General features: G+C 47.8%; 5 protein-coding genes across 5 annotated transcripts; 2 read left to right on the top strand and 3 right to left on the bottom strand.

Annotated features, from left to right (window-relative positions):
- Positions 1-2,210: 2,210 nt before the first annotated feature.
- Positions 2,211-27,101, bottom strand: tent4a (terminal nucleotidyltransferase 4A). The gene is made up of 13 exons (XM_056298266.1): positions 26,080-27,101; positions 21,552-21,675; positions 21,048-21,094; positions 20,814-20,934; positions 20,481-20,588; positions 16,984-17,112; positions 16,553-16,766; positions 13,878-14,004; positions 13,671-13,774; positions 10,153-10,343; positions 9,840-9,998; positions 8,014-8,187; positions 2,211-5,954 (listed from the first exon to the last, which is right to left on the bottom strand). The coding sequence occupies exons 1-13, from the start codon at positions 27,006-27,008 to the stop codon at positions 5,802-5,804; spliced, it is 2,580 nt and encodes an 859-aa protein (XP_056154241.1). The 5' UTR covers positions 27,009-27,101; the 3' UTR covers positions 2,211-5,801.
- Positions 27,102-29,306: 2,205 nt separating this feature from the next.
- On the bottom strand, positions 29,307-37,078 carry srd5a1 (steroid-5-alpha-reductase, alpha polypeptide 1 (3-oxo-5 alpha-steroid delta 4-dehydrogenase alpha 1)). Its single transcript, XM_056298799.1, has 5 exons — positions 36,591-37,078; positions 36,200-36,366; positions 32,612-32,713; positions 30,746-30,896; positions 29,307-30,130 (listed from the first exon to the last, which is right to left on the bottom strand). The coding sequence occupies exons 1-5, from the start codon at positions 36,890-36,892 to the stop codon at positions 30,064-30,066; spliced, it is 789 nt and encodes a 262-aa protein (XP_056154774.1). The 5' UTR covers positions 36,893-37,078; the 3' UTR covers positions 29,307-30,063.
- A 1,046-nt stretch (positions 37,079-38,124) lies between these two features.
- Positions 38,125-54,107, top strand: nsun2 (NOP2/Sun RNA methyltransferase 2). The gene is made up of 19 exons (XM_056298321.1): positions 38,125-38,370; positions 38,751-38,908; positions 39,069-39,173; positions 39,563-39,668; positions 40,001-40,072; positions 41,198-41,282; positions 43,108-43,300; positions 45,595-45,669; positions 45,889-46,019; positions 48,108-48,181; positions 48,277-48,407; positions 48,833-48,929; positions 49,176-49,378; positions 49,518-49,610; positions 49,725-49,860; positions 50,615-50,695; positions 50,848-50,986; positions 51,744-51,783; positions 53,345-54,107. Exons 1-19 carry the CDS (start codon positions 38,308-38,310, stop codon positions 53,655-53,657), a joined length of 2,295 nt encoding a protein of 764 aa, XP_056154296.1. The 5' UTR covers positions 38,125-38,307; the 3' UTR covers positions 53,658-54,107.
- Positions 54,108-77,832: 23,725 nt separating this feature from the next.
- On the bottom strand, positions 77,833-89,316 carry ube2ql1 (ubiquitin-conjugating enzyme E2Q family-like 1). The gene is made up of 3 exons (XM_056298829.1): positions 89,208-89,316; positions 88,044-88,972; positions 77,833-79,288 (listed from the first exon to the last, which is right to left on the bottom strand). The coding sequence occupies exons 2-3, from the start codon at positions 88,752-88,754 to the stop codon at positions 79,157-79,159; spliced, it is 843 nt and encodes a 280-aa protein (XP_056154804.1). The 5' UTR covers positions 88,755-88,972; positions 89,208-89,316; the 3' UTR covers positions 77,833-79,156.
- Positions 89,317-91,387: 2,071 nt separating this feature from the next.
- med10 (mediator complex subunit 10) lies at positions 91,388-96,157 on the top strand. The gene is made up of 4 exons (XM_056298652.1): positions 91,388-91,617; positions 91,721-91,804; positions 91,988-92,090; positions 95,238-96,157. Exons 1-4 carry the CDS (start codon positions 91,496-91,498, stop codon positions 95,331-95,333), a joined length of 405 nt encoding a protein of 134 aa, XP_056154627.1. The 5' UTR covers positions 91,388-91,495; the 3' UTR covers positions 95,334-96,157.
- The last annotated feature ends 25,739 nt before the right edge of the window (positions 96,158-121,896 follow it).

Here is a 121,896-nt window from a genome sequence, read left to right as displayed (position 1 = left end):
ACCGCTGCCTGAAAGGGGACTGCTTGCCTGGATTACCAAGTGGTTGGCACAGTGTACACAGAGCTCAGCAGACAGATTTGTCTCCAGCTCTGTTAGTGTGCGACAGCTCTGTTTGTGTTTGTTGTACAAATAAATAATTTTCCTCTTTTTAATTGGAGAGAGACCAAGAGAAGAGTTTTCATGCAGAGCCAAGAGCGTTGTGGAGAAAATGAGTTTTTTTCCCTCCCTTTTAGCTCTCTCTTTCTCTTTGGAGTTCACTGCCTTAAGAGCTACTCAGACCCCTCTCCTCTTCATCTTTTTCCTTTTACCCTTGGCACCGTTGGCCCACCTCATAGTTTCTCAGAACTCTAATCCAGATGTCACACCTTTGAATAGCTGCCTGGTTTACAAATCAAAACTACTGCTTTCATTCTCCCTCTTTCTTTTTCGCCCCCTTTCACCTTCTGCAGCCGCAGCTTCGCATCCCATCCACTCCAGCCCTCCCTCTGCTCTTCAGATGGGCTTCTATTCAGAGGCCACTCGGGAAGATAATTTCAATGAGAACAAAAGAGGAGGATGATAATCCGGAAACTGCCGGGTGGGGAGGCGCTACAATGTCAAGTTGATACATGAGGAGTCTCCACGATGCCTCTGGCAGAAGGCCTGAGCACATTCCACAAAGGCTCGACCGAAGCCTTTTGATCATTAAACGGCCCAGTCTGCAGCTTGCCACCAGCAAAGTTGGGGACGTGCAGGACACCTAATCCATGGTCAGACCCAAAGACATGAAATCCTGACCTCCAGCAAAGCTCAGGCAGGTCAGTTGATTGCTCACGGATAACAACTAGCTAGACACCTCCATACTCAGTGTTGGGAGGCTTTAAGGTACTGAGAGTGGCAGGGGGGGTAGTCTGTATAGCCCCATTTTCAGGGTTCTTTTGCCCCAGCTTTCGAGTGGCAGTGTGAAGAAGAGAGTGCATGCAGGGTGAAGTGGGTGGAGAAGAGTGTTAGGAGTGATTTGCGACAGAAGGGTACCAGCAAGAGTTAAAGGGAGGGTTTACAAGATGGTTGTGAGACCAGCTATGTTATATGGTGTGGAGACAGTGGCACTGACAAAAAGACAGGAGGTGGAGCTGGAGGTGGCAGAGTTGAAGATGCTGAGATTTTCACTGGGAGTGACGAAGAAGGACAGGATTAGGAACGATTGTATTAGAGGGACAGCTCAGGTTGGACAGTTTGGAGACAAAGCAAGAGAGGCAAGATTGAGATGGCTTGGACATGTGTGGAGGAGAGATGCTGGGTATTTGGGCTGAAGGATGCTGAATATGGAGCTGCCATATTACCACATTTATGGATGTGGTAAGGGAGGACATGCAGGTGGCTGGTGTGACAGAGGAAGGTGCAGAGGACAGGAAGAGATGGAAACGGATGATCTGCTGTGTCGACCCCTAACGGGAGCAGCCGAAAGTAGTAGTTTCGAGTGGTGGTGTGTGTCCTCCACCTGGTGTCAATGAGGAGAATTGCAGACTGGCCAAGACCAGGGTTGTGGATTCATGTATGCCAAAGAAATCAAAGAAGGTTGAATCAGTTCATCGACGTTGTATCCAGATGAACTGATTCAACCTTCTTGATTTTCTTACCTGGATCATTGAGCATGCATCAAGACATATGTCAAAGAAAGTTGAAACAGTTCATCTGGACGCAACGTTGTGGCCATATGACCATATTCACACACTATGGCCATTGTAACTCTAGTTAATGGTCACGCCTATTTGCGTATGAAACCGGTCGTTGGTTTCGGGCGTTATGCAACTGTATTGTTTATAAAGCTGGTCAGTTTAGACTGCGGACGTCACATAGATGAGTGAAGAAAACGTTTCTCTTCAATAAACATTGCGTCCAGATGAACTGATTCAACTTTTAATTTTCTTACCTGGATTATTGAGCATGCGTAAAGACATTCACATGCATGACTTTTCACAGATTCCTTTCTACAAAGTACATTAAAGTGTGACCCCAGAAGGAAGTGAGTCTCTCAACACTGGCCACATTAATGCCATGAACTACCTACTGAGCAATGTTCATAAAGTCTTAAGCAAAGGTTTCGAGTTAAGAGGTTAATAATAAAGTTAGCCAGAAGGTTATATCAAAATGTGTAGTTTTCCCACTAGGAAAACAAAGATTAAAATTAATTTTGCCGCTCATAGAAAAAAAAGGCATCCATACACTGATTGGCAGTTTTAAAATGTTTATTAAAAAATAAAATAGAAAAAAATATACCGGTACATAAAAATGTTTAAAACAAAAGCTGGGCAGCGGGTTCCTCTGGCCACCTAGGCGCCCATTTTGAGGGCTACAGCTCACATGAATCGGCCAGGACACAGAGGAGCCGCCCCCTTTCTCTAAATGGCAGCCGCCAGTTTAAAATCCCTCATTGTATTGCAATGGGGGTGTATCACATTGCATCTACATGTACATGTTTATGCCAAAATCTCAGTGGCCCCAGTCACCCTCTGTCATTTCCTTTTCCTTCATTTGAGCCATGATGAATAGGTGAATGCAACATGGTGGAAGGCCACTAAGGGGTTTGCCTCCACATACACCACCTACTTCCTTTTGGGGGGAAAACGAAGAGGAAAAAAAAATTAATTTGCAGGTTGAGCGACACGGGACCACTGAGATGTACAGAGATATAAATCCATACAGACTTCTTAGGATACGGCATGTCAGCCTTAGCTCTGTCAAATGGCAGGCAACTCTAACCCGGTCACCAAAATTCCATCAAAGAGCTTATCTTCAGCTCCTCGTCAATGCTGGTTCGGTTCTCTTGAAAGCAGACCTAGCAGTTGGGGATGCTACTTTGGGAAGTTGGAAAAGCTTGCCTACCATATCCATCTCAGATAAAGCTAGCTCATACACATCAGGGATCAGGACTGAATGTAACACGGAGCATTTAATGGGCAATCCAAACCATTACTTCTCTGGTGGGCTGGAAAAATCAGACTGACAATAAATACATTATGTAAAAACAGAGTTAATGCAATTAAGGATACCTCTCTGTACAGCTACGGAGGATTCGGAGGCTGTACGGCATCCACTATTTGAGTTCTAAAAACCATTTAATTATTTATGAGGCATCAGTCTAGCTAGATGTGACAAGTAGCTCTCCATAGGGCCTTAAGCGAGGGAGCATTAACCCTGCTTGTGGGAACACAGGAGTCAACTGAGGTGGAGTTTTGAATGGCGGATCAGAGTTGCCGTGGTAAAAACAAACAAAACACCGAGTGTTACATCAGCACTCAACACGGTCTCAGTAAAAAAGCCAGAGGACTCGCTAGCAGATAACTTCACCCCTCCAAGAGTGCCCCGCAGAGTGCAAGTCGCTCTCTAGGTGCACCTGCCCATGAGCCATTGAGCAGTTGATTAAAAACCAGCTGTGAATCTCACTAGTCTCTCCCATGCTCACTGAGACACACACCGACACAGACCTAACCACTGACATTAACATCCCGCTTCCCTATGTTTGACAGAGATGTAGAAAACTAGACTTTTGAGACATATCATGACTTGCATACAGATACAAAGGGTAGGATGAATTGGGATAGGTCGGGGTTTTGTAGTTCACTAATAAGTTTGGCTATCAAGTCAGCCCGTCCAATGGCGAGAGTTGTTGAAACTAGTTTGACGGCAACATTACTCCAGTCCATCAAGCAGTGGTTGTCTATTGGAGAAAAAAAAAATCAACAGAAATATAAAGGTGACACAATAATTAGAATAATCCACTTGCATAGTAATAACAACAGCGTGTGTGGTGTTCTGGGCGAGTCACAGCCTTTTGACAGTCCCCGTCTGTAAGTGTTTGCGCTTTTGTGACACGGTGTGCCCGCAGAAACGATGTACACACACTCCCAAGTAAACACAAAGAAAGGCATTGCAAACAATTAGCGGAAGTACCTGGCAATCAAATATACACAAGATTCCTGAACGGAATCAAAATAGAATTCCCTTTCTCTAGGGTCCTTGGTTCAGGAAGACCCTCCCTCCTCATCCTCCTCCTTCGTCCACGCTGACAAAGGAGAGTCCTTTATTGTTTGAGCACCTTAATGTTGGTCTGCACTGATTTACAGCTACAGGCAAGAGTTGACCAGAACCACTGATCTTGGATCAGAGCTCCACACCGATGTGCCCAAACACAGCTAGGGGGCAGATCAGGAATTCCTTGTCCCTGGAGTCAGTGGTTTATTGCAACTCTGGCCGCTACTCTTGATCTTCAAGTTCAGGTCAGGTCAGCTGTGCCCTCACCTAAACCCCACCTTCCTACATCACTCAGTAAGAGAACACAAGCACACATATCAGAACACACCAGCATACAACGTGTGTAAGTAACCAGACTCTCATGCTAAAATCCTGCACTATGGTTTTCAAACTCTTCTCCAGTTTGGGACAATGAAGAGGAAGAAAGCCAGGACGCTACTAGCCTTCCCCTGACTGAAAATATTATGGCAACAGTAGAGTCCATTAAAAAGGACACACAGACCGATGAGCGCGCACTCATGCCCGTAGGTTGTGGTAGCTGGTTGTGGAGTAAATGCGCCATCTGCTGTGGAGTGTTTATAGTTAGGCGAGAGCTCCCTCTGGTGGTGAAAGCAGAATTGCGTCGCCTTCCCTCTGAACCTGCGTGACACGGGGCGCGCTTCCTCCCTTCACTCCTTCCCACTAACTTAGACGGGGGACAGAATTTTTCTGGGGACTATTCTTTTCATCTTGTCCATTTTAGAGGACAGAGTGTGATGAGGGAAGGAAGACTCTTCGGGAGAAAATAGCTTCTTGCCCCTCGCTGTTCTGGCTTCCCTTTGACACAGTACAATGTCTGTCTGTGAGCAGTAGAGGAATAGGGGACGTTAGACCTCGATCCATCTCAACCGGACCTGTCACACACACGCACACGCACACACACACGCACACGCGCACACACGAATACCTCTCCATAAGATGCTGCCTGGGGAAAGTTTTTGTAAACTCTCTGCAAAATTAAAACTCTACAAAAATAAAATAACCATATTAAAAAAAAAACAAAATGCCTTTACATAAACACACAAAATTAAATAAACATTTATTTTTCAAAAGAAAAAAATTATTATTGCACAAATGAAAAACCGTTTTGTTCTTAAGTGTGTACACTGGGTTGGGGACCGGGGGCGGGGGGGCCTGTCGTAGAAAAATGGGCAGCTTGGCTGCAAGGGGTCAATACAGAGCCACGACAAGGTCAGCAAAAATAAAGCGGTTCATGCAACAGACTAAACATGGCCGCTCCTACCTGGCAATGACATTATGCAATACTTATCAGGGCCCTCGATGAAGGTAAAAAAAAAAAAAACACAACGGAATAAAAACAGGAATAATGAACTAAACAAAAGAGGAGGGAAAAAAACGTACAAGGGAAGAAGAGAAAGTCAAAACATATCTCCGGCCCAAGCAGGTCATCCCAGTCCAGAGCGTCCGCTGACGAACCGTGTGGGGGCTGAACGGGTGGCAGCAGGGCGCTGCGTCAGCCCCGTTCTGAGGAGGAAGCCACTTGGTAAAAAAAAAACAAAAAAAACCATGCGGCAATGAAGAGACAAAGAGCGAGAGATAGGAGAGGTGGAGAGAGATGCAGAGCTGAAGGCTGTTGTTCCGTGTCAAGGCAGCCTGCAACCGTTCGCTGCTGGTCTCTGGTACTCTGTCTGTCTGTCTGTCTGTCTGTCTGCCTTCAAGACGAAGAGCCAGGGTGTGCAGACAGACGGGAGAAGGTGGTGGCGGCGGCGGCGGCAGTGGGGTGTTTTCTATCTGCTAAGGCTGACAGGAAGACTGTCCCGCTTTCTGCGCCGCCAGGTGTTGCGGTGGTACTGTGTGTGTGTGTGTCCACGGTTGGCCAGGACGGGACTGCTGACCAGTGTGGGGTTATGGAAGCTCTTCATGTTGAACTTGACCCCATTCTGAGGAGGAGGGGGGAGAAGAGGGGAAGGGGGGAGAGAGAGGAGACATATTCACTACTGTAATCTTGTTAATTCCTGACAAAAAGGACCATAAGCTGTATATGGGGGGAAAAAAAGGCTTACACACATATACCGTCCCCTCTTTTTTTGGGGGGGTTCCCTCTTTCCCCCCCCAATTGTATCCACCCAATTATCCCACTCTTCCGAGCCGTCCCGGTCGTTGCTCCAACCCCCTCTAATGATCCGGGGAGGGCTGCAGACTACCACATGCCTCCTCCGATACACGTGGAGTCGCCAGCCGCTTCTTTTCACCTGACAGTGAGGAGTTTCGCCAGGGGTACGTAGCACGATCACGCTATTTCCCCCTTCCCCCCTGAACAGGCGCCCCGACCGACCTGAGGAGGCGCTAGTGCAGCAACCAAGAAACATGCCCACATCCGGCTTCCCACCTGCAGACACAGCCAATTGTGTCTGTGGGGACGGCTGACCAAGCCGGAGGTTACATGGGGATTTGAACCGGCGATCCCCGTGTTGGTGGGCAACAGAACAGACCGCTGTGCCACCCGGACGCCCCGTCCTCTCTCTTTTTAAAGGAGACATCAGAGAGTCAATCTGCGTACTCAAATTGTAATACTGTCTCACCTCAGCAGCTTATGGAACAGGATTAAATGAAGAGGGGGGGCGTTCAAACATCCCCATCACTCGTTTAAACACGCTCCATACAAAATGTCAACTTTGAAAAATTGATTTGCACTGCTCACTAGCGCTCCACCGTGGCACAGTTGTGCACGCTAAACAAAACCAGACCGATCCGGTTCAAATCTTTACATCTTAGGAAACAGTGATTCGGCGACTGAAACGTGTGACTGGTAAACCTGTCGTTTAGAAACGGTCCTAACTCACGTTCTACCACGTGGGAATGTGTTTTTGCCAGTAAGCAGGGCAACACCATCTTGCCGGCTTTCAGCATGTGGTTTGAGACAACACATTCTGCCCACACACCACAACAAAGGACAGTACACTTCAGGGGTGGACTGCTTATTATTTCACCACAACGACAATATAAAACTGATCTATGAAAAGCAGCTGATCACATTCTGCACTGACCTAATGCAGCTGAGAACCCACGGCCAACCACCCCAGACCACTACGAAGCAACCCCACATCACCTCATAAGACTTTTGTTCCTACACAACAGTCTTTTTCAGCCTCTCCTAATCACGTAACTGTCAAAATAGCAAATATGGCTGAGTGGTGTGATTTTTTTAATTTTTATTTTGATATACTGTATTATTCCCTGTGGGGAAATTCTTCTCTGCGTTTAACCCATCCTAGCTGTGCAGCTAGGAGCAGTGGGTAGCCGCCGTGCAGCGCCCGGGGACCAACTCCAGCTCGTCTCGCCATGCCTCGCTCAGCACAGACAGGAGGAGTATTAACCCTAACATGCATGCCCTTTCTGATGGTGGGGGAAACCGGAGCACCCGGCGGAAAACCACCGCAGACACGGGGAGAACATGCAAACTCCACACAGAGCATGACCCCTCCCCCCCAAGGTTGGACAACCCCCTGGGCTCGAACCCAGGACCTTCTTGCTGTGAGGTGACAGCGCTAACCGCTGGGTCGCACAAAATGTGAACGAGGGGCAGCTGGCTGAAATGGAACCCGTGCCTCCATGTGGTAGAGACACTCTCCAGTATAACCATCTAACTTGTTGGAAATTCATCATTTTCTCTGCTGTGTCGCCCCAAATATTCCACTAACGATAAAAATCAAATGTATGTGTGTGCTGCGGCAGTTGCTGAGAATGTGCAGCAAATCTGGGGGAAAAAAAAGCTAAAAACAATTAAAACCACTCAAACATTATGAGAAAAATAAACACTTAAAGAAAGAGGAAATAAGAGATGGGTGAACAGAAAAACAAGTGTGGCTTATCCTGTGTGAGAGATGGGGTTCTCCCAGCAGTAATATATATATATATATATATATATATAGTGTGTGTGTGTGTGTGTGTGTGTGTGTGTGTGTGTGTGTGTGTGTGTGTGTGGCATCCAGCGCCTACCTTGTGTGTGTGGCTGGAGTGGGGGCTGGGCAGAGGCTGAGGGCTAGAAAGGGCAGGGATATGAGCGTGGGGTGGGGGGGGCATGTGGACAAAAGAGGGGAGCCCGGTGTCTATACACACCTGTCTGCCAGGTATGGAGTGCATCGTTAGACCACCGGGCAGGGAGACACGGGCCTGGCGCCAGGAAGGGGGAAGAGAGAGCAAGAGAGGGGTGGGGTAGGGGTAGGGTGGGGGGGGGGTGAGAGCTGGTTAGCCACTCAAAAATTACACATGGATATCATTACCTCATCTGGATTAAACCGGAACAAGATAATTAGCATAGGAAGAACAAAACACAAGCCAAAGTGCATTCAATAAGTCACAAATGTGTTTTTTTTGTTGTTTTTTTGTTAAGTAGGCACTCGAGACATAAATTCAGTTCAGTCAGTCAGGGATGACAGCCCTTCATTCCTCTGTCCTACTATCAAACTTTTGTCACTTCCCAGCATTTAAGAAAATAACTTTCTACAAATTGTGTCTTCGAGTAAAAACTCATCAATGCAAAGTAAAAGTTATCCACTACCACTACTTGGTCTACTTTGCTCCCGTTAGGGGGCGCCACAGCGGATCATCCGTTTCCATCTTTTCCTGTCCTCTGCATCTTCCTCTGTCACACCAGCCACCTGCATGTCCTCTCTCACCACATCCATAAACCTCCCCTTTGGCCTTCCTCTCTTCCTCTTCCCTGGCAGCTCCATATTCAGCATCCTTCTCCCAATATACCCAGCATCTCTCCTCCACACATGTCCAAACCATCTCAATCTTGCCTCTCTTGCTTTGTCTCCAAACCGTCCAACCTGAGCGGTCCCTCTAATATAATCGTTCCTAATCTTGTCCTTCTTCGTCACTCCCAATGAGAATCTTAGCATCTGCAACTCTGCCACCTCCAGCTCCACCTCCTGTCTTTTCGTCAGTGCCACTGTCTCCAAACCATACAACATAGCTGGTCTCACAGCCATCTTGTAAACCTTCCCTTTAACTCTTGCTGGTACCCTTCTGTCGCAAATCACTCCTGACACTCTTCTCCACCCACACCACCCTGCCTGCACTCTCTTCTTCACCTCTCTTCTGCATTCCCCGTTACTTTGGACAGTTGAGCCCAAGTATTTAGACTCATCCACCTTCGTCACCTCTACTCCTTGCATCCTCACCATTCCACTGTCCTCCCTCTCATTCACGCATAGGTACTCCGTCTTGCTCCAATTGACTTTCATTCCTCTTCTCTCCAGTGCATACCTCCACCTCTCCAGGCTCTCCTCAACCTGCACCCTACTCTCACTACAGATCACAATGTCATCCGCGAACATCATAGTCCACGGAGACTCCTGCCTGATCTCGTCCGTCAACCTGTCCATCACCACTGCAAACAAGAAAGGTAATGTGAATGCAAAGTAAATGTTATGGTGGGAAAACTTAACTATGAACTGCAACAAAGGCGGTTATCTCGTTCTCTGAATGAAATCTCTTTGCATTTGTACAATTTAACACACAGGCCGTTCCATGTTACAGGGTACTTGGCTGTCAATGGCCTCAACTTTCCGTCCCAACTACCTACAGCATGTTATCACCACTATCATTGTTAGCACAGAGCTAAGTGGAGCTGAGAAGGAGCAGAAAAGGCACCACACTATAATTACAATAGGTCCATCTGAAATAAAACCTGACAGCTTGTTAGTCAACATTCCAGTTCAGACAGCTGATGTACAAGCTGTTGACCAGCAGATTCTTTAACACCCTTGGCGTTTACTTATTCAGGCACATTGGAAAGGTCGGGTCTGTAGGCCTACCTGTGAACCTGGCGGCATAATGAGATGTTGCCCGCCCATGCCAGGCTTGCCAGCGCTCAAGGTGAGGCCCGGGGGCAAAGCCAGGCCCAGCGGCTGGAAAGATGCATACGGGGGGAGGGCTGGCAGAGGGAGGGGGCACGGCGGTGTCGAATCAGAGTCCTGATAACATGAACGAGAAAATGAGTTGGAAATGACACTTTGACATAGTCAAGATGGCTGACAGTGATTGTGATTTTTAAATGTTTTTTTTTAAATGAATTGCGTCTAAAGAAAGAGGGTTGATCAATTATTCTCCGTGTGCGTTTTTCCTTACGTTGTCTGATCCGGAGAGCGATGAGATGGAGGAGGCTGAGGAGTGCTGCTGGGGGCTGGAGATGGACATGGGAGAGTCGGCACTGTGAGGTGACACCGAGTCTCTCTGCTGCTCATCCACACCAACACCAACGCCTACACTCAGCACGCAGCCCGAGTCCTGCTCTGACTCGGGTTCCTTGCGGAGTGAAGCTATGGGAGACAAATATGGACATGGTTGGATGAGACCCACAGCCCCACACACACACAAACACACACCCAAGTAGCCAAACAGCTCTGTTTTCGTTTCCATCAGTAGTTTATTACCAAGAAGCATCAAACTAATTAAACCTTGCAAGTCAGACCAATCTTGTGAGTTGAGTGCAGAGAGCCATCTCAGATTAGTGTCTTGGTGCATGCTCAATACTCCAGGTAAGAAAATCAAACAAGGTTGAATCAGTTCATCTGGACACAATGTTTACTGACAGATACATTTCATCACTCGTCTAAGTGACCTCTTCAGTCTCAACTGACTGCAGCTCAAGTTACCTGCAGTCAGTTGACCTCATCCTTGACTAGGGATGGCCAAGGATGAGGAGGTGCATGTCCTTGACAGGGAGGAACGCTGGTTTGAATGGGGAGTCAAAGAGGCCATCTATGTGAAGAGGGAACGACCATCCCAAGGGGGCTATGTGTGATAAAGTTTGTGAAACCTTTTAGTATTACCCAGAGTCCTATATTAACTGCTCATAAAACGTGGTCTGATGAAAGATAGGCATAAATGCTAAACAAATGCAAATTCGTAACTTCATCACGCCCGAAATTAAAAGTAAACAACTGAATATTCAATAACCACGTTGGAGACTATACAACCACATGGAACCAAACCATGTTGAAAGAAAATACAACCTTTCTGTTCTGTGTGAGGCATTAGTAGGATACAAAACCCCCTGATCCTGTCTTGTTTTATACCTGGGACAAGAAGGCTACATATGACTAAGAACTGGTTCAAGACTGATGCACCAGACTACAAACAATGGCTGACCATCACAGAAGATAGCCTAGTGATGGAGAATCTCACATATAGGTTCAGAATGAAGGAAGAGGGCGTCCGGGTGGTGTGGCGGTCTATTTCACTGCCTACCAACACGGGGATCGCTGGTTTGAATCCCCGTGTTACCTCCGGCTTGGTCGGCCGTCCCTACAGACACATTAGCTGTGTCTGCGGGTGGGAAGCCAAATGTGGGTATGTGTCCTGGCCGCTGCACTGGCACCTCCTCTGGTCAGTCGGGGCGCCTGCTCGGGGGAGGGGGAACGGAGGGGGGGGGGGATAGCGTGATCCTCTCACACGCTGTGTTCCCCTGGCGAAACTCCTCACTGTCAGGTGAAAAGAAGCGGCTGGCGACTCCACGTGTATCGGAGGAGGCATGTGGTAGTCTGCAGCCCTCCCCGGATCGGCAGAGCAGCGACCCGGACGGCTCGGAAGAGTGGGGTAATTGGACGAGTACAGTTGGGGAGAAAAATTGTGAAAAATCCAAAAAAACAAAAAAAGAAGGAAGGATATTTTGCAAAAGGCTGGGGTTTTGGTTAACATATAAATCAAAATAGTAATGTTTTCTAAACAGAATGTAATCCTGCTCCTTTTCTTTTCTCTTCTATTACCACTGTAAGCATACTTTAAAAAGAAAACAAAGATAGAGTAAAAAAATTCTACATAAATAATGTTTTTATTGAACTCGGGGTTTAAACTGTTGCAGCTGAGGCTGGAATAAGTTTGATTGAGTAACTTGGAAACTTCCATTAGCAGCAATAACCCTAACCAAACATTTGCTGTAGCCGCTAATCCGACCTGCACAACAGTGTGTGTGTGGGGGGGGGGGGGGTCTAGACCATTCCTCCTTACAAATACGTTTCAGTTTATTGATATTTTTGGGATATCTCGCACAAACAGCTCGATTCGGGTATTACCACAGCAATTCAGTAGGGTCAGGGCCAGGACTCTGGCTCCCCCCCCCCTTTCCAAAATGCAAATTTTCCCGTTTCCTGTTTCTATTGTACATCTACTTGTGGGTTTAGAATAATTGTCATGCTGCGTGACCCAACATCTGTAATGCTTCAGATCACAGACCCCTGTTATTCTCCTGCAGAATTGTCTAATTCAGATTCAAACTCCTCGTTCCCTCAATGACTACAAGCTGTCCAAACGCCTGGGCAGAAAAGCAGTCCCAAACTACGACGCGCTCTCTACCATGATGCCTCGGGGCCAGGCTGGGCTTCTGGGGGTTTGCTCTGGATGGAGCCCACTGCAGCGAGTCCCAGCACTTTTTGGTTTTTGTGGCTGTGATGCAGAGCTGAGCCCCGATAACGTTAGATGAAAATGTAATTCTTCAACCAACGAAGACATGAAAAAGTACAGCTGTTTGTGTTATCTGTTCCGACTGCGATTATTTATAATGAAGGTCAGACTGCACCCTATCAGTAAATAATAGTCATTTAATAAATTCGAAAGCATTCACAAACTTCTTCCTCACATCTGAAGTTATAAAGCTGTACAGCAAAGTTGTAATTTTAGAAAGAGAGAAAGAAAGCCACTTTATTTTTGTCATTGTACAGGTTACAACAATATTTGTATATATATTATATATATTATATATATATATATTATATATTTTCTGCATTGAAAACATCATATTGTATAGGAGCGGTGGGCAATTGCAGCACCCGGGGACCAACTCCAGTTCTTCTTTCCATTGCCTTGCTCAGGGGCACAGACAGGAGTATTAACCCTAACATGAATGTCTTATTGATGGTGGGAGGAAACTGGAGCACCCAGAGGAAACCCACGCAGACACGGGAAGAGCATGCAAACTCCACATAGAAAGGACCTGGGACGGCTTGGGGTTCGAACCCAGGACCTTCTTGCTGTGAGGCAACAGTGCTAACCACTGGGCCACCGTAACTGCAGGAGGGATAAGCCTGACAATCTGTTACATGCATGATACTGGTCAGTGCACGCTTACATACTGCTTTTTGTGTCAGTGCTGTGCGACTTGTTCTATGGTATAGAGTCCTCAACACAACAAACTCTACTAGTCCCCAGTGCCATTATTGTTGTTTGCAGTTGTGCTGCATTGCATCTCAAATCCATAGCCCCCTTAGTTTGGTCTCCAAAGCAGTGATTGGACCATCCACGTTATGGATGGGCCCACCTCTCTGAAATCACTTTCAGCGAGACAGACTTCGGACAACATGTGTGGGAAAGATCATTGTTAGTGACTCACAAGATTGCTTTGGTTTGCAAGGTATAACTTTTTTTTTTTTTTTTTGCTTCATTCTCAAAACAACTGTTAGATGTTAGAAGGGAAAATCTACTTCATTTAACAAAATATGTATATATGATTAAGAATGTTGCAGTTTAAAATCTATAATCTATCGAGAACCTTTTCATAATATTTTCAAAACACTCACTTCAAGTAGAAGTTTTACTCTTTAAGAGTTGTTGCATTATACAGAGTTGTGTGTCAGATCTGAGGAACGTACCTCTGTTTTCAGTTTGTGCCAGGTGCTTGCCCCCCCACTTCTTGATGATCCACTCCCTGTACTCGATCACTTCCTGGGTTAACCGGATTATCCTCCCCAGTGTGCTGTGAGGAGAGGGGGAAAAGGGTTTTAGCCTTGTGGCATGGACATCTTGGGTACTGACAAGACTCTCTGCTACTGGACTGGGGTGTAAACCATGTGTCCTACCTTTCAGAGTCCTTATTGGGGTACGACCTTGCTAGCGGTGACACAGCGTGGCCCAGGATTGTGTAAGCGTAATCAAACACGTTCTTCACGTGCATGGCACCGTAGGAACTCCTACCCACATCGTTACCTAGAAAAACAAAGGAAAACACGTTACGGTCTTGAACATAAATGGTTACAGCTGATAGCATCATACTGTAAGCAAATTGGAGATAGTTTGCGATTAAACCTCTCTTTTCCTAGTTTTTATCCCTTTTAACTTACTCTAAACTAAGTTTTATAATTGTGCATGAGATATTGATAAGAAACTGTCATTTGAGAATTTGTTGGCAACAAAACCTTTAAGAGCAAAATTACCCAAACATGTTCAAACAGTTTTAGGAGTTAATAGACTCCAGTGCGGATTGTTTTAATCTTATACCACATGAACTCTGGAGGTTAAAAAAAATTTTTTTTGGGAGCCCCTCCCCCCCCTTTTCACCCCAATTGTACTTGGCAAATTACCCCTACTCTTCATATCTGGCTTCCCACCCACATACACTGCCAATTGTGTCTGTAGCGACGCCCAACCAAGCCAGAGGTAACATGGGGATTTGAACTGCCGACTCCTGTGTTGGTAGGCAACAGAATGGACCGCTACACTACCCGGGCGCCTCTGGAGGTTAAGTTTGATAAAAGCAAATATAGCATTTGCGTCCTGGAACATCTAAGTCAACGATGATGGATTTTCAATTAGGGATGGACAGGGTTAACTGACTAGTTATTTAAATATTTAGAAACGTGCTTAACGGGCATCCAGAACTCCGGAAAAGTAAAGAGTCCGGCCCCTCTCCAGGAATTTGGTACCACAGCCTATGTACTATGTGTGGAGGTGAGCCCAACTATATATCTAGTTGGTACCGCTCCATCTCTCGCACCAGCTCAGGCTCCTTCCCTGCCAGAGAGGTGACATTCCACGTCCTGAGGACCAATCCGTGATGCTGGAAGTTGGCACAACCCTGTCCCCGCCTTTGCCTGCCACCTGGCCTACATTGCACCCTACCCCAATGCTCATCCCTGTGTGTAGTGGGTCCACGGGGTGGTGGCTCCATGTTGTTTTTTCGGGCTGGGCCGACCAGGCCCCATGGGCCGAGGCCCGGCCACCAGACACTCACTGGCAAGCTCCCTTCCCAGGTCTGGCTCCAAGGGGGGGCCCCGGTTTCCCTTTTCCAGGTGAGGCGCTGTAGCTCTGCTGATGTACTTTCATTGGGTTTCTTGGGAAACATGGCCATTGTAACTCTAGTTAATGGTCACACCCATATTTGCAAATGAAACTGATCGTTGGTTTTGGTCGTTATGCAGATGTATTGTTTATAAGGGTGGGGACACCTGCAGTCAGTTGAGACTGAAGAGGTCACTTAGACAAGTGCTGAAACATTTCTCTCACCTGGATTATTGAGCATGCATATGGGCAACATGATCCAGAAAGGGCCAGTGTGTGTGCAGGTCTTTGTTCCAACCAAGCAGTTACACACCTGAGTCTACAAGTCAAGGTCCTTAGCAAAGAGTATTGGTTGACTAATGGAATCAGGTGTGTAACTGCTTGACTGGAACAAAGACCTGCACCCCTTCTGGATCATGTTGCCCATCCCTGCATTACTTAGTGTCAAATTTGGTTTGCAAATAGTGTATAAAGTGGGCCAATCACATGACTGCTTTTAACTTAAAGTCAGCCATTTTGACACTTGGCATCAATACCATATAGGGCTGCACCTGATGATTGAGTTTGGTAATCTATTAATCTGATGACAATTCCTTTGATTTAGCGATTCAGTTAGATTAAAAAAAAGTTAATTTCCAGCATCAAATAAAAGTGTTTTATTCTAAAACACTTGCACCTGGTAGAGGCTCTACTGCACACGTCAATGTATTGACACCAAGATGGCAAGAGAGAGAGAGCCGAAGATGTTCATCCCGTTCTCTGTGTATGTATCCTTGTGTGTATATGTGCACTGCTGAGTGGTGGCTCCCATTTATTTATTTTTTCCTTTTGTCAGTTTGACAGGTAGCCCCTCCATCTGACAGTGTACTCATGCCATTTACACAAATTCATTTGATCTGCATTAAAAGCAGCTCGCTTTGGTGTTGGCTCATTACTGTTGCGCTCCCATGCAAGGTGAGTTTGGCTTTGCACATTTTACAGAGCGCCGTCTTTGTTGACACAATTCAAAGACACTTTATTGGATGCAGCACCCACCCACCATACCTTTAAAATATGTTTTCACTTATGCAGTGACGTAGCTTGCTATGCAGAATGTGCCAGCTCATCGATCATGGAATGCCAACAATTTTTTTTTCATTGATTTTTTTTTATTGATTAGTTTTCCCAGCCCTAATGTCCTGACCTCTATTTGTAATGCTGAATTTAATTAAAATTAACCAGTTGTTGGCTCTATTTTCAGTTTGATCCATTCCCTGAGTATAAATCCTATCCATATTTAATGTGCCAATTTTTCAGAACCAGAATCATGTTTATTGGCCACGTAGGTTTGCACATACATGTAAGTTGACTCCGGTTTCATGGCTCTCTGTGTACTTAACATAGAATAACAACACGACAACACAAAAATGTTTCTTTAAGAAAGAGTGAAAACCGTATCTTCTATGAATTACACTACCACAAAGACAGGCAGACAGACCTGGAAGCAGTGGGTCCTCTATACAGAGCATGGATGGTCTGTAACCGTTGTTCATAGCCTTCATGATCTCCTCCTTGGCCATGTAGGCGCCACCATTCTTAATGCGGATGCCTGTTTTCATGTAGTTGAAGTGGCGGCCGTAGAGCTCAAAGAACTCAATGAGCAGGACACCCAGGTTCTCATTGGGGTTCCTGGCGTCAATGCGAGGATGGAGCTGAAAGGCAGAGATTGAGTGGGGGTAGCGACTGAGTTACTGTTATTTAGACCAGCAACGGAAAACAACCAAATGAATTAGCAATGTATTTGTATGTATACTCAGCAGATTTGGAAACCGTATAATAGAAGGTTTCTTCTCTAGTTACAATGCAGTTGTTATACTGACGACATATTGATATGTATGTGTATTAGTATGCGTGTGTGCGTGTTTGTACCTGCAGGAAGCTGATGACCATAAGGATGAGACTGTAAGAGCTGATGCCTCCGGTAAAGACTTCATTCAGGTCCCTCTGCAGCAGAAACTGCTTCAGCACAAAGATCAGGTAAGGAAGCACTGGATACTTCTGAGGTTGGACGAAAAGGAGAAGATCATGTTGAGCGTAAAGTCAGACTTAAGGGTTTTGCAATAGAGAGGAGGATAAACAACAGAATCTATTAAGGATCTAGATTTAATCCACTGTGGCGACCCCTAACAGGAGCAGCCGAAAGTATATCCATCCCGGTCGCTGCTCCACTCCCTCTGCCAGATCCGGGGAGGGCTGCAGACTCCCTACCACATGCCTCCTCCGATACATGTGGAGTCGCTAGCCGCTTCTTTTCACCTGACAGTAAGGAGTTTTGCCAGGGAGACGTAGCGCGTGGGAGGATCATGCTATTCCCCCCCAGTTCCCCCTCCCCCCCAAACAAGCGCCCCGACCGACCAGATGAGGTGCTAGTGCAGTGACCAGGACACATACCCACCCGCAGACACGGCCAATTGTGTCTGTACGGACAGCCGACCAAGCCGGAGGTAACACAGGGATTCGAACCGGCCATCCCCGTGATGGTAGGCAAAGGAATAGACCGCTACGCTACCCGGACACTCAATATTTTTTTAAAATTTACATTCAATTCATGGGACTCACTGAGGAGCGTGGGCTGGCTTTGTGGATTTCTTATGAATTGTCTAGAATTCCGTACAGGAGCTTGGAAAAGCCAAGCATTTAAAAGGGGACTTATCAAATCACGATCACGGGGATGTGAATAGCTTTTGTCCACTGTGCTATACATTGGAAAGGATATTCAGTGGCGGAGAACATATAACTCAATGTACTGAAGCCCCACAAAGTTTGGTAATTGTAATTAAAAAAGAAAAAACATTTGTTCATTCGTTCTTGTATTAAAAAGGGAACATCACCTCAACACAGATATGCGGTTTGTGTGTACGCATACGTTTGTGTGTACGTATGTGTAAACCAAAGCAGTTTGGCACGTCACGGCTGACCTGACTTTTCAAGTATGTGTTTAATAGGTGGGAGACAGAGTTTCTGCAGCCTTGCTTGTGAGCACATGAGTGGAGATGACCTTTTAATAGCAAGACTGAGCAGGCGCCCCTTCAGATGAAATATAAACAATATCAACCATCGCTGTCCTGATCCCACATGGTTGTAGAAAAAAAAGCATGAAACTACAAGCTTATAAAGTGCATTCTGGGGTTAAGCCCAACACAAATATTCAAGAAAACGAAACAAACTGCACAATTAAAAAAAAACCCACACAATAAGACAGCAAGTAGAATCCCGTATTCATGACAGTTTGCTGGAATGATGCCTGGAATTCCACTATCGCATTAGTGCCTACAACTGTATCCAGAGCAAGCAGAGATTCATTGACAGAGATGTGTCTAGACCTATAGGGGTAAAAGAAAAATCACCTCTATAGGGGATATTGTCAGTTGTTTGGCATTAGGACTGAAGCGGCACACACACTAAACTCAAGTTGAATTGAGATTATGCTTCGCATAGTGTTGCTGAGGTTTGTTCTAGGGTCACTTAGGAAATGAGACAAACCAATAACAAATTACAAAAGGGCAGTGGCTTTTCCTATTCAAGTAGGAATTTCCTGAGTCCAGTTATTTATGCCACATATGAAAAGGGGATGGTTTGGAGAGTATAAGAGCTCCTGTCAAAGAAAGTTAAATCAGTTTATCTGGACACAACGTTTATTGAGAGAAACGTTCCATCACTCATCTAAGTGACCTCTTCAGTCCAAGCTGACTGCAGGTATCCCCACCCTTATAATAACACAGTGGCACAACACCAAAACCAACGATAAAGTTTCATATGCAAATTGCCGTGACCATTAACTGGAGTTACAATGGCCATGCGTACTATTCACAGAGGCCTTTATGCATGCTCAAAAACCCCCCTGGTTCAGGGATGGTCGTTCCCTCTTCACATTGATGGCCTCTTTGACTCCCCGTTCAAACCAGTGTTCCTCCCTATCAAGAATGCGCACATCCTCATCCTTGAAAGAGTGGCCACTGGCCTGTGGAAAAAGCTCCTATCAATCATTAAAACTGGGGCAATTTTGGAGAAATTAGCAATTTCAACATCCCCCCCCCTCAAAAAAATCCCCCCCCCCTTCTTTGCTTCCCCCTGCCTTCCCATAACTCCTTCCTCCGAAACAGGTTCATGGACATGCATGAGTTTGGCTGTTGTAATTTACAGAACTAGTGTTTTCCTTGATAATCTATGCATGTAAAAAAAAAGAAAGAATTTCAGCGAATCCCTTAGTTACGCCAACACTGATGTTGTGAAGCACTCTTGTAAAGGTGAATTATTTAGACAAACGCCATTTAGTCTATCCACCTCGACAAGATCCATAGATTTTGAGATCCTCAATACAGACGCTGGGTTAGTCGCAGAGGCTTGATTTTCTCTCAGCTCATTTGAATTATTCAGAACTGTAAGAGTGAAATTTAATTTTTTCACAAATAACACCCAGAGAAATTTGCCCACCCCAGCTTTAATAACCCCAACTCTAGCAACATTAAATAATTCCAAAAGTTCTGAGTTTTTGTTGCTTAGAATTCGTTAACAGCCTACAACTACTAGCGTTAGCCGTCTAAACATTTGCTCTAGTATTAGTCAGAGTAAACAACAAAATTTTCTCAAATGGTGGTGTCAGGGTGGCGTAGCAGTCTATTCCGTTGCCTACCAACACGGGGATCCCGGTTCGAATCCCTGTGTTGCTTCCGGCTTGGTCGGGCGTCCCTACAGACACAATTGGCCGTGTCTGCGGGTGGAAAGCCGGATGTGGGTATGTGTCCTGGTCGCTGCAATAGCGCCTCCTCTGGTCTGTCGGGGCGCCTGTTCAGGGGGGAACTGGGGGGAATAGTGTGATCCTCCCATGCGCTACGTCCCCCTGGTGAAACTCCTCACTGTCAGGTGAAACAAAGCGGCTGGCGACCCCACATGTATCGGAGGAGGAATGTGGTAGTCTGCAGCCCTCCCCAGATTGGCAGAGGAGGTGGAGCAGCAGCAACCGGGACGGCTTGGAAAATAGGGTAATTGACCAAGTACAATTGGGGAGAAAAAGGGTCCCCCCCTCCCCAAAAAAATTAAATCTCAAATGGCTTATAAACATTATTGTTAGAGAGATGGAGCCATACAGCCTTAACTTGCATGGGAAGGGCAGACAAACAAATGCAACTACAAAAAATTACCAAGAAAAAATGTGTGCATAGGGATGAGGTGATGTAGGATTCTGATCACAAAGTTTGAGTTGCATCATTTCCATCAATATTGAGCAAAATCTTATTTTGTCCCCCTATATGTGATTACTACATCCTGACACGGTCCAGCACTAAAGGTCACATTTAAAACAACCGAGCTGTTACGTCCTATTGGGACTGGTTAGCAATATCTCCCCAGCAGTAGGCGTGTCTCACCTTTACATAGTCTTTGATGAAGTGTGCTGCCTTGACTCCAGTCTCCACATTGAAGCTGATGTCTACCTTCACCTCTGTCTCCTGGTCTGTCAGCTTGATAATTGGTACCTAAAGAGACAGAGATTTGAGTATACCAGCAAATTAAAAAAAAAAATCACTTTATACGATCCTTTCTCTTTTGTGCCAATATCACAGAAAAAAATTAAAAACACAACGACTATAGACCACACGGCTTCAGCTTTTAACTCCCGACATATAGCTGACAGAACTGTGTAAGCTGGCAGTCTGGAACTGCTGAAAAGCAGAACATGTGTTCTGATGGCCAACACTCACAGTAGCCTTGTCGAGCACTTTGATGGAGAAGGGCTCTGCCACATTGTGTTTCCGCAGGGCTTGTTCTAGCTCTTGCAACGGAGGGCGGTCCCACTTCCCAAACACCACCAGGTCAATGTCACTAAGGGGCAATGCAAAGCGGCAAAATTCAAATAGTGTCAACGCAAAAGACAAAGATGGTATGAACTGCACCTTTATTTTTGAGCTCATCCAATTGCTAATAATAGGTCTTGCCTTGTTGGAAGGTATAGCCCGGTGCTGAAGCTGCCAAATATCTGGACCTGAGAAAGCAAGATCAAAGACGTGTTACAACAACGAAGCCACAAATGTGTTGGTTCTGTGTCCTCACTACAAAGTGAAACCATCGACCAAGATGAAAGGAGGCGTGCTAAAAAGTGCTAGTTCGAGTTAAATTCAACATGTTGTTTTGAGCTCTTCCACCACAGCAAAACTTTCAAGGATAGGTCAGTGTCATTTTATGTAGCTTATTCAACTTCTAGAATAGTTTAGTCAGAATGCTGTATCAGTACAGACATTACTGAAGAAGAAGAAGAAGAAGAAGAAGAAAAAAAATAAAATAAGCCAGTGTGTTTTTTAAAAAACGGAAACAATCCTGTCTCCCACAGTAAAGCAGTTTAAATGTGCTCTGTGGGATCAAGAAATGGAAGTGGACCCCGTTCACCTGGAACAAGGAAATAAACAGAAACTCCAAAACAGGTGTACGTGTATGTGTCTTACATCTGCAGTTGGCCAAAGCTCCTTGATGACCATCTCTATCCTGTTGACCACCTCCTTCCTCATGGCGGCTTCCTCTGGCCGAGGACACATGAAGTTGTAGAAGTCCATCACCTCCTCATGGAGTCTGAGCCGAGAGGATGGAAACAAGTGGTTATTCTCTCTCTCTCTCTAACACACACACACACACACACACACACACACACACACACACACAATACTATCACTGGCGAAGTAACAGGATTCGGTTCGAAAAAAACAGCTCAAGAACCCAGAACGAGCACTCCATCATGTACTAGCGCTTCACGTCATATTTACTCTTGACAGATGGGAGTAAGATTAAGAAAACTTTACAATCATGTACACGCATGTAAAAACCCACTTACTTACAGATTTGATAGCTTTCCCTATAATTTTATCAGAAAATTAGGCTCCAGATATCTTCAGATAATCATATGCGATGTTAGCACAGCTATGTTGCCTTAGGCTGCTCACACTATACTGCACTTTCCAAATGGAAAGTAATGGGAGCAGGAAAGCGGTTAGCCTACATCAAAAAATGCTTGTGCCTATGGCAGATATTAACATACTACTCCAATAACCAGGCTCTAGCATACCTTTTAGATATCTAGTAATCCAAGTCGAGGATTTTTAAAACTAAATTATTGTTCTTATCTTTTTTTTTCTGTTGCCGATATCATCTTTTCCTATTTCACGAGCCACTGTTGTTTAATTCAACAATCACCAATACAATTCTTCTAATTATTCATTTGCTCCATTACCCTTATATGAAAAATTAGTTACCATTCTCATCTTCACTAGTGTTAAAAATTGTGGGTGAAACTTGTAATTGTACAATTGATGTGTGGTTTGGAGTCCTCATTCTCATCAGTTGATAATGTCTAAGAAATATGCCTATTAAAAGCAAAAACGTTTTTTTTAATGTAAATTAAGAATATAAACCAGACTTAATTAGAATGCTACTGCTACTAGTAATAATGAGATGGTCCTTTGTTGAAATGGGAAGAAGACAAATACTTAGTAATTACTACTGAACAGTAGTAATAATAATAATCATTACATTATAGTGCTTTTCAAGACACCCAAAGCGCTTATGCATAATAATATTTTATGCGTAGTGAGAGACCACAACTCACTCGTTCAAATAGACACTAGTGAATAATGAAAAAGGTTGACATGCAATGCAAACAAGTGGTCTTGTAACATACAAGTCAAAAGGCTGCTTAGTTTTTTTTCATGAGTAGGATCAGAAAAGTAACTGCATTTTAAATGAAATGTTTCACTAGTTACAACAAAACATGGACTTGTACTTATTAAACCTGTAATAGTATAAATGGAAAAGAGAATAGTTAAAAATGTGTGACTAATGTATAATATATTCCAGTTAGTACTTAGTCTTTACACCTAAAACTGTAATAGTCATTAATAACTAGAGAACAGAGTCCGATCCCCCAAGTCTAATAAACACATAATACACTGCTGGGAAATCTCTCTGTGCATTTGATGGGATCCATGCTGAAACCTGCAGCATGGATATGTATGTGCATGATGTCTTCTGCAAGAGTGAAGCACTTTCTGACATTGGGTTTACACCGTTTGGCTTTTCTTTTTTTTTTATAGCCAATTGTCAATGTCATTTTTACATCAAAGTTAAAAAGGGAGTGCCCTAAAAGTCAGCGGCGTTGAGAAAAATCAACATTTTTAGGCGTGCACGTGGCATCGACCCCTTTATTGCTGGTCGATCTATCACAATAAAAGAAAAGTGAGGTTTTATGCTTCGTGGGCAGCTGACAGTTTATGACAACAACAGCCAGAGTGAATATGGGGAAAGTACTGGTACAAAGCTGGCACTAGTTGTTAGCTACTGCAGCTAGTCTTTACGAACACTGTGCTTTGGAAGACCAGCTTTTTCCAAAGATGAAAAAAAAACCGTTTAGAGCACTGCTTCTTTGTAACACTAATAAAATAATAATAATAAAAAAACCCAACATACCTACATCAAACTACATGTATAGTAACATGGCTTTATTTCAAGCATACAACACATGGACTTTCCCTTCGTGCAACAGCAGAACTTTTCCTATGAGAAATAATTCTAGTAGTTTTTATTGCCTCTCTTCAAAAGCTCCAAGGTCTATTTGTGACAGGAAGGAATGGTAGGATGAAGTTATCTTGTATAGAAGTTTTGCAGTTCAAACGGCTTCATCACTCTTATGTTTTTTTTTTCCCCTTTCGGAATATAAAAAGTGACACCCTGCGTGGGATTGGTACCCGAGTCAAAACTTATCATTAAACACACACATACACACCTGTGTTTTGTATTAGGGTTTAGGATGAATGGGGAAAAAAAGGTCCTTTTGCAACACCATGGTCATATCACCAAAAGTAAGCCTCACATATTTTTTGCTATAGCCAATAAGCCTTCATGTGAAGCAGAAGAGTGGCATTGATAATGTAAACATTATCTGACCAGTTAAATGCTCTGGAACAGTGGATCTCTGTTCAACCCCATGGCCATTCATTTTTCTAGGAATGCACGTCATGATGTCAGTATGAAATACTGAACAGGGAGACTGTCACAATCAATTACCAGGACCCTAGAGAAAGTGCAGCCAGCCCATGTGCCCAGTTCTTGGTGAAAACACTGCCAGCAACCCAGCCTGGCTGGGGCATATTCATGTCCATTACTGGCCAAAGCTATAGTTTTTTTTTAGGCCACCCCCACAGTAAAACAGGCCACTGCCACCCTGACAAGCCCATTTGCACTCACTCAGTTTCTGGACCAAATTTTGAAATAATGAAATAGCACATGGGATTAATACTTCTCTTGTTACATCCCAGAACCTATGCATTTGTAATGGTGTGTTTGCTTTAGTCTACTGAAAAAGCACCACGCAAGCCATGCAGCTCCGGCTGGATGTTATACACACTCAGTGACTATCAATTAACCTTATGTTGACCACTGATGGGCAACATTTTATTGGCACGCAACTATGGAATTATTTTTTTTCCCCAGTGCAACATGCAAATTCCCCCGAGCACTGAATGGAGGTTAAAAACAGCCAGGTTGAAAAGGGTGTCCCCTAAGGCTAATTTACAAGCTAAAACAAGCACTGGAAAACTGGCTCAACAGTAGACGGAGAGGCCGGATGAAACACGTAGTTGATTAGAGCTTTTATGAAAAAGCATTATCAAACAATATGAAATGAAGTGGACGTAGGGAGGCTGAAATGAAATTCTTTAAGTCTTCGACACAGGGACCACTTTCCTGTGAAGCACCAAATTCTTGCACAGCAAGTTCCCAGATGGGTGCAACCATCCATTACAAATATCACAAGTTCATGCAACACATTTGGCGCTTCCTCCATCGTTCTAAGCGAGAAGGCTTCTAGAGAGTTGTGGCTAAAACTTAAGTACAGCAAAAACATAACCTCTACTGTTATAATGCTTATTAGCAATGTATTATGCCTCATATGAATGACTTATTAGAGGTGATCGAAATATAAGAGGGTAAAACCACAGCTGAAGTACTCAAAGTTCTTCTTGGTGCCTCTAGGCAAGTCTTTCCAATGGCAGAGATGTGTATGTCCTATCCCCCCAAACCATGACGTCGTAACGATGGAGGTTTACATACAGACTGAACTGTGGGGGGGGGGGGGAGAGAAAAGGAAACTGGATCTGGATTGTACCCGGAATGACTTTCTGGGTTTAAGGTCACATTTTCTATTGCTCCGTACGACTCAGTTAAACATGCAAGGCAAAAACCTCCGACAGACATGGCATGAAGCAGCCTTTGTTAGAACACGTCGTAACCTTGTCAATTATGCTGTAAAGTGTCATCCCCTGTTCTAATGTAGTGGATGCAGCCCAGGAGAAGGCCACGGGCAAGCAGGGCACAAGCCAGTGCTCATCCCGGACTTCCGAAGTTAAAGACACAGCGCGTCTGAGACAACGACAGTGTGATGTTGCGTTGCTTTGCTTTTTTTTAATTTACTGTCGGATTAAAATAAATGAATAAATAAAAAAAACAGGCTGGCTTACGCTACACGGGAACACGCCAGGCTGAATGAGCAGCTCCGCTCATCAGTCGCTTAACCTTAACGTTGCTCAACTTGCCCACTGGACGGGTGTCATACATGCTAACACGAATTAGCCTCTTTGCCACAGTGACGGGCTGCGCGCAGCAAAACCGTTAGCCCCGGTTAGCTTCCTAGCTAGCCGGGGAGCTTGTGGCGGCGTTTAGCTAGCGCTTCCCTAACGCCTCCGACACTCAACTAACCCGGCTCCGAGCTAAACGCGCGGACGCGTTTAGCTCGGAGCCGGCGAAGCGTCCTCTTATACGGGGATAAATGAACGTTAGCCAGGAGCTAGCACGCTGTTTAACGGCATTCGGGCGCTATATTTATTCCACAAATCGTAATTACAAGGAAAAAAAGAAAAAAAAAGAAAAAAAGGGGTGGGGGTGGTGGGTGGTGGGGGGAGAGTAGGAATAATAAGGTCAGCATCTCACCCAAGAACTCCCGGGTTGTATTTTCTCGTTTTCCAGGGCGTCCAGATGCTCACATAGTTGCCGTTGGTGCAGTTGGAGAGCAAATAATTCATGCCGTATGTGCTCGCCTTGTTGTCACTTTTCCTCCGGCCCGGGTGGTGATTGTGATGGTTTAGAGGCGCGGAGGGGTGAACCTGGTGACGCTTCGCACACATTTGCTGTAAATCGAAAGAGGGATTCTCCTGGAGTTGCTGCTGTTGGTGCTGTTGGTGGTGGTGTTGGTGGTGGTGGTGGTGATAATGGTTGACATTGTTGTGCACGCTGTCACTGAAGTTAAAGACCAGGTTGGCACCTCCGGCATTTTTATTCATGTTATTCCCCGTTACATTTCCACCATTAGTCCTCTCCAACGAGCAACCGGGCGACGGGCTGTCCGCTCCGCAGCCGTGCGAAGAGGACAGCGACGAGGAAGAAGAAGAAGAACACGAAGAAGAACAGGACGAAGAAGAGGAAGAGAAAGATCCGGATCCAGATCCAGATCCCGTCTTTGGGGACGCCGTTTTCCCCGCGCCGGGATCCGCCGTGACACCGGCGTCGCCGGACGGGGTCACGGAGTTCGGTGCGCTCCCGTTCCCGTTGCACAGCGTTATTCCCAGGGGAGGCACCGCAGCGCCGTTCGCGCGGGTGCCGCTCATGATGCTGCGATGGCCGCTGCTCGGGCCGCCGGCCGTAACGCCGCCGCCGCCGCCGCACACACTCTTGGCGGATGCCGCGGCCGGGGCATTTTTAAAAATGTCCAGTGCGGGGTAATTCACGCACTGGTTGTAGTTTTGATTGTGGTGCTGGGCGGAGTGCGCCCGTACTCCCTGAGAAGTCTCCCAGACGTACATCCATAAGGCGTTCGCAGGTCCTTTCTGTTCGGGCTGAATCCAAGCCACCCTCGGATCCATTCAACTTCTATTTTCGGTGAACCTCTCCGAGTGTCTTAAACGAGCCCGCCCGTGATAACCGGCCCGGGGGAGGGAGGGAGGGAGGGGGAGGGGGGGAAGGTTAACTACGCGATCCGAATTACGAAATAGAGGAATACGAAACGTTAACGTTAGGACCATTGATAAAGTGGACCCCCCCCTAACACCGCTAGCTGGAGGAAAAAAAAACGCTAGCAGATTCCTACGGGTATTCAATATGGCGTATTCTCTTCAAATCGATGCGCATGTGTACTGAGTGGGATTTTTAAATTATCGCTGTGAACACACCCCCCGTCCGCCGCCCACTCCCCTCTCTCTCGCTCTCCCTCTCTCGCTCCCTCACCTCGCTAGCTCCCTCAGCTGGCCGAGTGATTAATTGCACAGTATAAATATTTGAATTTTCAATGACAAAATATCTATTTGGAAAACAAAATGACCTACATACAAGGCGTTTATTAATTAAATATAATCAACGAATAGGGGGGGGGTTGTGACATACGGTTAACATTGGTTTTTTTTTTTTTGTAAAACAAAAATGAAGCGACACTTTCAACAAAATCCCTTTTCTTTTTTTTACCACCTACGACATAAGAGGGAAGTGGCTAGCTGGGGGGGGGGATTTGCCGCTTGGTTGAGAACCACAAGCCCCCCCCCTTTACACACCTATTCTCTCTCCTCAACAGCGGGGGGAAAAACTCACATTTCCATTTCACTCCTTTGCAACTTGGTTTCAACGATTTAGCCAAATGTGTGGTAATGTCAGAGTACAACAATGCCCCCCCCTCCTGCGAATCATATCAGATTGACCCATGCACATCCACCACAACCCGGGCTCTCGTTGTGTTGAGCGCACACAGTCTGCGATACGGAGGAAGAGGAGGCGTTGATTATTCCAGACACCACGATGCCATCAGCCCTTGTAACAGCCATCTTCCAGCCCATTACTCTCTGTGATGCAGCAAAAGGGGAGCCGAAGCGAGAGCTGCAGCCGCAAAGGCAGCACCTTCTGTGATGAATATTACGTGTGTGCTTGTGTGTGTGTGCACGCGTATGTGTGTGTGTGTGTGACCGTGTGTGTGTGTGTGTGTGTGAGAGAGAGAGAGAGAGAGCTCCTTGCATAATGTGTACTCTACCACCCCACCCCCAACTCACGTGCAGCATGTGACAGTCAAGGAAACCCCCCCAGAGGAAGCGTGTCAGCTACGATAGCTCTCTCTCTCTCATGTACTCGGGCGTGCACATGGCTGTTCACTGTATGCCCGTGGCCTGTGTGAAAGGAAGAGCTGTCATTCTTTCAGACTGCGTGCAACAAAGGCACCCAGGCGGCCTCGCTCGGTTTCTACGGAATAATTTCTTTCTTTCAGTGATGTCAGGGCCGGAATCAAAGCCTCTTATCTCAGCATCTCCTCCAACTCCACACCGAGACTGTGTGTTCATACGTGTGTGTGCATGTGTGCGTGTGTGTGTGTCTTTTCCGGGGTTGGTGCACCTCATTTTGTTGGTCTCTGTGGGATTACCAAATTGGTGATGAAAGCCGATAATGCAAACATAAACAAGGCTGGGAAGGGGGAATGTGGGGGGAGATAAAGAGGAAAAAGAGGGAGAGTAACCGAGTCGCTGAAAGAGCTTTTTTTTTGTTGTTGCGTGCTGTAATGAAACAGGTCAACGGCACAGCCGGGCGCAGCACAGCAGAATATGTATGTAGGAGTAAGGGGAGTTGTCTGAGGCTGGATGTGGCTTGAATGGTAATGTGGCCGACACTGCAGCACGTTTGAGGTATTCAACCCACATTACCGGACCACTGTATTTACAGCACCATATGCAATTGGTATTTCACTTTCTGGTGCATAAACCTATATACGTACACTACCTTGACCGGCGAGGCAATATCACTTTAAGAAGAAGGAATTTACTTCATTGTTCGCCTGAGGTGAAAGGCATTACAGGCTCAGATGCCAAGCACTGTAAATACAGGCCAATGTAGCGTACTGGTGCTAGAACCAGGAGTGTGAATAGACTATTTAAAGAGCAAAGATCCTCATGGAGAGAGAGAGAGAGAGAGAGAGAGAGAGAGAGAGAGAGAGAGAGAGAGAGAGAGAGAGAGAGAGAGAGAGGGGAACAGACAGCGGAGACCTTGAGACAAGAAGGATGTCGCCGTGCATCCCCGTTTGGCGACCAGCGGCCGTCGTCTCTCATCTCGCTCTCTTTTCATCACGCACACGCACAATACACCCATTATTTATTGATGACACCATGTGTGAAACTGACGGTGGAAATTAATCATTTATTCCCCCTCCAGATGAAATTCTCAAAGAGGTTTAAAAAAAAAAAACCCCCCATCAGCCGTCCCCCATTTATAAGTGTCCAATAGACGTGACGTGTCAGGATCCGTGCCTTGTTGGAGACTGTCCCACACACGGGGAGTGGATATAATATATGCACCCATGAGACAGCTGGACCAAACAGATGTGGGAATAAAACGGCAAGGGACCCCAGCCAGAGTGCGCTTTGGAGTGCATTGGGGAGAATGTGCAGCGGATCTATAAAACGTGCGGAGTTGTTAACAGCCGATCCAGTGCCACAGAAATCCAGTGTGATGCCGGTGAGGTACGAGGCACTCGCTGTCGTATCCTCAATGAAAACGGATGTATGTATAATCTGTTCCGCGGAAGATTAAGGGCAGCATTCCTGAAAATGGATGCATCCTGCGTGTGGACTGAAACGTCACGTGGCCTCTGCTGGGGCAGGAAGTAGTGTAGCCGTAGCCACAGTAGGGGAACAAAAAAAAAAATCATGATAGCATCCAACTGTTGCTTGCCTACGGCTCTGATAAACGAAGGAGGCTGCACCTGGAGGCCTCTAGACTGGATGAAGAAACAGGGTTCGTTCAAGTTCTGTTTGCACATCACAGCTTTGATGGATGAGAGGGGGAAAAAAATCAACCTGTGTTCTTTTGTTGTTTTGAAGTCCTTGTAAAAATGAGTTGAATTTCACCTCCTTGACCTCTCTGAGGTTCCGGTGTGTCGTAATCACGTCTTTACAACACAAAAGGTATCACGGCCTTCCTGCGTCGAGGATAGTCTTCGAACTTAGCGAGGTACCACCTAGAAAAGAAAGGAAAAGTCTGTGTTTTTCTGTGATAATTATTATTATTACTAAAATTATTACCCCTCCCCCCTTTTTCTCCCCAGTTGTACTTGGGCAATTACCCCACTCTTCCGAGCCGTCCCGGTCGCTGCTCCGCCCCCTCTGCCGATCCGGGGGAGGGCTGCAGACTACCACATGCCTCCTCCCATACATGTGCAGTCGCCGGCCGCTCCTTTTCCCCTGACGGTGGAGGAGTTTCACCAGGGGGTTGTAGCGCGTGGGAGGATCATGCTATTACCCCCCCCCCCCAGTTCGCCCTTCCCCCCCCTGAACAGGCGCCCCGACCGACCAGAGGAGGTGCTAGTGCAGCGACCAGGACACGAACCCACATCCGGTTTCCCACCAGCAGACACGGCCAAATGTGTCTGTAGGGACGCCCGACCAAGCCGGAGGTAACACAGGGATTCGAACCAGCGATCCCCGTGTTGGTAGGCAACAGAATAGACCGCCACGCTACCCGGACGCCTCTGATTTTGTACAAAGCATGCAATACACGAGGTATTTAAACTTGCTAAGCATGCAGCTGCGTGTCCATTCATGTATGCATCCCTGTCCGTGTAGGTTGTTCTTACTTGTGGTGGGACAGAGCCCTGAGGGACAGAGCCGCCAGGCTGAAGACGGAAAAAGACGCACTGTGAACAGACCAGCCAGCCAGAGCAAAGCCTGCCCACTCCGTTATCTCCCCCAAGAAGTTGGCTCCAGACACATATTCAAACACACCTCCTATGGACAGAAAGCACACAAGATAAGACCGGTATGTTAATCCTTTCATACACACACACACACACACACACACACACACACACACACACACACACACACACACACATTTCATTCTCGAGCCGTAAAAAAACAGAAGACATTTTCACACTGACGAGAAATCACAATGTCAGCAACGCCAATTAATGAGTCAATTTCCCCACTGTTTGTTTCCTCAGGTCTTCACGCTGGTCAACGTTAAGCGGCGAAGTCACAAATAAATCTTTTGGCAGCAACAAAAGCCGTAAACATGGCCGACTTCACCCTGACCATAGATGGCTGCGTAGTCTGCGCCTGACTGCAGGCCGTGTGTACGGTAGCCTGCTATCCTCGAAGGGAAAATGTCAGATTCTTGGCCGGGGAGATTCCAGACGTGCCTGGAGGTTCGTTTGCAAGGCGGCTTCCTGCAGCCACACTCCTGCCCGCCTTTGTTTTATTCCTGCGGCTGCAGGGTGAAGTGTTGCAACAGGTTCACGGCAGTGTCACCGCAGGCCCCGAGATGCTAGCGTTGTAAATAAAAGTGACGCAAGAAGGGTGAGAAATGCAAAAAAATGGTTTTTTTTTTACTTTTCAGAGATTAACCCCATTAACTGTTTAGCCAAAGGAAATGGGCTCATATCCTGTTTACCCAACCCCTTGTCACTAGGACGTGCATGTCCAGTCTCACATGGTGAAGAGGGCATGCAAGGATCTGACCCGCTTACAGACATGCATATGTTCTGATGCATGCTGGGTCTGCTGTCTGGCATGAATAACGTTATTGATATGATTGGCATGGTCTCATAACACACACACATACACACACACACACACACTCTGTTATAGCAGTATATACGTATATCAGATACATGCACATATCAGACTCAATATTGAAAAACCAACTGACACAATATCCCCCCCCCCTTTTTCCTCCCCAATTGTACCCGGCCAATTACCCCACTCTTCCAAGCCGTCCCGGTCGCTGCTCCACCCCCTCCACCGATCCGAGGGGAGGGCTGCAGACTACCACATGCCTCCTCCAATACATGTGGAGTCGCCAGCCGCTTCTTTTCACCTGACAGTGAGGAGTTTCGCCACGGGGACACAGTGCGTGGGAGGATCACGCTATTCCCCCCAGTTCTCCCCCCCCCGAACAGGCGCCCCGACCGACCAAAGGAGGCGCTAGTGCAGCGACCAGGACACATAACCACATCCGGCTTCCCATCCGCAGACACGGCCAATTGTGTCTGTAGGGAGGCCCGACCAAGACGGAGGTAGTATGGGGATTCGAACCGGCGATCCACGTGTTGGTAGGCAACAGGATAGACCGCCACGCCACCCAGACGCCGACACAATATTTCAAGTACACACTATCAAACTATCATACACGAGCAGGAGGCCTCAAAAAGTGCAGAGGGGGCAGAGGGGGGAGACAAGCTGTGATGCCGGTATCGCCATGCAGTGTAATTCAATGTAATTATGATACAACTCTGGAACATAAGCACAGAGAGCTCTCATTGGGCCGCGACACACACACACACACACACACGCACACACACACACACACACACACACACACACATATACACGCACACACACACAAGCCACTTCATCACTTTTTTGTCACTCCTAAAATACAATATTAATACGGGGGAACAATAGAAACCCATCCATTCAGAGGTTTCAGTTTACAGACTTACCTACGGGTATTTTATAGTCAGTCTCGCCAGGCTTTCTCAGGTTTCGCAGGATATGGTCGGAGTGGATATTCACCAACCAGCCCACCAACCACAGCCCAAATCCTGCACATCAACCAACCAAAAACTGCATTTCAGGCTACTTGATGGTGATTGGGGAAATCATCTTTTTTGGTTTTTCAAATAGGTTAAGGCCCATTTTATTCAGCATCAATCAGTATTTCTGTTACTGTAGTTTAAAAGCTGAAATCCGGGTTCTCCTCCATTGATACATACACTACCGTTCAAAAGTTTGGGATCACCCAAACAATTTCGTGTTTTCCATGAAAAGTCACACTTATTCACCACCATATGTTGTGAAATGAATAGAAAATAGAGTCAAGACATTGACAAGGTTAGAAATAATGATTTGTATTTGAAATAAGATTTTTTTTACATCAAACTTTGCTTTCGTCAAAGAATCCTCCATTTGCAGCAATTACAGCATTGCAGACCTTTGGCATTCTAGCTGTTAATTTGTTGAGGTAATCTGGAGAAATTGCACCCCACGCTTCCAGAAGCAGCTCCCACAAGTTGGATTGGTTGGATGGGCACTTCTTTGAGCAGATTGAGTTTCTGGAGCATCACATTTGTGGGGTCAATTAAACGCTCAAAATGGCCAGAAAAAGAGAACTTTCATCTGAAACTCGACAGTCTATTCTTGTTCTTAGAAATGAAGGCTATTCCATGCGAGAAATTGCTAAGAAATTGAAGATTTCCTACACCGGTGTGTACTACTCCCTTCAGAGGACAGCACAAACAGGCTCTAACAGGTACTATTTAATGAAGATGCCAGTTGGGGACCTGTGAGGCGTCTGTTTCTCAAACTAGAGACTCTAATGTACTTATCTTCTTGCTCAGTTGTGCAACGCGGCCTCCCACTTCTTTTTCTACTCTGGTTAGAGCCTGTTTGTGCTGTCCTCTGAAGGGAGTAGTACACACCGGTGTAGGAAATCTTCAATTTCTTAGCAATTTCTCGCATGGAATAGCCTTCATTTCTAAGAACAAGAATAGACTGTCGAGTTTCAGATGAAAGTTCTCTTTTTCTGGCCATTTTGAGCGTTTAATTGACCCCACAAATGTGATGCTCCAGAAACTCAATCTGCTCAAAGAAGTGCCCATCCAACCAATCCAACTTGTGGGAACTGCTTCTGGAAGCGTGGGGTGCAATTTCTCCAGATTACCTCAACAAATTAACAGCTAGAATGCCAAAGGTCTGCAATGCTGTAATTGCTGCAAATGGAGGATTCTTTGACGAAAGCAAAGTTTGATGTAAAAAAAATCTTATTTCAAATACAAATCATTATTTCTAACCTTGTCAATGTCTTGACTCTATTTTCTATTCATTTCACAACATATGGTGGTGAATAAGTGTGACTTTTCATGGAAAACACAAAATTGTTTGGGTGATCCCAAACTTTTGAACGGTAGTGTATATTATTGTATAATACTAACGGGCATCTCTAATATGGTTGGAGACACTCCACATCGCGCTGTTGAAAATTTTTTTTTTTATTCCCTCCCATTTTCTCCCCAATTGTATCCAGCCAATTACCCCACTCTTCCGAGCCGTCCCGGTCGCTGCTCCACCTCCTCCGCCGATCCGGGGAGGGCTGCAGACTACCACACGCCCCCTCCCATACATGTGGTGTCGCCAGCCGCTTCTTGTCACCTGACAGTGAGGAGTTTCGCCAGGGGGACGTAGCGCGTGGCAGGATCACGCTATTCCCCCCGGTTCCCCCTCTCCCGCTGAACAGGCGTCCCGACTGACCAGAGGCGGCGCTAGTGCAGTGACCAGCACACATACCCACATCCGGCTTCCCACCCGCAGACTGCCAATTGTATCTGTAGGGATGCCCGATCAAGCCGAAGGTAACACAGGGATTCGAACTGGTGATCCCCAAATTGATAGGCAACGGAATAGACCACCACGCCACCCCGACGCCCCAAAACGCTGTTGAAATTTGTGACCGAGTGGGTTGAACCCCGGTGTAGTAGCAAACATGTCCCTACTCAAACAGGAAAATGCAGTGAAACATGATGATGTTGATATGGCGATACTTCTGTTGGACAGCTAATCTACCACTTCTACAATCAATATGACAGTAAAACAGTGTTCCCATATAGTTTGATGTGGTTTGCAATACATTAGATTGCCTGTGGTAGCTGTGATGCAAGGATGACATTTTTACAAGGGTGGGAACTGTTTTGCTGCCGAGCTGACGGCACACCAGCCGAAACGGCTGCTGCACCTTGTTTGTAGTTCTCACTGCCAGAGGGAGGGACGGATCAGGGAAATCACGGATTTCAGCTTTAAATCCTTAAAATATGACTTGCACATCTACATGCACATACCAGTAAATGTGATAGTGGAAATATGTATTATCCTGCTGGATATGTGTGTCTTTGTGTGACTCCCTGCAGGAAGATAAAGGGTCAGCAGGGCATGTAGGACCACCTACAGAACAGCGCCGGTGGGGATTTACTCTCCAACTCAAACGTGAGTGCCTGCTGGCAGGGGGGGACTTGTTCCCCTGGCTGGAGGTATCACTACCCACTATAGGCCGTGCTGCTGTCACTTCCACATTCACTTTGATAGAATGTTTTTCTGTTTGTAGATTTATAGTATTCGAGTATGGACTCAGTCTCGCGTCCCCATTTGGAAAGTCTCGGTCTTGCCTCAGACTTCAAAACATTAAGACTCGGACTTGATGCAGCCTCGAACAGTGCAGACTCCTGGTCATCATTTTTCCAACCTCCGGCAAGTACAAGACTTTATTTTATATTTTTGAAATGAATGGCCTATTTCCCCTGAGGAGATCAATAACGTGCAGTGTAATCTAATTTGTTTCAGTATCATTATTATCATTATTATTATTATTATTCATTTATGGCTCCGATAGGTTGGATAGCGGGAATTGGAAATGTTTCTTCCTTAGCGGAGGAAAAAAAAAGTAGTAAAATTTTGACTTTTTCTGTGATGGTAGACTACCAGTTATAGTCATGGTGTTTGATTGGACCTGCACTGTTCTGGTGCCCGTCTTTACAGAAGTTTTGGCCCCCATGGTTTTGAGTTATATTCTCTGCACCATTGCAATTTATCACCTATTTCACCTGTATATAGTCAATCCTTGTGTATATATCTGAAGATTGTTGTGCTGTAGTGTTGTAATTCTATGTTACGTACATCGAAGAAGCCATGAAACTGGAGTCAAAGTCCATGTATGTGCAAACCTACATGGCCAACAAACATGATTCTGATTCTGAGTTGGACTCAACTGAAATAGCTTCAGTCACATGCTCAACCTATAAAGACGTGGTCATGACTATAAAACTAGTATATATGTGGAGTGATTTGTATGATTCACTGTTTTGTATGTTTTGCAATGTCCCTTTGCACGTAATGTGAGGTCCTACTGCCCCCTGTACTATGCAAACTCAAGTTTATTAACCGTCTAATATAATTTAATGTGTCTGAGGAAAATTTGATTGAAAACTGATTGGGTGTAAATGCTTTGTTTAGAAAGCGGACAACCAACACCAGTCACTTACCTATGATAAAACAGGGACGTGTAATCCAATCTGCAGGATACTCTGCATAATGGCTCAGGTACCTGATCTGCATGTAACCATTATAGGTGCAGAAAAGAAAAGCAGAGAAGAAGGAGGCAAACGGTGTTGGCTTACTTCCTCGAATTAAAAATGGATAGACGAGTGACCTGAAATAAAACATTAATATATCAGATCATTACATTTACTAAAACCTTTTTGAAAAAACCCCAAAAAAACTATTTTCATTGCAATGACTCAGCTGTAGACCAGCAACACTGGTGAGCTGCAGCGTTCACCTACAGTACACACAATGTAAAGTGATTACAGGGTAGACCATCAACACCTTCAGCAACACCAGGTCACTTAGCTCGTAGGTTAGATTCAGACCCACCTCTGAGAATAGTGGCAGAAATACATTGCCATCAGCAGCTGATTGGGCAGCTGTGAGGTTTTGGCACAGGACGTCCACACCACCAAACACAGAGGTACCAAGAATGCAGGGAGCTCCTGAATAAACCAGGCAAGTTTAACGTTGACTGAAAAGCCGTATCTACTCGAGGCATATCGACCATAAGGCATGTTTTCGATCAGGAATACGCAGGCTGCCATGAGAAACATCAAGTAAGCCATGCAGTCCAAAACATGTGACTCATGTTCCTCCGTGGTGAACAGCATTTTGATGACAGCATCCATTGTAACAGGTACTTAAATGCGGGTTATTTAACCAACCCAAAATGCATGCAAAACTCTGCCCTGGTCGCTTATGGCGTGACCCTCAACGAAAATGTTACTTTGTGGGGGTGCGGGAGTGAGGAGACGGAGAGATCGAGTCGAGTCAATCCCGTTTGCTCGCCACACAAAACGACACCGATACGGCTCAGTCTCTCGTGGCAACCCGCTAGCCGGTAGGCTGCTGCAAGCATGGCTCCCCCCCGGAAACCCTGAGCGGTGCCTACGTCAGCACTCCGAACGTCCGCCTTAAAGGAGCAGCAGCCCCTGGTGAATCTACCCTCATTTGTGTGTCACCACTACTTCTTCTTCTTTTTCCTTCTTTTTCTTCTTCTTCTTCCTCCACGCGTCCTAGCCGCTTTATTGGGTTATAGTGATGTGTAATCGACAAACGAGTCAAACTCTCTGTACACTGACATGCGAAGTGATTTACAGCTATATGCAATGTTTATTAAATGAACCAATCGTCGTTAACTCAAGGGCTCTGTTCGTTTCATGCTTAAAATGGTTGTGTTCCCATCCAACACTGGCCGCCCACTAAAACAGTTTCTGAAGCAACCATAAAACATTAGACCATTTGAGAATTAAATTTGCTCTGGGCCAGGGCCAAACATACGTCAATCATCGTCGGTGACGGTAAATATCAAAATAACTTGTGATTTGAGGGTGGCCATGCTGTATCATATATTGGCAAGGCTTGATATTGTGTGTATAGCTTTGCCGTTAATCTTTTTTTTTTTTTAAATGATAACTGCTTTCAATCACTAAACGATTAAACGTGTTGCGGCACCAGTGGCACGAAATTGTTAACGTTACATTTGAAATTGTTCAAAAGGTTTGAGCCGTTCACAATCACACATTACTGCCCGGTAAACAGCGAATAGGAAACCAGGATTCCCAGCCTCGCCAGTTGCGGTCTTCACATCCACCAACCACCGACGGCCAAAACCAAACGTAAAGATTCGTATAAACCAATCAGGAAGCGTGATTTTTGCACGTCAATTTGGCTTTACGGTCAGCGGATACTGTCCGCGCCCTTATCTATCGATCTATCGATCGATCTATCTATCTACGTAGTTACTTATAAAACATAATGAAAAAACCCCGAATTAATCCTTAATCAACTTTTCGCCCACGTTAAAACAAAATTATACGATAAAGGCAAACTATGTATTTCCGGCAGATCTGGCGGCGACTAAATAGGGGTCCTGACTCACATGGGTGCGCGACGGGAATACGCGTCGGCCACAACACGTTTTACGGAACACACAGCGCGTCAGAGCCAAACACGGTCGCGGCGTTTCAACCATCAGTAGCCTTCAACATAAAAATCCACGACGTTCCGCAGGTTTTCCTCCCGGCTGGTTTGGTGTTGCGATATGGGGAAAAGAAGCAGACAGAGGCAGAAAAACCAGCCTGCTCGGCGGGATAGAGACAGCGCTGTAAGTTTCACACAGTACAGCTACAGCTGCACAACTCTTGCTAACGATACTTCTGCGAAGACTGTCTCGCCGTATCTTTTACGTGGTTACAATGGGCAGCTAGATGATGTACATGGTATCTGTTTACAGTTACCTTTTCTGACCCTTAGAGAGCTGGACAGCTCTGGTAATACGAACTGTGCTTGCTAGATCTCCCGGCACCCCGCACACATGGCGGATTCAAAGCTTTCTGCAAAATCCCTGCATGCATGTATGCACCCCTGCTTGCGCCCAGTTTCTCTCGTCTGATCTAAAGACACTCGTCAGAGACGTCCCTAATGAGGTCTGTGTACTGAATCGTGTACATCTGACCCACACTCCCATTCATTCATGTGTTCAAGGGCTGGGGAGCAGGCTATGTTGACATCGTGAAAGAGAACAAGCTATTTGAAAAATATTACAAGGAGCAGGGTCTGGTGCCCGAGGGGGAGTTTGAGCAGTTTATGGACGCAATGAGGGAACCGCTGCCAGCAACCATTCGCATCACTGGATACAAGAGGTGAGGTTACAAGATCTAGTAGAACTGTTAAATTACTTAAAAGGGTTTTGAAACATCGTAGCAATGCTTATGGATCGTAAACTGATATACAGTGGAAAAGGTTTGGCTTGCGTTAATCGAATCGACGCACAATGCTCCTATTATGTGTTTGCTATTCAAGCCATGCCAGAGAGATCCTCAATTGTCTGAAGGAGAAGTACTTCAAAGAGATTCAGGAGTTGGAGATTGATGGCCAGAAGATCGAGGCTCCCCAGCCGCTTAGCTGGTAAGATCTCACTTTGTTTCACCAACACAAACATACACACTTCCATCTTTTTTAGATTAGGTCATAGCAATGGGCAATAATTCAATATGATATTGTATCAGGGTTAAATTCTGGTGTTTTCATGTCATGATACAGTTTGTTGTCTGAATTACTGATAATGCATACCTGTTTCCTAAAATTTCTCACAAGATGAGATCCAAAATATCTGAGCGAGTTTTACTTGACAGCTAGTTTTGGTTAGACATTACACGTTACAGTAACAATTCAATGTGACGAACCTCAGCTGCATTCTTAAAAGTGGCATGTGGCTATTGTGTAAATGTCCTTGTTATTATTGTAACAATGATGTTTTCCACATGACCCAGAACCCGTGTTGTTTGTGTGAACAGGTATCCTGATGAGCTGGCCTGGCACACCAACATGAGCAGAAAGATTATCAGGAAATCGCCCCTGCTAGAGAAGTTCCACCAGTTCCTGATCAGCGAGACAGAGTCGGTAAGTCATTTTTTCCACAACAAATACTGGCCTGGATCCTTTAGACAGCTGGTATTTCCTTTAATAATTTCTCGGTGTAGATGGAGAAGTAAATGAAATAGTCTGTCCCCTCCCATAACCGCTGCTGTCATGGCTGGTGAGTGGATGATAGTAGAAATAGTGGTCGTTGGCTGCACGCAGATATGAATGTCTGTAGCTGCAAGTGATGCTGAAAAGAAGCACATTCTTTCGTGAAAAAATTCCCTGCCTAAAAGAAAGAGCAAAAAATAATAAGGCCAGCATCTGTCTAGATAGATACAAAATGATTTTTATGTCTGTCTTTGTTGCTGAAGGGTAACATCAGTCGTCAGGAGGCCGTCAGCATGATTCCTCCGCTCCTACTGAAGATCGAACCTCACCACAAGGTAGATTAAAAGAAAAGTATTTAACTCACTGAAGGGTAAAAATGATGGGGGGGGGGGGTTTCTCCTTCTTCTTTTTTTTTTTACTTTTTTTTTGTTTTGTTTTTGCTTTGTGCCCCCACGGCTTGAGCAGTGTTGTGAAAATATAAGTTATATCCTGTCCTGGCCAGGCCAAGTGCAGAATGGACAGGGTAGAGTCTGAACAGAAGACATGTTGAGACATTTTAAATACAAAAAACTAACAATACCTTGTTTAGTTACCAGGAAAAAGAAATGATATATTTTAGGTATATTGTGGGTGGCACAGTGGCGCAGTGGTTAGCATGGTCACCTCATAGCCAGAAAATCCTGGGTTCGAACCCCGGGGTTGTTCACCTTTGGGGGTCATCCCATGTCTTCCTCTGTGTGGAGTTTGCATGTTCTCCCCGTGTTTCCTCCGGGTGCTCCGGTTTCCTCCCACAGTCCAAAGACATGTAGGTCAAGTGAATTGGCTGTACTAAATTGACCCTAGGTGTGAATGTGTGTGTGTGTGTGTGTGTGTGTGTGTGTCGGCCTTGTGATGCACTGGCGGCCTGTCCAGGGCGTCTCCCCGCCTGCCGCCCAATGACTGCTGGGATAGGCTCCAGCGTCCTGCAACCCGAATTCAGATAAGCAGCTTGGATAATGGATGGAGGTGTATTGTGATCACAGCGATATCGGTGACTCCTTACCCTACCACCTGAATTATTCATCCTCAGCCTGGCTATTAGGCCTGCACAGTAATGGCAGAAATCATAATCACCAGTATTTTGCTCAATATTGAGATCACAATTATTTAACACGATTATTCACCGGCTTTGGAAACATCATGCATTTATTGAACTTTTTAAAAAACTGGTTTGTTACACCACTGTGTAACAAACCTTGCTTGGTGTTTGTTGTTGTTCCTCTTCGGACTCCTTGAAAACGTGTTCATCTGTAATTTGAACCTGGTAAATCTGGCAAGCAGTGTGTAGTCATAGTTTTATCATGTTTGCGTGTCTTACAACATTATGACATGGAAATAATGACCACAAGTGTCTTGACAACCAGTAGCTTAACATGTCCAGCTCCGAGTACTGACAGGCTCGTATGTGTGTGTCTGTATAGATCCTGGACATGTGTGCGGCTCCAGGGTCGAAGACGGCCCAGCTGATTGAGATGCTTCATGCTGACATGGACATGACATTCCCAGGTAAGAAACATGCTCACACACACACACACGCAGTCGTTTACAAAAAACTAAAATCTGCTCATCTACTGTGGAAGATGGTGTTTTTTTCTAAATTGTGTTAAGATGTAATTAGCTTCGTTTTCATCTGATGGAGTTTGATCAAGTGTTTACACAATAGATTGTGATGGGAATGTGTTTGTCACATCAGTAATGTTTGTCTTGAAGATCCTGAAGTCACACAACCTGTCGGTCCATCACGATGTCTCATGACTGTGAGGATCCTCCCTTTGGTTGTATGGCATTTGTTATAACGTCAAGATATTACCAAGTGTTTTTCATTTTTGTCCTCATGTTATATGAAATTTCTCCTTTTTATTTGCCAAGAAAGAAAAATGGTAGCTTGCCAGTCCTTTTTTTTTTTTGACCCCCCTTTTCTCCCGAATTGTATCCGGCCAATTCCTCCACTCTTCCGAGCCGTCCCGGTTGCTGCTCCACCCCCTCTGCTGATCCGGGGAGGGCTGCAGACTACCACATGCCTCCTCTGATACATGTGGAGTCGCCAGCTGCGTCTTTTCACCTGACAGTGAGGAGTTTCACCAGGGGGATGTAGCGCATAGGAGGATCACGCTATTCCCCCAAGTTCCCCCTCCCCTCTGAACAGGCGCCCCGACCGACCAGAGGAGGCACTAGTGCCGCGACCAGGACACACATACCCATATCCGGCTTCCCAGCTGCAGATGGGCCATTTGTGTCTGTAGGGACGCCCGACCAAGCTGGAAGTAACATAACATGGGGATTCGAACTGATGATCCCCGTGTTGGTAGGCAATAGACTGCTACGCTACCTGGATGCCTAGAAGAGGCGGTCTGGCGGTGGCCTTGCCTAGTGCCGGCTGTGCAGTGGTTTTGTCTGCGTCTGCATCATTGTGAGGAGTGCCGGGGAGGTGTGTCGAAGGTGTCTGGCTGGGAGAGCTGGTGTTGGATCGGCTGTGGAAGCCTGATCTGCTGCGTCCTGTGGGCCCAAGAACCACGGCCTTGCCTGGAGCAGCGCCCGAAGAGGAGGCACCGAGGACGGTCTGACAGGATGCGGAAGTGAGGCAGGCTAAGCTAACTGCTAGCCCATGCAGACCAGCAGTTCTGACGGTCATCCTGGCTGCCGTTCATTATCCGGACAGTGGAATTTTTGGACTGTGTTGTTAACTGTTTTTTTTTTTTTTTTTAATTTGTTGTGTTTTCTGTTTTTGGTGGTGTTTTTGGAAATGTGGACATATTTTTATCTTTTGTGTTACACTGCTGTGGGCTGGGTGAAACAAAATGTCGTTTCTTTTGTGTACTCAAGTACATGATAGAAATGACAGTAAATTGTTCTTGATTCTATCCTCACTGTGTGCTGAACCAGCGTGATGACCGCCACACCACCTGGAGGCGCCCTAATAGTAGCTTGCCAATCCTAATCAGTTATTGAAGGATTTCCCCCCCCCCCTCTAGGTTATGTTTTCTGACATAGTTTTACAATTCTTGATGCTTTTCCCTTTTCCCTTTCTTCACCTAGCAGATGGAAATGCAGCTAATCTGCTTGTTGCTTTTGCATTGTGTCAAATGTTGGCCCAGAATTCACTTGACACTGGGAAAGAACCATGGCTATTTTCCCATATCAGCTAATATAACTCAGCTTGTCTCAAACCAATAATTTTATCAATGACTAAAAAACAGGCAAGCACCCACAGCATCTGTGAGCGTGACCCAACTCCAACGCTAGACTGATGCAATATCAGGCAATCGTCATCGTTCCTCAGACACCGTTGGAACTTCCTTTCTGTTAACGCTGTTCCCTTGTCACCCTCCAGAGGGATTTGTGATCGCTAATGACGTGGATAACAAGCGCTGCTACCTGCTGGTGCACCAGGCCAAACGTCTCAGCAGCCCCTGTATCATGGTGGTCAACCACGACGCCTCCTGCATTCCCACGCTCCAGATAGACGCAAACAACAAGAAGGACGCCCTGTTCTACGACCGCATCCTCTGTGATGTGCCATGCAGGTCAGCGTTGAGCTGGGATCGGGGGGGGGGGGTTGTGTGGTCGAATGTGCATATATGAAAGGAGGGATGGATGGATATAAGAAGTAATTAGCCAAAGAGGGTGTAAACAATAGATGTTGCTCGTAGAGACGCACTGATCCACTTTTTTTTTTTCAGTGCCGATCCGATTCTGATACCTGAATTTGGAAATCTGCCGATACCGATCCCAACCGATACCAGGGCCCCCCCCCCTTTTTTTTTTTTCTCCCCTATTGTATCCAGCCATGTACCCCACTCTTCTGAGCCATCCCAGTCTCTGCTCCACCCCCTCTGCCGATCCGAGGAGGGCTGCAGACTACCACATGCCTCCCCCGGTACATGTGGAGTTGCCAGCCACTTCTTTTCACCTGACAGTGAGGAGTTTCACCAGGGGGATGTAGCGTGTGGGAGGACCACACTATTCCCCCCAGTTCCCCCTTCCCCTCCCGAACAGGCGCCCTGGCCAAACCAAAGGCCAGGGCGGATACCCCATGAATGTTGTTTTTGTGTGTAAGTTTACATGAGGCTGTAGTAAACCACACAGCACTTATTAAAAGAGGACAAAATGTACAAAATGGATTAAATTTGAATTTATTCCAAAGCAGTTTATTTGAACTGTAGGTTAAGCAGGCTTCACTGAGGCAGGTGTAAGAGTGCAAACTGCTATGGCAGCTCCTTTACTATGTTAATTGACTTAGAGTCAAACTGTTTTTCCCTGTCCAAATTACCCAAAATAATTCAATTTTTTTTACATAAAGACATATCCTGTTGTCATTTCACGTTAAAATGTCAGAAAAATTTATACTTTCTTGTTGGTGAAAGACATGAAGCAACATAGACTAAGGTGATCTGTTGCTCCTGACTAACCTGGTGTTATGGTGTCTGGTGATATCCATCCTGGCTGGCCCGGCAGCGCTGACCCCGTTCCCTGATACCTCTACCATGTGTGCTGTCTGCTGTTTGAATTATTTATTCTCCAAGCATCGGTTAAATCAAACGGTGACAATAACCTGGATAAAGCGGTGGAAGACTGTAAACGCGGTTCTTCGCTTGTCCTCTCCCGTCACTTGTATTCACCCAGAGCCAGGAGGAGGAGGTTGATAACATCGTCATCCTCCTTCTCCTGGCTCTCGGTGACAGACGGGTCCGCCGCCTCCTCCCCATCGCTCTGTGTCTGCTGCCCGGGCTGGGGAGGTTAAACATGCAGCAGCACCGCTAACTCCACACACGCCGGGTCCCTCTGATACCATTACTACATCATCTATGGCCATTTTATCTTTCTCTTAATTACTACGGAGTTTAGGAGACTCCAGGTTTACATTCTGGGGGGGGTTTCACTTGTTTCTCCAGGGTCGTCAGCCTCGTTACTCCCCCCTCACCTCCTTATTAACCCCCCCCCCCCCGCTTCAGCCGCCTAGTTGGTGCTTCTGCACACTTCATACTACCTGAGCTTGAATATACCATTTTGGCTATGGGATTAAAATTGCATTATTGGGGTATCTGGTCGGTCAGAGCACCTGTTCAGGGGGGAGGGGGAACTGAGGGGAATAGCGTGATCGTCCTACATGCTACGTCCCCTTGGTGAAACTCCTCACTGTCAGGTGAAAAGAAGCGGCTGGTGACTCCACATGTATCAGAGGAGGCATGTGGTAGTGTGCAGCCCTCCCCGGATCGGCAGAGGGGGTGGAGCAGCAACCGGGACGGCTCGGAAGAGGGGGGGTTATTAGCCAAGTACAGTTTGGGAGAAAAGGGGGGGGGGTTGCATTATTGCATATTTATAATTCATAAAACCATCAGATGATGGAATTTGGATCAGTCTTGGATCGGTAACATCAGTCTGATATCTGATGAGTGAATTATGTCAGTATCGGCACCCGATACTGACATTGGATCAGATCGGTCCCAGCTCTATTTGCTCGTGTTTGGCGCATGTTTGGTTCAGGCTGTTGTCAGGCAAGTTTGTTTTCCCTTTTGAAAGGGGGAAAACTTCCCACAGTTGCCCAAGTATATGTGCAGTCACTTAAATTAGAGTCCTTCTGATGCCACAACAAAGTTGCGCCAGATTGTTTGGAGCCCCGGCCAAAGACAACAGGAGGGCTGGAGGAAGGAGACGGGGGTGTGTGTGTGTGTGTGTGTGAGCACTCGGCCCAAACCCAACGTTTTGACGCTCCGTAGACACTCTGGCAGTGTGGGAACAGGCTGAGTCCGCTGTTCAGGCAGCTCAGGCCAAACCAAACCTGTGTTTGATCGGCGCTGCCTGCTCTGTGTTCCCGCAGCGGAGACGGCACCATGCGGAAGAACATAGACGTGTGGAAGAAATGGACCACCAGCAACAGCCTGCACCTTCACGGGTGAGTATTTGTGTGTGTGTGTGTGTTTGTGTGTGTGCACTTGTTTGTTTGTTACCTGCTAAAATAGTAATTTGTGTCTTTTGTGTGATAAATTGAACTGGTTTGCATGACAAGTTTGTGGAATATATACATTTGTTACTAAATGGAGTAATATATATGCTTACCATAGTACAAGGACTCTGTGTGTGTGTGTGTGTGTGTGTGTGAGACGCTCTCCAGGCTCCAGCTGCGTATTGCGGTGCGTGGTGTTGAACAGTTGGCAGTGGGAGGGCGAATGGTGTACTCCACCTGTTCTCTCAACCCTATAGAGGACGAAGCCGTCATTGCAGCGCTGCTGGAGAAGAGCGAAGGTAACACACACACACACACACACACACACAGAGTCTCCTTGGATTCTAGACAGCATCGTCTTCCCCTTTTGAGGCGGTCTTTATGAAATATTAAATAAGAAATTCGCTCTGTGTCACCATTAAATCTGTCATCTCCATGTCTTGATGCATGCTCAATAATCCAGGTAAGGAAATCACAGGAAGTTGAATCAGTTCATCTGGATACAACATTTATTTAGAGATCTGTTCATCACTCATCTAAGGGCCCAGACACACCAAACCGACATCAGAGAACTAGCGGCGACGAGGGCCGACTGTGGCGTCGCCTCGCGTCACCTGCGTCTGGGCCAAAAAGTAGCACTTGAACACACTGCAAAGACTACAGCCTATAGCCAACCAGCATGTACGTTCTGTGCCTCTGTGAGAGGAAATAACTCTCCATACCAGCAGGTGGCGGTAGTCTGTATTCGTCGTTCAAAATTTGAAACCGGAAGACCCAGGACTGCGGATATACAAACCGTAAACAAAGCAGCGTTTGCTTACCATTTTCACTCTGTCAGCCCTCTGTCAGCCCTTGGTCTTTTGGTTGTGGATGAAGAAAGAACGAAAGCTGAGATGAAGACAAAAAATGAGAAGAGCCCTCTGCGTGTGGCCTCTTGACTTTGTCGTTTGCTTGCTTTCGTAACGTCCCTTTCTCTTCTCATGCACTGATTCGCTAAGCTGAACAGCCAATGAGAGTGATCTCTCTCACCGACGGGCTCCGCTGCCGATTCAACATGCTGAATCGGCCAAAAAGCTGCCGACAGGGGTCCGACTAGTGCCAACGGTGCGGGACACGCCGCAAAAACTAGGGCCACAGGTGCTCACTGATGGCCCGACGTTGTTGTGGCACGGCCTTAAGTGACCTCTTCAGTCTCAGCTGACTGCAGGTATCCACACCCTTATAAACAATACAGTGGCATAACGACCAAACCGACCATCAGTTTCATATGCAAATTACCATGACCATTAACTAGAGTTACAGTGGCCATGTGTACTATTCACAGAGGATTGGAGAGTTGTTGCAATCACAGCATTGTAAGATGGCGACAGATGTGGGGCAGCGCAGTGGCCCAGTGGTTAGTAATGTTGCCTCACAACAAGGTCCTGGGTTCGAACTCCATACTGTCCCAGGTCCTTTCTGTGTGGAGTTTGCATGTTCTCCCCATGTCTGCATGGGTTTCCTCCAGGTGCTCTGGTTTCCTCCTCCAGATGCTCTGGTTTCCTGCCACCATCAGAAAGACATGCACGTTAGGGTTAATACTCCTGTCTGTGCCCCTGAGCAAGGCAATGGAAAGAAGAACTGGAGTTGGTCCCTGGGCGCTGCAGCTGCTCACAGCTGCTATACAATAGGATGGGTTAAATGCAGAGAAGAAATTCCTTGTAAGAATACAATGACAAAATAAAGTGGCTTTCTTCTTGGCCCCCCTGCCTACCCGGTGTTCCTTCCCTGTTTACATAGATGGCCTCTTTGACTCCCCATTCAAACTAGTGTTCTTCCCAAAAGGCAATCCTCCCGGCACTTAACAGCATACACGGGAGGATTGCTGTGACTTGTACGTTGGGGAAACCAAACAGACGCAGGCCAAGAGGATGGCACAACACAGGAGAGCTAACACGTCAGGCCAGGACTCCACAGTCTACACCCATTTACAGGCCAGTGGCCACTCTTGCAAGGATGAGGATGTGCACATCCTTGATAAGGAGGAATCCTGGTTTGAACGGGGAGTCAAGCAGGCCATCTATGTGAAGAGGGAACGACCATCCCTGAACCGAGGGGGGGAGCCTAAGAGTACATCTGTCACCCATCTTACAATGCTGTGATTGAAAACATTCTGCTAATAGCACACATGGCCATTGTAACTCTAGTTAATGCTCACAGCAATTTGCATATGAGACTGATCATTGATTTTGGTCGTTATGCAGCTGTATGGTTTATAAGGGTGGGGATACCTGCAGTCGGCTGACTGAAGAGGTCACTTAGATGGGTGATGAAACGTTTCTCCCAACTAAACGTTGTGTCCAGATGAACTGATTCAACTTTCTGGGATGTCCTATCCATGCTCTCAGGGGCTCTAGAGCTGGCGGATGGCTCAGCTGAACTGCCAGGGCTGAAGTGGATGCCTGGGGTCAACTCCTGGAAGGTACTCAAACTACCGTCTGCACCGGTCATCGCATAGAACCTCTCCTTTCTCGATGGTTCGGCGCTAACCTCTTTCCTCTCGTGTCGTCTCTGTAGCTGATGACGAAGGAGGGCCAGTGGTACGCAGACTGGTCTGAGGTGCCGTCCAATCGCCACACACAGATCCGGCCCACCATGTTCCCTCCAAAAGATCCCCAAAAACTAGCCAGCTTACACCTGGAGAGATGGTAAATACACACAGAACTCGCAGCCTGCTGTGTTTGTATATGATGCAGTAAGTCGGTCAGTTAATTGTCGTTCCTTCTGCAATCAATCTTCCTGTTAAGCCTGCGCATACATGCGTAATCTGCATGGATGTTCCTGCACCCAAATATGCAAATGTGTCCTAAATTGAGTGCCAGTTGTTACGGAAGGATGATTTCCCACGTATTGTTAAGTCTGGCCAGCAGAGGGAGCAGTTGTGTAAGGATTTGCAAAGCCATATTATTTGGACTAAGAGAAAAGTAATATTTGTTTTCACTATAGGTGGCACTATGTTATCTCCGTATGTTTGATTTACAAACCGGTTTGTGTGTGTTCGTGTTTGCAGAGATTATATTATGCGTGTGTATGTTTTCGTTTTGTTTTTTCTTCTTCTTTTTTTAAATGTCAGTATGAGGATTCTGCCACATCACCAGAACACCGGAGGCTTCTTTGTAGCTGTCCTGGTGAAGAAAGCACCCATGCCTTGGAACAAAAGATACCCCAAGGTACACACATACACACACAAACACACACACAAGCACATATTTGCTTTGTGAGTGACGTGTTGGTTAGTTTCATGGTGGCCCTTGCCCAGCTGGCTAAAGAAGGGGGAGACGGAGAAGAGTTCCTACTCACAGCACCCCCACATTGCTGACCCGTTCAGCTTTGCTAACCGCAGCAGGGACCAAACTCTCGACCCCCCCCCCCCCGCCTCTCCCTCTCCCGTTTCCCCTCCCTGTCCCTTTCTCCAGCTGAGGAAGGAGAACCCCTCCAGTTCCGCAGCCCGCGAAGGGGAGTCTCCAGCAGGCGCGACTCCCTCTGATAACCCCCTCCCCGAGATGGCTCCGGAGGAGGCGGAGACGAAGAAAGGAGAGGTGGAGGGGGAGAGGGAAGAAGAGGCAGCTAAAGCGGAGAAGGCCCAAGAGACGGCCGCTAAGCCGGATGGAGTGTGTGGGTGAGTCAAGTTCGACTGGTGGGTAAATGGAGTGGGTAAGTGTGTGTGTGTGTGTGTGTGTGTGTGTGTGTGTGTGTGTGTGTGTGTGTGTGTGTGTGTGTGTGTGTGTTTTTGCTAACCCTCCTTTTTTATGTTCCAGACCCCCACCCTCTAAGAAGATGAGGTTATTTGGCTTTAAGGAAGACCCCTTTGTGTTTCTCAATGAAAATGACGCCGTCTTCCAACCCATACAGTAAGTGTGTCTTTATGTGTAAATGGAAAAAGTAAAATGATTGTTCTGTGGATTTCAGGGTCATTAATCATTGTGTTCTTTATTGTGCTTTGTGTTTTTTTTTTTCCACCCTAGAACCTTCTATGACCTTTCTCCAGACTTCCCCAAGCTTAACGTTCTGACCAGGACCCACGAGGGCAAGAAGAGGCACTTGTATATGGTTTCCAAAGAGCTCCGCAACGTCCTCCTCAATAACAGCGAACGCATGAAGGTCAGTCAGTCAGTCAGTGTGTGTGTGTGTGTGTGTGTGTGTGTGTGTGTGTGTGTGTGTGTGTGTCGCACCATCTCATCATGGGGAGCAGCCAAACAGACATCCCTTTAGTAGGCTTCAGTCCTTGCACAGGTGGTTGGTTTGTGTGCAGACTGGTGTGCGCCCAGGCAAACTGTTGTGTTCCCCTCGGGTGTCTGATTGTTGTCTTTTCTTGATCACTCCCTAAAACCACAACATCCCGTCTCCTTTTCACGAAACCCAGGACAGTGTGGCGACTTGTGTTTCACCCAGCCACACTGACTTCTAGCTGCTGCTGGACATCTCTCCAAAACATCGCCTCTGTCCATGTCTGACGTCCTCGTGATTGAGCCGAGTTTATTTCCACACTGCATTTGGCAGTAGAGTTATAGAACTAATGTGTGCTGCAATTAGGTTTTTATTTCAGTTGGGATTTTTCAGAAAGTTGATACTGCAATATAAAAAATGATTTGATATCTCTTTTTTGTGTTTGTCGGACTAATTACGATATTTAAGTCGGTTTTTAGCATTTCCTGCACTCTTCCTACCACTAGTCTGGTAAAAGATGTGCACTTTCAAACATGACTGTCCAAGTCGCAAATGATTTGATTTACATGAAAATTACTGTATATATACACACACACACACACACACACATACACACCACTGACTCTTTAACTCTGTACCGCCTTCTTATTCTGCACTGTTTTATACTTCGACATGTGGGGTTTCTCAGGTCATCAACACAGGAGTGAAGGTGTGGTCTCGCAACAGTGATGGAGAGGAATTTGGCTGTGCCTTCCGACTGGCTCAGGAGGTGACTGACACACACACACACACACACATACACACAAATGATTGCATGTTGACCACTAGACAAAGTGGTGCATGCACATACATATGCAGACATGGATCTCTTTTGACCTTGGTCATCATCATCCTCCTCCCCCGTCCTCTCTGTCCTGCCAGGGTATCTACAGTCTGCACCCATACATCCGTTCCAGGGTGATCACGGTGGGTATGGAGGACGTCAAAGTGCTCCTGACCCAGGAGAACCCCTTCCTCAGCAAGCTACAGGATGATGCTCACGCTCAGGCCAAGAAAATGGGTAGGTAGCTGGGAGTCCTCAGTACCATTTGTAGTATTTCATTACTTAAGATCTTTACTACTCGTCCGGGTGGCGTGGCGGTTTATTCCGTTGCCTACCAACATGGGGATCGCCGGTTCGATTCTTTGTGTTACCTCCGGCTTGGACGGGCATTCCTACAGACACAATTGGCCGTGTCTGCAGGTGGGGAGCCAGATGTGAGTATGTGTCCTGGTTGCTGCACCAGCGCCTCCTCTGGTCGGTCAGGGCGCCTGTTCGGGGGGGGGGTAACTGGGGGGGAATAGTGTGATCCTCCCATGCACTATGTCCCCCTGGCGACTCCACATGTATCAGAGGAGACATGTGGTAGTTGCAGCCCTGCCCGGATCGGCAGAGGGGGTGGAACAGTGACCGGGACGGCTCAGAAGAGTGGGGTAATTGGCTGGGTACAACTGGGGGGGGGGGGGTCTTTACTACTCCAAAGTATGATGTCGTTGTTGTCCGAATGATTGCTTACATGAATGACTAACACCCCTTGAAATATTATAGTTGTGGATGTAGCTTTTCTACCTTTTACTTTTACAAAATGATGACATCTAAAATGGTCTCTCGATGAACCATCAGGTATCTACTTTTAAAGGAAAATGGAATATGATGTCACATTTTGTTGAATTATCTCGTCCTTTAACCCGGCAAAGTTCACGTCGGTACTGATGGTAGGTTTTGGGGTGATGTCAGAGATCATTTCTAACGCTGATCCATTGTTGTGTTCACACAGGGATGGGCAGCATTGTCCTGAGGTACCAGCCAAACCCAAAGTAAGTATTTGATGAGCTGGACTAGATCAGGCTCCTGTGATGGCCTGGCGGCCTGTCCAGGGTGTCTCCCCGCCTGCCGCCCAGTGACTGCTGAGATAGGCTCCAGCATCCCCGCGACCCTGAGAGCGGGATAAGCGGTTGGATAGTGGATGGATGGACTAGACCAGGCTGAGTAAAAGGGGTGGGAGACAGATATCGATACACGTATGACTCTGCTAGCTCAGTGTGTGCACTGAAGATGTTGCGTCTGCCTTCACTTGCACACAGATCGATTCAAAAGCTGTGGACATTTCACTTCATTAGTCTGTGATGAGACGTTGATTTCAAATTCGTCTGGCCTTTTCATTGAGTCTTATTTACAATAACTGTGCAGCATTTCAACTGGACGTCGTGTTTCATTTCAATGGTATCTTGGCACCGTCTGTGTGATTTGGTCACACCGTCCCCTGGGAAGGCCCCTTAAAAAGCTGAGCCCATAAATAGCTTAGTTCAGAAAATATTTGAAAATGCTGGGAAATAAAAATTCCACTTATTTGGAGATTATTCGACTTGCATAATCTATTTTGGCATTTGTAGCATGGCAGTTTATTTACTTTGTGTATTTGGCCTCGGCCAGTATGCAAACAGTGTGTCTAACAAATGGAGCCCTGGACCTGATGTGGGGTTTCTTGGAGAAAGTGACGGTTGGAGAAATTGTTTTGGTAATGTGAAGTTGGAGCTCCATCTTTTTGAGGTATTTTGTGTTTTTGAAAAAAATTGGCTTTAGCATCGGCACATGGCGGCACGGTGGCAGTCGCCTCATAACAAGAAGGTCCTGGGTTCGAACCCCGGGGTTGTCCAGCCTTGGGGGTCGTCCCAGGTTGTTCTCTGTGTGGCGTTTGCATATTCTCCCCGTGTCTGCGTGGGTTTCCTCCGAGTGCTCCAGTTTCTTCCCGCAGTCCAAAGATTTGTAGGTCAGGTGAATCGGCCATACTAAATTGTCCCTAGGTGTCAGCCCTATGATGGCCTTGACGGCCTGTCCAGGGTGTCTCCCCGCCTGCTACCCAATGACTTCCGGGGATAGGCTCCAGCATCCTGCGACCCCAATTGGGATAAGCGGCTTGGATAATGGATGGATGGACTTCAGCATCACTGTCAACTGCAAATCCCTTCAGTCAAAGTCTGAATCAGACCCTTGTTGTTTGTATCTTGATGTCAGACAGTGCACCTATTAGTTCATCTGTAGTTTATCTGTCATGTCCATGTACCTCAGGCATGTATGTAAGTAACCTGCTAACATCTATTTCAGCATCTTTGATATATTCTCTGCACCGTTGTACTATACCGCCTCTTATTTCGCCTGTATAAGGCAATCCTTCTGTGTATATCTGAAGATTGTTGTGTTGTAGTGTTGTTATTCTATGTTAAATATACTGAGGGAGCCACGAAACTGGAGTCAAATTCTATGTTTGTGCAAACCCAGATGGCCAATAAACATGATTCTGATTCTTGCGATGACCCGGTGTGTGGCGGTGTCTAACCCTCCACCGTCCTCTTGTGTGTGTGTGTGTGTGTCTGTCAGCAACCCAGCAGAGCCCCAGTGCCCCATCGAGCTGTGCGGCTGGAGGGGGAAGACGTCCATCCGCGCCTTCGTCCCACGCAACGAGAGGTTCCACTACCTCCGCATGCTGGGCGTGGAGGTCTTCAGAGAAAAACCGGGGCTGAGCCAGGGGCGGAGGGAGGGAGAGAAGGAGGGAAAGGAGGAGGACACGGAGGAGAAGGAAGAAGAAACTGAAGCGGCACCGGAACGGAACGAGCCAGACATGGAGAACAGTGATCCGGACGGCTCTGTCGAACCAAAGGCCAACAGTGGGAAACAAGCACCCAGCACCTGAGACCGGAGAGGGGTGGGAACACGGAGCGTGACGGGCAGACGGGCTGAAGCGGAGAGCTGTAAGTGCTTAAGCAGTGTCAACGCCGCCAGGGCAAGACCAAATTCATGGTAGAGGGGGGAGTTGTGCGTTGTTGCTCGTGGTGGGTCGCTGTTTCCCCACTCCCACAGCAGACAGAGCATCCAACACGGACTCCTCTGCTGTTCTTTTTCAGTTTTCAGCCCCAGGAGTTGACGCCCTAGTTAAGTGGCTTGTTTTATAATACAATGTTTGTTTCTGTTTTGTTTTTTTTATCTTAGTTTTATTTTAACAAAATTACTCCACTGTCAGAAGTGGCCAAATGCGTCTCTTTATATCATGCATGGTTGAAAAGATTTTTATGGGCCTCCATCTCCGTTTTGTACGGCTTCAGTCAACAGGAAATATGGAGTCGATTAAAAGTGGTAAATACGTTATCTGTGTTGGTTATCGAATTATTTGAGTCTGCTCACGTCTTGCTCGCCGAAATGTTTTCGAGCACGCCCCGAGGGGTATTGATTCTACACTAGCTCTGTAGTCTGGCTGGTATATACATCCCCGAGACACTTGCACACGCATGCACTCATCACAACCTGCAGCCGGTTGCCATGGCAGCTTCCCCGCGCTGGATTACAGCAGCTGGATGGCAAATGTTTATTACCCGGCCCAGACGCCATGACAACAGCAGTCATGACAACCAGCCACGACAACCAGCCCCCTCACTGCTCCCTGGTGTCCATGCAGATCCAGAGGACCAAGTAACGCTCCCCCACTTTTCTGCAGTTTTCTTACTGTATCATTACTTTCTTTCTTATCCTCTGTTGTCCTTCATCTCTTTTTTTGGGGGGGGGGGGTGCTATGATCTCATTTTGGCAGTGGAATCAACATGCAGGGCTGATACTGACACACGGCGGTTTTTTTGGGTTTTTTTTTTTAAGCGCCGGATGTGTCTGTGACAGCACCGTTTTCAAACGTAGACAGGAAAGAGGCAACCAGTGTGGGATGTGGGTTCTGCCAGGAACAAGACTGGCGGTTTACAACGGCGCTGTTCAGCCGTGTGCCACGGAGGGCTGCGTGTACGCGGGCTTTTCGTTTCCGACCCCACGTTAACGCCATCTGGTTTCACTGACTTACCTTGCCATCGGCCAGACAAGGTAGGTTTGATCCGTGAAATCGGCCGGTGTTGTGTTGGGGCCGGAATAAAAAACCTGTATACACAAAGCTCTACAATGGCGCAAGGTTGAGCAGCACCCGTTTACATGACGGGGGGCGGGGATGGTCCTGAAATAGAAACGGGTGTGGAAAGGCAGCCTTTAAAAGGGTCAAGGTCATGGACGGATGGGAAGGACACAACAAAGAAGGTTGTGTGTGTGTGTGTGTGTAATGTGTGCGTGTCTGGAAGGGGGCCACTGTCAAGTCGGTTAAGGACACATAAAAGTCTTGATTTGCAGAGCCAGGGAAAGGACAGCCACATTACACTGGGGCAGCTTGAAATGGATGAAAGCCAGAGGAGGAAGAAGGTGAGAGAGGGGTGGCGAATGAGTCAACTGAGGTTTTCAAAAGGGGTAAACTCGCGACTGAGTCACAGACCCGTGTTTGTGTGTAATATTCAAGCTAAGCCCGTGTGCGTGTGTCTGTTGCTCCATCGGTGTGAGTGATGCCCTCGGCCTTTAAGCTGCAGGGTTTGCTGCCAAGGCACTAATACCAGTAATGGCATCCAGTCCAGGCCGGGATACAACTCGCTCTCCCTCCCTCCGTTCTACCTTCCCGCCTCTCTCTCCATCTTGCGTACCTCTCCCGCCTCCCTCTCTCCGTCTTTCACCTTCTATTTTAATTTCCATCCAGTCGCTCTCTTCCTCCCACTCGCTTCCTCTTTTCATTCTGATTATCTCCCTCCCCGGCAGGGCTTTGAACGCACTGAGAGGACGGATGCTCTGTGAAGCTCGGCTTTGACAATGTTCCCAAACTGTCACCTCATTTTAAGGCTCTGCCCCCCAGTTATTTCCCAAGCACACCATTTTTAGAGAGCCGGTGTTACTCCGTCATCCTCTGCTTCTGTCACACACATTTTGTGCCGAGAGTGACGACGTGAATGTAGTCGTGAGTGTGTTTGTATTTGCACAAAAGGACGTTGGAGGCTAATCCGCATGTGACGTCATCACCGTTGCATGTAGACAGATGCTCGTCTTCCACCTACTGCTTTTTCTAAGCCCCCCCCTCCTCCCTCCGCCTCTCTTCCACCCTGTCCTCTTCCTTCTCCCTCACCTCCTCTTCAATTCATCACTCTTGCATGCGCCACTGTAGCACTCAGCCTCGTGGACATGCATATATATATATATGTTTGGGATTATATAATCAAGTCCGTTATGCAATGGGGGGGAGACTCAGGGAGGCAGATTCAGATGCACACACTTAGAGAGCGAGCGAGAGGGGAGGTGGCGGTGCTGTGTGTGTGTGTGTGGGGGGGGGGGGGTGAGAGCGTAGGCCGGCTTGTGTTTCATGTTTGGATTAAGTCAAATCCTACTCAGCTTCTACACATGCTCATGCACACACACACACACACAACTGCTGGCCCTTTTGAAATCCGTCTGCAAATCTGTGGTTATGGACATTTGCCCCGTCTGTTTGAGAGTGCAAAGCCTGCGTGTGCGGGCACATGCACAAGTACAGCAATCGTAAACCTCCCCCGTTTTGCACACTTACACGGACCCCCGAAACAGAGAGGAACTTCGTTGTTGTGCATGTTGCTCGCTCGCCCACTCACTCGGTCACTCACACAATCTGTCCCCCGGTTTATGACGGTGCAGATTTCACAGGCTTTAATCCTTTCCCCGCCTCCTCCTGTATCCTTGCTGAAGGTCTGTGTGATGCGTGCACACAGTGTACATATTGACCGCTCTCTCTCTCTCTCTCTCTCTCTCTCTCTCTCTCTCTCTCTCTCTCTCTCTCTCTCTCTCTCTCTCTCTCTCTCTCCCTCCCTCCAAGACCCGATCTGGGGTTTTAACCCCCATTCTGCTCAGAAGCGTTGCCCAGTTAAAGTGAGCAAATGCAACCATCCAGCACCTTTCCGGTTTTCGGAGCGCCTCGCATCCTTTGTGCCGTTCACACTGCTGCAAGTCAACTGCAGGGCTCGGCCCGTCGCAGCCAGGTTCCCTATACGTGAACGTCCCTCACCGTCGCTTCAGATTCCTGCAGCGGTGCAATGAGGTTACCGTACAGAAAGGTCACCGCCAGCAAACTCTGCCTGCTGCCCTGTCAGGTCGGCTGATCTCCTATTTGGTCGCAGATTTAACCTTCACAGCAATGGGGAAAGCGATGAGGTCATACTCCAGTGACAGTTTGGGGTTAACTTTACCTGCTCATGCACCCAAACCGTAATATCTCTCTCCACCCCCACCTCATCCCCCCGCTCACTCTTTGACTATTCGACTATGGTGTTTTCTCAGCTGATGAATTGGTAAAGGGCAATGGTATTCTCGAGGTAGATGTGTGGCAGGTTCAGGGCAGGATCCAGGTAAGGGCTGGGGGGGGGGGCATTGGTGTTTGCATTACCACAGGTGTGCTCGTAGCAAGACCCCGCGCTCACCTCACATTACCGAGACACCTTGGGGAGAGATGGAATCCATCTCTCTCTCTGACGCGACGGGTGGCAGAGAGAGTTGAAGGGCTCTTGGTGCAGTGTTCGGCTTCGGAGGCTGCGCCAGGAGAACCGGACGGGGTTGGAAAAGGAAGTCGGAGGAGGGAAAGGGATGAGCGTGTGACAGAAGGCCGCGCGGGAATTGGAAACCAGGAGGGGGACACTGGGTTTTGTTTTTTGGGGGGGGGGTCAGGGGGGGGAAAAGCTGGAATGAAGGAGGGGGGCGAGCTCGGATGAGGGAGGAGAAGGGGAAGTGTGTGAGGGGGGGGGGGATCACCGGGTACAATGCTTTATTTAGTGCATGCCTGCAGGTGTTGCCTAGTAACAGAGAGGAAACAGATCGAGGGCAGGGAGAGGGAGACAGGGAGAGAGCTGGACAGCACATCTCTCTTTATCCTTCTCCTCCTCTCTCTCTTTTGCTCCTGGCCTTACCCCACCAAAATCCAAGTGCACACGCACTCACACATACACACACGTGCATGCACACACGCATGCGCATGCATATGCGTGTGTGCATGCGCTTCAGACGCGTACACATGCATGCACATGGCACCCACACGGGCACACGCACACACTTGGCTCTGTTTCTCATTAGCAGTCAGGAAGGCTTCTGTCCTCCTGTCAGGAAGAAGGAGGACAAGGAGACAGCGTGAGAGGAGAGATGAGAATGGGGAATGTCAGATGAGCACAGCTGTGGAGGAGAGAGTCCACTGGTGTAAAAATCCTTCTTTGTGTGAGTTGCTCGAGCCCCAACACTTTCACATCGTGTTGTCTGGAGACATGCAGGACTGTAGAAAGCCGCCGGGCTGGAGCGTTGCATCTGAATTTGATGTGCAGAGTCGTGTTGGACAGCTGCTGGAAGAAGATAATGCTCTCTTTCATTGTTTTAGTGTGCAACCAATGACACGCATTCAATACACAAGGTTAAACTGAGGGCACCGTGTGTTTGTGTGTATGTGTGCACGTGTGCGTGCCCATGTGATCAACCTAGTTATCGGCTGCCTTTTTAAAAATACAGTAGTTAACAGGTGTAACACGCGCGGTTCTACTCATTCTGCAGGAACGAGCGTTCAAGAAAAGCAGCGGCCTTAAGCTGCCATGCTTGGTCGTTGGTGGACAACAATATCAGTTACTCTGTCTCGTGGAAAATCCTCGCCAAGAGCAATGCATATTCAATTAGCAGCAAAAGATGTAACCTAGCAAAAGATGTCTGCCTCAAGGAAGTTCTGGCAAACCATCCGGCGACTCAGGAGAGGGAAGCAGGGCTTGACTCAGGCTGTGTTCAGCCGGGGAGGGGAACTGTTGACCCGGACTGGGGATGTTGTCGAGCGGTGGAAAGAACACTTTGAGGAGCTCCTGAACCCAACTAACGTGTCCTCAGTGGAGGAGGTAGAGTCTGAGGACTCGGGAAGCCCCACCCATGACCCTGGCAGAGGTCTCTGAGGTAGTTTAAAAGCTCCTCGGTGGCAAGGCGCCGGGGTGTGGATGAGATTCGCCCCGAGATGCTGAAGGCTCTGGACATTGTTGGGCTGTCTTGGTTGACACGCCTCTTCAGTGTCACGTGGAGGTCAGGGACAGTACCTGTGGAGTGGCAGACTGGGGTGGTGGTTCCCATATTCAAAAAGGGGGACCAGAGGGTGTGCTCCAATTATCGGGGCATCACATTGCTCAGCCTCCCTGGGAAAGTCTACTCTAGGGTGCTCGAAAGGAGGCTCCGGCCGATTGTCGAACCTCGGATCCAGGAGGAACAATGCAGATTCTGTCCTGACCGTGGAACAACGGACCAACTCTTTACCCTTGTGGAAGTGCTGAGGGGGGCATGGAAGTTTGACCAGCCAGTCTACATGTGTTTTGTGGACTTGGAGAAGGCTTACGACCATGTACCCCGGGGCACTCTGTGGGGGGTACTGCGGGAGTATGGGGTACCGGGGCAGTTGCTACAAGCCATCCGGTCCTTGTATAACAAAAGTGAGAGTTGTGTCCGCATTCTCCGCACAAGTCAAACACGTTTTCGGTGGGTGTCGGACTCCCCCAAGGTTGTCCCTTGTCTCCGATTCTGTTTGTGATATTCATGGACAGGATCTCAAGGCACAGCCAAGGTGAGGAGTGTGTCCGTTTTGGGAACCTCAGAATTGCATCTCTGCTCTTCGCAGATGATGTGGTTTTGTTGGTTTCATCAGAACGCGACCTCCAGCGCGCACTGGGGCGGTTTGCAGCTTAGTGTGAAATGGCGGGATGAGAGTCAGCACCTCCAAGTCTGAGGCCATGATTCTCTACCGGAAGATGGTGGATTGCTCCCTCTGGGTTGGGGATGAGTTGTTGCCTCAAGTGAAGGAGTTCAAGTATCTCGGGGTCTTGTTCACGAATGAGGGTAGGATGGAGCGGGAGATTGACAGGCGGATTGGTGCAGCATCAGTGGTAATGCGGACATTGTACCAGACCATTGTGGTGAAGAAGGAGCTGAGCTGGAAGGCAAAGCTGTCAATTTACCAGTCAATCTTCGTTCCACCCCTCAGCTATGGTCATGAGCTTTGGATAGTGACCGAAAGGGTGAGATTGCAGATACAAGCGGCTGAAATTCGTTTCCACCGTAGGGTGTCTGGGCTCAGCATTAGAGACAGGGTGAGGAGCTCGGACATCCGGAGGGAGCTTGGATTAGAGCCGCTGCTCCTTCGCATCGAAAGGAGCCAGTTGAGGTTGTTTGGGCATCTGATTAGGATGCCTCCTGGGCGCCTTCCCTTGGAGGTTTACCGGGCACAGCCAACTGGGAGGAGACCCCGGGGTAGACCCAGAACTCGCTGGAGGGACTACATGTCCAATCTGGCCCGGGAACGTCTTGGGATCCCCCAGGAGGAGCTGGAGGGCGTTGCTGGGGAGAGTGATGTCTGGAGTGCCCTACTTAGCTTGCTGCCCCCACGACCCTACCCCGGAGAAGCGGCTGAAGATGAATGAATGAAGATGTAACCTATGCTTGGCAGAGAAGTGTTTTATTATTTGCAAGCCTGGTATGTCCACCTTGAGCAGTAGAAATGACTTGGAAATATCTGCTGTGCAATTACAAATAAGCCATTGTCTTTATTGTCCCCCCCCCCCGTTAGGTGATACACATGTGACGACCTTTATTAGATGTTATATTTTTATATTTTAGCTGTCTGCTCTTTCAGCTGTGCTCCAGCCCCACCCTACTAGATACTAAGCGCTTTGAGTGGCTGTTGCAGCTAGAAAAGTGCTATATAAGATGCAACTTGACTGATTGATTGATTGATTGATTGATTGATTGATTGATTGATTGATTGATTGATTGATTCTGCACAGAAGAGAAAGAAAAAGAGGAGCGTTGGAGCAAGGCTAGAAAAGGAGAGAGAGAGAGCGGTGTTCAACATTTTGCTCATGTGCATGTGGGTTGATTTTTCCTTTTTCCCTCTCGGCTTTCCAGGCTGTTTGTTGTGCGTGCTCTCGTAAGTGCTCTCCGCTCATCCGGGCGCACGCGGCCTCATCCTCCACCAGTAAACACGAGTTGTGGTGTTTACAGCACAACACGGTGCAGGCGTCAGAGCTGTGTGCTGCTCATGTGCGCTTGTCTTCGGTTTGCAGAGGGAGCAGTGTGCTTAGCATTCCAACATCCTCTCTCTGTCTGTCTGTCTGTTTCTCACCGTCTCTCTGCCTGTCTCTCTCTGTCTCTGTCTCTGTCTGTCTGTCTCTCTCTCTGGCTCTGTCTGTCTGTCTCTGCCTGTCTCTTTCTCTGGCTCTGTCTGTCTGTCTCTGCCTGTCTCTCTCTCTGGCTCTGTCTGTCTGTCTCTGCCTGTCTCTCTCTCTGGCTCTGTCTGTCTGTCTCTGCCTGTCTCTCTCTGTCTCTGTCTGTCTCTGCCTGTCTCTCTCTCTGGCTCTCTGTCTCTCTCTCTGGCTCTGTCTGTCTCTCTCTCTGGCTCTGTCTGTCTGTCTCTGCCTGTCTCTCTCTCTGGCTCTGTCTGTCTGTCTCTGCCTGTCTCTCTCTGTCTCTGTCTGTCTGTCTCTGCCTGTCTCTCTCTCTGGCTCTGCCTGTCTCTCTCTCTGGCTCTGTCTGTCTGTCTCTGCCTGTCTCTCTCTCTGGCTCTGTCTGTCTGTCTCTGCCTGTCTCTCTCTCTGGCTCTGTCTGTCTGTCTCTGCCTGTCTCTCTCTGTCTGTCTGTCTCTGCCTGTCTCTCTCTCTGGCTCTGTCTGTCTCTCTCTCTGGCTCTGTCTGTCTGTCTCTGCCTGTCTCTCTCTCTGGCTCTGTCTGTCTGTCTCTGCCGGTCTCTCTCTCTGTCTCTGCCTGTCTCTCTCTGTCTCTGTCTGTCTGTCTCTGCCTGTCTCTCTCTCTGGCTCTGTCTGTCTCTCTCTCTGGCTCTGTCTGTCTGCCTGTTTGTCTGTCTGACTCTCTGCCTGTCTCTCTCCCTCTGCCTGTCTCTCAGTCTGTCTGTGTCTTTTTCCTTTCCCAGTGTCTGCACAGGACCTCGTGTTACCCTCGTGTCCTTCTCGATGTGCCCTTCTTTTTACTTTCTGTGCACGCAGTCCTCATCTTTTCTTTCTCTCTCTGCCTGTCTTTTGTCTCTTACTGTCTCCACCCCTCCACCCCCCCTCGCTCCCCCTCTTCCTTTGGGAAAGAGAGGAGCGAGACTTCACCTTGGAGAGGATTCCTGGTTCTCAAAGACAAGTCTTGTGATTTGTTCATGTTACACACACACACACACACACAAACACACACACACAAACACACACACACACGCACACACACACACACACACACACATATACACTACCGTTCAAAAGTTTGGGATCACATTGAAATGTCCATATTTTTGAAGGAAAAGCACTGTACTTTTCAATGAAGATAACTTTAAACTAGTCTTAACTTTAAAGAAATACACTCTATACATTGCTAATGTGGTAAATGACTATTCTAGCTGCAAATGTCTGGTTTTTGGTGCAATATCTACATAGGTGTATAGAGGCCCATTTCAAGCAACTATCACTCCAGTGTTCTAATGGTACAATGTGTTTGCTCATTGGCTCAGAAGGCTAATTGATGATTAGAAAACCCTTGTGCAATCATGTTCACACATCTGAAAACAGTTTAGCTCATTACAGAAGCTACAAAACTGGCCTTCCTTTGAGCAGATTGAGTTTCTGGAGCATCACATTTGTGGGGTCAATTAAACGCTCAAAATGGCCAGAAAAAGAGAACTTTCATCTGAAACTCGACAGTCTATTCTTGTTCTTAGAAATGAAGGCTATTCCATGCGAGAAATTGCTAAGAAATTGAAGATTTCCTACACCGGTGTGTACTACTCCCTTCAGAGGACAGCACAAACAGGCTCTAACCAGAGTAGAAAAAGAAGTGGGAGGCCGCGTTGCACAACTGAGCAAGAAGATAAGTACATTAGAGTCTCTAGTTTGAGAAACAGACGCCTCACAGGTCCCCAACTGGCATCTTCATTAAATAGTACCCGCAAAACACCAGTGTCAACATCTACAGTGAAGAGGCGGCTGCGGGATTCTGGGCTTCAGGGCAGAGTGGCAAAGAAAAAGCCATATCTGAGACTGACCAATAAAAGAAAAAGATTAAGATGGGCAAAAGAACACAGACATTGGACAGAGGAAGACTGGAAAAAAGTGTTGTGGACGGATGAATCCAAGTTTGAGGTGTTTGGATCACAAAGAAGAACGTTTGTGAGACGCAGAACAAATGAAAAGATGCTGGAAGAATGCCTGACGCCATCTGTTAAGCATGGTGGAGGTAATGTGATGGTCTGGGGTTGCTTTGGTGCTGGTAAGGTGGGAGATTTGTACAGGGTAAAAGGGATTCTGAATAAGGAAGGCTATCACTCCATTTTGCAACGCCATGCCATACCCAGTGGACAGCGCTTGATTGGAGCCAATTTCATCCTACAACAGGACAATGACCCTAAACACACCTCCAAATTGTGCAAGAACTATTTAGAGCAGAAGCAGGCAGCTGGTATTCTATCGGTAATGGAGTGGCCAGCGCAGTCACCAGATCTGAACCCCATTGAGCTGTTGTGGGAGCAGCTTGACCGTATGGTACGCAAGAAGTGCCCATCCAACCAATCCAACTTGTGGGAGCTGCTTCTGGAAGCGTGGGGTGCAATTTCTCCAGATTACCTCAACAAATTAACAGCTAGAATGCCAAAGGTCTGCAATGCTGTAATTGCTGCAAATGGAGGATTCTTTGACGAAAGCAAAGTTTGATGTAAAAAAAAATCTTATTTCAAATACAAATCATTATTTCTAACCTTGTCAATGTCTTGACTCTATTTTCTATTCATTTCACAACATATGGTGGTGAATAAGTGTGACTTTTCATGGAAAACACAAAATTGTTTGGGTGATCCCAAACTTTTGAACGGTAGTGTATATATATATATATATATATATATATATATATATATATATATATATATATATGAACCAGGCTTGTGGTCAATTTGCATTCAATTAAGTAAATTCAGGCAGTATTGTAATTATAATTAAAAATCAAAGCGGGCAGCTGGTAAGATGAGTAAATTAGGCTCAGTAAACTCGTGCTTCTGCGGTATCAAAATGCATCCAATCATAATTTTCTAGCGCAAATCAAGTGTGTGTGTGTTTGTGTAAGTGTACAACCATGTAAAAAAAAAAGTAAACTTAACAAGAGATTTGCACTATCTTCAGCAGTTAACTGAGAACTGCCTTTGGGAAGCAGTTTCACTTGACGTGTTGAATGGACAAACGGACAGTGAACCCGTGATGCACTCACTGATGATATATATATATATATATATATATATATATATATATATGCAAACGCATGTGCAGAAGAGCTGGAGAGAGTGGTGTTAACCGGGACCAGAAAGTGGCCCGGCGACGCTGCATCAGAGCTGCTGCTACCGAGGGTGCGGGGAAAGTGGCTAAAAATACATTTTTCCCACATGCACTGTACTATATAAAATATTTATAGTGAGCCCCCGTCTGCTAAGAATGGCAAAGCCGCTGTTGTGCGTGTGTGTGTGTGTGTGATAGAGAGAGAGAGAGAGAGAGAGAGAGAGAGAGAGCAGATACAGACAGGGAAAGAGCAGGATTCTGCACTCTCCCTATCTGCATCTCTCTCTCTCTCTCTCTCTCTGTCTCTCTCTCTATCTATCACACACACACACACACACAGAGCGAGCGACAGTTATTTTACCTTTTGATTTATTTCTCTTTGTTGTTATTGCTATTGTTGTTTTATTGTTTCCATTGTACTCTGTGTGTGTGTGTGAGTGAGAGAGAGAGAGAGAGCAGATAAAGATACAGATATAGATATAGATAGAGAGCAGGATCCTGCACTCATCCTATCTGCATCCAACACACACAGACACACACAGACAGACACACACACACACACACACACACACACAGCGAGAGACAGAGATATTTTATCTTTTGATTTACTTCTCTGTCTTTGTTGTTATTGTTGTTTTATTGTTTCTTAATGTTCATTATTATTGCGATTGTGCACTGTCCAAATTGCACTTTGATGCTTTGGCAACATTGTTTTAAAACTTTCATGCCAATAAAGAATTGAATTGAATAGAGAGAGAGAGAGAGAGAGAGAGAGAGAGAGAGAGAGAGAGAGAGAGAGAGAGAGAGAGAGAGAGAGAGAGAGAGAGAGAGAGAGCGAGAGAGAAAGCGAGAGAGAGAAAGAGAGCACCACGCCCCCCTGCAGTGCTCCACCCCGATCCTATACCCCACCCATCTGCCTCACCCAGCCACAGAAGACACCCCCCCCACCATCACCAATGGATGACCTACGCTTCTGTGATGAAAAATCCACCCCTCTCCTACCCACTGCACCAATGTCTGAATTAGGGGCAATCAAAGAGCTGCTCCAGACTCTGTGTAGCAGGCTACTGCAGACCTCACGAGGTACAGAGACACCATAGATAAAGAACACACACACACACACACACACACACACACACACACACACACACACACACACACACACACACACGTTCTCTCTCTCTCTCTCTCTCTCTCTCTCTCTCTCTCTCTCTCTCTCTCTCTCTCTCTCTCTCTCTCTCTCTCTCTCACACACACACACACACACACTCACACACTCACAGCTAGTTAAAATGTATCCATTCTCCTGTAAATTAGCTGCACCAGGTTGGTTTTTTCACCTGTTTGGTTTTGTTCATGTTTTGGTTGAATTTATTTCTTTTCTTTCACAAATGAAATCTTTTACGATGAGCTTCTGGAATATTCAGGGTTTATACTCTAGCACGTTTGGTCTTAAAACCACAGACCCTGATTTCTTAAATAATATAAATGATATTGATGTTTTGGTTCTGTTAGAAACATGGTGCCGGTCTGAGGGTTACTCCATGTCCCCCAGGCTACGGTGGGCTCACGGTGCCTTCAGTTAAGCTGAGCACAGTGCACCGCAGTAGAGACTCGGGAGGAATGGTGATCTGGCTCAAAGCTGATCTCACCAAATGTACCACAATCGTAAAACGAAGCAAAAACCACATTTGGCTCAAAATGAGCAAACTGATTTGTGAGGCAGATTTATATTTGTGTGCAATATACACCCCTCCATCAGAGTCACCGTACCCCGGAGAAGAGTTCTACAGCTCCCTACACACAGAGATATGTCACTTGCAAGCCCAAGGTTAACTACTTCTGTGTGGGGACTTTAACGCACGGACAGGTTCAGAACCTGACTGTATAGACCCCACAGGAGATCAACACATATTCACACAATCACTTCTGACCCCCTCACCCACGGCCACGAGGAACAACCCAGACAAAACAATGAAAAGAAATGGAAGGGAGTTCGTGCATCTCTGCAGAGACTCGGGCCTGTATATATTAAATAGAAGGCTCAGAGGGGACAGTTTGGGACGTTTCACCTACTGTTCAGCTCTTGGGACAAGTGTTGTTGACTATGCTATCTCGGACATGGACCCATCCGCATTCAGCGCCCTCAAACCCCCCTTTCAGACCACAGTCAGATTAATATTTACTTTAAAAAAAAACAACACACAAGATATACTTCTAAGAAACTGCCCAGTCAGCTGTACAATGCAAACCAGTCATATAGATGGGCTCCCAACAGTGCCGAACAATCTGTACAAATTTTGAATTCACCTGAAATAAGAAATACAAGCAACACATTCAACAATTCACACTACCAAAATAACTTTGAAGGCGTCAATAAAGCGACAAAAGATATGAAGCACATCTTCCAAAAAAGCTGCATTAAATGCAGAACTTGGAAAAACAAAGAAACTCCACCATCGAAACGGTAAACAAAAAAAACCTCTGAAAACAAATGGTTTGACAATGAATGTAAAGAAATGAGAAAACACGTGAGACAGCTATCAAACCAAAAACACAGACACCAACATGACCCAGCACTACAACATGAATACTCTGAAACTCTAAACAAGTATAAACAGGCGATTAGACGAAAGAAGTTCCACCACACCAATGAAACACTTCAAGAAATTGAAAACTCAGTAGACCAGGGTCAGTTCTGGGGCATGCTGAACAGCTTAGAAACCATAAAGCCACAACAATTAACAATACGAGATGGAGACATTTGGAGAATTTTTTTTAATAACCCTCTAAACAAGTATCCCACCAGAAGAACTGAACATAAACCAAATTGAAATTAAAACAAAGTTAGACAACCTTGAATCAGCCATCAAGAATAATCAAAATCCACGAGACTACCCAATTACACAAAAAGAGTTAACAGACAAACTGAAAACTCTTAATTAAAAAAAACATGTGGCACGGATGGCATCAAAAATGAAATGCTGAAGAACAGTATCCCTGACTTACAAGCTGCCATTGTTAAGCTGTTCAACATGATGCTGGCTGCCGGCTGCTTTCCTGATGTCTGGAACCAGGGGCTGATCACCCCAATCTATAAAAATGGAAATAAATGAGACCCTAATAACTATAGAGGGATCTGTGTCAGCAGCAACCTTGGGAAAATATTGTGTAGTATCCTGAATTCCAGCATACTAGCCTTTAGTCGAGAAAAACGCACACTTAGTAAATGTCAAATTGGCTTTCTTCCAAATTACCGAACTTCTGATCCTATATACACCTTACACACTTTAATTAATAAACATGTCCACCAAAAAAAGGAGGGGAAATATTTGCTTGTTTCATAGATTTAAAAAAAAGCCTTCGATTTCATCTGGCATGAAGGACTTTTCTTCAAAATCCTTCAAAGTGGACTAGGGGGTAAGGTTTATGATCTTATAAAATGTATGTACAGACACAACCAGTGTGCTGTGAAAATTGGAGATCAAAAAACAGAGTATTTTACCCAAGAACGTGGTGTGAAGTAAGGATGCTCTTTAAGTCCAACATTATTCAGCCTGTACATAAATGAACTTGCAGACCAGCTGGACCCTTCAGCAGCTCCAGGCCTCGCACTCTATGATGCAGAGATTACATACCTGCTTTATGCAGATGACCCTATTCTGTTGTCCCCAACCAGTGATGGTCTTCAACATAACCTATCCATCCTAGGAAAATACTGCCAAAACTGGGTCTTGGGTGTAAACTTTAAGAAAACCCAAATCCTGACCTTTCAGAAAAAACCCAGATTTCTTGAAAACAAATACCACTTTACTTTGAACAACACCCTAATTGAACACACAAAAAATTATACATACCTTGGTCTGTCCATATCTGCACCAGGAAGTTTCAGTATGGCAATACACAAGTTCATAGAAAAAGCATGCAGGGCAATGTATGCATTAAAAATCAAACTATTAAACATTAAAATTCCAGTTAGAATCCAGACAAAAATATTTGATTATGTTGTTTTACCCATAGCTTTGTATGGAAGTGAGGTCTGGGGCCCGATCAGTGGATTGGAGCATGGCTCATGGGACAAACACCCGATAGAGGCCCTCCACACTGAATTCTGCAGAAAATTTTCAAATGGTCATAGCAAGACGCCAGAGAACGCCTGCCGAGCAGAACTGGGGCGTTTCCCATTACTGTTAAACATCCAAAAACGGGCCATAACATTTTGGATGCATCTAAATTCAAGCCCAAAAGACACCCTTCCATTCAAGACATTAAACACCCAAGAGCTGAACCCTGAAAACAGTCCCCTCAGTCAGCTGATGGTGAAGCTAACCAACCAGGATACCATCAGCACCGCCTCAAAACACAGCAGAATAAAACAAATTATGAATCAGTCAAAAGATCTATATTTGAAACATTGGAGAAATGAAAGTAAAACTCAAAGTAGACCAAACTGTTATTTGACCCTAAACAGAGAATATAGACTGGCCGAGTAGCTCCACTCTGCCAGAAATATGAAGCAGAGACGGATCCTGACCACATACAGGCTCAGTGACCACCAGTTGGCCATAGAAACAGGAAGACACAGACAAACATGGCTGCCCAGAGAGGAGTGTATATGTGGTCACTGCTGGACAGGGGAAGTAGAAACAGAGATGCACTTCCTCCTCCACTGTGAGAAGTCCTCGTCAGTAAGACACTTCCACTTCGGGGAAATAGCCAAGAAAACACCAAACTTCCCACTGTTAAGCCCAGAGGAGAGACTGGCAGTTCTCCTGGTGAAGGAACAACAGCTCCTCTGGCAGCTAAATACCTATCTGCCTGCCACAGCCTGCAGGACTCCCAACCACTATAAGACCCCCAAAACTATATGATATTAGGTCATTGTATTAAACCAGGGGTGCCCACAATGTTTTGACTCGTGAGCTACTTTTAAAATGACCAGGTCAAAATGATCTACTCATATTAAAAATAATAATAAAAATACTCAATACATGTTTTACATATATATGAACATTTATATGCAGTGTGTGTATTTATATACATGTTGTGTTACATATATAGTATTGCAATGGATTTGCATTTATATTGAACCTTACACAGGCAATAATCATACCAAGCATTTGCTACTACACTATGTTGAAATTGCATCACTGCATGAACCTTTACAGCTGTGGTAAATAGATTTGTGATCTCTACCTCTCTACTCTGAGGATGACCTGCACTGGAGGGAGTCAGACAGGGTTGCATAGTTCGGACAGTAGCTGCTGGTAGCCAGCCTCAAGCAGGCCTCCAAATGATCATCTGTCATGGTGGAACGGTATTTGGACTTGATAATCTTCATGTGAGAAAAGGCTGACTCACACAAACAAGTAGAGCTGAATAATGCCGTCAAGGAGGTTGCGCATTTCCTCATGTTTGGGTACTTGTCCTCTGTAAGTAAGTTCCAAAACTCTCCATGTGCCCTGGACTTAAGCTGAATGTCAGCCTGTACTGTCAGCATCTCATCCTCCACTGCAGACGAGTTCAGGTGAAACAGTGTTGCCATTGTTTAGGCGAGGGAATCCACCTCTGTATCTTCCCCAAATGGGTAGCACATAAATGTAGCGATTGGCTCAAGCAAAGCAAAGTCTTGAAACCGTTTGTCAAAGTCTGACCGGACATTTTCAATCTGCTCTGTGTAGCGTGCACTGTCAAGTTGCGCACACGCCCTCCCTTGCTTCTCCAGCTCTGCTGCGAGGTTTCGCAAGTTTCCCAAATCACGGCACTGCAACTTTGAGGACAGAAGTTGCATTTTCCGTTTGAAAGCGTTAACTGAGCTGATCATGTTTACCACGCTGTTGTCTTTTCCTTGCAGCTCTAAATTAAGCTCGTTCAACATGTTGGTTAAATCAGTTAAAAACGCCAAGTCTAGCAGCCACTGATGGTCATTAAGTTGCTTGTGTTCCGCATGTTTAGTGATAAGGAGAAACTCCTTAATCTCCGGACAGAGCTCTCGAAATCTCTGCAAGAATCTCCCTCTACTAAGCCATCTCACGTCAGTGTGTAGCAAGAGGTCAGAGTAGTTACAGTCGGCCTCCTCCAAATGTGTACCAAACAACCGTCTTTGAAGAGACCTCGCTCGAAGAGAACAGGCGGGTTTGGTTGCCACATCCATGATCTCTTTCATGTTTAGCATTTTTGCGCATAATGCTTGTTGGTGTATTATGCAATGGTAATTAAGGAAGTCCGGGAAAGCATCGTCCTCCCTGCACTTGGCAATAAATCCATTGGAGCGGCCCACCATAGCAGGCGCACCGTCCGTGGTGATTGACACCAGTTTACACACTGGGAGCTGGATTTTATCCACAAAGTTTTTGAAGATCTGAAAAATGTCCTCTCCCCGCGTGTGTTCCTTCATGGCTAGCATTGTTAACAGCTCCTCTTTTGCGGTCATATCTTGAAACACCATGCGAATGAAAATGCACAATTGGGCCGTATCACTTATGTCCGTAGACTCGTCCAATTGTAGTGAGAAACACTCGCAGTCCACGATGTCCCTCCAAAGCTGCTGTGTCAAATCATCGCCCATCACTTCACAGCGCCTTGTGACAGAATCTCTTGATAACTGGAGAGCTTTGATTGAAGATATTATTTCTGATTTGTTTTTAAAGTCCCGAAACAACGAATCTGCTGCCTCAAGGCAGGCCTCTTTCATCATCTCTCCATCTTGGAAGGCCTTCTTATGCTTAATGATGGAGTGACTCGCCCGTAAAGATGCTTCGGTGGCTGCCTTTGCCTTTGAATTCGGCTGTGTGAAAAGTGACTGCTGGGCGATTAACTGCGATTTTAGTTCCCTCACCTTTCTCTTTCTCAGCTCGCTTTTCGGAGGGAAGTCATTGTCATAGTTTTTATGAACAGTTCGAAAGTGCCTCTCCACATTTCCTTTCTTTGGGATAGCAATGCTAGACTGACAGATGAGACAAACGCATTTGGAATAAGACATGGTGAAAAAAAAGTCCTCCTCCCATTCCACATGGAAATGGTAGGTTTTTTGTTTCTTGCTAGGTCCGGCTCCCCCACTCAATTTTGTTTTGTTTCACTTTTTAGTAGAATTTTTTTTAGAGAGTTGAACTAGCTAGCTCGATACAGTTCTGTGTTAGCTCACGTTGTGGGCATGTGAACTTCAAGGTACGTTCGAGAAGGGCTCTGGTTGTTATGGTAACCTAATGTAACAAAGTTTTAGGTTCCGCTCTAGAATCTTTAGTTTTAGGCAACAGCAGGCTGGCCGTCCTTTACGTCAATCAAAAGGCAAATGCCAAATGGAGGACAGATGATAGGCTAATGTCTTGGGAAAAAAAAAAAGTTTTTTTGGAATGTCATGGAGATCTACCAGCACTGCCTTCGCGATCTACTGGTCGATCGCGATCGACGTAGTGGGCACCCCTGTATTAAACTGTACAACATTGTATTGCACTGTACTGTATGGCAATCAAAAAACTGACTGCTTCAGTAGGCTACAATATGGAACCTGCTTATGTGACACCTATGTATTTAATATGTGAATTTAATGTGTATTTAATGTGTGATGTAATGTGAATTTAATTTGTATTTAATATGTGATGTAATGTGAATCTTCTGCAAACTGCTTTAGCAACAACATATTTTTGTTCATGCCAATAAAGCTATTTGAATTTGAATTTGAGAGAGAGAGAGAGACACAAATATTCACTTTACGGTGTTTATTGTTCAGGAGGTGTTTAACAGCCCTTGTGTACTCTATAACTTGTATACTCTATACGTGCATCATGTATTGAGCAGACGAAGCAACACAACTGGTCACATTTCCACAATCTTCTACACATGAATGACCTCTTGTATATCAAAGCACACTGAACAAACCTGGGAGTGCTGTTTGATTTCGGATCCTGTTATAAAGTCACACACATGCACACATATTCACACCCACACACACACGCACACACATGGTCAGTCTCTGCTGTCACCTAACACATGCATGACCATGTATACTACATGTACACACCCCCACACCTAACAGCCCATTCCCCGTAACCCCATGACCTTTGCAGACACACACACAGACACACGTGCGCACAACCCGTCCTGTCCATACATCAACGTATCAAGAAAGGGAACGAAATTCATTATTTAACACTGTTTTTCCACACGAGGCCGATAAGGGACGGCTGCATAATGCATGCGGCCTTTAGGATGAATCCCCTCTCTGTTCCATGATGAACAAGCCGGGGAAGTCGGCTGCACACCACGCTGCATGCAGAGAGGCTTCGGGTGGAGATGGCATCACCGACGCACAGCCCCACCTCACGCATGGCACGATGCTGTCCAGCTGCTGAGGTGAAGCACGCGTCACTTCCTCCCCAAACCTCACTGTGTTTGCTCCGTCACCGCTATTGAAGAGGGTTGGCTGAAAGGGAACTAGCACGATCAGAATATGTGTATATATATACATCATCTGTGTGTGTGTGTTTGTGTGTGTATATATATATACACACACACATATAAATATATGTATATATATATCATCCATGTATCACCGGGGTGAGAGGAAGTGCTGGTATTTCGTGGAGTGCATGTGCTGTAAGACTGCCTTAAGCTCGGTGTGGAAGGGGGGGGGAGAGATGGATCAATAATTCAAGACTGGCTTTTTTTTAATGGCTGTTCCTCTGGGGGGTTTCTGGGCCGCTGGGTTTTTCTGCCTGGGCCGTTTTCACCATTTCAGTACCTCTGGGTGCTTCTCGGGGCATCAGCCCTGACATGTATGGAGCGGCAAATATCTCCCAGTATGAGAGAAGATCGCTCTCTCTCTCTCTCTCTCTCTCTCTCTCTCTCTCTCTCTCTCTCTCTCTCTCGCGCGCGCGCGCGCGCGTGTTTTTTCCCTGCTCAATGACAAGCATCCCCGGCCCAGCTCTTAACATGGCTGACCTCATACAGAGGCATTCTGGGAAATCGCCTCTGCGGAGCATCAACGAGGACGGGAAATGGGAGACTCACAATCATATCTCATCTAATGAGGCTAATACAATTCAGATGGAGAGGAGCATCTCTCTCCCCCCCCCCTCTCTCTCCTGCATTATCTAACCTCAGCTCGCTTTCGCCTTCCCTCCCTCTTAGTCTCTATCAGATCCCTGGCGCCCCGACCGACCAGAGGAGGCGCTAGCGCAGCGACCGGGACGCACACCCACATGCGGATTCCCACCCGCAGACACGACCAATTGTGTCTGTAGGGACGCCCGACCAAGCCGGAGGAGGTAACACGGGGATTCGAACCGGCGATCCCCGTGCTGGTAGGCAACGGAACAGACCGCTACGCTACCCCGACGCCCCTAGATATCCACATTGTTGCGATGGCTCTTGTCATAGTATTACAGTTAATACGGCAATGTGCACGACAGTGACGGAAACTGTGAGATGTGGCTGTACGTGAAAGGGGTTTTACGACAGTAGATTTGCGTGAGGGTCGCGTTGCACACGTGCGAGCCGCGCCCGTTAGCCGAATAAAGTAGACACTTAACCTGCTCCGCCGGACGGGACATTCCGTGATGTATCACAGCTCTGCGTCTCTGTGCGGACGTGTTTGTGTCGGAGTAACCGTCAGGGGACTGGCTCTTGTTGTCTCACAGCTCAACGATGAACGTTCCTGTCCGCTGCTCACATTCACCTTTCAAATCCAGATCACTGGAGTGCACGCAGAACACACATGCATGCACTCCTTCTCTCTCTCTCTCACACACACACACACACACACACACACCATCATCATCATCATCGGCGGGCACTCGGGGTTGAGTATGACTGTCGTCCCTCTGGGTCCTCAGGTGCACAACACACGCGCGCGCAGCCTTTTGGATGCCTACTGCATCTACTAATCAGGAAATTAAACTCGTTTGCTTGCCCGGATGTCCTCAGAGTATTCAGCATGGTGTCATCAATATCCCTCTCTCCCCCTCTCGCTCTCTCGCTCTCTCTCGCTCTGATCCTTACACTGCTCGATCAACCCCCTCTAATGAGCAGTGAGGAAACGTCAACTAGGCGGAAAGTGTGTGCTCAGGGATAAATTAATAAGCATACCGGAATCAGCACCAGCTGTATTGGCCGAGTGTGCATATGCGTTCAGCACTCACATATATCACCCGCAAAACATGTCAGCAACGATGACGGCAAAGTTTGTGTACACGTGTGTCCGTCAATTTATTTATCTTTGCAATTTGAGCACAATTTAGCAGGCTAAGTTGTGATTGGTACAATTTGTGGTCAGCAGACTTTCAAAGCCCAAACCTGCAGAGTAGGACCGGGCAGGGAGTAAACCTTGAATGACCTGACGAAACGTGTTTCCGTCTCATCGTCGCACATCTATGACTGCAGCTTGGCTGCTGGGGAGTAATGGTGGAGTAAGGTTGAGGTATGGAGTCTAGTACTGTGAAGCCATTGTAGCGTGCATGAATAAGTAGACACGTTAGGCCTTGGCCTTTTAGTCGCGCGATTAGCGATGTCTCCCGCGGTGCAGGAGATAGGGGTTCGCGTCCCGGCTGCGGCAGTTCCTGTGGTCGCCCCCCGAATTCGCTACACCACGCAACCATCTCTCACCATGACCAGTGCGCGCGCACAGAAACGCGCACACGCACACGCGCGCACAAAGACTACGGCGCCCGTGTCAGATTTGTGCATCGGCTTGAGACGCAGCAGGGAAACGGGACGTTCAAGCAGGACATCTGATAACAAGCGAAGAAGAGGAGAACGGAAATTACGGTGATCCTTATCGGGGATTTCTGAAATGAGGTGTCAATGAGCGAGACTGCGTCGGATGAGACAAGGATAGTACGGGGGCCAAAAGAGGAACAAAGCAGCCCGAGGTGCGTCATTCATATATTCCTAGAAAATGACGACAGCAGTGTTAACGGCATGAATCAAAATAGATCACGATACAAAAAATACACAAGTCCAATCGGCTGAGTTTGAATAAGCTGTAACTTTTATTGCACATTCCTGTTTGGTCTTGCAATGACCTTTCACCCTTTGAACTTATGACCTTGGTTTGGACCAAACGTCTGGAGTTGAGACTGGGATGAAGTTGCCCGTAGATGCGGATCGCAGGTCGTTCGCGTCACAACGGGGGATTAGAAATATAGGGGGGAGGTCACGTGCACCGACCTGGGACCTGCACTCAGGGGTAACTTCAGTTCCGATCTTTGTAGTTGACTGCATCACCCAACAAGCCACATCACGGTCCTGACCCCTGAACGCTGACCCCCCCCCCCCACTCCACCCCGACACACACACCTTGTGCCCGAGGGGGCGCTGCTGAAGTCACGGAGGGGACTACAGGAAGTACTCTGGGGGATTGGGGGAAATCTCCCTGGGCAACCTTGAGGCTTTGTGACACCCCTGTCCATCTTTAGGCCCTGATATCTTCCCCCCGGCAAAACAAACATACCCCCTCCCCCCCAACCGCCCCCGCCCCCCATCGTACAAATACATAGGCTATCATTCTTAGCTAGGATTTTTTTTTCTTTTTCTTCTTCTAGTTTTCTGTGACGATACCTGCAACATGCTTCGAATCTTCATTTTGGCAAACCACAAATAAATTAAAACACAAACATTCATATAACACAATGTGACATTTTTAGGACAATCAGAAAGAAAAGAAAATAAGCACATACAGAACAGGAAAAAGAACAAGAGAAGCGTTGCTGTTTGTTTTCCCATAATTTTTTCCCCTTGCTTTTCTTGAAAAAAAAATGAAAAAAAAGAAGAAAAAAAGATAACAGCTAGCTACCAATCACATATCACATGCAAATATAATACAACATGATCAGTTCACCCAGTTAGTGTCTCTGCAAACTACCGATCTAAAACTATATCACAAAATGATTCTCTGGAAACCAGCGAACACTCGTTTTGGAGATCTTTTGTTTTATAATGATTCGTTTTTAAAATGGTTCTCCCTTTACAAGCCATAGCGAACACTACACGGTCCACCCTGAAACGACTAGCCAGACCCACGGGCACTAACACACTCTAACCTCAGACAGCAGCACGCGGCCCAGGTGCTGTTTTCTTTTTCTTTTCTTTTTCTTTTTGTTTTTATTTATCTGCTATGACGGGAGAGCAAAACATATTTCACACGCGCTCGCTGTCTCGCACGCGCACGCGCACACAGACAAATGATGATCGGATGCAAATGAAACTCGAGATGGGGGGGGCTTTTTTTTTTCTTTTTGAACCCCCCCCCCAATTGTACCCGGCCAATTACCCCACTCTTTCGAGCCGTCCCGGTTGTTGCTCCACCCCCCTCTGTCGATCCGGGGAGGGCTGGGTGGATCACGCTATTTCCCCCAGTTCCCCCTCCCGAACAGGTATCCCGATCGACCAGAGGAGGCGCTAGTGCAGCCACCAGGACACACACCCACATCCAGCTTCCCACCCACAGACACGGCCAATTGTGTCCGACCAAGCCGGAGGTAACACGGGGAATCGAACCGGCGATCCCCATGTTGGTAGCAACGGAATAGACCGCTACACTACCCGGACTCCCCCCCCCTGGGGGGGGGCTTTTGAAATGTGTTGGATCGTATCGGCGTTGACCTGCACCTATCTCACCTCCTCTGCAACCCATCCTCCCCCTCCTCCTCCTCTTCCTCCTCCCCTGCCTTAACGGAGTGACAAATGTCACCGCTGAGCAGGTGGTTTGACATCCTACTCCTCCTCCTGCTCCTCCTCCCCGCGTGGCGCCCCTCTAAAGACGCGCCCTGCTGAAAATGTCAGGCCAATTAGCGGCTTTCCCCCCCTCTGACATTTCGCCGGACGATGGCGGAAATGAACGCGCGGCAGGGCCCCACCGGACGAGGCAGCGCCGCGGCTCGCTGATGCTTCAGAGTAAAGGATGCGCGTTAACCGCCTCGTTTAAAAGCCGGGGGGGGGGGGGGGTAATCAGTGTCAGGGCGCGTGCGCATGCGTGCGCGTGTTTTAACACGTCGGGCGCTACAAATAGTATCGGTCTTCAGCCATTTTGCTTTCCAGCTGACATTTCAAGGAGCAGGCGGTAGACATCAAAGTTCCCACGCGTCTCTCTTCTCTCTCCGTGTCCCCCTCCCTTTATCCCCCCCTCCCCCCCTCTCTTTCTTTCTCAGCAGACATCAATCAAGACAGTAGTGAAGCGTGCTGCTCCTCTGACGGAGATGCGCCCGTTTTAAATTGCCACTCCATCTGTGTCAGCGCTCCGCTTCTGTCCGTCTTCATTTCTGGGGTGTTATCAGCTCTGTCACGAGCCAGAGGGGTGTGTGCGTGCGTGCGTGTGCGCTGATGCAAATGATGTCTGTGAGTGTGTGCGCAACAGCTTAATGTCCAGCATGCGGGTACCAAGAATGTGAGGCAACGCAGCTCCGCCATCCCAGCCGCCGGGAGAGAGGAAGGGAGGGAGGGAGGGGGAGGAGAGGAGGAAGTACACACAGACAGTGATTCACCACCACAAGTCATCATCAGGACGTGACATGGACGCTGCGGTGAGACAGCGAAGCGTAATCCAGCCAGTAAGAACAGCACGTTCATTTCGTCCTAGTCCTCATTCACAGTCAGTCGTAGGTGTTTTCCGGGTTCAAAGGTCGTCTCCCTTGCGCTCGTTCACACGCAAAATCTCGGCGCATACAAAACGCGCGCGCGCGCGCGCACACACACACACACACACACACACACAGAGTCCTGCCCATCAGCATTTACACGTGGTATCCAAATCAATATCGTCCCCCCTCTCCTTCACATATATGATAATATGAGGAAAGAGAGAGAGAGAGCGAGAGAGAGAGAGAGACAGCCAGAGACAGACAGAGACAAAAAGAAAGACAGGTGATTAACCGTCACTCTGTTCATCGTCATACAGGGTCTCTGCATAAAGCAACATAAGATCACCCCCCCTCCATTTGAAATCAATATCCATCCATGCAACAGCGAGCTCTAAATTTAGCCGAGAGAGAGGGAGGAGGGAGGGAGAGAGAGAGAGAGGGAGGGAGGGAGAGAGAGGGTGAGAGAAATGAGCGCGAGGAACAAAGTGAGCGAGCTGCAGAGAGCACAGCTCCACATAAATTACAATCATCATGTTGCACTGAACTGTGAACAGCAGCACAGGCGAAAAGGAAGGGGAAAGAAAGAGTGAATGAGTGGAGTCTAAGCACTGGTGCGCTGCCCCTCTATTAAACATGAACAGCTTCATTTATATGTAAATGACCCGACAGACGCGGAAAAAGTAAATGGAAAGTAATGCCAGCTCAGTGCTATGTCGTCAGTATAGAGGGAGAGCCAGAGAGAGGGGGAGAGGGGAAGAACGGTGAGAGGGATGGGGGGAGGTCATATGGTGGAAAGGCTGGGACAGAGAAGCAGCAGGGTGGGTGGTGTGGGGCGGTGGAGGGGGGGTCGCCTTCATTTAGTTAGTCTATCACATGGGTCGGGAGGCCACGCGGCCTCGGTTCGTCCCTTTTTGCGCGTCGCGTGCGTTTCGCGGTGCAGTCGACAAAAGAAAAGAAAAGAAACGCAATGTACAATCCCGATGCACGCGCTCCCTTCTGCTGTCCCCGGTGGGTGAGTCTCACAGTTGACAACCTCTCAAACCTCCACGACTCCTAATGAGGATTTCCACCCTGGGAAGAGAGAGGGGGCGGTGGCGGTGGATCTCTTTGGGAAGGAAGAGCGAGGGAAGGAGGGAAACGGAGGAGAAAGCGTATCGCCTGTTGAAGGACGAGTGAGGGTGGTGGTGATGAGTGTCCACTCTCGCAGAGTTTTTTCCGGTGAGATGAGAAATGATGGGACGCGAAGGATGGTAAAAAAAAAAAAAAAAACCCAAAACCACTAAAGGACCCCTCGAGTGAAGCGTTGTGAAGGGGGGGGGAGTGTGGAGAAGTTGGTGTAGCGTGGTGTGTCGTTTTGCGTGGCGTGGCTAGCTGGGGGTTTGTCCGGCTAGCGCGCATCCCGGCGGGCGGGGGGGCCGCCGCGCGGGCGGGGCCTCAGCCATCGGAGACGGGAGGGGACACCCAGCCGTACTTCTCGTGGGTCTTCACCAGGGATTTGAAGGTGGCCTCCGCCTCCTTACGGCTGAAGGCCTTCTTCGACTTCCCTGCTTTCCTGCAAATGCGCCCCTGCGGAGGAGGAGAGAGAGGGGGAGAGAGAGAGAGAGGGGGGGGGGAGAGGGGGAGAGAGAGAGAGAGAGAGAGAGAGAGAGAGAGAGAGAGAGAGAGAGAGAGAGAGTTAACATGGGTCGGCCTAAGTGAGCCTAAGTTGTCAAAGTAGCGGGGGAAAAAAATCTCGATTAAGGGATGAATTAAAAATGTAAATCCCATCTGACTACTTCAGCTCCAGATGAGCCAATGCAGCGGGGGGTGGGGTGGGGGGGTGATGCTGATGGCGCTCAGAGCTCTGGATACTGGGTGACCCAACATCGGATCAAAGTCTAGAGATGGCGAGGCCTTGCCACGGCGGATCACAGGGAAACCCGTTCGCCCCAGGACCAGGACACCGGGCCTCCGGAGAGGAAACGAGACAGTGTGGACTTCAGGGAGCCGGCACAGCGGCGTTTAAACCCCGGCGGCTGGTGCAGACTCACAACCAGGTATCTACACCCAGGTGCAAGCCTACACCGTCTTCATACACCGAGGCTAATGATAAACACAAGGGCATCGCCGGTGACGATGGAGCTGCTTTATTGTGTGGAGTCTTCTCTGAAGAAGACTGCGTGGGAGGATGGGGGGGGGGGAGAGAAACAAACATCCCCACTAAAAGCGGAATATTGAGACACACGGCGATGAAACTGAGCCTTGACTAAATACACTATTCAAATGAGCGCCGCTAGACGGTGGACCTGTGTTAACTGTGTACGAGGTCTGAGAGAACCCGCCCTCAGCTGGGCCGCTGGTTGAAGGCCGCTCGCACACAAACAGAAGGTGTTAACCACTGGGCCACCCAGGACAGGGCTTGGGTGGCCCAGTGGTTAGCACTGTTGCCTCACAGCAAGAAGGTCCTGGGTTCAGGGACTCCGAGTGGCGTGGCAGTCTATTCTGTTGCCTAGCAACACGGGGATCGCTGGTTCGAATCCCCGTGTTACCTCCTCCGGCTTGGTCGGGCGTCCCTACAGACACAATTGGCCGTGTCTGCGTGTGGGAAGCCGGATGTGGGTATGTGTCCTGGTTGCTGCACTAGCAAAGCTAGCATACTCCTGGCTGTGCCCCTGAGCAAGGCAGCGGAAAGAAGTAGTGGAGTTGGTCCACGGGCGCTGCAGCTGCTCACTACTCCTATACAATAGGATGGCTTACATGCAGAGAGTGGATGTATGCACAAATGACAAATAAAGTGTACTCTTGATCTATTTTATTCTATTCTGACCAGATCGGCGTAGTAAACCGACGTCCATCGCCAGCCACGCTGAGAGGCGACGGATCGAACGAAGCTCTGGCTCCCATAACAGGTCATCTCGTCGACATCAGCATGGTTATTTGTCACAGGGAGTAAAACAACAAAACAAAAACTGCATCAGCAGAGACCCGTGAGGTGTGTTGTGACTGCACGACTGAGCATCTCTGCACAGCGGACGTGTGTGTAGCCTGCATCTTTGTATTCGACGCCCACACCGTGTCGTATACGGCATCGTGCACCGGCGTTTACCCCCCCTAGGAGTTTTCTTGGCAAAGTAATAAGGCGTTTGACCCCCCCCAACCCCACCCCCACCCCCCGCTTGAACACAAACATGGCACTAAAATCTGGCACCGGCAGTAAAGCCAATACAAGTGACATTCTTTGAGAAGGGGGCGAAGAGAGAGCCCCCTCCCCCCCCCCCGCCCATTCTGCTGCAGGAGGTGGAATTCCTGCACGGCGTTACGGATCGATACTCTCACGGTTACACGTCTGGCGTCTCGCCGCAACCCCTCTGCATTGCATTTAGGCCCTCCTTAACCGGTAGCACCTCTGAGTAACCCCGAGGTTGATTTCTCTTGTGTAAGCCGAACCTAAAGGAGGGATGGGGGGGGGGGTCCTGTATTGTGACCCACTGTCCCGTGCCAGCTCTTTCCCGCCTTCCCATGCCTGCCCCATGATGTTCGGTTTGTCCCACTGTGTACCTGCTTGGCTATTCTGGGTGGAACACAACGCTTTGAAGAAAAGGAAGTGGGGTGGGGGGGGTGATAATGCTGTAAGGTCTGAAGATAAGGCTATCAATCCCCATTACTGTAACAACACCGGCCTCATTATCAGGGCCTACACACACACACACACACACACACACACACACACACACACTTGGCCCTGTTATTGCTCTTTCCATTCCCATTGACCCTTTGCTCTCTCAGGGAGGGTTTACCTTCTTCATATTGTTTTTTGTCCGTCTCCTTTGTGCAAATTAAACACAACAGAATATGTCTCTGTTGGCAGCAGTCGTCAGTTTCTACACTAACAGAAACGCTGGCGCACACAAACCTAACATGAGAGTAAATGTAGAGCTACACTGATGAGCCAGAACATTACGACCACTCACAGGCGAACTGAATAACGTTGGTCATCTCCAAACAAGGGCACATGTCAAGGTCTGGGCCCAGATAGCAAACTTGCTGTGGCCCGGACCCGTCCCACAACCGACACTTTCATCCGGCCCACATACCGTGTGGCATGATGGCACTTGGGCGGTCTGCTCCTGTTTGCCAGATCTGGGTCAGAACCAAGCCGTGGCAATGCTGCATGTGCCACATATTCGCCAAAGGTGGCCCATATTTGTTTTGTGACATTTGGGCCATATTCACCATTTACCACACGGGCCACTTCAGGGTCACATCCAGATTACATGTTGCCGAGGGCACCGCATCTTTGCCAAAAAAGGCCCAGATTTGAGTTGGCATATTTGGGCCATGTTTCCTACTATACATGTGGGCCACTTCAGGCTCACATCCATTTTGTCAGGGCCAGAAGAAGACAGTCAGTGTCGCATCATTGCCTGAAGTGGCCTACATCCGGATGCTGTCTGGGGGTAGATTAGATGGTAAGTGAACAATCAGTTCTCCTAGTCAACATGTTGGATGCAAGAGAAATGGGCAGGAGTAAAGACCTGAGAGACTTTGACGAGGGCCACATTGTTATGGCCAGACGACTGGGTCAGAGCATCTCTGAAACAGCAAGGCTTGTGGGGTGCTTCCGGTCAGCAGTGGTGAGTACCTACCAGCAGCGGTCCGCAGAGACAAACCACAAGCCGGCGAGAGATTGTTGGGCACCCAAGGCCCGTTGATGTTTGAGGGCAACGTCCCGTCTGGTTCAAACCAACGGAAGGTCTACTGTGGCACAAGTCACAGAAAATGTTAATGATGGTGACGGGAGGAATGTGTCACAACACACAGTGCAACACATCCTGCTGTGTATGGGGCTGCATAGCTGCTGACGGGTCAGAGTGCACGTGATGACCCCGGCCCACCGTCGAAAGTGCCTACGATGGGCACGCGGGTGTTGGAACTGGACCTTGGAGCAGAAGATGGCCTTGTCCGATGAGTCCCGTTTTCTTTTAGATCACGTAGACGGCCATGTAGGCGTATGCCATCTACCTGGGGAAGTGATGGCACCAGGATGAATTGTGGGAAGACGACAAGCTGGTCGAGGGAGTGTGATGCTGTGGGCAATGTTCTGCTGACAGACCAGGTACACCCCTTCATGGCAACGGTATTCCCTGATGGCAGTGGCCTCTTACAGCAGGCTAATGCACCCTGCCACACTGCACACACTGTTCGGGACTGGATTGAGGAGCACGATGAAGTGCTCCGTGTTGCTCTGGCCTCCAAATTCTCCAGATCTCAATCCGACTGAGCATCTGTAGGGTGTGCTGGACCGACAAGTCCGATCCACAGCGACTCCACCTCGCAACTTCCAGGACTTGAGGGATCTGCTGCTAATGTTTTGGCACCAGATACCACAAGACAGCCTCAGGGGTCTTGTCCATGCCTCGGCGAGTCAGAGCTATTTTGGCGGCACACGGAGGATCAACAGCATATCAGGCAGGTGGTCATAATGTTTTGGCTCATCAGAGCAGAAACCTGGCGATGTTACTAAGACGTGCTCTGCACAATACTGTAATTAGCATGATATTAAAACACATCTCTGGAAGCAAAGCGTGGATAATGCGATAACTGTCTACCGTTAAAGGGCCTTGGCTTGTTTAATAAGTAGCTCGCTTATTACATATGCATATCTTCACATCCCACCATATGGTTGCTGTCACCACCTCAAAATGGCGGCCACTGCATTGGAAAGGAAATTGAAATGCCAATTATCCACCGTCACGTGGCTGTGATTGCCATGGTGATTGATGACAAGGGGAAATGCGCCTTTCAGGCGGACAACATACGATTATTAATTAAATTACCGTAACCATGATGTACTGGTATATACACAGTGGTGGCCAATTTCCCATTGTTTTTTTCTAAATGAGAGCGGCATGGGATGAGGGCTGTGTGTGTGTGCGTGGGCGTGTGTGTGCGTGTGTGTGATGGAAACCTACATTATTAGAAAGATAAAAAGAAAGTGAAGCAGACTGAGAAGGGATAGGGCGCAGCGCTGAATGAAAGAGACCGAGATAAAGGAGGGCGAGAGACATGTAGCTACAGTAGCGAGAGAGAGCGCGAGAGAGAGAGCGAGAAAGACAGGGAGAGAGAGAGAAAGGGAGAGAGAGATAGAGAGCGATAGAGAGAGAGGGAGAGCGATAGATGGATCGATATAGAGAGCAATAGAGAGCTAGATAGAGAGAGGGAGAGGGAGATAAAGAGAGAGAGAGAGAGAGAGAGAGAGAGAGAGAGAGAGAGAGAGAGAGAGAGAGAGAGAGAGTGAGAGAGAGCGAGAGGGAGCGATAGATAGATAGAGAGAGGGAGGGAGAGCGATAGATAGATAGCTCGATAGAGAGAGAGCAATAGAGAGAGCTAGATAGAGAGAGGGGGAGGGAGATCAAGAGAGAGAGGGATATACATAGAGAGAGAGAGATAGAGAGAGAGACAGAGGGGAGATAGAGATCGAGAGAGAGAGGGAGAGAAAGAGAGAGATAGAGGGGGCGAGAGAGAGGGAGAGATAGACAGACAGATAGATAGAGAGAGGAAGTGAGAGAGGGGGAGAGGGGGAGAGGGAGAGATAGAGAGAGAGAGAGGGAGGGAGAGCGATAGATAGATAGCTCGATAGAGAGAGAGCAATAGAGAGAGCTAGATAGAGAGAGGGCGATAAAGAGAGAGAGGGATATATATAGAGCGAGAGATAGAGAGAGATAGAGGGGAGCGAGAGAGCGAGAGGGAGAGAAAGAGAGATACAGGGGGAGAGAGATGGCAAGAGAGAGGGAGAGATAGATAGAGAGAGAGACTGTGAGAGAGAGAGCGAGAGAGGGAGAGAGAGAATGAGAGCGAGAGGAAGACTGTAAGAGTGAGACTTGTATTAGCATTCATGTATAAGAATGTACAAAGGCCTATCACTTCAGCATTAAAAGAGGAACGTGAGCTTTAATTGGCACCATTGTGCTCACAGCCGCTTATAAGAATGTGTCAGCATTACACATCAGAAGAGGAGTGTAAAACGACAGGGGGAGGAAGAATAGCTATGCTGCTGAACGTGTGTGTGTGAAAGAGAGTGACAAAGAAAGGGATAGGCAAGAGAATTAGGTAAAGCAAGCTTAAGATGGTGCGTGCGTGTGTGTGTGTGTGTCAGCTGAGTGAGCAGCCTATACAGTGCCGTGTCAGTGTTTATCTATTTCAGCTAAGCGCTTTGCTTGTCTGGGGTGGGAATGGCGGGGGGGGGGGTGTTGTGTCACAGTTGCGTAAAGTGGCTGCTGAGTAATTGTGTGAGAGTGGATATCAGTCAATGGGCCTGAAGGGACCCGGTGCATGCCGGGAAAAAAAACAGCTCTGGGCTGCTGGGGGGATTGCATAACTAAACACGTTATAAGGGGTCAGGATAAACAAACAAGGATCAATAGTGATTACGTCTCCGCAGCAAATCACCGAGGACAGCCGGACAGACATGACCGGTGGCTCTTCACCACGCTGTCCCGGTATACACGGCCTAGACATCGTGGTGCGGAAATAAAAGGTGCGTAAACCGGTTCCACACCACAAAGCTTTAATGCCTGAATCAAAAGCAGTATGTTGAGTTTGCCTGTGGACTTCACAGATATATATATAGTGGCCATTAACTTGTTGATGATATATGTCTCCGCAACCTACTCGGTACTGGGCAGCTCAGCGAGTCCTCCAAGGTCGTTCGTCCTCTAATACGACCCACAGCAGCGTTTGCTAAACTAGCGCCCCTACCGGCGGCAGGAGGTACGCCGCCGATACTTTTCGCCCCTGTGCATTGTGGGTTTTTAAAACAATTTGAGAACAGCGCAACACGTAGTCAGTGTGTTTTTGTGTTGTCTCGTCGTCTAGTATAGTAACTAACATTGCTGTTGGCAGTAGGTTTAGCTATGAATGACGTTTTAAGAGCTAACTTAACGTTAGCCCAAAAGTTAGCGAGTCAGCTAGCGTGGACGTTATAACCGCTATGTGACGTTAAACTTGGCTTTTAATATTCGTTCTCGCGAGAGCTTACGGGAGGCGGTGCTTATTGTTACAGGGAAAGTGACGTGTTATAATTACGGAGGACCGCGAGGAAGTAGCTTAAAACGTCACTACAGGTCGCAATAGGCTGCTGGTACAAACGACCCACGGGGTCGTTTTTTTTTGGTGGACAGTCTCGTGCAGCTAGATTGCATGCATCCTCTCTGGGTGACACGTCACATCTATCTCGACGGTCCCCCCTTGGAGTTCCAGTCTGCAGAAGGCCACGGACATCCTCCCCTCTGCAGCTCCGGATCCACGACGGAGCTCCGAAGGAGCCGCATCACATCAGCATCTGATCTACACATCCTGTCTGTCCATGAGGAGTCGGGAAGGTGTGCGCTTGTGTCCCTGCGTCTCCGTTGTGGGTCTGCGTGTGTGCCTGTCTGAGCGGTCGTGTTTGTGCGCGCAACACGCTGCGAATACAACACACGTCTGCGAGTGGAGCGCGGAACAAAAAGGTTTGTTGACTCGCAGATCCCATCGCTTCGTTGCTGTTTGTCCTCCCGTGCTAAAAGTAGACGGCGCGTCTAAAAAAAGCCACCCCGGTTTAGCCACCGGCAACAGATGCCCAAGGACACGCATGCAGTGCATCAGATACCCCCCCCCCGCGCGCGCGGAGGGAGGGGGGGTATCTGCGTGTGAGTATGAGAGAGCACCATCAATAAATGATACGGAGAACAGCGAACCCCACTGAAAAGTCACGGCCCGCGTGCACGTGCCCAAGTACACACACACGCGCGCGCGCAGAGGCATAATTAATCAATATTGTTTCCATTGGGTAGCTGTTAGAGGGGAGATGCTGCAAGATAATTAAGCAGCACTGCAGAGCAGCCACTACAACTGGCCAAGCTGCATATGTAGATGAACACATATGAAGGGAGGTGTGTGCCTGCATGTGTATGTGTGTGTGTGTGTGTGTGTGGGGGGGGGGTCAAAGTCACAAGGAAATACCATAGTCCTCTGTAAGCATGTTCTTCATATCAAAAAACAATAGAGATGTTGGAAAACTAATACATACACACACATATCTATATCTATATATCTATATCTATCTATATCTATATCTATATATGTGTGTGTTTTGGGAAAAACAAATGCAGGTCTTCGTGTAAATTTGTTGCACTGCCCCCCCCTCCAACAGATGCATAATCACACCATGCCAAAGGAAATGGTGTTCGCTTATGTCATCGCTGACAAAAAACAGACTTAGATTCACCGGGTAGGGGGTGGGGGTGGTGGTGGTGGTGGTGGGGGTGTTCAGTGACAGTTTACATAAGGTTCCCTGCCATAACACTGTCATAACAATGACGTCAAAGGACACGGGCGAAGTGCCAGGAACACAAGCAGATGCTCCTACACTGAAAGGCATGAAATGTGAAATTAAGGTATATGCACTGCATACAGGACGCTATGACTTCTCCAAACTTAAAGTGACATTTGTATCGAGGGTCTAAGGCAGCAGCAGCAGCAGCAGCCCAGAGTGTTGGGAAATGTACCATCCGGATTGCAGTGCTGCTGCTGCTGCACTGTGGATGAGAAAAAACAGATTTGACAGGATTACATAATCTAGTCAGTCTCAGTCACTGAGGACGGCTGGTAGGCTGACTACCAGCTGACTACATCCCATCCATCCATCCTTCCATCCATCTATCATCTATCCATCCATCCATCCATCCATCCATCCATCCATCCAGCCAGCCAGCCAGCCACCCAGCCATCTATCCGTTCATCCCTCCAAGAGAAGGACGATTGCGAAATACTGCTGTGAAACAAACAATAAACAGACAAGTACTGACTGACTGATTGATTTTTGACAGCAGAGGCTGTTTTCACCAGATTACGGTGAATTCACGGGGAGGTCATGTGAAAGCAGGCGAGGTGCGTGGTTCAAGACCCGGCATCAAAGCGATACCGAGTTTGTGGGGTGGGGTGGGGGGGTTTCCTCGTGAAATGGCCGCCGTAACGCAACGTAAAGACGAATAAGATTCAAGATCTGGGCTGCGGCCGTTCACAGACGGCGAGGACCCCCGCCGGCCTCCGCTCCCACCCCCCCCCCCCCCCAGCACCGCGCTCAGCGAGCCGGGCAGGTCTCGGAACAAACGGCCGATCTCTACGCGTAAAGCAGCTTTTACGCATTAATGACCCCTGACGCACGGGTTACAAATAACAAGACCCCCCGACCCCAGACCCCCGACCCCCTGTCCTATACGGTGAAAAGGAGAGAGGGTATCGGAGATAACGACACGCTGCGTGAAAATGTGCAAGAGGAAATTGAACGTGGAGAGACCCTCACCTGTCCTTTCACGAGGCTCGCCGCAAATTGCCTCATTACGGCTTCCACCGTGTAGGCGCTGGACCACCCGCGCGGCGTTAACAGCTCCATGCATATGGCCCCGCCGTCCAACACGTAGCCGTTCTCCAACCGGGGGGTCAGCACCCGCATGAAAGGCGGGGAGAAGGGGAAATTGTCGGGGAAAGTGACATTCAGCAATATGAACTCGGTGTTCGTCTCCTTCATGTCCTGCCATAGCGCCGAGTCTTTGTCCACCTGGTGCAATTTGACATTCCAGTCGAAGAGGTTGTCGTCGACCAGCTCTACCGTGATGAAGTTGTCGCCTAACCGCCGGATCTCCTGCAGCTCCTTCATGAGCCTCCGCGTCCGGACCTGGGTGCAGTGTTGCCGGTGAGGCGCTAGCGGTGGTATCGAGGCACTGGTGGCTTTACCCCCGATCACCCCTCCTGCCGTCTGCTGTTTCTCCTTGGCATCCCTGCCCTGCTGCTTATCCTTGCCGGGCGGCTTGTCCTTGCTGTGCTGGTCCAGCTTCTTCGCTTTGATCTCGGGCGTGCTCAGGATGTTGGTGTCGTTGGTGGTCTGGCAGTGCTTGGCGTTGTTCTTCTGGTTGCCCTTCGTGCCTTTGAGCGAGCCCTGGTGATGCTTGGGGTCCTCGGTGTCTCGGTCGTGCAGGCGAATCAGACCGATCTTCCGCAGTAAGGTGGCCATCATTTATTTTCGCCCAGCGCTGTGGCGGAGGTTCACCGTGGCTGCCGGCGGTTCCGCAGATGGGGGGGGGGGGGGGCGGACGGACGAGACGGCGAGAGCGACGGCGACGGACTCCCGGTGCCGCAGTCCCTCCGCTTTACTACCGCAGCCTCGAACGAAGACAAGCCAGGCGCCGGTGGTGCCCTTCTCACTGCATCGTCTCGAAAAGGCTCCCACTCAGCCTACAGCCAATGGAGAAGGGGGGGGAAAAAAGAGAAAAGAAAGAAGAATACAACTATTTTAGGGATTCGTCGCTGTCAAACCGCAGCCACTTAAAACATAATTTGAAAAAAAAAAAAGTGATTGATGCGCCAGAATAACTGCGGGTTGTTCGACGGCAGCGAGTCGAGCGCCGGTCCTCGGCGGCCCCGGGTAGACGACAAAACATCAAAAAATGCCCCTTTTATATTCGCTTACCGTGGACGGTGAAACACACCGCGTCTCCTCTGCGTGCACCAGAAACGGATCCCGCCGGGTCCGGCAGAAAAGCGCTCATCCAGCGGAGCTCCCGTCGGCCTGACCTGCGCCTGCGGAGGGGGGGGGGACGTCTTTGATGCGAGCGCAGCCGCGGAGACACTGGCTCTAGCGTGGCCGCGGAGGCGCAAAACCTCGGCTAATCCGCGCCCGGGGACGCGCGTTCGCGATCCGCTCTTTACGCGTGTAGCGCTGTGCGCGCTCCCGACGCCGACGTTCTTCCGCCGCGCGCCTGCCTACCTGGTTTGAATGAGTAATGCCGGTCTGGGCAGCAAGGCACGGATCGATGTTGACGCTATATGTCGAGGTGGGCCGTGCCCTAAGACGTCATTACGCGGCTAGGACACTCCTTTCCTTTCCCTTTTCTTTCTTTCTTTTTTTAAATACCCATTTATCCTCAGATGAAGCCCACACAGGTCTATTCTTAGGCTGAATGGGCTTTCCGGCAGTCGATCCCAACGCTCGCAGCAACAAGGGATTTAGAGCACGTTTGCCTCATTAACGCGAAAATACGCACAGGACGCTTCTCGTGGCACTGCCGTCGTATCTGGTGATGCCCTGAGGGTCAACATCCGCAACAAGTTTGATTCCCGTCTGGGCTGGCTCATAACCCGAGAGTCCAGTCGATACCAAAACCCCCCATTTTCAGATTAATTCCATCAAATATTGTTTCTATTGCTCATCTATAAACACCTACCGGGTCATTTATACAAGCTAATTCCGAAAGAGAACAAGAAACTCTTTCACTTGCAGAAGTGATCCACTCTTGCCCAGATAGCAAAATTGCTGAGGCCCGGACCCGTCCCACACTTTCATCCGGCCCACATACCGCGTGGAATGGTGGCAATTGGGCGGTCTGCTCCTGTTTGCCAGATCCGGGCCAGAACCAAGCCATAGCAATGCCGCATGTGCCACATATTTGACAAAGGTGGCCCATATTTGTTTTGTGATATTTGGGCCATATTCACCACTTATCACACGGGCCACTTCAGGGTCACATCCAGATTACATGTTGCCGAGAGCACCGCATCTTTGCCAGAAAAGTCCCACATTTGATTTGGCATATCTGGGCCATATTTGCCGTTATACTTCAGGCTCACATCTATTTTGCCAGGGCCAGAAGAAGGCCATCACTGCCGCATCATTGCCTTAAGTGACCCACATCCGGATGCTATCTGGGTAGGGTGTACATGATGGTGGCGTAAAATGAAAATGATAGCCCATATCAGTGGAATATGTGAAACTCTTCTTACAACGATCAGCAGACAAACGACAGAGACAGATGAAAACTCAAGGCATGAGTAATATTTTTACAAACACAAGTCATTTGTTAATGGGCTGTTTCCATCTAGAATTCGAGAAAATCAGAGAAACCAGTAGTTTATACTACTGCTGACATTAACTATCAATAATAATAATAATGAAAGTAATAGAGAAAAAAGGTGGTAGAAGAATTCGATAGTGGAACCAAATAGCAGATTTTAATGAGAAATCGGGGCAATAATGGAAACACTAGTTCAATTTTAAACAATCGAGTACTTGTGTTTACCCTGTCTCATTTAACTCTACAGAAACACGCCTCATATTATGTGTAAACATACAATTAGTCGTTAATGTGCATTGTGCAAGTTTGCTGCTGACATGCATTGCAACGAGTCTAAAATGTTGACGCTTGAATGTTTTACGACACTACCGTCTATGGGATTGGATGGGGAGATTTTATGATTGGTTGTTGCCAAGCCACTTGAGCATTCACAACAGCGATTGGTTCCCGTACTGCCGGAAAGCAAAATTTCAGTAATATTCTAAAAAAAAAAATCTTCAGGTAACTAGTGTTGGAAACTCCATCTAAAGCATTTAGGATCAACAAAACTAATGAATAGAATCTGAGAAATATTAGTATAAGTTACTTGCTTGTTTTTATCTTCGTTTGGTTCATTTCATTTATCTAGTTATGTCTACTGTGTTGATGTGATTGTATTTCTTTGTTTGGTAGAAGTATCAGAGTAGCTCTTTAGTTCACATTCCAGATCGGTAGATGGCAGTAATGAGCCCGAAAGCTGTCCAACCACCAATATAATCAAAAGAAGAAGAACTGCCGGAAAGTAGTATCGTGTTCCGGCAGTCGTAGCGCAGTGAAAACCGGCGAGTAATGATGCATTGACAAAATAATTTTCGTTGATATAGCGACCTATGTTAATTAGAAGTGATATTATATTGAATTACTAAAAATGGCCGAAAAGTTTGATAACCTCGAAGAGCATCTCGAGAAATTTGTCGAGAATATTCGACAGCTGGGAATCATCGTGAGCGATTTCCAGCCCAGCAGCCAAACAGGACTCAACCAAAAACTGTGAGTAATGTCCATTGACCTGTTTGTAGCGAAAAATAATCAACCAACTAATCGACAAGGGGCTGTGTTAAGCAGTGTTTAATCTTATCTCTTTGGATTTCAGCAACTTCATGATCTCTGGACTGCAAGACATAGAAAAGTGTCGTCAACAGCTCCATGAAATCAATGTCCCACTCGAAGCTTTTGAGTGAGTCTCTTGCAACATCCATATTACTGCGTCTTGATAGATGACACATTACCACTGCACGTCTGTAGTGTTGGCTGTTAGAGCTGTACGATGACAGAGAAATGGCCAAATCTTTTGCCTTACCTTTGCCTTACATTTCCACCAGACCTGTCCAAACTAATGTCGTTTGACTTGTCTTGATAGATACATTGACCAAGGTAGGAACCCTCAGCTGTACACCAAGGAGTGTCTGGAGAGAGCCTTGGCGAAGAACGAGCAGGTCAAAGGGAAGATTGACACCATGACGGTAAGAAATCATGTCAGGATTAAGGAAACTGGCGATGGATCCACATTCTACCACCGAAATAAACTGATCCCACTGACGGTGACCATATAGTACTGAAATTACAAGACACTGTGGGTGCAAAAACCTTTTTCTAGATTTACAGTGATTACACTTATGTGCAGAATGGCCAGCAGAGAATTATGATGGCTGGCAGGCAATTTTTGCAGCCTGGCGTAACACCAAATATTGTTGAAATGAAAATTATGGTATTTATACCATGAAAATGAATTTGGCTGCTCGAAAAGGAGCGTCTGTTAGATATCCAGTCCCTGTTGAATTTTAGTGTCAATTGTTGATTATTTAATCAAATCTCACCCTAAAATCTCCCGTGGCGTTTCCTAAACTTTTGGACTGACCGAGGTAACAGGATCAGGATCCTTAACATCCTCAATTGAAGCCCAAACTCCTAATTTTTACTCTCAAATTGAACTGGAGTTGGTCCCCGGGCGCTGCACCGCAGCTGCCCACTGCTTCTATATAATAGGATGGGTTAAATGCAGAAAACAATTTTCATTGTAACTGTACAATGACAAAATAAAGTGGATTTCTTATAATTCCCAGAGATAATATAGGGATGAATACAATTCCAATTGATTTATTTATTCCACATAAAACAGCTCATGTATACGGAGTAAAACAACCACAGATGTCTTAGTAGAATAGCATATCCGTTGCTGTTCTCTTGACTTGTCTACAAGAATTTTTTTTTTAAATTGTACAAATGAACAAGGATATAAGGGATAGTGTGGAACTAAAACCATTTGTAATGTCATAAGGAGTAGTGTGGATTTAAAACCATTTATAATGTCATATGTAGCATGTAAAATGAACCAGGAGTGCTCTTGGAAACATTCAGCATGTTTGCATTGTCCTTCGCCTCTGGATTGTGGGATATCTTGAAGTTCAGATAGATATTTTTTTATTAGCCACACGACCGTAATGACTGGATTTAATTTCAGAAATACTTTGGTTCATGCATACACAATCTAGAATTTGATTTTATTGCACATTTCTAATAGTGCTGTAGTTTATTGAGGCCTGCATAGGGAAAAGGAGCGTGATATAATAACACAGTATAAACACTAAATAGCTGCATGGTATAATTCCATTGTGAGTATGGTCAAACTGGCAGGGATATCCACTTTTTTGGTTTGACAAATTTGTTTATTTGTCTGTGGCTCGCTCTCTCAGTCCGCCCCACTACTCCAACCTCGGATTCAGCAGCCTTGATTTTAGTGGGGAAGTATGTAGGGGTGGGACAATACTGGATCGAATTCCGAATCGTTTGATACAGCCTTCACGGTTTGAGACGATCAGGATTTCACTCCTACCTAATGACCGTGGGTTTTTAAACTCTATATTCTGCCAAGATAAATACCCAATTGAGATATTAATGGATTGCATATGTTAGTATGTCTGTTAGGAAACGGCTGACACCAAAATTAACATTTGTTAGGAAACGACTGACACCAAAATTAACATTTTAACAACTTTAATACTGTGGCAAATTCAGGGGGCAGTCAGGAACCGCTGCAGCCGGGACACGAACCCGGGTCTCCCGCACCACAGGCAACTACGTTAAGCAGTTGACTAAAGGGTCCAACCCGTTAACCAACGAGCTAGCGAGTCTACACATCCGTGATTGTTACAATACTCATTTTCAAACAATTTAAAATTGCTGCTGTCCAACGCCTGTAAATATTGCAGTGCCTCGATGGTAGTCATGTTGGCAATAATACCTGAAAAACACATTGCTAATCTACCAAACGTTAACAAATATAAATATATATATATATATATATAAAACGTGAAATGTAAAAAATGAACTGAATGTTGCGAAGGAAATGACGCAAACTGCACACAGTCATAAACAGTGACATGACACACAAATTATGCACGGTCATTTTGACCTCTCATGGTCGTTTTAGATAGATCTTATAACTTTTTTTTTTGCAGTTGATCTAAAACTTATTTTAATGCAAATATATGCAATGTTAGGAGCATTCTGGGAGTGGCAGGTCTGTATGGTTTTTTTTTTTCCACAAAGTTATTAAACTTTGAAAATCCAGAACGGTCAAAATGACTGCCTGGGTCGTTCTAGTAGTTTTTAAAGCTTAAAGTTTTAAAGTAAAGCAGTTGTGTTACACAACAAGAAAAGACAGCACAACATTTTCTCAGAACTGTTGCACTTGCATTATGTTTGAATACGTGCCTTGATAATGCCAACACGTTGAGCCTGATTCTAAAGTAGATGAAAAATAGAGAACTGCAGTGGTGTTTTGCCTCCTGCTTACTAAAGCGTCCACCGTATCTTGTTGAATCCAAATCGTGAGCCCTGACTCGTGGGACATATCGAATCGTGAGATTTGTGAATTGTCCCACCCAAATTATATGTGCACTTGTGTTAAGCTGTTTTTGCTGATATAAAACTATTCAGAATGTAACACATTTTGAATGTCTCAAGCGCACAATGAATTCGTTGAGTCACCCGCACCATAAACTCCAACTTGTGTCATCGGTGATTCAGTGAAGGTATTCCACTTTACATGCGTCGGCACGTAAAGTGGAATTTGTTAAGTGTGGAATATGTAAAGTGGTTTTGCTTTTGTTGGAAAGATGGCAGAAAGACAGACATATGTGTTTGCATTGGAGCAGAAATTGCCATTGCTTTTTGGGTGTCCAGCAAAGTTGGACAGTCCCCCCCCCCCCCCCCCTTGTTTGTGAGTTGGCTACCTCCTACGTCTGCACCATGTTGTAGGTTTCCAGATTGAAATTCCTCCTTGGTGTCTTTTTTCCCATAATTAATTAATTAATTGGTTGAGTTCATGATCTGTGGGAGCAGTTATTTTTCATATTGTTTGTTCTTTATGTCATTTAGCATCATTTTAACACTTTTGTGAAGATTTTTGTCATCATGCTTGGCTTTTTACTTTTTTGGTATTGTAAGCCAGCCTTGTATATGGCATGTGCTGCATTGTTCAGGCCTTGGGTTGCACAGCTCCTGTAGGCGTAGACATGTAAGATGGCCTGATGTAGTTGTGCACCAAAAATTCACAAGGTTCAAGAGGTAAACCCAAACAAACTGTCACTGTTTTGTCCTTATTGCAGAAATTCAAGAGCCTGCTAATCTCAGAACTTAGTAAAGTCTTCCCAGAGGAGATGGCCAAGTATAAGGCCATACACGGGGACGATCCTCCATCCTAATGCCTGCTGCACTACGACCTCCGACCTACAACCTCACCCTGAGGAGAGGGGTTCACCGAGCAGGATCTATTATAACTTCAAACAATATATGCTAACAAACTCTTTATTTATCACACATTTTGTATTGCTCTGTGGTCGCTGCCGACCGTTGTCCCGAGGAAGAGGCGTTTGTTGGAATCCAGCAGCTTGACTCTGCTAAAATCGAAATCTTGTTACTTTAAAAGAGTCTTTTTTTGTTTTTGACTTCCTGCTCGAACATGTTTTGATACCAGCTCACCCCCACCCGCCGCCGGCTCACATGTTAATTCTAAGTTACTTGTAGTCGATACAGTCTGGGTGTATTCGGCATGGGCTCATGCACTCATTTGGCTTTTCAGTATCACAGCTGTTGTGTAAGGCAATCTGTTGTGTCACACATCAGCGTTCACAACGGGGGGGGGGGAGAGGGTGCTGCTTGGGGTTTATCGAGCTTCCGAAGTCACACATGACCGTGTTGATGTCCTTACCGGTAATATGATTTTGCAACAGAATGTCAATTCAACTTCCGACCCCCCCCCTCCCCCCTCGGTTGTAAATATTTTTGTACTCTTTCCTGTACTTTTTTCTTTTTAATGCCGTCTCAGCATTGTGCGACATAACAGATTTGTACAGCAATTCATAAAAATTTGTATCAAGCTCAGGTTCCCGATGGCCATGAAAACCGAATGCAAATATCATCTGTGTGGTAACTTTGTGCCAGACCACTTGGACGTGGTCAGAAATTAATTTCTGTTTGATACTTGTTTGTATTATGATTTTGGTTAATAAATGATGCTCTTGTTGGAGTAACATTGTGTTTCTGGATTCTTCACAGATAAGTGCTGCTGTCATTATCGGTGAGACGTGGAATCAACCGAGAGTTTGTGTTTCACTCGCAGTGATTCAGATGTTGCACGTAACGCCGTGTGTCCTTTTTAACGTGTTCAGCACATCGTGAGTACATAAACCTTGATCCAGGACAGAAACCTGAGGAAGTGTGTTAGTGGGGCAGATGCATGGCTGGGTTTCATAACGCACGGGTTACGCGTTTAGGTCAGCCACCTCATTATTCCCCAGTGTCAAGTGTTTATGTATTGTAACCCTATTCTGTGTGTGTGTGTGTGTGTGTGTGTGTGTGTGTGTGTGTGTGTGCATGCCTATTTGTATGAGAGGGACAGATGCTCTAGAAATGGCCCCATCACTGGGCTAGATCACAGCCCAACACGCCCCCGCCCCCCCCTTCTCGGGGGCTTAACCACGAGGACACGCCCACCTGACCCTGGGGGCCAATCCGCAGGGACAGAGGGAAGGAAATGAGCCCCTGTTATTGGTTGGCGAGCCGTCCCCTGCACTGATAACAGCGTGGTGGTACTGAAAGCACTCGTTCTTCTGTGCTGCCCCTCCCCAAGTATGACTTGACAGACGTCTTAATTTGCTCAGCCACAGTCCAGGAAGGACTCTGCATCCACCCAAGATGCCCCCCCCCTCACCAATCATTTTTTTCCCATCATGTTGAGAGAGGAGGAAGAGTCTGCCTTGGTTGTGGTCATATATTCTTGGCAGGCAGGAAATGTCCGATGTCGTCAGAAAGGGTGAATTAGTGCTCGAGATGTGAATTAACAAAAATCAATGCCCATAATGCAGGGCTCCAACCCTTAAAGCAACCAATCCGCCTCTTCTCTCCGAGCATCAGCGAGCCCGTTCAATGTCGTTTGCCTCCTCGTTCAGCCATCTTTTTTTATTTCCCAGACCCTTTGTCCTCTGGCTGGGGAGTGAGGGACAGAGAGAAAAGGGGGGGGGGGCGACATGCAACATGGGTCACGAGTTGGAGTTTGAACCCAGGAGGTTTCAAGAGTTAATGTGGGGCCGACACAGATTGTGGTTTAACTGGCTGATTCACCGGACGCTTCAGTCCAGTTGAAGGCCTGCGGACCCTGCCACAGGGCCCAAGGGCAGCCCTTCAGTCTATTAACGGGGCAATTCTAAGGAAGCAGGGCAACTAAATGCAGATTACTTTTTATTCAGCATTTAGGTGTACAGTGTGGCGTTTCTCGGTGTGAAGCTCAGACTGTGTGTGTGTGTGTGTGTGTGTGTGTGTGTGCGTCTGTATACAATGCCTCTCTCCTTGAGATGCTGAGGACCGATGACTCATCCAAGGTGACTGGGTCTCTCATTCCTCCCTTTTTTTTTGTTCTCCCTTTCTCTTTTTTTCTTCCCGCCGTTCATTTCTTCTTCACGGGTGCTCAGGCAACAGCATCCCCGCAACAAACGTCCGTCGCCGTTACCTTGGTTACCTTCCCTCCTTTATGATGGGCCCCCCCACACTGTGGGTTTTCTCTTTCTCTTTTTTGTCTCCCTTCATCTGTCCGTACAGTGTTTCTGATGAATGTCGGTGTTGTCGGGTGAATTGATTCCTGCGGAGGCGGACATACACCTCCTTTAATTTCTGGTGGGTTCTAATAATAGGCGTGGGGAGTAGGGTGGAGGTCAGATAAAACTCCCCTGCGAAGAAAACATTTGGCCGATGTGATGATACATCTTTCATCTGCAGGAGGGAAAAAAAAAAACCTCCTTGCGGTAAGAGAGAAGCACACCGTGAGGGAATCCTCCACAAAATACTCCTGCACGGCAGGGGTGTAGGCGTGGGTTCAGGTGGTGTGCTGTGAATGAGTGTAGTGTCAGGGCAGGCGGCGTTACCTGTTGCAGCTCTGCAAAATACTGTGCTGCCTCCATCTCAGAGCGTCGCCCCCTCTCAGTGGCTTTGGATTTTTCAGCGTGTAGGTTTTTTTCGGGGGCTCGCTCGGCTTTGCCTTGTGGTCGGTGTGGCGAAACAGGTTTTCACCGCCCCACGCAAACGCTCGGGGACTTCAGTCCTTCAACGGTGGTTGAAAGGAGAAAATTGTCCTGTGTCCTTCGGTTAGCGCGCGCACACACACACACACACACACACACACACACACACGCACATGCAAGCACGCATGCATGCAGAAATAAAGCCCAATGTTGGGGGCTGCTGCCTTTGATGCAATTACCATAATGTCTTTCTCATGCTAATACGGAGCAACAAAGCTCCTCCGACTGACCGCACGGGTTTATATGAGGGCCAGACTCGGCTTCGCTGGCGGCTGAGATTTCTCCCAGTATCTCTCTCTGTCTCTGTCTCTCTCTCTCTCTCCCTTCTCTCTCTCTCTCCCTTCTATCTATCTCTCCCTTCTGTCTCTCTCTCCCTTCTCTCTCTCCCTTCTGTCTCTCTCTCCCTTCTCTCTCTCTCCCTTCTGTCTCTCTCTCTCTCCCTTCTGTCTCTCTCTCTCTCTCCCTCCTGTCTCTCTCTCCCTTCTGTCTCTCTCTGTCTCCCTTCTGTCTCTCTCTGTCTCCCTTCTGTCTCTCTCTCTCTCTTCTGTCTCTCTCTCTCCCTTCTGTCTCTCTCTCTCTCCCTTCTGTCTGTCTCTATCTCTCTCCTGTCTCTCTCTGTCTCCCTTCGGTCTCTCTGTCTCTCTCGCTCTCTCTCTCTCCCTTCTGTCTCTCTCTCTCCCTTCTCTCTCTCCTGTCTCTCTCTGTCTCCTTTCAGTCTGTCTGTCTCTCTCGCTCTCTCTCTCCCTCCCTTCTGTCTGTCTGTCTCTCTCCCGTCTGTCTCCCTTGTATCTGTCTCTCTTCTGTCTCTCTCTCTCCCTTCTGCTGTCTCTCCCTTCTGCTGTCTCTCCCTTCTCTCTGTCTCTCTCTCTCTCTGTCTCTCTCTCCCTCCCTCCCTCCCTCCCTCTCTCTCTCGCTCATCCTTGCTCTGTGTGTTGTCTGAACAGATCCTCTGCTGGTAATGTGACTACATGCTGCCTTGCCAAGGTTATGTCAGCCCGAGCTTAGTGACAGTCGTTCACCTCCTCGCTGAGGGTCAGGAGGCAGCCACCAGGCAGACCCCCTCTTCCTTCTGTCACCCTGGTGTCCATGGCAACACTCCTCCCACTCACTGTCCCCTCTTGCCCCATCCCCTGTATCTTTCCCTGGCCAAAGACAATGGCCAGTGCTGTGCGTGTGTGTGTGTGTGTGTGTGTGTGTGTGTGTGTGTGTGTGTGTGTGTGTTTGCTGTATGGCAGATGCTTTAAGTTGTAAGCTGTGATAGTACCACAGTGCAGATATAAATAGTGGCATAAACCAACACTCCTGCAATTTGTGCACCGTGAACATTTATTTACACTGCACACAGACGCACACACACAGACACACACTTTAAGTCGAGCTAAGGAGCCCTGCTGCTGCAGAAGTTAGGAGTGGCTGCAGTCACGTTCAAGAGGATAGATGCAAACTCACACGCACACACACACACACACACACACACACACACACACACACACACACACTGGTAAGAAGTGGAGAGGTGCTACGTGTCCTTGTATGCTGTGTGTGTGTGTGAGAGAGAGGGGGGGGGGGAGCATAGACCGGTAATGGCTTGATAAAGACTCTAAATGAAAGCTATAAATGAGCCTACTGTCTGTCTGCGCTGTTTAAATGCAGGATGTTCCACCTGCCACAGTGATGCAAAGCCTCCAGCAGCCTCACAGTTATTACACGGGTGAAGCTGCGGGTGGAGGCTGATGGACAGAAATAATATTTTCAGCTGTAGTTCGTGGCCCAACCTCCCGAATTTGCAGACTCATTTTCTTTTTCTAATGTACTCTCTCTCTCCCTCCCTCCCTGTCCGTCCGTCCATCCGGTCCAACCTTCCTCTCGCTTTCTCGTTTTCCTGTCTTCTGCCTCCTCTCTCTCTCCTCTCACCTCTTCTCTCTCCTCACTCCGAGTTGCCATTTTAATCTGCAATCAGGCCGGTTTGCTGACAAGCAGTAAGTGTGGGAGTGAACAAGACATGCAGAGAGGGACGGAGGGAGGGAGGGAGGGTTAGGGGGAGTGAGAGAGAGAGAGAGAGAGAATTATAATTTCCCTCCGGTTTAATTATCTGAATTTATAGACAACCTTACTCCCTCTCTCTCGTCGTTAAATGTTAGAGGTGAGTGCGAGTATGCATGTTCGTGTTTTGCACGTGTGTGCGTGTGTGTTTTGGTGTGTGCGCGTGTGTGTTTTGGTGTGTGTGTGGCGTGAGGTATGTTTCTGTGTGTGTCAACGACGTGCGGAACAATGCACGAGGCGCTGCAGCAGCAGTGCTCATTGCGAAGTGAATGGAGCGAATAGATCATCTTGATAAGCTGCCGTCACTGTGTGATGACACGAATCACAGCGCCATCATACGGCCCTGCTGTTCAGGCCACAGCATACTTGCAAGTCGTCATACACACATTTTATTTTGTTTTCCCTTTTTCTCCCCAGTTGTACTTGGCCAGTTACCCCACTCTTCCGAGCCGTCCCGGTCGCTGCTCCACCCCCCTCTGCCGATCCGGGGAGGGCTGCAGACTACCACATGCCTCCTCCCATACATGTGGAGTCACCAGCCACTTCTTTTCACCTGACAGTGAGGAGTTTCGCCGGGAGGACGTGGCGCGTGGGTGGATCACGCTGTAGGGAATTCGGGGGGGGGGGGCAGCCAGGAACCGCCGCAACCGGGACGCGAACCTGGGGCGACTGCACTAACCAGTCATCTAAAGGGTTCGACCCGTTAGCCAAGGGCTAGCGAGTCTAGTCATCCGTGGTCATTACCCCCCCCCCCCCCCCCCTTCGGGAAGCCCGTCCCAGCGATCCAGCGTATCAGCTCCCTCACGCCTCTGGGCGCATGTACTTCCGATGGGCTCACGGTTTCACCAACCCACTTCTGACACCAAGGTAGCAAATTCGGGGGGCAGCCGGGGCCGCAGCCAGGACGCAAACCCGAGTCGCCCGCACCACGGGTGACTGCGCTAACCAGTCCACTAAAGGGTCCGACCCGTTAGCCACGGGCTGGCGAGTCTAGTCATCTGTGGTCGTCACGACGCTATCCCCCGAACAGGCGCCCCGACCGACCGACCAGAGGAGGCAACACGGGGATTTGAACTGGAGGTCCCCATGTTGATAGGCAACGGAATAGACCGCTACACCACCCGGACGCCCCCCCCCCCCCCCCCCCGTAGTCATTTCCATGTGCCATGCTCGCGTGTGTAGATCATGTTTGTGATTCGTTTTCCTGTTCGGGAGTGGGGGGGGGGGGAGTTGTGTAGCCAAACACGCTCACATCCTCACCAGTATCTGTGGATGATATTCGAGTCTGCCAAGGGCTGTGCTGGCTCCAGGCTCCAGGCAGCGTGTTCGGGGAACATCAACACACGAAAAACGACGTGAAAGCTCCGTCCTCGTGCAGACGCGTCTCCTCGCCTGTCTCCTTGTTTTTTTGCAGCACGTTTGCTCGTTTTAAAGTGTTTCACATATACTATATCCCATCAGCTGGCTGTTATCCACGAGCAATACGGCGCGCCAGTCAAAGCTTCTTTTTTTAGGAATATTTGCTCTCATAAATGTTGACACACTAATTTTTGTCTTCTTGTCTGTGGAGCGTCACAGAGGACGGTTCTGTTGTAAAGCCCCACGTAGCCGTGCCGGGTTAAAGGACGCTGTGCCCCAAATGGTAAAATCCCATGTTAATTTGTTTTCTGTATAATTCTCTGGTAGTCAGCTGCCACACCTGCCCACCATTGTCCTTAGGGTGTCTCCTTTCTCCCCATAGGCACACGCACGCACACACACACCCACACACACACACACACACACACTTCAGGCGCCATAGAACTAATGGCCAAGCCCTGCCTTTGTTGTACGTTGTACCATTTGGCTTCCTCTTCCTTCTTCTTGTGACCCTCACAGAGGTCATCACAAAAAACTACCCCACCCTTCCCCTTTACCACTCACACACACACACACACACACACAAACACACACAAGGTGACCTGGTCACATGCAGCTCACACACCTCCGCCCACACACATTGGACTGCCAGCCAGAGACCTCTCAAGAGGCCAAAGAAACAGGGGGAGGGGGGAGGAGCAAGGGGAGAAGAGGAGAGACGCATGTATTTTTATTTTACAGACAAACACAGACGATCGCCCTTGGCATGAAACGTGCACATTAACTGCAGAGGGTCCACAGGAAAGCGGCAAAGGCAGGGCAAGTGTACCAGCAACCAGACGCAGCAGCCTGGGTGGAGGGCACACACCCAGAGGGGTTTATATCGGAGAGCTTTGGTGGGAGTGGGGTGGAGGTTGGATGCGGGGAGGTCGGGGGGGGGGGGGTTGCTAGTCTTGGCTGGGGTGAGAGCTACAAAATGTAGAATGGACATATGTTTGACTTTTACCAAGGTTGTGTGTGTGTGTGTGTGTGTGTTATTGTGGGGTTGGGTGGGGTTGGGTGGGGGTTAAGCTGAAGTTGCTACCAGCATAATGAGGGTAGGGGTGTGGGTGCTGTCGTGTGTGTGTGTGTGTGTGTGTGTGTGTGCGATTTAGATGCAATAGTCACCTGATACAATGGGCAGAGGAGGCCATATTGTTTCTGGCTGGTGCTGAGGTCCCCGTGGCAGCAGATGTGGTGTTACACACGGGCCACAAAACCTCGTTAATCACCGTTTTGAACACGTGCATCGTGCAGGCATGTGTGTGTCTGTGTGCGTGCTGCTGTTCCTGTTCCGATGGACTGGTTTGCATGCACGTTTCTGCATTTCCAGTCAACGTGTGTGTGGCTGAAGGGGTGGTACGGTCTCCTACCGGTCTAGAGCAGGAAGCGTCCTTCCCAGGGTGGACTGGTGAGGCGTGTGTGTGAGTTCGGGTGGGGGTGTTCATAGCAGTTTTACTCAAAAGCGTAGGTGCGGGGCTACTATGTCATAAAACATCAGGAGTAGCCATCATATCTCTCTCTCTCTCTCTCTCTCTCTCTCTCTCTGTCACACACACACTCACACCGTCGCAGGTGGCTGCATCATTATCTCTGCATCACCCATCATTTATCCCGGGGGTGCCAGTCGTGACCCTCGGGTATGATACAGAGGTAAAACTTTGCTTTGTGACTCATCGTGCTGAGCTGAAGGCGGTACGCGCACATACTGCTACACCGATGAGCCAAAACATTATGACCGCTCACGGGTGAACTGAATAACGTCGCTCGTCTCCAAACGAGGGCCCACGTCCAGGTCTGGGTCGATTAGATGGTACGCGAACCATCGGTTCTCCTAGTCAGCGTGTTGGATGCAGGAGAAATGGGCAGGAGTAAAGACCTGCGTGACTTGGATGCACACACACTGTTCAGGAATGGTTTGAAGAACACGATGAAGTGTTCAAGATATTTCCCTGGCCTCCAAATTCTCCAGATCTCAACCCGACTGAGCTTTCTGTGGGATGTGCTGGACTGACAAGTCCGATCCACAGCGGCTCCACCTCGCAACTTACAGGACTTGAAGGATCAGCTGCTACCGGTCATAATGTTTTGGCTCATCGTGGTATATTTAGGGTTAGTAAGAGGAGTAACAAAAGGGCTGATCAGAGAGACAGATTTTTTTTTTTTTTTACATCGTCCCTTTTCTGTGTGTTCTCGTTAATGGTTAGATGGAAAATTAGAATAGGTCAGAGGTCGAGGACAACGGTGTGTTTTGCCCACACACTCCTCCATGTGGATGAGTCAAGCCCACAGTACTTCACCCCAAATCCTGCCTAGTGCTCTATTAATAACACTGCATGGGATGAAGAAAGCGATAGAGAAAGATAGAATCGCTCCTCATCTTGTTCACTTCATTTTCCCCGTCTTCTACTTTGCATGCGTCCTGTGCTTTCCGTCTTCATCGAGTGAGGATGGAGACGTTATTCGCCCGTGGTCTTGGACCGCGGATTGAGTTATTCCACAAGACTCAATTCGAGTCGAAATGATTTTGGATCATGCTACGCCGCTTTACTGCAGAGTCGATTAACTTTAATTTCCCTGTTGGACTTTGATGAGCGACGATTGTTATCCAGATGTGGTCACACATCTGCAGACGACACGCTGAAGGATGATGTGCAGAAATTCCGTCTCGCGTTGGCGTCACTCTGTTCTCCGTATGGACAGAAAGACAGACACAGGCTTACACTGAGGAACTGTGGGGAAAACACACACATGCACACACACACACACACACACACACACACAAACGGGTATGTAGCGGCTTTGGGAGATAACAGTGCTTATGTCAGCATGCCACGTGACGGTTACACCCCTGGTGTCCAAGAGGCCACGGTGCCAAACCCCTAAATCCTACGGTGTGTGACCTTCGAGGTTGCGGTGTATCATCCTAGCGCCCGGGCCTTCACCGTACAAGAACACACACACAGATGTGCACGCTCATGCAGCCAGGAACCCAGAAACACCCAAAGACTCAAATTGAATACCCTCGACTTGAGGTTAAGGCCACCATGAGCTGAGAGCTCGTGGTAACGTGGTGCCTCAGGTCAGCCCTCTGTCAGTCGGTGCGCTGCTGCCCGGCCCAGCTCAGGCTGCCGTGCTTAGACCCGCTGCTCACGGGGCGAGCAGCTTAATGGCTTGTCGTCCTGGCTGCCGCAGCATCAGTGGCGCCACTCGCTGAGGGTTGCATAACGCCAGGTCACGGAGCTGGACGCAGCACCCCCTCCCTGAATTACAGCTACGAGAGACGCCGCTTCGGGTCGTCGGCCTTGCAAGGCGTTCGGCTCTTGTGCATGTTAGTCCGCTGTGCTCGCCTGTCCCCCCGGTGAAACATAACGAGTAAATACCAGGCTAGTTTGGGTTGGCCCGAGCGCAGCCTGCACCGAGGGGGGTCATTAAACATTTAGGTTTATGTTTATTGGAGGCTCTTCACTCGTCTTTCCCTGAAAAAAATACATATTTGAAGAGAACGGAGTCGCCGCCGGCCTCGTGAATAAGTTAGGTTCCTGCCGGTCAGGGGATCGGAGAGGATCGAAACAGAGACGCCACATTAATTTTTCTGCTTATTTTTTGGGGGGAGGGGGGGGGGTCCGTGGTCCGTGATGCATGGCTGTCTCTCCGAGGCATCGGGGAAAGTTATGACTGGGAATTAGGTGATCAGCAAAGAGGAGCAAATAACATCTGCTCGCGGTAATGATGAACAGCCAGAACGATCCCTCGAGACGAGGCTGAAAGCAGGCCTCTGTCCCCCGCTTTATGTTCCTGTTGCAAAGCGCCTCTATGATATATCAAAATTAGGGGACGCGCGAGTGTGCCTGCGCAACACTAAGAGAGAGAGAGAGGGGGAGAGAGAGAGAGGGGGTGAGAGAGAGAGCGAGAACCAGGGAGTGCCGATGGCTCCTCCCCATGTTTTATGATGGCCCGGCCGCACAGCAGCCCCGCAGCTAAGAGAGTGCTGCTGTCACGAGAGCATCACCTGACATGCCTGTGTGATTGACGTCCTCGGATCCGTGACATTTTGGAATTACAGGGGGGGGAAATTTATAATTGCCTCGTAGTTCTCCGGAGTGCTTAAGGTATAGGAAGTAATGGGCAGATGTGCGGGCGGTGTGTGCGCGTGTGCACGTGTGCACGCGCGCGCTTGTGTGTGACAGGGTGGGGTCGGGTCTGAAGCTGGTGGAGGGGCGGTTCTGAAGTGCACCATCCCACACTGGCCAAATTTAGATTGGCAGTAAAACGCTGACTTTCTTCCGGTGTCAGCGCTTTGTCTGCGTCAGGGCAGGGACGCTGCAGAGAAACCAAGACAGCGGGAGGAGCAAGGTGAAGGGAGGGGAGGAGGCCTGTGTAGCAGGACTGTTCTGCATCATACTCAGCAAGTCCACCACCACCACCACCACCACCACCACATTTGTCCGTCGGTTGTTTTGCTCGGTGAAATTTAACACCTGACCTTTGCGAGGCTGCATCCCTTGACGACCATTTACTTCACAAAATAGAGATTTGCACTCAAAGTAAGGCTACCAGGGCGCCCGGGTGACGTGGCGGTCTGTTCCGTTGCCTACCAACACGGGAATCGCCGGTTCGAATCCCCGTGTTACCTCCAGCTTGGTCAGGCGTCCCTACAGACACAATTGGCCGTGTCTGCGGGTGAGAAGCCGGATGTGGGTGTAATATTTGCTAGTAATATTTGATTTGCTAATGTCCCTTACGGCTTTCCGTAGCGCCACAACAAAGTCACGTGATGTACGTAACAACGTCAGTGGGAATCCGGTCGGTGAATAAACACCCAGCACGAGAGAAGTCGTCCTTGCTTTATTAATGTTATAAGTTAACATAGCCAGAGGGCACAGATCATTACATGGTGTCAGAGTAGCGGAGTTTAAATACCCAATATGGATTCGTACGGCGTTCCAGCTCCACGGATGGACTGGGAATCGGCGAACTTACCTGAAGCATGGAGACGATTTCGACAAACAACGGAGCTAATGTTCACGGGCCCCCTGCGCGGGAAGAATGAAGAGGAGAAATGCAGCTACCTCCTGCTCTGGATAGGGGAAAAAGGGCGAGATGTGCACAACACTTGGACACTCAGCGGAGAACAAGCCAAGAAGCTAGAAACGTACTACGATAAGTACACTGAGTACATCACCCCCAAAGCAAACCCGATTTATGCCAGATATAAATTTCATGAAAAGATGCAGGGAGAGAGTGAATCCTTCGAACGATTTGTAACTGAGCTAAAGCTCCTAGTCAAAGACTGTGGCTACCCAAATGCCGACGAGATGGTCAGGGACCGCATCGTGTTTGCCACCAACTCACCCAGAGTGAGAGAAAAGCTACTTAGCCAGGGAGCTGAGCTAACGCTAGAAAAGGCCATAGATGTAGCCCGCTCACACGAGCTAGCAAAGCAACAGCTAAGGTCTATGGGCCAGGGCAGCACACATGAAACGGTGCACGCAATAGGCAGAAAGACTTACAAACCGAACGCACCCAAAGCAGCTAACGCTAACTTCAGACAAAGGGAGGGTAACGTTAGCACCGCCGCTAGGGCGTGTAGCTATTGTGGAGGGCTACACGGCACTAAAGCCACTTGCCCAGCTAAGGGTAAACAATGCATTAAATGCAAGAAGCTCAATCATTTTGCTAAAGTATGCAAGTCTAGCTCCCAGGGACAGACAAAGTACTACCGCGGCACAGTACATGCCGTCGGAGAGAACCCAGAAGAGTACACCACTGACAGAGAGCAGGAAGAACTGTACTTTGACAACATTACAGTGGAGAGCACCGCTGTGGGAGAACAGACAGAGCTGTACATAGACTGCATCTCAATAGAGAACAACGGAAAAAGCAACGAGCAGGCTTACGTAGAGGTTGGAATTGGCACACCTCCACAGAAGGTAAAGTTTAAACTAGACACTGGGGCACAGGCCAATACTATTCCCACCAACCTGTTCCAGGCGCTGTTCAAAAATGTGATACTGAAACCAGCAATACACAGACTCACTGAATATGGAGGAGGCGCGCTGAGCGTGAAAGGCACATGCAAACTCAAATGTAAGTACAGAGACAATGCAATGATGCTGGACTTTTACGTCATTGACACAAACGCCCCACCAGTCATGGCAATGAAAACATGCCGTGACCTAAACTTGGTAAAAATAGTGATGGCTGTGAGCGAGGAAAACAATGTCACATCACAGAGCATAATGGATGAGTATGCAGATGTTTTCCAGGGAATAGGAGAGTTCCCAGGCGAGTGCACCTTCCGCGTCACACCAGATGCAACGCCGGTCGTCTGCCCGCCACGCAGAATCCCCATCGCCCTACGCAGCAAACTGAGGGACGAGCTTGACAGCATGGAGAAAGGCGGCATAATCTGTAAGGTAACAGAACCCACAGAATGGGTGAACGCACTCGTCATTGTTGAGAAGCCAAAGACAGGCAAACTTAGAGTGTGTTTAGACCCCAGAGCTCTTAACAAAGTGATACAACGACCTCACTACCCCCTCCCCACGCTGGAGGACGCCACCACAAAGCTCGCTGGAGCTGAGTACTTTAGCGTGTTAGACGCGCGGTCAGGCTATTGGGCCATCAAACTGAGCACTGAATCCTCAATGTTGACGACATTTAACACAGTGTTTGGCAGGTATCGTTTCCTCAGACTGCCATTCGGAATCTTGTCCGCTCAAGACGAGTTCCAGAGACGCGTGGATGAAACATATGAAGGATTGGACGGTGTGACGGCCATAGTGGACGATATACTAGTGTTCGGCAAGACTAAAGAGGAACATGACCAGCGTCTCAGAGCGATGCTGAAGCGCACAAGGGAGCGAGGGGTGCGGCTCAACCCCGACAAGTGTCACATATGCGTGTCCGAGGTAAGCTACTTCGGCCACACGCTCTCACACGAAGGCATCAAACCAGACCCACACAAGGTGAAGGCGGTCAAGGACATGCAACCCCCACAGAACAAAGCAGAGCTGGAGACAGTCCTCGGCATGATCAACTACCTCGCCAGATTTGCTCCACACCTCTCACAGATAAACTCACCCCTCAGACAGCTTCTGAAACAGGACAGTGAGTTTGTGTGGGATGCAGTCCACGACAAGGCGTTCCAAGAGATGAAGAATCTCATTACACAGCACCCAGGTCCAGTACTCTCATATTTCGACCCGCAGAAAGAGCTGCGACTCCAAGTGGATGCATCCAAAAGTGGCCTTGGGGCTGTCATGCTCCAAGATGGCAAACCAATTGCCTATGCGTCCAAGTCACTCAACAGCACTGAAGAAAACTACGCACAGATAGAGAAGGAGCTCTACGCTGTGGTCTTCGGCTGCAAGAGGTTCCACGAGTACATGTATGGACGAAAAGTGATTGTGGAGTCAGACCACAAGCCTCTGGAGGCAATACTAAAAAAGCCACTGGCAGCAGCACCACCCCGGCTGCAACGGATGATCCTGGCGCTCCAAAAATACGACATCCAAATCATCCACCGCCCCGGTAAGGACATACCGGTGGCCGACACACTGTCACGCAAGTCAATAGAACACCACGACAGTGACCTACAGGAAGGGATGGAGGCCCAAGTGCACACAGTCCTCAGCAACATCCCTGTGAGCGACACAAGACTCACAGAAATCAAGCAGGAAACAGCGCAAGATCCACAGCTCACCGCACTCAGACGAGCCACACTCACTGGCTGGCCAGACACAAAGAAAAAGTGCCCGCCCAGCATCCAGGAATACTGGAACCACAGAGCAGAAATCTCAGAAATGGACGGTATCCTGTTCAAAGGTGAGAGAATCATTGTCCCCCAAAAGCTTCGCAAGGACATGATACAGCGCATCCATGCCAGCCACCTTGGCGTGGAAAAAAGCAAATGCCGAGCAAGAGACTTACTGTTCTGGCCTGGCATGGGGAAACAGATCGAGGATGCGGTAGCAGACTGCAGCATATGCCAAGAACGGCGCAGCGCAAATGCAAAGGAACCAATGATGTCACACGCCATACCCGAGCGGCCGTGGCAAGTGATAGGCACAGACCTATTCACATGGAACTCACAGGACTTCATAGTCACTGTGGACTACTACTCCAGATTCTTCGAGCTAGAAAGACTTTACAGCTGCACCTCATCTGCCGTCATCATGAAGCTGAAAGCAGCAATGGCTCGACACGGAATCCCCGAGACTATCATCAGCGACAACGGTCCGTGCTACAGCTCTGGTGAGTTCCGCAACTTCTCACAGACATGGGGTTTCTCACACACCACCACAAGCCCCCACTACCCACAGAGCAACGGCCTCTCCGAGAAGACTGTCCAGACGGCCAAACGCATCCTGGACAAAGCCAAAGCTGAGAACAAAGACCCCTACATGAGCTTACTGGAGTATCGCAACACACCGGTGGACAACCTGAAATCACCGGCACAGCTACTGATGAGTCGGAGGCTGCGGTCCATTCTCCCATCAACAGCAAAACACCTGCAGCCACAGATCGCCAGTCAGGAGGATGTTCACAAAAGGAGAGAGGTATGTCAACAGCGCCAGCAGGCATACTACAACCGAACAGCCAAACCTCTGCCCCACCTGCCCGCAGGCACACCAATCCGCTTCCGGCAGGAGGATGGATCCTGGAGACCTGCAACTGTGGAAAGACCAGCGAACACAGACAGGAGCTACCACATCCAAACCAAAGAAGGTCAGATCTACCAACGCAACCGTCAACACCTGCGACAAAGCAGAGTGAACACTCACACTACGCACACACACACTTCACAGCAGACTGTTACCAGCGCTAACAACAACACACAAGCCCATCAGCAAGAGCATGCTGAACCTCCAGACACGAACAATCAGCGACAACCAGACACACAGCCTGGTTACACCACGAGGTCAGGTCGCACGATCAAACCAAGACAAATCCTTGACTTATGAATGTTAAAAAAAAGAGAATTTTACACCAACCTGTACTATACCTGCTATGTTTTGAAAAGAAATATTTACAGCGTTCACTTACCTTGTGTACCTACCTGCTGTTTGCAGTTACCAGTAATGAAATGAAAAAAAAGATGAAATGTTATTACGGTGTCACATTTAGACAGTGAAGGAAATGTTTTACACTACTTTGTTGCAGTCCAGTTATATAAGAGTTCCACTTTCATATTCTTTCTTATTAAGATTGTATTCGCTTATAAACGTGCTCAACGTGGTCTGTATCTCTGCAGAGAAAGCAGCACTTTTCAGAAAAAGGGAGATGTAATATTTGCTAGTAATATTTGATTTGCTAATGTCCCTTACGGCTTTCCGTAGCGCCACAACAAAGTCACGTGATGTACGTAACAACGTCAGTGGGAATCCGGTCGGTGAATAAACACCCAGCACGAGAGAAGTCGTCCTTGCTTTATTAATGTTATAAGTTAACATAGCCAGAGGGCACAGATCATTACAGTGGGTATGTGTCTGGGGGGGGATAGCGTGATCCTCCCACGCGCTACGTCCCCCCTGGTGAAACTCCTCACTGTCAGGTGAAAATAAGCGGCTGGCGTCTCCACGTGTATGGGGGGAGGCATGTGGTAGTCTGCAGCCCTCCCCGGATCGGCAGAAGGGGTGGAGCAGCGACCGGGACGGCTCGGAAGAGTGGGGTAAGTGGCCGGATACAACTGGGGAGAAAGAAAGGGGAAGGGGACCCCCCCCCAAAAAAGAAAGAAACAAACAAACAAATGTGTTTTGTGAAGACGTTAAAGAGTTTGCATTATTTTGATTTGCATTATAGTCCTCACTGGTTAGACAATTGGGCAAATTGTTTTTTCCCTGCGCCGCCACCACTGGTATCTCTCAGCGTCCCCCTTGTTTTCTGTCACTTGGTATTGTCCGCGCGCTTTCATTCGGGTAGGATTTCACAGAAACACCATCGACAGAGACGCATGTAAGAAGTTCTCCATCACCTTTAACCCGCTCAAACAAACCAATCTTTAGATAAAAGTTTGCCACCCTCCCCCTCCCATTTTTCTCCCCAATTGTAGTTGGCCAACTGCCCCGCTCTTCCAAGCCGTCCCGGTCACTACTCCACCACCTGTGCCAATCCGGGGAGGGCTGCAGACTACCACATGCCTCCTCCGATATATATGGAGTCGCCAGCCGCTTCTTTTCACCTGACAGTGAGGAGTTTCGCCAAGGGGGCCGTAGCGCGTGGGAGGATCACGCTATTCCCGCCAGTTCCCCCGAACAGGCGCCCCGACCGACCAGAGGAGGCGCTAGTGCAGCGACCAGGACCGTAGGGATGCCCGACCAAGCCGGAGGTAACACGGGGATTCGGACCGGCGATCCCCGTGTTGGTAGGAAACGGAATAGACCGCCACGCCACGCCACCCGGACGGACGCCCTCTAAAGGTTCTGAGGTGTTTCTGATGTGTCAGTTTGCTTTTCTGGGTTGTGGGTTAGCAACACGGTTTAGACAAGCTAACGTTAGCTGCTTTAGCTGTGTCAGTTGTGCTGACCTCACTGGATGCTCGTGTTCTTAGCATCCAGTGAGGATGTCATGTAAATAATACTGTTACTAAAAGCGAAACGTGCAGCCAGTGGCTTCTAGACTTATTATATAACTTCCAAATACAACCCTATGATGGCGTATTGATGTGTCCACAACAGCGTCTGCGTTATAACGCTGTCAGTAAGCTGATGCTGCACGTGGCAGATCTGAAAACCATCGCCTTGAGCAGTGTTAATGACAAGTGACAGATTTAAGACGTCAGTGCGTTGATTCATTCATCTCTATAATGACTTTAAGCGGCGGATGGGACTGAAACAGTGTCTCAGTGGGTACGGACCGACCCCTCCCCAAAGACTTAACAGCTTAACGTTTGATTTTTCTTCCACTGCCCCCATCTTTTTTAAAACCCCTTCAACATCCCCTCCAGTGAAAATCACCTTTTTCCAACCTCGTATTTTTTTTTTAACAGAGGGTTTGTTCATGTAAAGTCACCCCAAATTACAGGACTCGAACTTCATACCATTTCTTTTTCCACATGCTTTGAGACAATATAAATCAAAAGCAGTCACATGGTACAGACGTCCCAGACTTGTTTTATCCAGGTGGCATTTAAGTCCATTAATCTGTCTGGTAACCACATTTTAATAGCCTCCCAGCTCTGCAGGGCAGACTGTGTTAGGTAAAGGTGATTTTTCCTCTGCCAGGGACATTCGCTCTGTTTGCTCAATTCCACGTACACAGTTGGCAGGCAGGACTCCTGTAATCCTCATTTCCTTCAATGAAAACACACACACACACATAGAGACAGGCAGGCCACACACATACACACACATAGAGACAGGCAGGCCACACACATACATATGTACGCACACACTCACACATACACAGCACGCATACGCACCCAACGCAGACTATCTGCCTCTCTGTCAGTATATCAAGATAAAAGATATTCAGCATTCAACTCAAAAATACTTTGAATTTGTTTGTATCCAGTTCTGAGAATGGCCCTTTCAAAAGTGTGACGTCACCATTACATCACCAACCAACCTCTGACTGATTCATAAGGAGGTCATACTGTAGCGAATTCGGGGGGGGGGCGCAGGTCTCCCGCACCACGGGTGACTAAAGGGTGTCACCCGTTGGCTAACGGGGTAGCGAGTGTAGTCATTCGTGATCGTTACACAACCCCCCCTCATTCGGGAAGCGCTTCAGCAGATCAGCTCCCTCGCGCCTCTGGACGCACGCGCTTCCGATGGCCTCACGCTCTCGCCATCCCACTTCTGACACCAATGTGGCGAATTCAGGGGGCAGCTATGGAGGACGGAAACTGCCTTTATGAATAACTAAATAAATGCACACATAAATACAAAAAAAATGAAATACTAAAGAAGTAAATGTTGAAATAAAAACCCCTATTGTCAAATGATTTTTCAGTTTATTCTTTTACGTCCGGGAACCGTTGCCGCAGCCGGGACGCGAACCCTGGTCGCCCGCACGCTAACCAGTCAACTAGAGGCTCTGACCCGTTAGCCAAGGGCTGGTGAGTCTAGTCATCCGTGGTCGTTACAACACTTTGATCACCAAAATGTGATGTGTCACCCAAAGATGAAGACGCTCTGGTGTGAATCAGAAGTTTGTGATGGTAAAAAAAAATACGTGCATGATGTTAGTAGGACTAGCATCCGATCCACAGTTGCAGCCACAGCTTCAGTTTCTCTATATAGAAACTCAGGCCAGCCGGCTCGCCCTCCCTTCGATCCTTCCCCCTGACAGCAGTAGGATTGGATGAAGGCGGATTAGTTGGTGATACCGCGAATCAATGAACTTATTCTGTGTTGGAAGCACTCACTGGGATTCTTGGTAAAATAAACTGGGCAAAACCAATGCCCATTGTATGCCCGCGCCTTTGCTACTCTCTGCCATGCCCTGTGCAGGGCAGGCTAATCTTTCTTAATTAAAGCAAATCCTCTTTACCTCATTCAGCGTCGCTTACTAGCATTGTTAGCATTAGCATAAGTTAAGTGGTTTTGGAGTGGGAAGGAGTTTCCTTATTGTTATAGGAAGTGCTTTCATGCCGTTGGTGTGGAAATAAATTGGTAAAAGGCTTAGGTAGAGGACTCTGAAGAATGTTGAATTGATCAAGGCGACAGCTAGCTAGCCAGCTAGCCAGCCAGCTAGCCATTGAGCCCACACACGGTAAGAAGAGATGCCAAAGATCGACATGCAAACAGCTGGTTGCATCTGATGTGGAAACATTAAAGAGTTACATAGAAGTGAGCGAAAGGTTGTGACTGGAACATGACCCTCTGTGTTGCTGGCCCCAGAGAGCCCCTCAGCACTCTGAACTCAGCCAGCTAAAGGTCCACCTGCTGTCTTTCACTTTGGGAGCTAGTGACTTGGCACAGTGACTGCGTGGACAACTTCATTGTGTGTGTGTGTGTGTGTGACCCAGAAGGAGGGCAGTCATACTCGACCCCGAGTGACCGCTGATGATGATCATCATCATCATCTTTCTTTTTTTTTTTTACAGAATACACCCCTGGAATTTCTCTTTGTAATAGTGGTTCACAATATTGGTGCGGAGGAGGCAAGATAAATACAATATATCCATCCATCCATCCATTATCCAAACCACTTATCGTTACTCAGGGTCACTGGAGCCTATCCCAGCAGTCACTGGGCAGCAGGCAGAGAGACACCCTGGACAGGCCGCCACAAGGCCGACTCTCGCACACATTCACACCTAGGGACAATTTAGTATGGCCGATTCACCTGACCTACATTTCTTTGGGCTGTGGGAGGAAACCGGAGCACCCGAAGGAAACTCACACAGACACGGGGAGAACATGCAAACTCTACACAGAGGACGACCTGGGACAATCCCCAACGTTGGACTACCCTGGGGCTCGAACACAGGACATTCTTGCTGTGAGGCGACCACACTAACCACTGCGCCACCGTGCCGCTACTACAATATATCAGTCTCTGTCTCTGTCTCTGTGGCTCTTGCTGACCAATGGGATGATGACAATGAGTAGGTTTTTCCCTCCCTGATCGTCAGTCCTGCATTTGGGGCATGGCGAGGGGGGAGCGGGCTGCTTCTTTCCCTGAGTACACCAGTGCTGGGTAGTTTCAGCTCTTGTGGGAAGAAGCAGCTTTACTACAGCTGTGTGAAGGTACTCAACCTTCGCTCTCTGGCTGAAGTCAGGGAGTCGAGGTGGACTGAGGTTTTTGCTTCAGACTGTACCCCTAAGGGCAGGTGGAGGGTTCTGTATAAGCCTCCTGTTGAGAAACGGATGGCTGACCTCCAGCGGAGGATTATACATGGAGCGATAGCTACGAACAGACACAGGGCTCACCTCGATCCAAGCACTGGGGAGGGCTGTCCGTTCTGCACTCAGAGGGAAACCCTAGAACACTTGGTGATCTCTTGTCCTCGATTGGTGGGCTTATTTAAAGTACTGCAAGAATGGGTGGGAGCTTTGGGCGAGGTTTTCTCCATCCCCGTATTTGTTTTTGGGCCCAAAATACATGGCAAGAAAAAGGCTGCTCCTGGTCCTAGTCAAGTTTCTGTTTAGCACTGCTAAGCTAGCGGTCTGGAAGACCAGGAAGGAATCAGATGCTAGGTCAGGGCTGGACCGATGTGGTGCAGAGTATGAAGGGCTTAGTGGCGGCTCGTCTGAGGACAGAGCATGCTTTCTGCACCCTGACCAGTAATCTGGACTCTTTCAGGGCTTTGTGGGGGTTACGACGTGTTTTATGTTCACTAAGTGAAGCTGGGCCACTTGTTCTGAATGTCTACTGTGTTATGGTCGTGTGTATGCATTTTGATTGAGTAATGATGCTTGATATTTGGTTCTTCCAGCTTACCAGTTTGTTTGCTGTTGACTTGATGGGATTGGAGTGTTAGGTTTTTTACTGTGATGTAAATAAAAGTTATTTTAAAAGTCAAAAGTCTCCCTCTCTCTCACTCACACACACACACACACACACACCTCGTAAAACAACCCAATCATATTGAAATTACAGGCAAGCAGAAGCCTCTCCATCAGTTCCACTGTCATTAACAAAGGGCAGCAGATATGCATGTGAGAGTGTGTGTGTGTGTGTGTGGGGAGGGTGATATTGGAGGTGTAAATGCCATATTTCCTTCGCGAGTGTGTTGGTGAGACCGTTTCCATGTTGATTGATGGACTCGTGCGTAGATACCTGCTATATGTGTTAATTAGTCTATGTCCTCCAGTCACGCTCCATCTGCAGGGGTCTCATAGATGCGTTTTCCTATCATCTGCATGTAATGACTGCGAGTGTGTGTGTGTGTGTGTGTGTGTGTGTGTGTGTGTGTGTGTGTGTGTGTGTGTGTGTGTGTGTGTGTGAGGGAAGAACAGATTGTGAGCAATGAAGTGAGAGTGTGTGTGGATGACGCAGGGCGGGCTCTTAAAAAGACAGCGAGCAAGTGTCATGTGGCCCTCTGCTCTGTTTGAATGTCAACTGTGTGTGAGGTCAGTCAGTCTTACGACACGCACACACACACACACGCACACACACACGCACGTACACACACACACACACACACACACAAACACAAACAAACAGGACATTGCATGGCCTTGTAAAGACCCTTAAGCTTATCTAAGTAGGTGTGTCCCTTAACTCGGGCACAGACAGGAATAACCCTAATAACCCTAATAGCAGCTTAGACACACACACACACACACACACACACACACACACACACACACACACACACACACACACACACACACACACACACACACACAGAGCTCTAGATATTTGAATGGAGATGAGCTCAGCTTTTCAATGAGAGAATCCTCAATGAGGTGCACTTTTCCCGTCATTGATGCCCTTCAGGATGCCCAGGCTCTCATGTATACGGCACAGACACGTATACAATACAGACATGTATACAAGACAGACAAGTATACAAGACAGACAAGTATACAAGACAGACACGTATACAGCACAGACAAGTATACAACACAGACACGTATACAGCACAGACAAGTATACAACAGAGACAAGTATACAGCACAGACACGTATACAACACAGACACGTATACAACACAGACATGTATACAAGACAGACAAGTATACAAGACAGACACGTATACAGCACAGACACGTATACAACACAGACACGTATACAGCACAGACAAGTATACAACAGAGACACGTATACAACACAGACAAGTATACAACACAGACACGTATACAACACAGACATGTATACAAGACAGACACGTATACAGCACAGGCACGTATACAGAACAGACATGTATACAGCACAGATACGTATACAGAACAGACATGTATACAAGACAGACACGTATACAGCACAGGCATGTATATAAGACAGACACGTATACAGAACAGACATGTATACAAGACAGACATGTATACAGAACAGACACGTATACAGCACAGACACGTATACAGCACAGACATGTATACAGCACAGACATGTATACAGCACAGGCATGTATATAAGACAGACACGTATACAGAACAGACATGTATACAAGACAGACATGTATACAGAACAGGCATGTATATAAGACAGACACGTATACAGAACAGGCATGTATATAAGACAGACACGTATACAGAACAGACATGTATACAAGACAGACACGTATACAAGACAGACACGTATACAGCACAGACATGTATACAGCACAGGCATGTATATAAGACAGACACGTATACAGAACAGACATGTATACAAGACAGACATGTATACAGAACAGACACGTATACAGCACAGACACGTATACAGCACAGACATGTATATAAGACAGACACGTATACAACACAGACAAGTATACAGCACAGATACGTATACAACACAGACAAGTATACAAGACAGACATGTATACAGAACAGACACGTATACAGCACAGACAAGTATACAACACAGACATGTATATAAGACAGACACGTATACAACACAGACAAGTATACAACACAGACAAGTATACAACACAGACATGTATATAAGACAGACACGTATACAACACAGACAAGTATACAACACAGACAAGTATACAAGACAGACATGTATACAGAACAGACACGTATATAGCACAGACAAGTATACAACACAGACATGTATATAAGACAGACACGTATACAACACAGACAAGTATACAACACAGACAAGTATACAGCACAGATACGTATACAACACAGACAAGTACACAGCACAGACACATATACAACACAGACATGTATACAAGACAGACACGTATACAGAACAGACATGTATACAGCACAGACATGTATATAAGACAGACACATATACAACACAGACATGTATATAAGACAGACACGTATACAGAACAGACACATATACAGCACAGACATGTATACAGCACAGACATGTATATAAGACAGACACGTATACAGCACAGACATGTATACAAGACAGACACGTATACAGAACAGACATGTATACAGCACAGACATGTATATAAGACAGACACATATACAACACAGACATGTATATAAGACAGACACGTATACAGAACAGACACATATACAGCACAGACATGTATACAGCACAGACATGTATATAAGACAGACACGTATACAGCACAGACATGTATATAAGACAGACACGTATACAACACAGACAAGTATACAACACAGACAAGTACACAGCACAGACACATATACTACAACACAGACACATATACAACACAGACATGTATACAACACAGACACGTATACAACACAGACATGTATACAAGCACAGACACATATACAACACAGACACGTATACAACACAGACACATATACAAGACTGACATGTATACAGCACAGAGACGTATACATCACATACATGTATACAACACAGATACGTATCAGACATGTATACAGCACAGACACGTGTACGACACAGAAACGTATACAGCACAGACGTGTATACAGCACAGACACGTATACAAGACAGACATGTATACAGCACAGACATATATATATACAAGCACAGACACATATACAACACAAACATGTATACAACACAGACGCGTATACAAGACAGACAGGTATACAGCACAGAAATATATACAAGCACAGACACATATACAACACAAACATGTATACAGCACAGACACGTATACAAGGCAGATGTGTATACAGCACAGATACGTATCAGACATGTAAACAGCACATACACGTATACGACACAGAAACGTATACAACACAGACACGTATACAGCACAGACATGGACACAACAAAACATGTATACAAGACATACATGTATACACCACATACATGTATACAGCTCAGACACGTATACAACACAGATGTGTATTCTGCACAGAAACGTATACAACACAGACATGTATACAACGCAGACACGTATACAACACAGACATGTATACAGCTCAGACACGTATACAACACATATGTGTATACTGCACAGAAACGTATACAACACAGACATGTATACAACGCAGACACGTATACAACACAGACATGTATACAACGCAGACACGTATACAAGGCAGACATGTATACAACGCAGACACGTATGCAACACAGACATGTATACAACGCAGACACGTATACAAGGCAGACATGTATACAGCACAGACATGTATACAACACAGACATGTATACAGCACAGACATGTATACAACACAGACATGTATACAACGCAGACGCGTATACAAGACAGACATGTATACAACACAGACATGTATACAACGCAGACACGTATACAAGACAGACATGTATACAGCACAGACATGTATACAACATAGACATGTATACAACGCAGACATGTATACAACGCAGACACGTATACAAGACAGACATGTATACAGCACAGACATGTATACAACACAGACATGTATACAACATAGACATGTATACAACGCAGACATGTATACAACGCAGACACGTATACAAGACAGACATGTATACAGCACAGACATGTATACAACACAGACATGTATACAACACAGACATGTATACAACGCAGACGCGTATACAAGACAGACATGTATACAGCATGGCTACCACATGCCTCCTCCCATACACGTGAAGTCGCCAGCCGCTTCTCTTCAACTGACAGTGAGGAGATTCGCCAGGGAGGACGAATCGCGTGGGAGGATCACACTATTCCCCCGCAGTTCATCCCCCCCCCCCCACCTCCGAACAGGCGTCCCGACCAACCAGAGGAGGCGCTCGTGCAGCGACCAGGACACATACCCGCATCCGGCTTCCCACCCGCAGACACGGCCAATTGTGTCCGTAGGGACGCCTGACCAAGTCGGAGGTAACACGGGGATTCGAACCGGCGATCCCCGTGTTGGTACAGGCAACGGAATAGACCGCCACGCTACCTGCATGCCCAGGGCGTGGTTGTGCCATACGTTGCACTCTCTGCTCTGTGGTGATTGTAACCCGACTCCTCCTAAATGCTATTGTTTAGGGGCTCATCCCGGCTGCAGCATTTGAGTAGTCTCTGCAGAGCCGTCAACGCGGTGATAAATGGCGCTTTCCTCCTGCTGAGTGTTCCCAGTCTGCACAGGTTTACATTCGGATCAGCTAGCCCCGCAATAGCAGCGGCACTGGTAGATTTACTGCTGACGTTGTCGGTGCCCGCAGTTTTACTTTACTGGCATTAATCAAGATTATTGCCGTTTAAACCGCGTTACGACTCTCTGAACCTGCAGACGTGCATCTCTCTAGTTGTTCCATAACCACATACCGACGGGGCACAAATTAAAGGAAAAACCAACATGAAGGGCGTCCGGGTGGCGTGGCGGTCTGTTCCGTTGCCTACCAACCCGGGGATCGCCGGTTCGAATCCCCGTGTTACCTCCGGCTTGGTCGGGCGTCCCTACAGACACAATTGGCCGTGTCTGCGGGTGGGAAGCCGGATGTGGGTATGTGTCCTGGTCGCTGCACTAGCGCCTCCTCTGTTCGGTCGGGGCGCCTGTTCAAGGGGGAGGGGGAACTGGGGCAGTAGCGTGATCCTCCCACGCGCCACGTCCCACTGGCGAAACTCCTCACTGTCAGGTGAAAAGAAGCGGCTGGCGACTCCACGTGTATGGGAGGAGGCATGTGGTAGTCTGCAGCCCTCCCCGGATCGGCAGAGGGGGCGGAGCAGCGACCGTGACGGCTCGGAAGAGTGGGGTAATTGGACAGGTACAATTGGGGAGAAAAAGGGGGGAAAATAAAAAAAAAATCCAACATGCGGAAGTGTCTTGGTAAGGAGCCTCCAGAACAGCTGTAGTGCTCCTTGTCAAGTCTCTGAGCTCTCCAGGAGGGATGGATTCTTCCAGAAGACGTTCCCCCAGTTGGTGTTTGGATGATGGAGGTGGAGAGCGCTGTCTAACACGTCGGTCCAAAATCTCCCATAGGTGTTCAGTCTGGTTGAGATGTGGTGACTTGTGAAGGCCACAGCATGGGATTCACATCATCTTGATCCTCACCAAACCATCCAGTGACCCCCCCCCCTCGTTCCCTGTGGATGGGGGCATTGTCATCCCGGGAGAGACCCCTCCCATCAGGACGGAAATGCCCTCACTGGAGGGGTCACGCATTCAGGGGTTTCCTTCAATTTGCCACCCCCTCTGTACATGCATATAGACGCACACATGCACTTACTTATTCTACTGCTGTTTATTAATCCCCGTGGGGCAATTCTTTCTCTGCATTTAGCCCCCCCCTAGCTGTGTGGCTGGGGGCAG

Source organism: Lampris incognitus, chromosome 18, assembly GCF_029633865.1.
Source record: "Lampris incognitus isolate fLamInc1 chromosome 18, fLamInc1.hap2, whole genome shotgun sequence".
Taxonomy (NCBI): Eukaryota; Metazoa; Chordata; class Actinopteri; order Lampriformes; family Lampridae; genus Lampris; species Lampris incognitus.
The sequence above is the reverse complement of the archived record's forward strand: the minus strand, read 5'-3'. Positions and strand labels throughout refer to the sequence as shown.

What these genes read in the sequence shown, in the direction of transcription:
- tent4a (XM_056298266.1), bottom strand. Translation starts at nt 27,008, where the DNA reads ATGGATCCGAGGGTGGCTTGGATTCAGCCCGAACAGAAAGGACCTGCG. An exon ending in CCCAATAAGGACTCTGAAAG is followed by an intron (nt 13,775 to 13,877) that starts GTAGGACACATG and finishes CTCTCCTCACAG; the next exon opens with CACACTGGGGAGGATAATCC. An exon ending in GGCACAAACTGAAAACAGAG is followed by an intron (nt 10,344 to 13,670) that starts GTACGTTCCTCA and finishes TGTCTCCCATAG; the next exon opens with CTTCACTCCGCAAGGAACCC.
- nsun2 (XM_056298321.1), top strand. Translation starts at nt 38,308, where the DNA reads ATGGGGAAAAGAAGCAGACAGAGGCAGAAAAACCAGCCTGCTCGGCGG. An exon ending in GCTGCTGGAGAAGAGCGAAG is followed by an intron (nt 46,020 to 48,107) that starts GTAACACACACA and finishes CCATGCTCTCAG; the next exon opens with GGGCTCTAGAGCTGGCGGAT. An exon ending in CCTTCCGACTGGCTCAGGAG is followed by an intron (nt 50,696 to 50,847) that starts GTGACTGACACA and finishes CTGTCCTGCCAG; the next exon opens with GGTATCTACAGTCTGCACCC.
- srd5a1 (XM_056298799.1), bottom strand. Translation starts at nt 36,892, where the DNA reads ATGGATGCTGTCATCAAAATGCTGTTCACCACGGAGGAACATGAGTCA. An exon ending in TTCTGCCACTATTCTCAGAG is followed by an intron (nt 36,367 to 36,590) that starts GTGGGTCTGAAT and finishes GTTTTATTTCAG; the next exon opens with GTCACTCGTCTATCCATTTT. An exon ending in AGGGCTCTGTCCCACCACAA is followed by an intron (nt 30,131 to 30,745) that starts GTAAGAACAACC and finishes TTTCTTTTCTAG; the next exon opens with GTGGTACCTCGCTAAGTTCG.
- med10 (XM_056298652.1), top strand. Translation starts at nt 91,496, where the DNA reads ATGGCCGAAAAGTTTGATAACCTCGAAGAGCATCTCGAGAAATTTGTC. An exon ending in ACAGGACTCAACCAAAAACT is followed by an intron (nt 91,618 to 91,720) that starts GTGAGTAATGTC and finishes TTTGGATTTCAG; the next exon opens with CAACTTCATGATCTCTGGAC. An exon ending in GTCCCACTCGAAGCTTTTGA is followed by an intron (nt 91,805 to 91,987) that starts GTGAGTCTCTTG and finishes TTGTCTTGATAG; the next exon opens with ATACATTGACCAAGGTAGGA.
- ube2ql1 (XM_056298829.1), bottom strand. Translation starts at nt 88,754, where the DNA reads ATGATGGCCACCTTACTGCGGAAGATCGGTCTGATTCGCCTGCACGAC. An exon ending in CGAGCCTCGTGAAAGGACAG is followed by an intron (nt 79,289 to 88,043) that starts GTGAGGGTCTCT and finishes CCTCCTCCGCAG; the next exon opens with GGGCGCATTTGCAGGAAAGC.